Source organism: Nuphar pumila, chromosome 14, assembly GCF_984573655.1.
Source record: "Nuphar pumila chromosome 14, dmNupPumi1.hap1.1, whole genome shotgun sequence".
NCBI lineage: Eukaryota > Viridiplantae > Streptophyta > Magnoliopsida > Nymphaeales > Nymphaeaceae > Nuphar > Nuphar pumila.
The window spans coordinates 10,950,027-11,094,205 of NC_143262.1; the positions used below are offsets into that span (position 1 = coordinate 10,950,027).

The following is a 144,179-nucleotide window of genomic DNA, read 5'->3' on the forward strand; positions in this document are numbered from 1 at the left end:
AAAAATCGACTTCTTTGGCCGACTAGGACTCTGCTCATCTTGCAGAGGTGAATAGTGAAGGTCACCAAGTTGAAGAGACATCACGAATTTGAAACCCATGGATGAGCATCCTTTGCCCTAAGGCTAAGGCTGGGTGTACTCTTTGGTGGACAAGGGGAGACAAAGGTGTTTACATCAATGAATAACTCCAATCTAACCTGGGTGTACTCTTTGGTGGCGGATCCACAATTTTCAGCTGTACCCGAACACCAATTATAAGAGGTGGGCTACTGAGGTGCTGAAAAGCACATATCAATGAAGTCTACCATTTTATAATTAAAAAAGAAGCAAAATAAACCAGTGGATACTAACAAAATTAACAAAGATTCTTCCAAGCTAGGGGCCCAAAATATGCGCATGAATAGTTACCAAACCAGGAAAGAGTGGAAAGGTGTAGCACATGAAAGATGCATACAAGAGGCCCAACGTATGAATGATTCGGTCACCATTAAGTCCAGTTGCTCAAACTCACCCAAGACATGTTGGAGTATCTTTAAAACATAACCGGAATGTGAAAATGATATATACTTATAGACTTCATGAACAAAGCGACGTGCAGGTGCTCAGCATTCTCCTCAGCCTATCGATGCTCATGATGAGCCCAAGCGTTTAAAGTCGATGCTGAGCATGACCCTAAATCCAATAAAAAAAACGAGGACACCTTGGTTACACTCATCAAGCAGCCATGCCTCAATTTATAGTGGGAGGAGAGTGGGGGCTTACATATATGGCATTCACGTAACCCATTCCCCACTAATTCAGGTAATCCATTCCCCACTAATTCCCGCTAATACCTTCATTAATGTCAAACCAGGTCACACATAGGGTTGGACTCAATTCGAAATGTCCAACATTCTTCCACTTGATCCATTGACATGAAAAAGCACAAAATCGATGTTCATACCATTATCTCAACTTAATTCTTCATGTGAGTTCATATGCTATCCGGTATCACAAGAATGAATCATATGAGTCATGTAGATGAACACCTTTTTATAAAATATCATATTTTCATACACTACAATATAATTCATTTTCAGTGATTTAGCATGTTAAGATTACCTTTATGAATAGGTTTGTCTCTAACTCATTCTATTGGTCTTTTAATATTGTTATTTTGTTATTCTCACTAACCAAATTAGAGATACTTTATACAAAATCAACAATACATAAAGTCATATTCAATCAACTTAATTTCATGAATATGATAACATATAACCATAATGCATTCTCATACATCATAGGGAATCATACAGGCTCACCCCCTTTATATGTTGAGAATATAATATCGGTACTAGTCTTATAGTAAGGGGATCCATAATCATTTCCTTTGTACTGATTGTTTCAATACATGCCAGATGAGTCTCAATCATTTCTTTAACAACAAAGTACTTTAACTTCACATGTCGATATGAGGTTGAGCACTTGTTGTTATTCGAGAAAGACACAATTGCTTCATTATCACAAAAGTTTTTCAGTGGTCTCTCAATACATTCCACAATCCCAAGACCAATAATGAAGTTTCTTATCCAAATGGTCTGAGATGAAGTCTTGTATAAAGAAATGAACTCTACCTCCATGGTATGAGCAACAATTGTATACTGTTTTTCGCTTCTTCATGAGAGGGTACCACCTACTAGTAGGAAGATGTATCCAATAGTGAACTTTCTATTGTTGGAACATCCTCTCAAGTCCGTATCAGAGTATCTAATGACCTCTAGGTAGTCAACTTTTTTATAGGTCAATATATAGTCATTCATTTCTTGCAAATAGCGCATGACCTTTTTTGTTGTCTTCCAATATGCAATGCCTGAATTTGACTGATATCTTTCAAGCATTCTCACAACAAATGTGATATCAGGTCGTGTGCAGGTTTGTGCATACTGCAAACTTCCAACCGCTGAAGCATATGTGATAGTTATCATCTGAGAATTTTCATTATCATCCTTAAGATAGTCTTTTAGGCTCAATTTATTTCCTTTCACTATAGGTTCCGAACCAGGAAAATAATTCTTTATCCCATATCTTTTAAGAACTTTAAGGATACAAGATTTCTAAGAGAGGCCAAAAACACCCTTAGTTATATCATGACAGATCTCAATTTCAAGGACATATGTAGCCTCACCCATATTTTTAGTATCAAAATAAGAGGAAAGAAAACCTTTTGTCTCAAGTAGTATGCTCAAATCATTAGTTGCAATAAGAATGACATTAATATTTAAAACCAAAATTATGAACTTACTCCCACTAACCTTAAGGTATATACACTGATTAACAATGTTTTTAGTGAATCTAAAGTTTATAATTATATTTTATACCACTAATGGGAGGCTTATTTAAGTTCATAAATTGACTTCTTCAATTTGTAAACTAAATGATTTGAGTCATCTATACTGATACCATAAGGTTGTTGCATATATACCTTCTCTTCCAGATTCTTGTTAAAGAAAATAGTTTTCATATCCATTTGATATAGATCTAAATCAAAATGAGCTATGAAGTCCATGATTATCCTCAACATTTCCTTAGTTGAGACAGGAGAAAAAATCTCATTATAATCAATGCCCTCTATATCTATGAAACTCTTTCCAACGAGCCTAGCCTTGTACCTCTTCACTTGACCATTGGAGTATGTCTTGGTCTTAATGACCCATTTACAACTAGCGGGTCTGACTCCATTAGATTGAAGTATAAGATCTCACACTTGGTTCTTTACCATATAGTCAAGTTTTACTTTTATGGTATTGATCCAATATGTTGATCTTTTACTTTTAATGGCTTCTGCAAAGGTGAAGTGATTATCATCAATGTCTATAAAATCATTAGGTTCTTGCAGATACACTACATAATCTAGATAGATAGCAGTTTTTTTGGTCCTCGTAGACCTCTATACAAGTGCTACAGGTGGATCAGAATGAACTTCTGTATCATGTTATTGTATATCCTCATTAACTACTTATTCTATTTGAGATTTATGTTTATCGACTAGATTTTTCCTGACATTCTCCAAAAGGACAATGATAGAAAAAACTAGGTCTTTATTTTTCATAGGTATATAATCTAAATCCTATATTTTTTTAAATTCAATACTTTGAGATACATCTATCTCAATAGAATCATTTTCAAGAAATCTTGTTTTATCTGTTTCTACTATCTGTGGTGTATAAGATGAACAATAAAACTTAAATCCCTTTGATCTTTCTAGATAACTAATAAAAAATCTACTAGTCGTCCTAGGACCAAACACTTTTATATGTGGGTTATACAATTTAGCTTCAGCTGGACATCCCCATATGCGCATATATAACAGAAGGTTTTCTATTAGTCTATAACTCATAAGGAGTATTTTGAACAACCTTCGTAAGAACCTTATTCAAAATATGTACTGCTGACCTAAGAGCTTCACCCCACAAGGTCAAGGGAAGGTTTGAGTGATTTAACATCGCTCGAATCATTTTTTTAAGCGTACAGTTTCTTCTTTTAGCAACATCAATCTGATCAGTATTACCAGACATGGAATACTGAGGTACAATACTTTTCTCTTTTAGAAACCACGATAATGGCCCTTCTTTTTGTTCAATCTCAGTGAAATAACCATAATATTCACCGCCTCTATCAGACCTAACCACTTTAATAACTTCATCGGTTTGTTTCTATAGTTCTTTTTTAAAGTTTTTAAAAACTTGAAAGACTTCTAATTTTTTAAATAATAAGTAGAGATACATATATCGTAAGTAATCATCTATAAAAGTGACAATACTTTTCACCCGTATAACATGGTAAAAAAAGCCCGCAAACATCCGTATGCATTATCTCTAACTTTTCATTGTTGTGTTTGACATCTTTCTTATACGTGTTAAACTGCATAGCCTTTATGAAGTCAACACATGGTTCTATATATGTAAAATCAAGAGATCCAATAATTTCTTCTTTCATAAGTCTTTGGACTCTCACTTTCGAGATGTATTTTAATCAATGCCAAAGCAAATATGATTAATCTTCCCTTAGGTCACGTTTATTGTCAATCAATATGTTCTCAATGGAGTAAGATTTCTGAATTTAAAGTTTGGTTTTCAGACAATACAAACCATCACATATATATGCAGAACCTACATGAATAATTTTTTTAATAATAATAAGCTTGAAGTTTTCAAATTTAAAACAAAACCAAACTAATCAAGTTTTGAAATTAAAATAAGGTTCCGACTATAGGATGAAATATAAAATGTATCAACAAAATCCAAAATAAATCCTGACTACAACACAACTATGTAGGTCCCAACGTTCTTGACATGCGAATGCATCTTATTTCCTAAAAAGATGTTTCTTTCATGCTCTGTCGGTTCCCTTTTGTTGAGAAATACATGTAAAGAGTTGACAATGTACACCATTATACAAAAATCAATCCACCAACTATGCAATAAAACATAAATCAAATTTCACTCATGAGAACCTAATGACTTATTACCTTTATTTTTGAGTCATTTCTTATACTTCAGGTAGTCCATCTTATGTACCTTCTTCTTGCTGAAGAAACACTTTATAGAAGAACCTCATGTCTATGATTTGGCTTTCGCCCAAGAACCTCATGCCTATGATTTGGCTTTCGCCCAAAAGTTTGAACTATCCCTAGAGGTTTTCTTCTTTTTCTTTTTCTTGAAGATTTTTTTTTGCCTTCGATCTATGTTTTTTCTTATGAGAGGCCATATGTGCACTTGACACCCTCTCACCCTTCAGTCTTTTATTCTCTTCAACACACTTGGTCAAGAAGTCATTAAAGATCAATTATTGTTATGCATGTTGTAGGAGATTTTGAAGGATCTATATTAAGTAAGCAACAAGGCCAAAATCAAATGGACTAAGAAAGAGTCAGAAATGGCGAACTTCATGCCATTCAGCTGAGATGCAATATTTCTCATCTCCAAGATGTGTTGTCGAATGTGACTCTCACCGAAATATTTCATAGACACCAGTTTGGACATCATTGTACTAGTCATTGCCTTATTCAAACTAATGAATTGAGCATCAATGGCTCCTAAAAATTTCTTCACTGTTCTACAGTAAGTGATGGCATCTTGAATGTTCTTAGTCACTTAAAATTGCAAAAGCAACATGCTAAGTCTATTTGAATGCTCTCAGTTCTCAGAGGTAACCTTCTGTTTGGTTGTACTCTGCTCTGTAAGAGCGGGAGGTTCATCAATCTTAAGGGCTAAATCTATATCCATGTAACCAAGAGTGAATAACACTATTTTTTTCCAATCTAAGAAATTTGATCCGTATAACAAGGGAATGTTACTAGAACCGTTAATGATGAAAGAACCTGATACAACAAGGAACAAAATAAAAAACTTGATTATTGCTCAAACGAGACTCATGTTGAAAAGGTAAAAACTGAGACCCTTTATTATTTACCTTTTCTGAGACAAGCACAATTGAGCCATTATTGTTCTACTTTGGTGAAAACAATAATACTCATAGTTGTTTTGTCTCCTCAATTTATAAGGAATTGACTTCAATTAGTGAAACTAACAGATTATGTAACCATAGATAAGTTAACATTGTACCTTTGAGTACAAACATGCTTCATAGGCTGGTATACACATTTACTATTACACCCAATGTGAATTTGAAACACAATGACCTACTTTTGGGTAGAATTATTGTTTCATAAAGTCACATATAATCATACTATCGAATCTTAACACAGTTTAAAGAATCTTCAATCAACACAACTCAGATCACTTTGGTGATTGCATGAGTCAATCAATCAAGATCTTTTATCGAAAATATATTCGTATTATAGAGCATGCCCATGCACACATGATAATGCATGTATATTTATGAAAAATTATATTGTATGATCAAAAAATACAGGTTCATGCTTAACTTATACGCATAAATAAATTTTGATGAAAACACATCACAAATGTCATGGATTTAGTCATAATTCATGCTTAAAAATATTACGCATAACTTAAATAACATAAAACACATGTATTAGATATATATAAGTCATACTTCGTTAACAATAAATACTTATAAAGCATGAAAAATAACAAAAACATACTCTTATAGGTAAAACTCAGAGTCCTCAAATTGGAACCAGTTTAAAAGTACTTTGAACTGGTCTAAAACGGCCCTGAATAAGTCATCTAAGGGTCTGAATTGGTCTCAAAACTTATGAATTGATCCAAAACATGAACAAAAGCTCATACAATCCTAAAATTGAATAAGAAAATCCTTTTTTGTTGATTGATTCATGAAAACATGGTCTCTACATCCTGAAACTGGTGAAAAAATGATAGGAACCGGTATTGAAAAGCACCGTATCGGTCACAGAACCAGTTTAGGTGTAAATAGTGAACATACCCCTTTTCAGATCTGATCTGACACAATCCAAATCCATATCTAGTTTCAAAGGATCATGAAACAACAACTTTTTCTACACACATAATTCATTGAAGATCTGTCAACTCAAGGGACCAAAACAATGAGTCTTCTTCTCAACATGTGCATTCCGCTAACCCACAATCTTGATAGAGTATCTAGAAGTTTAATCGAGTCTCCCATACCCAAAGGTGCAAATTCATCCAGCCGAATCCAACGTGTATTCTCTGCATGCACAAGAAAAATGCCATGCTCTACCTGTGAGCCTAACACACAACTAGTAGGAATCTTTGGTGTATCTACGTTTCCTTAGCTGACTGAACAACAACCTTACATTTCTGCTTATCATCAACAAGATGTCCCATACCATTGTGCCAACATCTTGCTTCTGTGCTCAGTCAATCACACTTCGGTTATGCAAAATTACGTAACCGAGATAAACCATCGTTGTTCTCTATAGTATCACACACAATGAAGAATAAGGTCTCCGTGAATCTTTCGGCTCTGATGTTAATTTATCACGAGTTTATTTTTTTCAATAAGTCAGTGCGGCATGACGGTCCTTCTTTACCGCCACAAACCTATCTATCGCTCTGTCACGCGCATAAAATGCTTTGCAAACCCGCGATGCGCCAAGCTGCCCAAGCTGACCAGCCTAACAGCCAAAGGCCGCGTACCAACATGGTTTCATATGTTGAATCATTTTTATTGGCCCTACGCACCACTCCATGAGCAACTGCCTAGCAGAAGCTGATGACGCACATTTTCAAATGTGCATTCCATGTAGTTAATGTCGCTTAGTACATAGTCGTCCCATACCAGCTATCATTTTTGAAAGATGCACAAATTTTGCCTTAGCCTTACGTGCCATGGAGCATATTGCGACTTCATAAACACAACATAGCAAAATTTCTTCATTGAAGAAACAAGACATTGCGGCCCCTAGTCCGAAGACCAGTTAATGATTGAACAACATAGTGAAGAGTACCATCCAGACTCATTCATCGGCGCCTAAGTATTCACTCGCCTAGCTCCGAGTTACCATACTCGGTTGGAACCACCTAAGGTGATTTCTGAGAGAATTATCCCTAACTCACACGCACCCCTCCGTACGTCCAACCGCTATGCGTGAAAAACATCTTACAAGCCAAGAGGTCCTTAACCAAATCTTCAAAGGCAACATCCTTTGATTCACTGACACTGTTTTGCTTAACCGAACAACGCTTCACGTCTGTGCCACCAAACAATGATGCACTAACGATGATACTGATGCCTATCACATGTCATGCTACTATCGCACATCACCGATCAAGCGAACACATACTACGCATTCCTACACTTCATGTAATTTCCACTCAGTAGAGCTCTGCACTGCACATGCCCCATTCCAAAAGATGAGACCGAGACAAAGCAGATACACCACATAATAGATGGTGCAATAATGACGAACTACAAGCTGAAGAGAGACTCATCTAATTAATTAAAAATTACAGCAGCCCTTGAGAAAGAATCAAGGCCCTAATTTAAGTCCTTTCATACAAACGATGAGAGAGAGAATGCATACAAACGATGAAGGAGATTAAAAAGATAATTACCCAAATACAATTTGCAGTTATGCCGATCCGATTTTGTGAGAGAGACGCAGAGAGGGAGTCGAGCAGACACCAAAGAGGGAGAGAGTAAGCAAGCAGGGGGTTGTCTGAGCTTGGGACTGCGTCGACGTGGGATGCTGTCATCGCTGGAGGAAGGGAGAGAGAGGGAGACATGAAAGGGGAAAGGGGGCAGAGGCTGGGGCTAGGGCAAGTTTCAAAGCATATAAATGAGATAAATGTGGACGATGATCGGACAGTCCACATTTATCTAGCAGGTTTTGTGGCATTTTTTTTATTTTTTATTCGGAGAAATCGTTCCAAGCGCAACCTAATCGTGCTGGCTCAGTCTGCCGTAGTTGCAGTTTATGTCCATTGTCAGCTAAAAACGTTGAGGGCTTATCAGCATTTTTAGTTGACAGGTTTTCATTTATTTCTCTAGCTCTTTGTCTCGAAATGAAAACCTACTAAATACAAAACACAATTTATTGGATTTTCATGCTATACTTTTGTTTTTATAGGAATCATTTTTTGGAACATTTGATTGTAAGGTTAGGGATAGGTTTTTTTAAGGTTTCAAAAATTAATAGCTATCGTTTTCATAATTTTTTGAGGCTTCAAATACTATTTTTTCATCCAAAATGCATGATCCAAGTATCCATTTCTAGTAAATCAATCGTGTTGAACACATCTATGGGGTTGAAATTTCGAAAAAAAACACTGAAAAACCAATGTTAGGTTTTGTATTTTGTAGATTTTGATTTTCCTCTCTTTACGTACCATGATTGATACCATTTCATGATACACATCCATGTTTCTGTAGATTTAGTTACCAAATGTTAGATCTTGTGTGTTAACATTGTTGTTTTATAATGTCTAATTATACTAGAAGATTCAATATTTAAAGATGAAAAAACAATGGCTCACAATCTTGAAGATAAAAAATGATTTAAAAGTGACATAGAGTCAACTTTAACACACAAAAAATGGTAAAAGAACGTGCCAAACATGATCCAAAAGGGTTACTTTTCAGAGATTAGATCTACATAAATACAGCACCCGATCGCCCAATACCAGACTAGAAGCTAGCATAGGGAGAAAATATACGACGGTTCTGAATTATATTAATGGTCCGGAATTCGGGGTCATGAAAGGGCCCCACCCCCCATCACGTTTCCCAAGGTACTCTTCCAAAGGCCAACGCAGAGCACATTAGGTGGTGGGTACGACTCTGCAGTCTCCTGCGGCATATTCGTGCTCCCGCTTCCCCGGGCATCGTCCCCACCCCCACGCTCACGGCTCACGTCCTTGAAAGCAACCAAATCTCCCCTTCCTTAAATACCCACGACCCAACTCCACCATTTTCTTCCATTTCCGTTGGAAAGGCAAAACCTCAGATTTCTCTCATCGGTTGCTTCGTCTCCGTTTCAAAACCTAAACTTTTCCGATCGGGGAATCTCTCAGTCCCCGCAAAGGTTAATCTCTCTCTCTCTCTCTGAATCGTAGATTTTTGGTACCACAAACGCGATCTCTTTTTGTGTTGCTTCTCGTTCATCTGTTTTTTGAGTAGTATGTAATGTATTGCTTCGTCGTTAGGTTTGATATCAGTATCACATGCCTTTGCGAGATGGGTAGACATTAAAGTCTCTCCTAAAGCTTAATTGCACGTGATTGCATTAGAAAGAAGAAAGTACTCCTTTCGCTTTCCTTTTTTGGTGTTTTTTTCTTTTTGTTATAGCGGTGGCATATGAGATTATGAGTTATCTTTTTTTTATTTAGGTTAAATCTTTTTAATCCATGTGTGTGTGTGTGTGGAGAGAGATTGGTTGTGGTTTTTTTTTGTTGGGTTTGCGTAATTTCTTCCTCCCTAGCTTCCGTTTGATCTTCCATTCTTGTGGGGGTTTGTGGTCTTGATTAACTGAGACGCGGATTGAGCTCCCTCTTGCTTTGTGTGGTTGTGGTAGAGTTATGTGCATTCCTTTCCTTATTGGCTATCATGATGGATCATTAATCGTTGGGAATCTCATTAAGCAAAATTCTGGGTTTCCATTTTTGCGTCTGCGTGCTACGCAATCATTCGCATTATGATGCATTGTGTTTATGGCGACCACCCACTTTGCAACAGGCGTCACTGTTGGGACAATTGAGATGCTAGTGGGCGATGGAATCGATAAGTATGAAATTGTGAGAGTTGGTTTGGCGATTGATTTTGCAAAAGATTGTTTTTTTGGGTTTTTTTACATCTTATCCCTGTTTCTGTGTTGTTCTGGTTGTAGCATGATGCACTTGTTTTTCTGTTGCCCAAAATTCTAGTCAGATCCTAGATCCAGACCATGGGAACAGTATTTTGGAATGAAATGCTGCAGTGTATGGTGGTTTTGTTCTTAGTCTTGGCTGTTTTGGATCTAAGTAGTATGGAAATGACAGAGTGCTGCATGATGAATACAAGTACTTTGATACTGCCCCAAATTTCTCCTCGCAGATAACTATTTGTATGGTTTCATTTAGTTCTTCTAGTTTACTGGTTCCCAAGCAGTGCTCATTCAAATTCATTGCAAATTATCTTACTTAGGACATTAATGCATGAGTTTTGGCTAGATTATAACATGGATTGCAATTTATGCATTATTTTTTCTTTAAATCCATCAACATGGTTCTTTGTTATGAATATTTTGATTCATGAGATTGAAAACGCATTTGGGCATATTGCTTTTGCACTCGTATGGCATCTTGGTTTACATTCTCTTGATCAGTGTGGTTTTGTGAATGCCAAGATGGTTTTTAGTAAATTATTGTTGTAGAGAAGATACTTCTGTGATGTGGGGTTTGTCTTATGGTAAATAAATGCATTTCAAGGCTAGGAGCGTTCCTTATGGATTTTGCATGTGATAGGTTCCGTTGTTTGGAACAGATATTAATTACTAGTCATTACTTTTGAACATTTGACACGAAACTGGAGATATTTCACATATTTAGGCATGTAGAGAGATGATGTTGATTCATATGTCTTGGTATTCTCTTTTCCAGTCATTGTCATGGTCAGTATCTGGATTAGGATAAATACCTTTAACTGTGTCTACTGTGTGCTATAGAGTCCCACTGCTTGCATCTAGCCCAATCATGTTGACATGGGATAAGGACAAATAGGCATGGCTGTTTGTTGTAGTATAATAGATTGATGGGTTTAAGAAGGGTGATGGAACAGAGTGCAGATGCTGGCTGGTTCTACCAATGGCTGAATGCTTTCTTACTTATCTGTCAGACCATTGTAGTATAGCTTTATCTAAATAATTCCTGTGTCTTGTATCTATTGCCGACACAAACGGGATTAGCATCCCATTTTCTACCTATAGTACATTAGGTGGTGCTGTGGTGGTCATGTTTATAGATTTTTTGTTTAGTCATTTGAGGATCAAGTACAATGGGTGAAAACTAAGAGTGTCCTGTTAGTTTTGTAGCTTTTGGATGTGTAGACATAAACAACTGTCTTAGATTATCCATCTAATCTACAATATGTAACATGGGTACTTCAAGAAGGGTGCTGTACCTGTTTTGACAGGGATACAGGTATTGGTAGTGGTACTTTGTTGGTTACTATGTAACAGGGATTCGGCTAGCAGGGTGCCTCACCCACGTCGACGCGACTCGACGGGGGTGCGGTCAACCCGACCCTGGTGCGTTGACCGCACCCAGGGTCATTTCAGTCCATTTTTTTGGATTTTTTTTAAAAAAAATTGCCCTATGAAAAGGGAGGGGGTGTTGCGCAGCCGCTGGAGTGTTGGGGTAACCACTCCCCACGATCCCCCAGGACCCCCATCTCCCTTCTGTTTTGCCCCTCTCTTCCACACTCTTCTAAACCCCCCATCCTCTTCCTCTCTCACTCGTTACCTGTCTCTCTCACTCATTATCTTCCTTCCCCTACTTCTCTCCCTCTCGTTTTCCTTTCTTTCTTGCACCATTTGGTGAAAAGGCACACGGCTCACACGAGCACGATGGCGAGGGGACTCCTTTGGATTCACGGTAGCCGAAAGAGGGAATCAGAAAGAAATCGGGAATCCGCGATTCACAGGTAGGGTTTACTACGATTGTTGTGGGTGTATTTTGATTCAAGTTTGCAATGGGTTGTAACACACCCCAAATATAAAGGATTTTGAAAGAAACAAAGAGGGGTTTTAATGGTTGTCGAAAACCCCAAATCGGCAGATTTAGGGGTTTCGGTTGCTTTGAACCCCAAATCAAAAGCGGAGTTTTATGGGCTGCTGAAAACCCCAAATCGGCAGATTTAGGGGTTTCAGTTGCTTTGAACCCCAAATCAAAAGAGGAGTTTTACTGGCTGCCGTAAACCCCAAATCGGCAGATTTGGGGATTTCGGCTGCTATGGACCAAAAAAAAAAAAACTCAAAGATTGAAATCACGGACTGAGTACTGGCAACAAAACATTTTTTTTCTTCTTGTATGAAATCCATGAATAGAAATCTGCGATTTAGTTATCCTAAATTAAAATTGAAAAAATGTTTGCGATTCTGCATCATAAGCCTTGTAAAATAACATTTGATTTTACTCATCGTTTTTTTTTAGTCATGTTTGTGTCATCTCACAAGGCATGCCATTAACTTCATTTTTGCATTTGAAGATTCCCTCAGCAAGTTAAGACCTCCTTGGAATAAAACCTCATTTGGTCTTCTATTTATATACAGCATCCTATTTGAAATAATTTTTTTCATCTATTACACATTTTCTCTATTGGGCATTGGTATTGTCCAACTCTCTTTCTTTTTACTGTTTTCTGCGTATTTATCTAAAATTTTGATTAGATGGCTACATCAAAACGATGTCCAGGCGGACTTATCGTGCAGGGAATAGTGCCCTTAACTTAGGCACAACAATTTAAATCTTCTTCTTTTACATTCAGTTTTCTGTGCTTCACCGATTTCCTGTAACTTATTTTATGCATCATAATCGAATGATTCAAGAGCCGGTTCTTATAAAACCAAGCATGTAGATCACATATGTATGGTTAGATTCAAGAAAAGAGAATAAAAAATCTATGAAAATCGTAGTTCACATGGTAGTTCTCATATTTTAGTGACTCTTTCTCTCTACACACACACACACACACACACACACACACACACATATATATATATATATATATATGAACTGGGATATATCTGAAATATGTATGAAGTGGGATTTTCATAGTTTTTTTCTTACTTTTTTTATAAAATTTCATCATACAACTTTAAAATCAGTCTTAACTAATCGGTGTTCTCTTTTGTATCTCAAAGTATAGTTGTGTATGACTGCAGGTTTGCATTTTTATCCATGGTCGAAAATCTGTCTGCAACACCTGCATTACAGCAAAGGATATGTTTTATTAGTTGTTCTCACTTGCTTAGTTCTTATCCCATCATAACTGTGTAATGAATGGTGTTGTACATTTGGATGCAAGTAGGAGTTATATTGGTCGAGATAGTATGAGATTTTATGCTACCTAAAATGTGGTGAACATGAAATGTCGAGGAGTTATCTTTTTAAGTATTAAAACATATGTTGTGATTTGCAATATAGATTGTAACTGATCACACCCCTAATTATTAGAAGGGAAATCTATGCGTGTTTATGGATATTCTATAACATAGGGAATTTGTAGGTATTTTTGGCACACATGGGTCCAGGGGTGTTGCATATTTAATCCCTGTACAACTTATTTTCTTAGATACACTATGGTACTGTGCTATGCTTTACTGGATATTGGTTTTTCCAGATGATTATACCGTGATGGTAACATTCATACCAGAAATCGTGAAATATGTTGTTTGTTCATGTACATTTTTTTTTATAGAAAACTATAGTTCTAATTGAATTTGAACATATTGAGTAGTGGAATATATATATATATATATATATATATATATATATATATATATATATATATATATATATATATATATTTACATTTTTGCCCCTGCCGCACCCCCGCACCCAGGTTTTTTGGAAGTGCCGAATCCCCGCACCCGCACCCATGTGACATAGGTTGGCTATGGGTCAGACCAGTTTGGGGTCTGACCCAACTCAGACCTGATCCATTTTAAAAGGGTTGTTTTTATTCATTCTAGAAATGAGATTGGGAACACATAATGGTGCCAGGATTTATGATGTCACACATGGATGACAACGGTTTTGAGATGCAGGTATACCTATTAATATACTTCCGGGTGGGGGTTTGTTTTTGGGCTTAAGTGATTGTCATAGTGGGCTTGAGGATTTCAGGGTGTTTCAGGTTGTCTGTGTGTTTTCTCATCTTTCATCAGGTTCTTTATTTGTTCTTGGGGCTTATTTCATCAAGAAAATTCTTGGTCAAAAACCATAGTATTAGTTTTCCATCTGCTGATATACCAGTGTGCTTTAAAATTTGGGGTTGGAGCAGTTCTCCTAGACCTAGAGTTTTCATTTGATTTTTGACATTGAAAAAGCACATCACTTTTGATAAATGTCAATAGGGATTAGGGAGGGGTATTTCTGCAGGCAGAGTTGGCTTGTTGCAGTAGTCTTGCACTGTTACTTTTTCCTTGTCACTGGTTTGAGTTTTGTTATAATAATGTATCTTATAACAATGTCTGCCATTGCAAGCCTTCATGTTAGTTTATATCTTGAGTCTGGACAACAGATCTACTGTGTGGAGGTAACTGCTTCACTTTTTCCACCCTCATGTTGGTTCTTCTGTAAATGAAAGAAATAAAGAATTGCAGAGCATAAGCACTAAGCTTCCTTTTCATAGATTACACAGTTAGATCAATTAGTAGGAATCCTGTTTGAATGAGGTACAGTTATTCTTCCATATGAGATAAACTGCTATGGGATTGGGGCCTGATTTTTCATTTTTCATGTTTGGGTATGCAATCTCATATTTTCTGCAGTTTAGTTTATGACTTCTTGTGAATTTTGCACTTTGATCTAATCGTTCTCTAATGAGATTTTGCATTTTCTCTGTGAGAAAGCTGTGCAAGTTTGAAAAGAATTGAATAAAAAGAGGAACTCTTTAATTTGTTGAAATCCTTGATAGCTTCCATGGGTATCTCCTTTGGGGATGTTATGGTTTCATTGATGCAATAAAGAGTATTGTTTGTTTGCCTATGTATGATAACCGGCTCAATGAGTTTCTTTGTGAGTCATGTATTTCAACTTAGAAGAAGCTGGCTCTGAATGTCTTAAACTACTCGTCTGCTTTAGAAAACTGTCGTAAAGATATTTATTAGGTATTTACCTGTATTTTTTATCACTTATGCAGCTGTTACTTTCCATCAACTTGACACTGTTTTTGGTTTGCATTTATGCAGATCATTTAAAAGGCAATCCTGAGTTTTCTGCATTAAATTTCTTTTACCAGGTAAATATTTCCCAAGCCAGTTGCATAGAAATTATGGTTTCTTTATTTTCAGATTAAACTAGGCCACAGAAATGTGTGTGACTGTATGTGTGTGGTTTGTCTTTGGTACTATCAATAGTTCCACACTGTCTATGAGAGTCAAAAGTTGCAGGAGTTCTTTGCTTATATAGATAGTATGGTACTGTTAGATACTATGTACCTAATATCTTTTTGTGTTGGTATAAGTTGCAGGTGTACTCACAGACCTTGTGGATGCGTTTTCCATGGTTTGTTTACTAAAAAACATGCTTTGGAACTAATTGTTTTGATTTAATGCTTGTTGTTTTGGTCTGTCATGAGCTATTGCATGTCTTCCCTGGGGCCTATTCTTTTGTACTTAATTCAGAAAGTATGCCTATCACTTACTGATGCTTACAAAATGATTACTGTTTATATTCATAAATTTACCTGGAGGATTCACCCTCTCTCTCTCATATTATAAAAATTAATTAGTTTTTACTTTTTCTTCAAGTTATGTGGACAGCTGGATGAAGTTATTAAAGAAAAGAAAATCTCAAGAAAGTTCTTTGATACTTTCCTCCGGATTTTGAAGTAGAGAGTATCTTGATGCTTTGGAATTTTTCTGAAATTTGTCTTGGTGCTTATCTGCATTATGGGATATGTTTGGCTTTGTCATATGGCTGAGACTTCTTTCATTCCCTGTATGCAACTTCAGGAGGCACACTTATTTACAAAGCTTAGCATCTCTTGTTTTTTTTCCTCTTTATTTTTCGGTAAAGTGGGTTGTTTTATGGAATGGGTATGAATGTGATAGCTGAATCCTTTGAGTTGCAGTATCTTAGGTTCCCGTCTGAGGGTTCTGGAGTTTGGATTATTGATTTGGTGTTTCTTCCCAACATGCCCTCATAAAAAAAGTACTTCATGGAATATGTTCTTGATTTCCTTTTTTCTCTAAAAAAAAAGAAAAGAATTTTGAGAAATTTGCTTTTTATTTTTTCTATCTTATGCATTTTAGTATTGGGAATAGAATCCAGATATGGTTACTTTAGACGTGCTTATGTTATGGTTTGAAGAGAAGCCGTTCATTTTTGTATTCCTTGCCATTCCATGTATATTGTAACAGTTGATTTTGTCAATGTATGAAGTGGTTACATTTTTTCTTTGATTTTCTTTGATGGCAACGCTTTTTCTTTTTTGACAATAAAAGATGGTGTCGACTCTGTGAATGCTATTGTCTTTTTTGTAGCTTCTTTTTCCTCATAGTATGGCAAAAGGCAGGAGTCGTCGTAGATTTGCTTCCCGTCAAACCAGGGCTTCCCCATACCGTCTGAGGAATTGCCACTGGAACAGAGATCTGGTTTACAAGAAGCCATGCAAAACAATGGATGTTACAGGGAAAAAGGAGTGGGAGGATATAACATGTTCAGTATGCATGGAGTTTCCACATAATGCAGTTCTTCTCCTCTGCTCGTCCCATGACAAAGGCTGCCGTCCATACATGTGTGGCACAAGTTATCGGCATTCCAATTGCCTTGACCAGTTCAATAAGGCATATGCAAAAGCTTCAAAGGGATCATCTGTTTCTGACGTTCATGGTTTTGGTCACTCCAGGTTAGCTGTTTCCGACAGTGAAGATATATCACTCGAATATGGATCCATGGGAAATATGAACCCAGGATGGTCTCGGCCGAGAGAAAAGTGGGAGTTATCAGAGTTGGTTTGCCCACTATGCCGTGGAATGGTTAAGGGATTTACAGTGGTAGAATCTGTTCGTGCTTATCTCAATACGAAGAAGCGGAGCTGCATGCAGGATGGGTGCTCCTATATAGGTAACTATGAAGAACTAAGGAAGCATGCAAGAACAGAGCATCCTAGTGCACGTCCTCGTGAGGTGGACCCTGTGCTCCAACAGAGCTGGAGGCGTTTGGAGAGTCAGCGAGATCATGATGATGTGATCAGCACAATCAGGTCAACAATGCCAGGGGCAATGGTATTAGGGGACTATGTGATAGAGGGGAATGGATTTGGGAGTGATAGTGATGAAGAAGTGGGAATCATCGAAAGCAACTGGATGAATGTTCTCCTCTTTCAGGCATTTGGAGCTAATGGCAATATTGCTGGTGATCATAATATCTCTTCACGAATGAGGCGTTTTGCTAGAGGTTATCGGAGATTGGGAACGGGATCATCAAGGTTGGGTCGTAATCGTTGGCGTGATTTGGAAGTGAGCATCATCAGTTCAGACGAGGATGAGTCACCGAATGTTAGTACCCCCAGCACCACCATGGCTCCCGCTGCTGCAAGGGGGCGGGCTAGCAGAGGAGATTCTGCTAGAAGACGCAGAAGCTGAAGGCATTCATTAACCGATCTGACATAACCTAGTACAGCTGAATGTGTTTCACACGTAGGTTAGTTGCATCAAAGAAAAAAAAGAGGAAGAAGTCGTGGGTTAGTGTAGAACTTGTCATTTGCATTTGAGGTGGGAGTATTTGATCCTTTTTTTTATTATGATGCATTTTTCTGTTCATATTAAGGGTGGTCAATTATTACCCTGAAGTACATAAACAAGCTTTTTTGAGTCTTTTGGATGTTCTTGCAACTTCAGTTATGACCTGTGGTAATGGTGGTTCTAGCCAATATTACTGTAAAAAAGCGAAAGTGCAAACTTTTTTTAAAGATATCAAGCGTGTAGCCTGTTTTTGCAAAGTGTGTTTTCTTAGATACTCGTAGTATGTTTGTAAAGACCTGATGCATTAAGGTAGATTTGGGAAAAGGCTACTACGTTCTTTGTGCAGGGTATGTGATTGTCTAAATTGCTTAACTTGGCTAACATAGTTCATGTGTTTTGGATGGTCCATAATGTAAACAAGTAACCTCCGAATTTACGTATTAGCTATCATTCTTTAGCAGGTGATGAATTCCGTGGTTGCGATTTGTTAATTTTCAAGCTTTTTTGTTCAATCCAAGTTTTGGACAGTCACAATTGTCGCCCTCAGGAAAATATTAGTGAGGAAATTTTTTTGCAAGATGTTGAAAAATCTAGTTTTTCTTGGAAAAATCCCATGAAAGTATTGTTATATGTAATGATATAAAATATATTGAAAAATATATATTAAAAATAAATAAGAATATAAATAATATGAAAGAATGCAAAAAAACGTTTTTATTGGGTAATCATGATGAAAATATGTTTTTTCAAAATATAATATCATTTTTTTTTGTGTGTATGCTACCAGCTTTTGAAAATATTACTATAAAACATGACTCTCTCTCTCTCTCTCTCATCATGTGAAATGCATTACCAGAGGGTTCATGCAGTCCCTTCTATGCCAATTGTCCCATGTTTGTGTAGGATTTGTTCTCAATTCTCATGCAAACAACGTACTGAAATGTTGACGCTGCGTTCAGTTGGTGCCTGACACTTTTTGTTGCCTATTGAGCGCTTTGGAGAGATTGTTTCTATTTTTTCTAAAATCTGACCATACAGATGTGATTTACTTGTGGGGGTCTACTTTTGGATCATCCGATTCCAACACTAAGATTAAAAAATCAACTGTCTACAATTTTAAAAAATATTCAATGCTTAAAAAAATATTTTTTTCCTCAAAAAAACATGATCCAGGTGTGATTTTCTAGCAAATCGATCATTAACAACATGAAAACTCCTATCCATGCTCAATAGGTAGAACAAGCGTCAGGCACCTACCCATTTCTCTCTCTCTCTCTCTATATATATATATATGATATGAATTAAACAAGAAACATATGACATTATAGACATCCCATCAAACAAGAAAACAAAGAAAAAAAATATACGTAATAGAGATTAAGATTTGTGAAGCTCCCCATATTTTCTTTGGATCCCATCGGTTTGTATCTCGTTGATCTTCTAGGAAGGCAACCCCTGAATTTTCATTCCCCATCCCCATTTCCTCTGTTATCAAAACCATAAACACTTTTCATTTGTTACCTTAAAGACTCTTGTGTTCTATTGTTGGTTTCTTTGGTACCATTTAGGACCTGCCCTACCTAGCTGGCTCCTTCTTGTGGGTGTTCCGTTTCTTCCTTGGATTTGATTCAGTGAGCGACTTGGATCCTTTTTCTGCCATTTGCTCACAACTCCTCAGCCTTTGTGCATAGGCGAGGAGCTCGGGCTTGGGGATTGTATTCGACGGTTGATGTTGGCTGCCTCCATTTCAAAATGCGATGCCGGCCGGCCGTCCGTCCGTCATTCTTGTTTTGTTGGCTCTTGTTGATGTGACTTAGGTGGTGACGATGACGCCCCTCTCATGTTTCTGCTGCTCCATTGCTCTCTCTCTCTCTCTCTCTCTCAACGTCGTGAAGACTCTCTCTCTCTCTCTCGATTGACACTCTCGATCCCTCCATCTCCGGTGTATTGTGATCTTTTGCGATAGAAGCCGTTGCCGACTAGTCCTGGCGGTGGAATCATCTCCCGGTGCACGGCCGCCTTGAGCAGCAGCCACCAGCCGACAACCCCAACTCCGCTCCATTTTCTGTTTGCTGCAGACACCAACTTGGCGACGCCCGACATCCACCATGCCTGAGCTGCCTCACTCGGCTCACGATGTCTTCTTCTTCCCCTGATTTTTTCCACTGTCGATGCACCACCACTGCCACCATTTCGGCGACCTCACTGTTTTCCTTTTCTTCTCTAACCCAAGTCGATTCTCACGGTGGGAGCTTGTGTTTGCTTGAGCCGTGTAGCCACACATCCAGCCGCATCAGATTTGGGATTGGCGAGCAGCGCGGTGCCTATTGCTGCAAAACCCGTGGGAGCCACAAATTTGTTTTCTCTCTTTTCTCAGGTGCCGAAGGGAAGGCCGATGCTGCCATTCTGAGCCCAGGAACCGCCGGCGTTTGCCTCCGGTGGTTTTCCAGTTTCGTGGGACGTGGGTTTTCTCCCTCCTTTGCTATCCGTCTTCTTCTTCAAAGTTGTTGGCAATCTGACTGCAAGTCTGCAACTGCCAAGCTTCAGTCTGACGAAAGCGTCAAAGTTTGCATTTCAAGCTGCAGGCTCGAACGGAGGTTGCCCTATCTTGTGCTGCGTTGGTTGGTCGTGCCGATCACCGCCGGAGCCCCCGACCCTCGCAGGTGTGCCTCTATCGTGTTTATTTCCTTTTTCAGAGTTTTGTAGGCTCCTTCATCGGTGCCTTTCGTCTTTCGGTTATGCGCCCCTAGTCTAGCCGTTTTTTGGGACTTGCTCCCGATCTCCCATTGAGGGTCAACCTGCGAGCCCTACATTTCATCAAAGAAGCAGTGAACGACTGGGGTGCAACCTTTGTGCTTCGCCGATGGGGATTGGATGTCGTCTTGCCTTTCAGACTCAATCGTTGGTTCTTCTCTAAGCTTTCGGAGTCCCTCCGATCATGCCTAGATGTGGGCTCTCTTCGTATTTCGGATATTAGGTTTTTCCTGCGAGCTATTAGACGGGAGCCTCTCGAAGCGTGCTCTGTTAAGGCTTTGCTTGTTTCTCCTTTCTTCATTCGTGAGCTTCCAGAATGGGTTGCCGATTGAGGATGGAAGCATGTCCCGTCTACTTGGCAAAGCTCCTTCCATGCTATTCGTTTTAGATCCCAGTTGAGTCATGTCAGGCCGAGGGATTGGTGGTGTGCTAATTGTTTTTCTTTGAACTTCCACAAACACTGTGATTGTCATAAGTGTGGCTTATCTTTTCTCTCTCGTCGGCACCCAGTCTGGAAGCGAAGACGATCTAACCCCTCACATTCTCATTCATCGGGGATGAATCTAGTCTCTAAAGTTTTTTCTGGGGTGGTGCGTAATCCGGCAAGTCGGAATCCTAAACGACCTTCCCAAAAATTATCCTTCTCGCCATGGGCGCAGATTGACAATCTCCACAACCCGGCGATTTCATTCAATGTTGTCAAGATTGGGTCTGTCTGGGTCCCGGTTCAACCGCAGCACTTTGGGCTATCTTTTCCGTCTATTGCTCCAGCTATGTTAGACTCTTCGCCAGCTTTTGATGGCATCTCCCAACCTTTGCAAGTTCTGCTAGGGGTGGGCCCCAAAAAATTTGGGTCTGCCATCAATGCTTTCTCTCTTGGAGATTTGCCGCTCACTATTTATAATGCACAGAGCTCGACGTCTGATTCTTTTTGCGCTAATTCTAGTGGCAGACTGATGGCGCGGTTGGATAGGCATGCTCGTGGGAAGCAGAGAAATTTTTTGCCATCCTCGCCATCACGAGCTCTGTCTAGGGTGGGCCCACAAATATTTGACCATGATAGCAATGCTTTCTCTAATGGAGTTCAGTCGTCAACTTTTTCTCAAGCTCGGGGCCTGGTATCTGCTTCTCTTTGTACCAATTGCCATTTCAGCTTGGAGGCGCGGTTGGGCAGGCTTGCGCGTGATGGACAAAGGACAAATCTGCTATCGTTTCTTATTATTTTTCCCTCCAGACGCTATGACTATCTGGTTATCAATCTTATTGCGTTTAATGTTAGAACCAACATGGCAATCAGATATATGGTGCTTGGCTCCTCGGTTCCTCGTCCTTTCTCTGTATCGCATTATGTCTCTGTGGTTTTTTCTTCTACCAAATCTTTTGGTATTCCGCCAAACGCGGTCTCCTACATTAGTCCAGCACAGGGTCAGCAACATCCTAGTCCACAACCCTTGGGTGTCACGGTTGTCGATGCAACTAAGTTGTTGGATATCTCTCTCTCATCTTCACAGCTGCAAGCGATAACTGTTGATATGAATTCTACGATTTCAGCTATTTCTGCGATTATTGGGGACTCTCTCTGCAACTCTGGTGGAGCAGATTGCGAGCAGTTGGGCATTTTCGATGGTCACTTGAGGTCGTCTGTCAGTGCTGGTGGTCAGCGAAGAAGGAGGCCTTCGTTAATTATTTCGACTACCGATGCTAGGTCCCCAAGAAGGTCATCTCGGTGCCACCAACCACGGATTTTTCCAGATTTTGTTCCATGAAGACTGTTTGTTAGAATGTTAGGGGTTTAAATTGTCCCACTAAACGCCTGTTTCTGGCTAATTGGGTTAGGGAGCAAAAGCCTGACCTTCTTGCTCTATGTGAAACTAAAATGGAGGTCATCTCGCTCGTGGTCATTTCTAGCATCTGGCATGGAGCTGACTATTTCTATAAGTCAGCAGTAAATCATGCAGGAGGTATCCTTATCTTGGGAAAACAGTCTTTAAATTTATCACAGCTGAATGCGAGTCTTTTCTCTTTGTCTATTGCTTTCAATTTGCAGGCAGTTGATAGAAGAGTAGTGGTTTCTGTTGTTTATGGACCTAATCTTGCTGCCATGAGGCCCGCTTTTTGGGATGATTTGGATAGGGTTGTCGTTTCCAGCGCGGATTGTCACCTTCTTATGGGGGATTTCAATTGTTTGTTATCTATCCATGACTCTAATAACCTCGTAATTCCTAATCTTTCTATGAGAGGTTTCCAAGACTTTGTTCACCGTCATTTTCTCTACCCTATTTTTTTAACCGGGGAGCGCTTCTCTTGGTCAAATATGCAGTCTCGTCCGTGCTGTAGGGTCCTTGATAGGGTCTTTGTTACACCTAATTTATTGGACCTCATTTTCCACGTTAAGTGTGTGTTGTTTGCTCCCTCTATCTCGGATCATGGGCAGATTATCACTCATTGGGGGATGGCTTTCAACCCACTAGGAGCTTTGCGTTTGAAGAATGGTGGCTTCAGGAGCCAGATTTTCTCACGGTTATTACTAATTCTTGGAACAAAACTGTTGATGAGCATTGGGCCGCGCTACGTATTTAAAATAAGCTTTCTCGTCTAGCTAAGGATATCAAAGCTTGGCTTCATAGTCGTAAGGTGGAGAAATTTCAGCAAATAGTTGCATGTGATCAAGAGATTTCTGAGTTGTATCAGTCTATGTCTTCTCCTGACTCTCTTTCTGATTTGCAACTTCTCAATCTTCAGGTCAGGTCCTTAGAATTAACTATGCTCTTGAAAAACTGGAGGATCAAAGAGGAAATTCGTTGAAAGCAAAGGTCTAGGGTGAAATGGCTTGCAGGTGGTAATGGCAACACTAAATTTTTTCACTCATATGCTTCCCATCGTCATAGGAGGAATGTTGTTCCTTCTATCTCTATTGAGGGTGTTTCTTATCTCAATCAACACGTTAATCCGACAGTCTCGCTATACTTTAAGGACTTATATTCTGCTTCGTTAACTACGGAGGGTGTTTTTGGTAATATCCTAGTTGGCTCAATTCAGCCAGAGCAAGCCAGATCTATGCAAAGAAGGTTCTCTGAAGATGAGATTTTCTCGGCCATTAAGGATCTGTCGGGTTGGAAAGTGCCTGACATTGACGGGTTTCATGTCGACTTTTTTAGAATCTTTTGAGACTGTTAAATCAGACGTGGTGAGTATGTTTGATGAGTTTCATCGTAACTCCAGACTGCCTTATCATTTGCATGTTGCTATTATTTCGCTCATTCCGAAAGATGATGAGGCCAATGATATTTCTCGATTCCGACCAATCTCAGTTATGAGTGCTCTCTATCGGATGTTTGCCAAAGTTTTGGCGAATAGGCTGAAATCGGTGGCTAATCAGATTTTTTCAAACTCTCAGCTCGCCTTTATCCGTAATAGAAGGGTCCAACACTCGTTCATCATGGCGTCCGAGGTGGTCCATTCCTTGCAGCATAGCGGTCAACCTTACTTTGTCCTTAAATTAGACTTTCATAAAGCTTTTGACTTTGTGCATTGGCCATTCTTATTTCAAATGTTAGCAAATTTCGGTATTGGTCATCGTTTTTCTGGTTGGGTGAGAGAGCTGGTCTCAAATGCCCAGGCCATGTTAAATATCAATGGTATTAGAGTAGACCGGTTCAAGCTAGGGCGGGGTTTGCGGTAAGAGTGCCCCCTATCACCTTTGTTGTTCAATGCAGTTGCTGAGGGTCTTGTGGTCTTGCTTAAGCGGGCTGTTGTATTGGGTTTCATTGGTCCTTTGCAGGTTTCCGACGTCCCGAGTCATATTCTTACTTATGCTGATGATATGATCATTTTTTGTTGTGCAAATGTTCAATAGATGCTTAGGTTCAAGCTTATCATTCAATTCTTTCTCTCCATGTCTGGGCTTTCTCTAAATGAGACCAAATGCTCTATTACCATGTTCAATGTTAATGCCAATATGCTTGCAGCTGGAAAGAGAATTTTTAATTGCACTACTTCTGACTTGCCTATTATGTACCTTGGCTTGCCGTTACAAGTGAAACCCCTCTCTTCAGCGGCTTGGGCTCCGACACTTCAAAAAGTGAAGCACAAATTGCTTTCGTGGCAGTCGTCTTATCTCTCTAGCGTTGGACATCTAACTTTAGTCAGACATGTTCTTTCAACTATTACAGATTTTTTCATGTCTCTGTTTGTGATGCCTGTGGGAGTAGAGAAGCAGCTGACACGCTTGCTGACAGGCTTTCTATGGTCTGGGTGTAAACTCAAAGGTAAGCATCACTTGATTGGTTGGCGTTCGGTGGTACTACCTCGGCGTATGGGTGGTTTAGGCATTCCGGCGCCCAGACTGTGAAACATTGTTCTTGTCGCCAAGCAATGTTGGTTGGCCCACCAACCGGATAACCCTTGTGCTAGTTTTCTTCTTGCTAAATATGGGGATCCAACTCTTATTCTGGTTCATCTGGGAACCCGAGGTTTGGCACTCTCGCACTTGCGTAAATCGTGGTTGAGGGCTTTAGCCTGCTTTAGAGACCATTTTGAGGTCTCTGAAAATTTTGGTCAGTGGTTGCAGTGGGCATTGGCACCGAGCGGAGAGTTTCTCACCAAAAAAGTCTATAGATCGTTGCTACCGCCAGGGGCTGATTGGTTGCCCGAGGATGTGCTTTGGGCGAAGGGTCCTTCCCCCCGTTCTCGAGTCCTGGCTTGGTTAATTTTGCACGATAGGATCCAGACCCACAGTAATTTAAAGAAGTGGTGCATTCAACTCCCGAGTTGGTGCGTGCTTTGTCAAGCTGCAGAAGAATCTATGTTTCACTTGTTCTGGTCTTGCCCAATATTTATCGAAATCTTTAGTCGGACCTGTAGGCATCCAGAAGTATTTGTTAAGGAGGAGTCCTTTGTGCTAGATCTGATCTTGGGGCCAGTTTGTATTAGGCGCAACAAGAGGTAGAGGTTCATCTGGTGGACGTGGTTGCTTACTTCTTGGTGGTTTGTTTGGATGGCGCGAAACGATGCTCGTTTTCGTCATATTCGAGTTAACATTCAAAACCTGGTGCATAAAATCTTGGTAGATGTTTATGCGATCTTGCGTATGCATCTTAGTGATCTTCCACTCCCTCCTGCTGATGCTACCTATCCTTTGTCGCAATCTGGGCAAGCGGCTCCAGCGTGATCCCATTTTATCTGTCTAATGTTCTTTTCTCTTGTGCTTTCTTTATTTGTTTTGGCTTTTGTTCTTGTTCAGTTCATGGGTTCAACATTTTGTTGATCTTCATGAGTGGTAATGTTGAATTACTTTCAGCTCTCTCTCTCTTCTTTTTTCTTTTTTTGTTCGTTTCTCCTCTTTTATTTGAATTACAACATTAGATCTCTCCAGGGTTGCCCAAGTGGCAGCAAATCCGGAGAGAAAGTGCTCTCCTTTGTTTCAGGTTTAACTGGTGGGCTTCGTGGGTGTCAGTGACCTTACTTGAGGTTTACCTCGGAGGAGGGCAGGCCCGTTAAGTGACCCAGTTCCACATCATCAAATAGAGGTGAAAACGGTTTGGGTTTGGTCAGATCTCTGATCCGAATTGACACTTTATTTCTGAAAATGGATACACTAAAGTAAGATCCAAAAGGGCATCTGAATCGGATTAAGATGAGTGTTTTGTATCAGTTTTACATTTGGCTTGGGATATCCAATCCATTTGCACATTTTACATGTAAGAAACCTTGACCTCGGTCTTCTTTACGCAGATCCAGTATCACTGTATATATATTTTTGGATCTGGATTCAGTTTTACCTCATCAGATATTCAAATTTATATTTTCTTTAGTAAAATAACTAAAATGCCTTTAGGGATGACAGTGGATTGGGGAGAAATGGGGCCCGTGCGGGTTTTGATGAAACTCAGATGGAGGTTAAATTCAAAACCCGTGCGAAATGAAGATGGGGATGGAGGACAAAATTTTGAGATGGGACAGGGGTGGAGACCTTGTTCTCCGCAGCTCCGCCTCAGCCCCGATCCACTGCCATCTCTAATTCAGTGGTGGAGCCAGAAATCCAAATTAGGGTGAGCACAGGTGTGTGTGTGTGTGCATGTGGCAACAGACTGGCTGAGAGAGAGAGAGGGGTAGGTTTGAGGGCACTGCTCACCCTAATCCAATTCTCCTTAATGGGGATTTCCCGGTTCCCTTATTGGGGATTTTCAGGCTCACCCTAGCCCATATTTAGATCTGCCCTTGTTTGGATTTGAATATAGTTGGATTTTGATTAGGATGCAATGGATGTTGGATAATTTGGTTGGCAAAACTCTTGAGGTAGCTTTATTGGCTGGAAAAGTATAGCAACTTCTACTTTGTGGGAAGGAACTGATTTTTTTTAGGTTTCAAACCATGGTCTCATGTCAGGTGACAAATCTTGTTCGAAGTTTTAGAAAATTGTTGCTACTGGCAGGAACAATTAGTGCACATCACCTTGTGATGGGACGTTGCAAGTTCGAATCCCAATGGTATGGTTGTATAACTGGTAAGGGTCAGACTAATCCCCAGCTTTCTCTGTCGAAAAAAAAGAAAGCACTTCTTGGGATTCAGTTTGGTTACCAAGAGCTGAGGGAGGCTTTGGTATTCGTTGTCTTGCTCAGGTGAATACGGCTTTGTTAGCTAAGATTCCCTGGAGTATTGTTGTTGGTCATGGCGATCCGTGTACTGTTCAAGCTAAATATATATCTCGAGTTTCATTTTGGCTTTCACTTAAATTGATTTGTGGTTCTTTGCTCTAAAATTTTCAATTTGATTTTTTTTAAGAAAATTAAAACTTTTATTAAAAATTGATCTTTTTGAAATCAAATTGATAGCACCAAAAATCATTTAATTAATCTAAATTAGTAAACCTTGAGTGGGTTCCAGGTAAAATACACCACAAGAAGGATTGAATCCCAACCTTAATAGATCTGGGTCCGAACCCATACACATTAATTCAAACGGAGAATCCAGAATCCACATGATTCGTTTCAATCAAAACTTTAACCCATATATTGTAATATTCAAGAATTTTTGTAAATAATTTTAATATATTATTGAGAAATTTACGGTTCAAAAACATTGTACAATGGTGAATTAGAAGTTTATTGTTTATTTAAACGTTAAATTAGGATTTTCTAAAGTTTTGAATAAAGTATCTGGATCTGGATATCAATAAAAATCCAAATTGATCAATCCATGTGATCAGGATTAGATCCTATTGGTGGACCCAATCCGAGGTTGGACCTTGGAGGGGGTCTGAACTCAAACGGATTTGTATTAGTTTACGATACTTTGATATGCACCATTTAGATCTCCAAATGAGTCAGGCTAACCCAAATGGGTTTGGGTAAGGTTTAGACTAATAATAAGGTTTAAACAGAATATAAGAGAGATTTGGATCTATTTGCAAGACCCAAATAGATTCTACTAAGAAAAAGGTATTTCAGATTCATTTGAAAACTCAAATGGATCTCACTAAATAAAAAAAGTATTTTAGTCTCATTTAAAAACCCAAATGGATCTCACTAAGAAAACAAAATATTAGATCCACTTGGGGACCCAATTGAATCTCCCTAAGTCAATAAAGTTTCTGAACCCATTTAAGACCCACAAAAGTAAATGTTGTTTTTCTTGTAGTGTATGGTTATTGACATCAACATTGAATGTTGTGTAGCTAGGGAGACCACCAATTAGTCTTATTTTTTCTTTTATACTAAAGCCGGGGTTAGGCAAACCCTTACCAGTTAAACCCAACCATTAGACTTCATGAAGAGCAACTCAAATGAACTAAAATAAAAACAAGCTGTGAAAAAGTTCCCAAGCACTTTGAAGAACAGGGAAAGAACTAAACAGAAGTAGTAGCCCTGTGAAAAATATGCTTTCTATTAGCTTCATAATTGATTCCCTCGCATTTCTTATGGTTTTACCTTCGCTTGTTCCTTGTTTTTATTTTTTTGTTAATGTTTATTTTTTAAATGAAAAATATGTTAATGTATATTAAATTTTATTGTAATAAGTTTATACTTTTTTTTTGTCAATTCAATCTCACTTAATGGTCATTTCCACTAGGGGTGTCAACGGGTCGGGTTTGGTTCGGACCAAGGTGGAACCAAAACTGGCCCTAGTTTTCGGGTATGGTACCGAGTCCGGATTTGAGTCTAATCGTACCCACCATAAGAGAAACCATAACCCGACCTGATAAGAACTACATGAACCAGACCCGGATCATACCCGGTAAAAGAATATATTTTATGGTTTATACATTGAAAATTTGTGGGTCTTAATCGGAACTCGGGTAGGGCCCGGGTCTGGTATAAAATTTCACAAACTATACCCGGGTCCATATATTAATCGGACCTTCTTGTCTGGACCCGGGTCTTAATCGGATCTTTTTATTTATCACCATACCCGGACCTTATAGGGTTTGGTTCGGGTCAGGTCGGGTTCGGGTAACCCCAACCCATTTTCATAATGGCTTCATAAACGCATCCAGCTTTCCATTTCATACTATTTTTTAAATTCTCCAGATTCTACTTCTCGCATCACTTTACGTATCCATTTTGTACCCTGGTAACTATGGTGTGAACCTATTGCACTGTTTTCAGTGGATCTATATGGCCTATACCCGTTTTTAAACCCCACAAACTCAGCTGACCTGCTCACTACACCGGTACATGACTGACTGATCACTAGTTTTAAAACCAAAAAAATCTTGGTCATCTTTAACATTGTTGCTATATTGGTATTTAGGTCCCATGGAAAAACAGGACCAAATTTGTCGAGTACAACTTTTATATTAGTACATCACGTGAAATTATGACAGTTAGTAGGAAGGTGGTATCTAGTCCATGGACCACTGTAGTTGAAAGATTTTGGTTCATGAACCCGATGTGTTTTAGGTAAGATTAGGGGTGGCAATCGGGTCGGGTTGGCGTGTCAGCATACCTCAACCCGAACCAGACCCGTTTATTAAATGGGTCGGCTGTGGCAAACACGAACCCGACCCGTTTAATAAACGGGTAACCCGACACGACCCGCCAACCCATTTAATAAATGGGTTGGGTCTGGTAAACGGGTTTTCAGGTTCGCGGGTCAGGTTGGCGGGTCGCGGGTCAGGTTGGCGGGTTGACGGATCAGGTTGGCGGGTCGGGTTGACGGATCAGGTTGGCGGGTTGGCAGACGAGTTGGCGGGTCAGCGGGTCAGGTTGGCGGGTTGGCAGACGAGTTGGCGGGTCGGGTTGGCGGGTCGACCCACCCGCCTAACCTGTTTATTAAACGGGTTAGGCGGGTTGGCGGGTTGGCGTACCCCTAACACGAACCCGACCCGTTTAATAAATGGGTTAGGTGGGTCGACCCGTTTATTAAACGGGTTCATTTTTTCCAAACCCGAACCCGCCTAAGAGGCGGGTTAGCGGGTCAGGTTGGCGGGTCGTGTCAGGTTTTGCCACCCCTAGGTAAGATTCGAGCCTGTTGTTATATTATTTTGTTCTTGTACTTATGTTTATTTAAATTGTGTGTGTGTGTGTGTGTGGGGGGGGGGTGTATGTTCTCCCCCGATGATTCACTGAATCCCACGTTTATGTTCAGGGGTCTGAATGAGCACCACGTATACAGGCACATGAGGCTCGTATTCCCGTGTATATTGACATCACTTAGCATTGGAGTCTGGTGTGGTTGCAAAGACTTAAGTACCCATTCTTGCTATTCTTCTCATAAAGAGATGGTTTGAGAAAATGACAAAAATACCCTTCATTCAAAAAAGGAAAAACAAACAGTTCAAAAAAAAGACAAACATGTCCTCCATCCAAAAAGTCGAGGATGATGTTGACTCTTCAAAGTCTACACAGCGAAACGAACCTTAATCGTTTCGCCGATGGTGATCCGACGAAACGATGGTGAGCCGACGATCCGATGGTGAGTTGGCGATCCGATGGTCATCCGACGAAACAAACCTGAGTCATCAAAAATGTATGTTTGAAGTTTTCATCGTCTTCTTCTTCTTCTTCTTCTTTTTTCTCTGTAAAACCCTCTCTCTCTAGAGAAGAAATCAAGGGAGGCAAAGAGTTCCTCCTAGAGAAGGTCATGAACATCAACTCTTTCACTCTCTCTCTCTCTTCTCTTTCTATTTCTGTGCACATCCAACAGACGATCCTACATTGCTCCATCAAACACCGACTGACCTGCACACTGACTGTAGCATCGTTCAACTTGATGAGTTGTGGAGCCTGATTCATAGTTTTTGCCCTTACAGGAGGGGGTTTGGGGGCTCCTCCCAGCGTGGGTAGCACCATTCAACTTGATGAGTTGTGGAGCTTGATTTAGAGTTTTTGCCCTTACAGAAGGGGGGTCCGAGGGCTCCCCCCCGGACCAAATTTTTTTGGGGTCTTCCAACAACGATTTATAGTATTTCGAGCTTTCCTATAACGATTTGTAGTATTTTTGGGTCTCCAACGAGCCCCACAATGATTTATAGTGTTATCCGGCTTTTCAACAACGATTTGTAGTGTCTTCCGCAAATCACTATAGCGATTTATAGTGTTTTAGGGTCTTCAACGAGCCCCACAATGATTTATAGTGTTATTGAATCTCACTATAGCGATTTATAGTGTCTTCTGCAAATCACTATAGCGATTTATAGTGTTATTCAATAAGCAAATCGTTGTAAATCGCTACCCAAATTAGGACCAACTTGTCAGGGTCATATCTCCCTAACCAAATATCATATTCCAAATCCGTAAAAAGTGGTGTCTTTGTTATTGAGTCTAGTTTAGTCTTGTAAATTTTCAGTGATTTCTATTGTCATTTAATTCTCTATTTTAACTAAAAACCAGACCCCTATTGTTTTGTGTTATTTGAGTTGCACAACACCATTCTCGCTTGACATCGACATCTTGATTCTAGCATGCTCCTTGTTGGATTTTTCATTGATTTCTTTCAACCTTGCTTAGAACAAACATATGTCTTTCTCACCACGACACTCTGTGCATTTTTTGACCACGACACCCGGGAACCGTGCTGGGGGGAGCCCCCGGACCCCCCTCCTATAAGGGTAAAAACTCTAAATCAAGCTCTACAACGAATCAAGTTGAACGATGCTACCCACGCTGGGAGGAGCCCTCAAACCCTTTCCTGTAAGGGCAAAAACTCTGAATCAGGCTCCACAACGAATCAAGTTGAACAATGTTATCCATGCTTTGAGGAGCCCCCAAACCCTCCTCCTATAAGGGCAAAAACTCTAAATCAAGTTCCACAACTCATCAAGTTGAATGATGCTACCCACGCTGAGAGGAGCCCTCATACCCCCCTTCTGTAAGGGTAAAAACTCTGAATCAGACTCCACAACTCTTCAAGTTGAATGATGCTACCCACGCTGGGAGGAGCCCCCAGACCCCTCTCCTGTAAGGGTAAAAACTCTGTATCAAGATCTACAACTCATTTAGTTGAATGATGCTACCCACGCTGGGAGGAGCCCCCAAACCCTCCTACTGTAAGGGTAAAAACTCTGAATCAGGCTCCACAACAGTCAATGTGCAGGTCAGTCGGTGCTTGATGGAGCAATGTAGGATCTTCTGTTGGATGTGCACAGAAGCACAAAGAGAAAGGAGAGAGAGAGTGAGAGGGTTGATGTTCATGGCCTCTTCCAGGAGAGATTTCTTTCTCAGATAATCCTGCAGTGCAGAGACTGATTCTTAAATAATCATCTTTAGGGCACTTAAGTCTTTACAATCACTCCTTTTCTAAAATCGATATTTTTTTTAGCACCAATGGAGGAGGGCACTTAAGTTTTTGCAATCGCATCAAACTCCAATGCTAATTAATGCTGACAAACATGGGGATACGAGATGCACAGGCTTAAATACGTGGTGCTCTTTGGGAACCCCCAAACATGAGATGGAGCTACCGACTCTGTTCGGGGGGGGGGGGGACATATAACCTGCTTCGACGTTGTGTGGTAGTTACCTACATTCGGGACTCCTAAAAAAGGTGTCCCTTCCTATAAACATTAAAGATTAGAGGGAACAATTATTGTTCCTCTAGTAAACCTATAAAACCGAGTGTCAATGAGAAACCCAAATCAAGAGAAAAATATTAAGCAAGAAATTACCTTTCCCACACATTTTTGGGACAGAGCAGTCCAGGTGAACTGCTGAATGGCCTCCTAAGAGACATGGATCAATGACCGTATTGGAAGGAGGGAGAATTTTTAAGTGTGCTGCTGGATCTGAGCGGTGCACGTCTTTGGGATACACAGCCTGTTAGGCCCAACGGCAGATGTGATACTCAGCTGCAGCGTCACACTTAATGTGTGCAATGTGATTGCACCTAATGGAGGGCGTCAAGGAGGGAAAGTGGTGGGATGCAAATGGGTCAGAGCTAGAGCTAGTATTTGGGTTTTGTGATTTTCCCTGTTCAGATTCGACTCTTTCATGTATTTAGCTGTTCTGGAACAGATCCCTTTGCACCCCTAAAGGTTGTCAGAGTTGGGCCAGAGGACAGTACCTGATATTCCTAGGATCTCATACTGCTTCGGAACAGCTTTACAAACGGTGGATTTTAAAGGGGGGAAGGGGTCCATTTTAACTAAAAACAAAACCACGCGTGGTCCATTCCCCGCTACAACGTGTAGAAAACATGACTACATGCTATCATTATCATCACATAGTTATATTACGATCAATCATCGTCATGTCATATCTTTTCCAATGGGGATCACAGGCCAGCAGAACAATCAAACAGTTGGAATGAATCTTCTTAGACCATGTATAGCTGGCCTATGCCCTAATTATTTCATCCAATGCAGCACACACCACACACGTATATATATATATATATATATATTAAAACCTACAAAATACAAAACCTACTAAACCAAACACGATAATGGATTTTCATGTATTTTTGGTGTTTTTTTTAAATTCTGACGGTAGATTGATCTATATGTTTTTTTTATAGGAATCACTTCTTAGAACATTTGATTCAGATGCATGGATAGGTTTTTATAATTAAGGTTTCAAAAAAAATCAACAGCCTATAATTTTCAAGGCTCAAAACACCATTTTTTTCATCCAAAATGCATGTTCCAAGTATCGATTTCTAGTAAATCGTGTTGAACACATTTATGAGAGCAGAATTTTGAAAAACATACCGAAAACCCACTATCATGTTTTATTTAATAGAATTTTTATTTTGTAGGTTTTCATTTCCTTTTATATATATATATATATATATATATATATATATATATATATATATATATATATATATATGTATGTGTGTGTGACAATGGAAGCTGGAACATGACAGCATCCCAAGTCTGTACTTCCAATTTCCCACCATACAATTATTATTATTATTATTATTATCATCATTATTATTATTATTATTAGTTTTTCACTCATAGATCAGCGACAATGAAATCAGGAACATGACAGCATCCCAAGTCTGTACCTCCAATTTCCCACCTCACAATTATTATTATTTTTTAAAGTTTTTCACAAGTGGATCAGTGGCCGAACTCTGCATGGAATGGCCACATTTTGGGGCCGGTTTGGTGATGAAGGTCAGGTTGGCTCTTGGGTGAGGCGTTGAGCCACAACCTCCCTTTGCTTGTGGCTGATCAGTTATTTTTTATTCTGTCCCTTCCATTCGCCGTTTCACATCTATGTGCCCCCACGACCCAATTTAACCCTTCCCCTCAGCATGACCCTGCGCGCTTTCTATCCTTAGCTCAACTTGGTTACACCAATAACAACTACACCAGTAACAACTAAAACCAATTAACTGTTATTTACTCTGCTAATATAACAAGCATTAGTCGCGTTTGGATGGATTTACTTGGGCGCATCCTGGACGAAAAACTGGATATTTGCAAGTTTATTTGAGGCTGTGTCACAAGGGCACGGATGCGAACCAGAGCCGGATACGAGTTCGAGACGTGAATTTTTAAAGAAAAAAGTGATTTCTACTTATTAGTAGCTAATATTTACTCTCTCTCTCTCTCTCTCTCTATATATATATATATATATATATATATGTTTGCAAAAAAAATCAGTCATTAGTATTGTAATGAGTAGGGGCATTAGTCTTTTATTCAAAAAGTGTTGAGTTCATTATTTTTTTGTTAATCTAGAGAATTTTTAATAGTATATATATTTTTGTCAGAAAGACCATAATACATTTTCTGCTTAGTGGTGGGTCACCGGTGAAATGTTGAGAGGGGTTGGAGATCGATTCCCACCTCAAAATGTTTTACAAGATCAACATTTTTGAAATGGCATTGAAGCTCGGCTCGAGCTTGAAACTGAGCCAAGTTTGAACATTCAAGCTCGGATCCGAGCTCGAGCCAAGCTTGAACAGAGGCATTTTGAACCCAGCCTAGTTAGAACAGCCCAGGTTCGCCTCCTGTGCATCCCTACCCTCTTGTGATTCACACTAAAGTGTACAGTACATCAAAAAGTTTGTCTTAAAGGAAGACGTAAAAGGGAGAAAAAAAAATGTCTGCAGACATTTCCGCATTTGTAGCATGGAAACAAAAAAAATAACAGACCCTCAGCGTCACCAAAGTTTACGTTTCATTACGCAAGGCCATTCATTTCTCACCCCCCACCACCTCTTTGCTACGCCGACAAGCTCGACACCTCTATATAAAACCGACCCTGCCCCTTCCCTTCTCTCAGAGGCAACCCCACAAACCTCTCTCTCTCTCTCTCTCTGAAATGGGGACGTCCACAGAGAACCCACGGTTCCGCCCCATGGAGAACGGTCTGACTACCGGCAGAGCGTTCAAACCCAACCAACCACAAACCAACAACCGGCCGGAGTCGACCGTCCGTGGCCAGAACTTTCCGTCCATGTCCACCTTTTCCGCCACCCACCGGTTGCCCAAAAAGGCGGAGCCCGACCAGGACTCGGAAACCGACGAACACGACGAAGAGGGCGACCGATACCACTGGCCTGCGTCCACCGACGTCGAGCCGTCGATCCTGGATCCGCGGGACGAGGGTACGTCGGACAACTGGATCTCGCGCAACCCCACCCTGGTGCGGCTCACCGGCAAGCATCCGTTCAACTGCGAGCCGCCGCTAGCTCGGCTCATGCACCACGGCTTCGTCACGCCCGCGCCCCTCCACTACGTCCGCAACCACGGCGCGGTCCCCAGGGCGAGCTGGGAGGACTGGACCGTCGAGGTGTGCGGGCTCGTCCGCCGGCCCGCGATGCTCACTATGGACCAGCTGGTTAACGAGTTCCCGGCGCGCGACATCCCCGTGACGCTCGTCTGCGCCGGGAACCGGCGGAAAGAGCAGAACATGGTGAAGCAGACCATCGGGTTCAATTGGGGCGCCGGCGGCGTCTCGACGAGCGTCTGGCGCGGCGCGGGTCTCTGCGACGTCCTTAGAAGGTGCGGGATCGTGAGCGCGAACAAGGGGGCGCTGAACGTGTGCTTCGAGGGCGATGAAGACCTTCCCGGCGGGGGTGGGTCCAAGTACGGGACCAGTATCAGGAGGGAGGTCGCCATGGACCCATCCAGGGACATCATGCTCGCCTACCTGCAGAACGGTGAGAAGCTTTCTCCGGACCACGGGTTTCCGGTGAGGATGATCATCCCGGGGTTCATTGGCGGCAGGATGGTGAAGTGGCTCCGGCGCATCGTCGTCACCACCGCCGAGTCGGAGAACTACTACCACTACAAAGACAACCGCGTTCTCCCTTCTCACGTTGGTCCCGAGCTCGCAAATGGAGAAGGTCGACCTCTGTCCTCACCTCATCTCGCACTCAGAGATTTTCTGTGCTTCGTGTTCGGTGTGCGTCGAGTACTTTGTTCGGTATTCGGCCCGAGTATGCTGGATCTGCTCTCTCTTGATTTCCTTTTCTTGTTTAGGGTGGTGGTATAAGCCGGAGTACATCATAAACGAGCTGAACATCAACTCGGTCATCACGACGCCGTGCCATGAGGAGATACTGCCCATCAATTCGTCGACCACTCAGAGGCCCTATACCTTGAGAGGATACGCATACTCCGGTGAGGGGAGCCTTAATTTCTCTTCTCCGTTTGGTCCCCCCCATAAGTACGGCGGCCTCTACTTTCTTTTCGTCGCTATTTTTTTTAAGAATATTAATAACGTGACGGCACGGGCTGGCACGTGGCCCCTCTTCTTTTCTGCCTATGCGGGCGTCCGTGGACCTATGGCGTTGGAATTGCCAAAAAAAAAATAAAAAAAAACGAAAAATTAATTGCACGTTTCATTTAGCACAGGGATCGCTTAGGAGGTTTCCTTTAATCCTGCTAAATGGGTTTTCCTGCTAAATCAATCAGAACTATTGTATTTTGATCTGATAGTTCTAGTTCAACTCTTAAATAAAACCCATTTCCCCTTCTTTTCAACCCCAAACATGACTCTCTCTCTCTCTCTCTCTCGTTACGCATCTTTCTTCTTGATCTTCCGTGCCAATTGCCGCTAAGGCTTCACCCGGATCCGGACTGATCGCCTTGTTTCTGATTTGGCTTATGTGTTCTTTGTCGTTATGGGTCTTGTGTGTTTTGTTTGTCGGTTTCAACATCTGTTGAACCTGTCGTAATATTGCTATTTTTGATTGGTCTCTCTCTCTCTCTATATATATATATATATACCCTTCTCCGACCATGGCATCCTAAAACGGACAGCACCCATCGGTGACAACAACCACTGACCACTCCTGCAAGCTGACCCCTAAACATAATTCTCTCTCTCTCTCATGCTTTCATTTTCCGTTCTCCGTTCTTTGAAAACGGCAACCCAGACCGGCCAAGCCCCCTTTCTATAGCTCCACTTTTCTAGAACAGTGACCTTGATCAAACGGCACCCACTGGCAAGCTGACACCTAATGACGACTCCTTCTCTCTCCCAACTCTCTTTTCCCTTCTCCAGCCGTAACAACCTAGACGGGCCGAAGGTTAAAATCAAATTAAGAATACATGTTTATGAAAACCTATACATATAATTAAAATCATCGAGAAGATCTACAACATAGAAGCAAAAAAAACACAAGTATTTATATGAGTATAAAATCACACGAATATAAAAATGTTAAGACATTTTGTCCAAATGTCAAAAGGTTCATATAAATACCGTGTGAATATTTTTAATTTGATTTTATTTTTTTAAAATTTTTGCAAGATATTTATGCGAATGTCAGTAAGCTCTGCACAAATATCATATAAAATTTTTTGATTGATTCTAATCTTTTGTAGGTTCACACGATATTTGTGCGAAGGTCAGCAAATGTGTAAATATTATGTGTATTTTTTTTAATTTGATTTTAACCATAGTTAGGCGGATCTAAGTCACCATAGACAGAGAAAGAGAAAAAGAAAATCATGTTTAAGGGTCAACTAGTCAGTGGTCACCATCACCTATGGGTTAGGTCACCGTTCCGTTATAAGAGAGGCGGTCTGCTCATCATCATAGGCAGAACAGAGGAGACAAAGGGGATAATGTTTAAGGCTAAAAAAATGGTTAAATGAGCTTTATTTAAGGATTTAACTATAGCAGTCTGATCAAAACACTATTAGACAACTCTGGTTGATTTAGCAAGTTTAGAACTAAAACACACACACATATATATATATATATATATATATATATATTAAAAGAGAGAGAGAGAGGTGTTTGAGGACCCTCTTATGGGGGATTTTAGGGTCATCTCTCATTTCTCCTTCCTCTCATTCATCTTCTTTGTCTAACAGCCATGCGAGCCTCCATTTCTCTCTTCTCCTTCCTCTAATGGTGGAAGGACCAAGAAACCGGATACCCACCTGGCCTCGTCTTATTTGGACCGTCTTATTTGGACCGAGAATGGAGGACATCAAACGGGAATGGATCGAAAATGGAGGTTAAAATCTAAACCCGTGTAGATAAAAATGGAGATGAAGGGCAAAATTTTGAAATGGGATGGAGTGGAGACCTTGTCCCCGGCACCCGACCCAGTCCACTGTCATCCTTACCCATCCCACCACAGTAAAGACAAAAAAAAAATCACCCATTGTACCTTGGCCCCTTTAAAAAATCAGTTCTCTTAATCTCCTATGTCACCTCTATCTTCATACTCATCCTTGGGATTTCTATGGTTCCAGCCGCTTTAGTCAAATCCCACTTCAGGGATGTAATTTACATCATTCATTCCTTGAAGATCAATATTTAAATTGCCAAAATCCGACTTGTGTGCTTGGATTTTTTGGGCAGTTAAAAATATCAACGGTGGATAAAATACAATTTTTTGTGATTTAAAAAATCTTATTTTTTCATAAAAAAAAAATGATTCGAGAGTTGATCCTTATGAAATCAACGCATATATAAGGTCAGATTAAAACAACTTAAAGTGAGACTTAAGAGGGTGATGAAGATGGGGATGACATAGGGAATGAGTGGAACCGAACTCACCTTAAAGTGATCATTACTTGGATACCCAGTTATCCATGGACCCCACTTTAATGATTTAATCTTGACCGTGACGTTTGTATTGGCCCACCCTGTAATGAGAATTTGTGGCCTCCAAAGTTGTACTTCGCCAGTTGTCCAATTGCTTCTCCTCTACCAATCAATCTTGCACAGAATCAATCGCAGATATTTCCCTATAGATAATTCTTCTCTATATGACGTAAATAATTGAGACATGAGGGCTCAGGAATCAGGAGGATGCCTATAAATATTTCCCTTATTTCACAGTTTGTCAAAACTCAAAACATAGTCTTTTTAGGTCAGAGACCTAGTCACGCTGGCTTAGCCTGTCACCAGTGTGACAAATATAGCGAGATTTATGAAAAATCTTGCGATAATATCATGAGAAATTGCCTGAAAGTTTAAATCGGCAATTTCTCACGAGATTTACAAAATATAGCGATAATTATAAAAAAAAAACATAAATACCGTGATTTAAATGCGATATTTATGTTTAAAACGGTCATGTATTTTTATTTTAAAATAATTTTTATTAATATTTTCTTATAAAAATATTTTTTATATTTTTTAAGTGTTTATCGTAGGGTATTCTTCATTTCATGACTGGTCCAAACAGTGGTTATTGATGTGGATGAAATTTTGAGCAGGGGGAGGTAAAAAGTTGACCAGAGTGGAGGTGACCTTGGATGGTGGTGATACTTGGCTCTTGTGCACACTTGACCACCCAGAGAAGCCTACCAAGTATGGCAGGTACTGGTGCTGGTGCTTCTGGTCTCTAGAGGTCGAAGTCCTCAACCTGCTGGGGAGCAAGGAGATAGCCGTGAGGGCGTGGGACCAAACCCTCAACACCCAGCCAGAGAAGCTCATATGGAATGTCATGGTGAGAAACCAAACTTGTCCTATGCATTGTTCACAAAGTAGGCCCGCAAATCAATGGTCGGTTCTAGGCCTGCTTAGTGCTTGCAAAAGTGAACATTTTGGTTTGATAGTAGAGAAGAACATTTTAAACATGTTGGTTTTGCTTTGTGTGTTGACAGGGTATGATGAACAATTGCTGGTTCAGAGTGAAAATCAACGTGTGCAAGCCTCACAGGGGGGAGGTAGGCCTGATGTTCGAGCACCCGACCCTGCCGGGCAACCAATCCGGCGGATGGATGGCTCGCCGGAAGCACCTTGAGATGTCTGAAGCAGCGCAGAACATGAAGAAGCGCGTCTCCTCCCCCTTCATGAACACTGCTGCCAAGAACATCTCCATGACTGATGTCAAGAAGCATTGCACTGCAGACTCGGCCTGGATCGTTGTCCACGGCAATGTCTACGACTGCACCGCATTCCTCAAAGACCACCCTGGCGGCTCTGATAGCATCCTTATAAACGCTGGCACCGATTGCACTGACGAGTTCGATGCGATCCACTCCGACAAGGCGAATAAGATGCTTGATGACTACCGGATCGGTGAGCTCGTCGCCACTGGCTACAGCTCATCGTCCTCGGCCGATAATTCACTCAATAATTCAGTTCACGGATCGTCCAACCTCTTCCAGTTAGCCACCATCAACGAGTCCGCTGTGCTATCTCGGCCGGTGGCGCTCCTGCCACGAGAGAAGACACCGTGCCGGCTTGTCGCTAAAACAGCAATATCTCACGATGTCCGCGTCTTCCGATTCGACCTCCCATCCAAAGACCACGTCCTAGGCCTCCCTGTAGGGAAGCACATATTGCTATGTGCAACCATTAACAATAAGCTGTGCATCCGAGCCTACACGCCCATAAGCCCAGTGGACCAAGTGGGTCACTTCGACCTACTCATAAAGGTCTACTACAAAGGTATCAATCTAAAGTTCCCCAACGGTGGGCTCATGTCTCAGTATCTCGATTCTCTACCGATTGGCTCGACACTAGACATCAAAGGCCCGCTCGGCCACATTGAGTACACCGGCCATGGAAGCTTCAAGGTTGGTGGCAAGAGTCTGTTCGCCAAGACGCTCGCCATGATCGTGGGAGGCACCGGGATCACGCCCATATACCAAGTGATCCAGGCCATCCTCAGGGACCCGTCGGACAAGACTCAGATGCACCTAGTCTACGCAAACCGGACCGAGGACGACATCCTACTGTGCGACGAGCTCGATGGGTGGGCTCGGAAGCACTCCAACTTGAAGGTGTGGTACGTGGTGAGCGAGACCAAGAGGGAAGGGTGGGAGTACAGCGTAGGGTACGTCACCGAGAGCATGCTGAGGGGGAACATACCGGAGGGCTCACCCGAGACCCTGGCCCTTGTGTGTGGCCCGCCCCCTATGATCGAGTTTGCGGTCTTGCCCAACCTAGAGAAGATGGGCTACGATGTGAAGGACGCCTGCCTCAAGTTCTAATCATGCACTAATTATTTTTGGGGCACTAGATTGTAAATATGACTTGTAAATTAAATAAGCCATTAGAGAGAGAGAGAGGCGTTCACTTCATTTGTTTGAAGCTCTTCTTGCTAGAGACAAATGATGTGCAGGGGTGTGGAAGTGTGAGAGAGATGATCCCTAAATAAGTCCCTTTTCTTTTCTTTTTTTTTAAATCTTGTCAACCAAACTCAAGAACTTTGAAGTTCATGAATTGGTGAAGTTGGTCAATCTCATTCTTATATACTGCTACTTCTTATAGACGGAAGAGAGGCATTGGTGTGACAAAATGGTGTGTTTTAGAGACTTGTTAAAAATTGCATATAGGTTTTGTTGGATTGTAATGTCATTTTGACTTTTTAAAAAATACATATAGGTTTTGTTGGATTGAAATAATATTTTTAAATTCTCACGAAATTTTGTAATACTTCTCTGTCACGCACGAGAGAGAGAGAGAGAGAATCTATCACGATTTTGCACGTTTTTGCATATAGGTTTTAGCGGTACTTCAAAAGCACTGCAAAATATGTTTTCTGCGTGTTTTTGCACATTTTTGCACACAAAAAACTGAACGTCCATCACGCGCCACACGATGGATGCTCAGCCTAGGTGCATTTTCATTAAGCACTGATGGATCAAGCAGCTACCACTCACTATATATATATATATATATATATATATATATATATATATATATATAGAGAGAGAGAGAGAGAGAGAGAGAGAGAGAGAGAGACTAGGTCCTAAATAGTTTTTTTTTTATTATGAAGGCATATCCTAAATCCATGAATCAGGTGGTGGGATCTTAAGGGTGATAATATAGAAAAAGTAAGAATTATTACTTGAACATGAAGAGTTGAATTGGATGATGAATGCAAACCACCTTTGGCAACTGATGATAAATAGAATCAAGTCAATTGTCAAGCAAGTACTTGGTGAGACTAAGGGCATATGTTATATGCATAAAAAAACTTGATGGTGGAATGAAAAGGTTCAAAAATCAATCAATGAGAAAAAAGTATCCTTTAAATAATGACAAAAGACAATAAATATGATGGATTGAAAAAATGTAGTTGATAAAGAAAGGAGCAAAGAAAGTTATAAGGTGAAGTATGTTGCCTATGACCATGTATACTAAGTTGGATACAAAAGAAGGTGAAAGATATATATAAAAGCTAGCTAAAAGTCAAGAGAGAAAAATGAGAGATTTAAGCCAAGTGTAGTAAGGATGTGAATGCAAAACTTTTAGTTAAGAATGATCAAATTAAAGAAAGATGTGAAAAATATTCTTGTCATCTATTAAATAAATAATGGAATAACGAGGTAGAGCAAGCTGAAGATTTTGACTAAAAAATGGTGGATAGAATTGATGAGGAGGAAGTGAAAATGGCTATAAAGAAGATGAAGTAGAATAAAGTACTCGGGTCAGATGATATACCTATTGAATTTTGGATGTCAGCTAAATTATTTAATAATATTTTATCTATAAAAAAATGCCAAAAGAGTTGAGATGGAGTATGTTAATTCCTATATATAAGAGTAAAAGTGATATTTGAAATTGTTCAAACTATAGAGGCATTAAACTTATGAGTTAGATCATGAAACTATGAGAGAGGATAATAGAGCGTTGTTTGAGAAGAGAATCAAGTGTACCATGGAATCAATTTGGCATTATGCCATGTAGGTCAACAATAGAAGTTATTTTTTTTATTATGACAACTTATAAAAAGATTTAAAGAGAAGGGTAAAAATTTGCATATGATTTTCATAGATTTTGAAAAAGCTTATAATAGAGTCCTTAAAATTTTAATTTGGTCTGTGTTAAGAAAACAAGAGATTCCTTATAGATATATTAAAATAATTCAAGATATGTATGCATTGACATTTATAACTTATAACGGTTAGAACTACATGTGACGAGACAACGTTGTTTACAATTAGGGTTGGGTTGCATCAAAGGTTTGCTTGAAGCCCATACTTTTTCGCTTTAGTTATGGATGAAATAATGTCTTGTATTCATGTAGAAGTCCCTTAGTGTATGCTCCTTGCATATGATATAGTATTGGTTAGTCAAGACATAAATGATGTAAGAAGCAAGTAGAACTTTGAAGGAGTATGCTAGAGAAAAATGGTTTATGAATTACTAGAACAAAAATTGAATATATGGAGTGCAACTTTAGTACAAAAGTTAGCAATAACAATGTCATTAAAATACAAGAAATGCCTATTTAGCAATGTCATAAGTTTCAATATTTAGGATTTATATTACAACAGAGTGAAGAATTTGAAGAAGATACCACTAATAAGATCATTGTCGGCTGGGTTAAGTGGCTAATGGCATGCTATGTGATAAAATACTACCTCTATGACTGAAAGGATATTTCTACAAGTCTGTTATAAGACCAACACTATTATATAGAGTTGAATGTAGGCGACTAAAAAATGATAAGATAGAGTGCATGTTGCAGTGATGCATATGTTAAGATGGATTTACAAGGCTACAAGAAAAATAAAATTAGAAATGAAAATATTAAAATGTGCTTAGGCATTAAAATAATAAATGATAGAATAAGTGAAAGTTGTTTAAGATGGTTTGGACATGTTGCACGAAGACCTCCCACTATGCCTGAGTAATATTGATGACATGAAAGATTGTAAACTCATTGAAGTTTTAACTCTAAATAGACAAGAATAAAAAAACAAGACCTGTAGTAATTGGAACAAGGCTTGATGATGATGAAGGCTAAGTCCTAAGTCCTAAGCCCTAAGTAATTATATCTCATAAAGTGTCGTAAGAGCCTAAAAAGACATATGTACATGTGTTTGCTTAGTTTAAATTTACAGCTATATTCTATATAATTTACTTAGTAAAAGAGATGCTTTACACTGTACATTTTTCATATTTAAAGGTTTTTTTAAAGTGGCCAAAAATCATTGGCTCATACTGCACTAAAACTTGATGAAAATATCAAATTTTCTAATTAAATTGATTTGATCTAAAGCATGGTGTTCAGTCAATAAAAAATCATAAATACATTTATGGGTTTTTCCTGCAATGCAAAAAATGATAATTGTAAATGCACCATTTTTTTTTTGCTAAAAAAACAATTTTTTCATTAAAAAACATGATTCAATGTTTATTTTCACTAAATCGACCATGTTAGAACGCATTTATGAGGTTAGATTGAGTCAAAACGGTACGTACAATGAGATTCCAACTACATTGTAACCTTAATGCATAACACTAGTGACCACAGCGTATGTATGACCCTTCTCGTTCTATTACTGCGTGCTTATTTGATTCCCACTACATATGCTTACCTGTTTTCTACCATATATTTATTTAAAGCACAATTGCCATACCCATGATACTCATATATATTTCTGCAAATGAGAAATTTAATTTTTGAAAAATTACAAAAATAACCAAGCGCACACTAATACTTATCAGCAACTCTATTATTTTGTGGAATCAAGATTTTTTCTGGCCTATTCAACTGCATTTTTTCCAGAAATGGGACTAGTTTTTAGCTCCACTAACCAAACAAGAAACACTAAGTCATGTAAAAAAAATGCTGTCTTTGCATACCACTGGGAGGCATCCCTGTATATTAAGAATTATTCTATTAGTAAGCATTAGGATTGAAAATGGTCTCAGCTCTACTGGATCGGCTCATAATTGGATCCGGGGTCCTCATACATGCCATAATACCAAAGTTTCGTAGAAACAGGTTTCCAAGCAGGTCCTAGCCTCGGAGTTTTCCGCTGCCAGCACAATGACTGTAGGCATGGCAGACTGAGCCTGCACGACCAGGTCTTCGTGCCGGGTATGGTTGCTTCAGGTTATAAAAAAAAAACAGACATAAAAAAAGATGGAGAGCTCTGCTACCCCATTATTACAAGAGTTGCCGAACTACGGTCAATCTAAGTAAGATGTCCAAGAGTAGTCAAGTAAATCATGGGAAGACATCGTGGAAGCTTCAACTCCTTTTATAGAGTCCTCTTCACAGCCTTTTGATGTGTTATTTATTGAGGATGAAAAGGTGGTGTTTGTTCCACATGATCAACATATCAATACCTTAAATTCTCTTTGGGTAAGAGTTTTATTCTTGATTACAGCGTAGAGGAGTTGATGGAGGCATGGATGGAGGGGCAGATCGAGACAATGAAGAGGATGATGCTCCGAATCTTGGCGAGGAGTAGCTTCATGTGTTGAATTTGTTTCACGTATTTGTTGTTTCAAATGAAACTCTTTGTATATGTTCACCTACTTGTTGTTAAATTTGTTTCACTTATAACTTGTGTTAAATTTGTTTCACCTACTTTGTATATGTATTCTTTATGTGTACTTTGTCTTTTATACACAGGTTATATAAATTGTAAATTGCACTTGTTATACATAGGTTATATAAATTTTTATGTGTAAATTGTAAATTGCCTGTGTTCAAGCTGACTTAATTGATATTTGCATGTGGCATCTGAACACTCCAAATCCGCATGATGTATAGACAGAGGCCCTGCTTCTTCAGTGGCTTTGTTTATGCTTGGGAAAGGTGTGAGAGGATTTTCCTGAAGCACAAATCATTGGTTCACAACTAGGTGCACATTCAATGTTTAAGCATCTTTTGTCAGGGTTTCAGCCTGAGGTCTATCCTTCTCTTGGCCTTTAATTGGATACATGTTGCACGTCATTTGTTCCAGGCTTCCAGCAAAAGCCATATAGTGATTATAGTTCATCTTTTGCAGGTCAGAGCATCAGTTGTTTTTGGACTGGGTGCGTTGCTAGATGTTGGATCTAATTCATTGAGGGATGGTCTAAGATGTGATGATGATGAAAAAGCAAGGTTGAGTTGAATATAGTTCAAAGCCTTTTTTATGTTGTCATTGATGGAAGCCCTCTGGTTAGGGCTGAGGTTGTTGTAGGTATGTGCATTCAACCTAAAACTTTTAAATACACTGTTGATTCTACCAAGGCTTGAAGTAAAAGGTGCAGTTACCCATGCAAACATGTGTAAACACTTATTATGGACATTTTTTCATGCATGTGCATGAAAACATGCTTGATGCATGTTGTTTACTTGGACAATCAGATTCACAGAGCCAACTAAAATTTTACCAGTGTATGTACCTCATGCCCCATTATTGACTGATTATGCCTCGTATATGGAGTATCCAAACCTGATAAAATTTCATTAATTTTCTTATCTGACACTTGGTTCATATTTCTTAAGCAGTTCTGTGTGTGTGTGAGATCGTATTATGCGTGTCTGTTTGTTTGCATGTGGTGTGGTAGTGGGTGGGCTGTTGTATGAGTGCACATATGAGTGGAAAATCCTTTTATCATGAATATATTATACATGTGTGTGCGGGTGCATGCATGCATGTGTGTGTATGTGTGGTGTGTAGGTACACACGTGGGGAAAAGTTTTTCTATCAAGGAATTTAAAGGGTCCAAAGTTCTCTTATTATGTTATTCTTTTGCAGCTCTGAAAAGATTTGCATTTGGGCACAATAAGCATCTGAAGTCCACAACGACTGCATACTGGAAAACACAATCTAACTCTCTGCTAAGTGCTTTGCCATCATTGATAAATATACGTAGTCCACCTAGTGGCTACGCAGGTTCCTCACAGTTTTTGCATACTGCAAGTGTTGTCTCTTCCCAGAATTGGTCCTGTTTTGAGGGTTGGAAGTGACAACACTGCCCTCGTTCATGATGGAAGGACTTCAGCTAGTAGCCCACTTGCTTTTGGAATAATTCATGGTTCTCCATTGTCAGATAATTCGTCTGAGCATTCTGATTCTGCTATTTTATTAAATGATGCTACCAACAATGGGATCATTAACTTTTCAAAGCCAAAGGCAATGGATAATGCTGTATATTCCCAATGTGTAATGGTTGTATACACCCTAGCTAAAGACCCATCTCCTCGTGTTGCTGGTATTGGTCGACGTATACTTTCTATGATTGGTATTGAGCAAGTGCCAACAAATTCTTTGTGGGCAAGTGTTGGAAATATTCATCACGGTGATACAACACCTCTAACAACTCCCCTTGCTGGATTGGCTCGGTCATCATCTTGGTTCGACATAAAGGCTGGTAAAATCTTGTCAGATGTCTCTTTAAGTTATTAATACAGCCCTTTTGAGCTTCTAGGTCTGTCATTTGATTTGAAAGCTTGTTAGGATGTGGACTAGTACATGCACCTCTAGAATATTCAGACATTGTAGATATAAGTTCAAGCTTGTTTATTTTTCATCAGGTCATTTTCCAATGACATTCAGGACTCCTTCTGTTAGCCCTCCTCTGCAAAACTACCTAACTGGAATATGAAGAGTGTGTTCTTTAGAGTTCAAGCCAAACCAACTAAATTCTTCAGACTCTGGATTAGCTGATTCACTTTTAGGGTTTGCTGGGACTTCTGGAGTTTCAGAATGTTGCTTGCTTCCACAATCAGCTATTTATAACTGAAGTTCTGGTCACTTCTCAACACCCCTGTTGACCTCAGAGGATCAGAATGAAGAAGCTTGGTGAAAAGAAAAGAGAGAGAGCGAAAGAATTGCATTGGATTGTATAACAAAATGCCAACATTCTCGTGTTTGGTTAAATTTGTTTTGCCTATTTTGTATATATATTTTTTTATGTGTTCTTTGTCTATACACAACTTATATAATTTGTACAACGAGAAAATTTTTCTTGATATTTATATTTCAAACAATTTTTTATTTTATTTTATTTTATTTTTTTAAATTTTGCGACGGATTAGCGACGGATATATATTCGTCGCTAAAATTCAACGAAAATTCAGACAAAAAATAGCGACGCAATTTAGCGACAAATATTATCTGTAGATAAATTTTAGCGATAGATTAGCGACAAATTTATATTTGTCGCAAAAAGAAAATCAATCGGTATTTAGCGATGAATTGTGGCATTCGATAATCCCTCATAATTTAGCGACAGAAGTAGCGACAGATAGTTTTTGTCACTAATTAGCGACCAGGGAATTGCGATGGACACTATCCATCGCTAATCCGTCACCAATCCATCGTTAAAAATTTTAGCGACGGATAGCGTTCGTCGCTAATCCACGAAATGCTTGTAGTGAGTTGCATCATCAGCTAGTTCTTCGAAAACAACTTAGACGAGCTCCAAAAGTTCTTGTGAGGTGCATAGTGTCTTCATTTTAAGACTCCAAAAATCATATCTTTTACCATCAAATACGGGTATTTTAAAGTTAGGAGAGATTGACGATGAAATTGCTTGAGCTTACTACCATAGTTTTGGTGCGAGTGTGATTTCCTTCGAGAAAGCTTTGATACCACTTGTTGAGATTTTGAGAACCCAAATAATGCAACGAAAAGTGATATAACCAACAAGGAACACAAGAGAAGGAGGTGTGAGGCTAGGGAAACAAACACTCAACACAAATCACTCACACTCACCTATTACACACACTCACTCTCACTTAGTTACTCGAGAAATTTCATTTCATTGCTTGATGCTTGAAAGGAAATACATGAGGGGTATATATAATGCCAAAGGGGCTGAGATGAATAAGTATGTCCCAAGCTAATTTTGAAATAGGCACAATAACCTAAGAGACCTCTATAGGAACTCAAAAGCACCTCACTATTTTTGGCATATGGATAAACACACGGGAGACCCATTATTGCTGACTTCTCTAACAAAAGAAAATGGGACTACCGACTTGCATGAAAAATGAAAAAATCACATAGGATTTTGTTTCTTACAAATTACTCATTTTAACATAAGTAACATCATAATGACCAATCACTTAACCAGATGCAGGCCCCACTCAAATCAATACCATGTGATTGGTGTTATTATGACTGGTAAACGAGCTGAACCAACCGAACATGCAGTGTTCAAGTTCAGCCCAGTTTTATGATAAGCTGAGCCATTCTCAAGCCCATGACGACCTCAATTTAAACAAACTGAGTTTGAGCTGGCTCTTTACAACAAATGCATTATTTCAAAGCTGAAAGTAATAGGATTTGAACTCTAAACTCATTTAGCTGAGTACAGAAAATAGCTTTGAGAGGTGGGCCAGGTAAAGGAAGGTGATCGTGGGCCTCACTCGGGGTTTTCTTGGCTTCGGCAAGGGTTCCTTGTCATAAAAAAAATAGTGATAAAATCTTCGTGCATATCCAAAAATTAAGTCAATGGGATATCTTCACGCTACAATGCAAAAATCATCAACATATGAAAGCCAGAAAGAGAAAGGTGGCAGAAAAAATCATCTTATGCAGAACAATCTCTTCAGTGGCTGGCTTTTTATGTGCAATATATAGCCAGGTGACTTTAATTTCAATGAATATATGTACATAATACTGTAGACGATATTATTGATTAGTGCTCACATATATTTATTTGAGTAAAGGATCAGTGCTCTTAACAAAGAGGAAAGGGATATTATTGATTAATCACGCCTTTGGGCACCCCCCCTTTGGTGGGTTTTAACTGGTTGACCTTTATATAATGATATATATTTGCTACGGTCGACTGCATGTACAGTCGAGCTAGGATCTCATAGGTTCTAGTTATTCCAACTTAGTCAGACACCATAGATGTGTTTGTTATGGTAGATTTGCAGGGATCAACCTTCAAATCATGTTTCTTGAGTGAAAATATATATTTTAAATAAAAAATCATGGTGCATTTAAGGCCGCTGATTTTTGAATCGCTAAAACAACTTGCTCACACATATCCGAATCTGGCGATCGATCCAAATGCCAATCTCCACTGAATCGGTCATGTCGACCATATATAACATTTGTCCGCACATGAGAGAGAGAGCAATTTTGAAATAAAAATTTTGGTGTATTTAAGGCCGCTGATTTTTGAATCGCTAAAACAACTTGCTCACACATATCCGAATCTGGCAATCCAAATGCCGATCTTCACTAAATAGGTCATGTAGATCATAGAGAACTGAACATATTAGGCCCCATTTCTCGTTCTGCCCCAGTCTGCTCCATAGGTTTTAAGTGTTTTATAATAGATCTGAACCGTTAGATGTGTTTAGCATGCTCAATTTACTGGGAATCGACTCTTGGATCATGTTTTTTTTATTTATGAAAAACATGTTTTTCGAGTCGGAAAAAACTGGTAGTTTCATTGCCGTTGATTTTGGATCACCAGAAAATCTGTATACAGGTCAGATTCCTACAATTCAAAAGCAGGTTCCCAATAAACAAAACGTATAGATCACATCTATGGTGTTGGACGTGAGAAAAAAATACTTAAAACTATGAATTTTGAGTGAACCTAATGAGACCTAACAACAAAAGGGGGCCTAAGGAATGCGTTACTCATATATACACTAAAAGTAAAAGCATGAGCTCGCATATAGAATCAGAATCATTCTTTTTCTTTTAGCTTTATATCCACAGACCATGGACCACCAATTTTAGATTCCTAAACATGGTATAAAAGCACAAGGCCAGTGAGGTAGGTTCATGCACGCGTTGCTTCAAGCCATGGCATCAAGAACCTCACCTAACCCTGATATCCTAATCTATATCCAGGAGCTAATGGAGGCATTCACAGCCTTCGACTCCGACGACGACGGCCTCATATCAGCAGCAGAGCTGGGAGGCATCCTGTCATCGATCGGTTACACGACCACTGAGCAAGAGGCGAGGGAGATGATCAGGCAGGGAGACACAAATGGTGATGGGCTGCTAAGCTTAGACGAGTTTCTAGAGGTTGGCCTTAAGGACATGGACTTGGGGAGCTTGGCCTCTGTGCTCAAGTCTGCTCTTGTGATGCTGGATGCAGAAGAGGGTGGTGAAATCACAGCTGCTATGCTGTATGAGCTTGTGAATAAGCTGGGTGATGGGGTGACCAAAGAAGAGTGTTAGGCCTTGATAGCTGCACTGGATGTGGATGGGGATGGGATGGTAGGGCTGGATGACTTCAAGATTGTAGCAAATTCCCTTCTTTAGATGATGTAATACGAATAATTATAACTATAAACATCTAAGTAGGCTTTAGTTGTAGTATTGATCTAAGTTTCTCCTTTTCTCTCTCTTTTGATGTACTGTTTCTTGGTTGTTGGCTTGCTTTTGTAATATGTTTGCATAGCAACCTGGATACTTTGGAGTTCATGAACTAAGTGGCAGTTTTAGCTAATACAAAACTCGTAACTCATGTGAAAAATGTTGATGATGATCACTAATTCTCATCATAATGAAAACCTATAGATTAAGCATATGGTCAATTCTTCTCTAATGTCTGTGGAATATGGATAAAAATCATTCCCTCAAATTTCTCTCTCTCTCTCTCTGTGACAATTCTACCAAACGTCCCTACAATGGTATTCAGAGTTTAGGGAGCCACAGGATATGGTGAACCTTTTTTTTTTTTTTCCTAAGCCAAGGGAAAACCCAATCATGAACCCTCCTCGTGAGAACAGTAAAACCCTCAAAGTCCTTCCCGACCTCAGGAGGTACACCCAGCTTTGGCTTGCACAAGAGCTCACATGCTTCAGTTAAAACTCAGAATGCAGGGTTAGCACCGCCTTCTGCCCTCGCCCGCTACCGTGCGAGCAGACCCCACAGGTTCAATTTTTGGTTATCACTTGTTGGAAAAAGTTTCAAAATAAACTATTTTCTATGATTAAAATGTACATATCACTTGCTCATTTATTGTTCCCCACCAAAATATCTTTGAAATGTGTTTAGTCCAATATCTAAGAGAAATTTTTGGTGGTTTAAACAGTTTTTTTTAGTACTTTGAAAACCCTTCTTAAGGTCGATTGCAGACGTTGCTGCACAATGCGCAGGAACAGACATGCCGACTGCATAAGGACCTCGAGGCGCAACGTGGCGCTTTGATGGCGCATTAGGTCCATTCTGACCAAACCAAGCCCACTTTAACTTCGAAACAAACCAACTTTAACCTTCAGTTTCTTGCATTGTCATAGAACTCTGACAAACCTAAGCCCACATAGGCATCCGCTCCCAGCAAGTTATCCAAGTCCAGGTTAAAACATAACCTTCAGTTTTTTTAGTCACAGTGTCCATGCAGCACTGAATTGAAGTACATTGAGGTTCACTCAAGTTCAGATAAGAACATTTTTACCAAAACAGATCTTGGATTGAAAAATAGTTGACCAAGAATGCATATCATCAAGTTTCATAATACAAGTACAATTTGCACCACATACATTGCCTGAGATAAACACCTAGCTCATGATGAGATTCATAGAAGATGGGAACCAGGTGGAGGAAAACCTGAACAAATGTTTTGACACTAAACTGCGACTAGAACTCACCATTACGAGGTTTATGGCTCAGTTTACTTCACATAAGTTGACAGAATTAGCAAGCCACGGTCTAGAGTACTTCACCAGATCTAGCACCTTACCAGGAGAAACAAAGCAAAAGAAGAGCACAGAACTCATGAAACAGAAGCAGCATTTTCGTTCTCCAGTTCCGCTAGCTCTTTCCGCCACCCTTCCAATTTGGCCAGTTTCTCTAATTGCTCTGGCTTAAGATCATCTTTCTCACTGGTAGATTTCTGCAGCGCCTCTGTCAACCGAATCTGTCATACACGTAATATTTGAGTGAATAACCACTAAACCCACCATACAAGAAAACAAGTAATATCCGTGTGAATAACCAGTAAACCCATCATAAGAGAAACCAAGTATGAAAAGAGGGTCACCCTGCCATCTTAGAGCAACATCACTTGGCCATTTCCACAGGGGGAACCCTTCCATCAACAAAGTAAAACCAGCAAAATCCTAACTTAAAATAGTGGGGCCACGTTAAAATACAGAAACCCAGAAGGAAATGACTCCATTAGTGTAACAATCCATGGAATGCAAATCTGAGCCATGATTCAGCTTTTACACATCCGTTTCTACAACCACTAACGTACAAATGGAACACCATGTTTAACTTTCCCGTTTATCATAGACAGCTAAACTACAGGCTTTATAATCTTTCTGTTTCATTGCATCAAGCGGTTGTGAGAACTAAAGACCTAAAGACACCATGATCCACTTCCCAGCACAACAAAAATACCTCAGAAAAAACAAGCCAAATACCTTAAATGCAAATTCTCGATCAATAATCATGGAAAAAAACAAACTCAAAACCTCGGGCTTCCAATGCTATGTTTTACAAAATAAGCATTATCTAGCCAAATCAAGATCCCAATCCCTAATATCATTTTATCTCTGTAAAGAACTTTAAGTCAATTTCTTAAAACCATCTAATAAATCAAATTGGAATTCCGGATCTTTTAGCTCTCTCTCTCTCTCTCTCTCTCTCTCTCTCTCTCTCTCTCTGCATAAACTGCTCTTCCTGTGCATTCTCTCAGAGCCTATCACTTCTTTGTTTCCGAACTTCACATATTCAGACAGAGTGAATCGTTGACAACATGTGCACAGGAATTGTAGCAGAAGCCCTGTTCTCTTGGATCTCAACAACCTGGATTCACCATGGCATCATCTGGGCTAGGTTCTCAATTACGCCCCTGGAAAAAAAAACTACATGTGTGCGTGTGTTGGCAGGGGCTTCAGATCAACCCACTTATCAAGAAAAGATAAGATAAAATAATGTGCGAGTGCTCCATAATGCAATCAATGCATTATATTAGCCTATCTCTCTTTCGGGAATAGTTGGCACACCCAAAGCACCCACTAACAGTAAAAATTTTAAGGAATCCCTTTTGAGTTCATTTTTAACTTCTTTAACAAATAAACAAGTCTTGGTAATCCCTACTTGAAATAGCCAAACACAAGCCGAGCTGCAAATTCATATGGAACATTATACAGTGACTTCCAGTATACTTTATATTCAAGTCCTTGTTAGCACACTGCCAGGTATAAAGTTGAACTAGCACTCTAAGAAAATCTTCAAATTGCTTTTTAAAATTTCAGGTCACCCAACTTGAACAAGGAAACATGCCGTAAGTGGGTTGATTTTGATGGAGCTGGCATAAATTCTAGTACTACTCTATATATGAAGTAGAATTTCCAAAAAAGAAAATGAAAAATTAATTGGCAATGTTAAATTTTCTCACAATAACTTCTAGAAATGCAGCTGTTATTAATAAGCTGGAAGATTTATCTAAGGCCTTCTTATGGCAAGATGAAGTATATGTAGGCCCAAGTCAGAGGATGGGACCGGCCTTAGGTGCACAAGCCTAGCAAAAATAACAATGGACGTCGTGTATGTGAAATATTCATTGTGATCTACTATTCTCAGAGGTAAGTAACTTTAACGAAGAAGCACTCGGTCATTTATTATGTTTTTATAGGATTCCCATTTATGGAGAAGCATTGTTCGGGGCTGGAAAGGTATTCAGGAAGAAGTTTCTTGGAGAAAATGTAATCTATTGATGTCGAAGTTTTGGACAGATTCTTGGTGTGGACCAGCCTTGTCATCCTTGTTGTTACATCATGAAAAGCAAAGCATTATGTTCCAACTTGGATGTTCCATTAAAGGTGTTCTACATGCCCTGGAGAACCATGCTTTCGCCTCTTTCACTGGTGTGGAGCCGCATTGGATCTTTGATGTTTCATGACGAGGAGGATTGCTTGATTTTGGAAAGGCTATCTTCCTGCCAAGGCATGTTCATGGAAAATGCTGTGGAACTCAATTTGTAACAAGTTCCCAACTGCGAGTTGGCCCTAATATCTGGATAAAAAATCATCTTCCAAGAGCTGCTTGGACCGTACATATAGCTGTAGCCAATAGACTTCTGACTCGGGACAGGCTCAAGAAAAAAAGTTTGGTCTTTCCTAATCAATGTCATTTATGTGTCTGTGCTGAGGAAGAACATGAAACCATCTTTTTCAAGTGTAATGTCTCCTAATATATGGCAGGCATGCTGTACAAAAATTCTGAAGCAGCAGAGCCCAAACAGCTCAATAATTCCGGAACTAAAGTGGGGGTTTTCTATTCAGTGTCATTGGGGTTAGATCAAGAAATGTTGGAAATTGAGTTTTCACATTATTATTTGGAACATTTGGGCATAAGAAATAGGATATGCCATGATGGACAATCTCTCTGAGTAGTAAAGAAGTGTCGCCAGCTTGTAAAGTTAGAACACTCTCAGTGGAGATGGATAATAGGAGCACAGCTAAGTGTAATATCTGGATAGATTGCAGGTCTGATCACCCCCCTTGTTGGTCTACCTTGGGTTTTTCATAGCAGGTTCAATTTGCAATCTGGGAGAACAATGGGGTTAAAATTGTTGTATTAGAATGCTTCTAGAGGTGCTCTTTTTGAGCTCTATCTATTCTCAAGCTGATCTCCCACATCCCAAATCATGTATCTTGAGTTCAGAAATTGAGGTGCTCTCCATTATGACTGACAAGGTTTTTGTCTGCTCCAATTGTAGAAGATGGGGTTGCTACAGTTCGTGCTAACCAAGAGGGTGGAGTGTCTCACCTTCCACTCTATCAAAGTTTAATAAAACAGTGAAAAACTGTGAGATAGGTTTAGAGATCCTGAGGCTTGGTTTTGTAAAGCATTGATCTCTCTTCGTAATATTGGTGATGAATTGGTTTGGAAACATAAGCCACCAGACTAAACTCCATCTTGTGGCGCTTAAAATTAAATGGAATGTAACATTATACTGAATGAAATGAAACTGGAGGGGGCTGTATCAAACGGTATTCTTATGAAAAAACAAAAAACTTGCAGAAATGAAAACATGCAACCTCAAAACAATGATGTATACTAAAATCAAACAGGATTCCAGTTACCAAGAACAAACTAGAACTGATGTAGAAGAATTGCAAAGGCACCTTCTTTTTCAGTGCACGAATTCGTTTATCAAGATCTGGACCTGATCCCCTTGGATTTGTATTCTCTATTGAACCTGGTGATGCAGTAGGCACTGCTTGAGTAGAAAAGGCAAGCTTATCCATCTGATTTGCTAATTCATCGCCATTCCATGGCTGGGAAACATCTTCGGCTGAAGCCCTCTCTCTGACTTCTTTTGCATCCACACTCTTTCCTTTATCGGAAGCTGATGAAGCAAGAGCAGCCTAGCAGAAAACCAAAAATACATGTCAAACAAAAACAAATATTCAGAAAAGAAACCAAGATGAGGTACATTGATTGATCACAATCCCCAGCACATTAAACCATAAAGTGAAATGTCAAAGGACAAGGAAGAAAATGCATAAGCTAGGCCTTTCAATAATGTGAAGATATTCTAAGGGTAAGATAAAGGCAGGTCCTAATCCAACTAGATCCCAATTTCTTAGATACAGCAATAACACTATACCAAAGTCCATCGACTTAGAAATGGATCAGATGTGTATAATCCAAATCTGTCCAGACTGGAATGTGTCATGTACGTGACCAGAGATGTGAACCAATCAGGAAGGGGATTCAAACTCAAAACCAGTGGCAACAGACATTCTTAGCCCCGAGTTAACAAACACGCACACACGCATATCCAGCAACTACAGTTATTTGGTCAGGTCAGATTAGGATCAAACCAAATCCAAGCCAATTAAACACAGCATTATCTTTCTCCACATACACCACACAAATCTGATTACCAGCATAAACACATATTGAGAAGAAAAGATAGGGTACTTTCAATCAAATTCATACAGTAAGACACCCTTAATGATCGGGAAAGTCTAAATACCATCCTGGAATAAATTAGGTGGCAAAAATTGCATGTGTAATAGTTTTAGGTGACATGAAAATCAAGACAAAAGCACTAGTAATTAGCCCATGAAAATCAAACATTTGTATAAGTAGGAAACTAGTGGCCAGTGGCACATGGCACCAACACCATACACTCCTTTAACAAGAAAAGGTACCGCAACTCAGCCATGTCATAAACGTAAAAATAGCAGATACAAACTTCCTCCTACTCCCACCATAGCATTTTAGAGCAAGAAAGCAATAGAAGAAGAAAAAAGAAGAGGAAAAGTAAAGAAATGAAGAAGAAACTTCATTGGATTCAAAAGAATGAGAGGCTACAACATAAAAGGGGACGTCCCTTTAGGGCTTCACAAGAAGACAAAAATAGTTGACTATGATGCCTATGACTATGTTACAGAAATACCCCTCAACAATAAACATATGTACAGCTCAGAGAGGATAGCATACACACATTGGTAAGATTCATATTAAATTCCTTAACACTCCCCCTCAAGCAATAACCATCTTAACTATGTAATCTTTGTTGTGACTTAGGCCATAGCGCGATACTCATCTTCCATTGTGGACAAAGCAACTCTCTGTTGTTTTTTTACTCTTCCAATATATAAAAAGTCTCCCAAGAATATACAAAATCCAATAGTAGAGTGTCGATCATACTCCTCCAAAGTCTACATCACAATATGCTCTCAACTCTAATGCAGATGAAGCATAAAAAAATAGTGTATAATGCATAGTGCTCTTGATATATCTAATAATTCTCAGCACAGCTGCCAAGTGAGCTGATATAGGTGCATTCATAAACTAGCTCATTATATGCACAACAAATGAAATATTCGATCTGAAGATGGTTAAGTAAATCAAACTCCCTACCAACTGCCTGTATACTGAAGGATCATATAGAAGTTCACCATCTGAATGCTTTAAGGTTGTGCTTGGGAGCACTGCATCGGAGTGCATCGGCATTGCTTTATGGAATCGACGATGCACTCTGTCATTTTGGAGCCAAGGTTTTTTCAAAACATGGTGTTGGGGAGGGTTTTGTCAGTGCCAAAACCCTCCCCAATGCATGTATCAGACACCCACCCCAGGAGGTGGGTTTTGTCGATTCCAAGAATGGACGCAGGGCCTAACACCCTGACCGATGCCCTGCATCCCTCCTGCTCTCCCTCTGCAATGTCCCATCTCCTTCCCTCCAATGAAACCATGCTTACCTAACCCAACAACCCATCGAACAGTTCTTCACCTAACATAGTAAATGTGTTCTTCCCTCCATTGTCATCCCCTCATTGAAACTTCTCCAAGAGGGTTAGAGAACATCTTCAACCAGCAAAACAAAGGTACAATTATTTTTATGGTTTTCTGTTTTAGCCTTTTTGTGCTTATGCAAAGAGGTTTTCTATTATTTGATATTTTTTTTCTGGTTTTCTATTTTAGCTTTTTTTTATGGTTTTGCAAAGAGGTTTGCTGTTTTTTTTTTTGCAAAGAGGATTCCTATTTTATATTTCCTCTTTTGCTTAAACCCTAGTTTTCCTTTTTTGATCTGTCATTTTCTACACTGTAGATATCTATGTAGTTGGATCTTCTTCAGAGTGTATCAACCAGGTGGAGCTGATTCACTTGCTAGAGATTGCTTAGGATGCTTCAATCTTTCCATTGATGGTACTAGTCTTCTAGTAATTAAATCTATTTCCACCATCTGCCTTCAAAGAGAAATGTGATGGCTTACATGGAAAATTTCCATTAATTTTATGAACATATTGTACATTATAATGTATTTAATCATGTTGGTTGCAGCTTGTTCTACATAGACTTTATAATGTCTAGACCAGAATTGCTAGTTGGGGAAGAGAAAGCAGGAAGCGATTCGAGAAGCGGAAGCGAGAAGTGAGGCACTTCCAAAATTTTAGGAAGCGAGAAGCGTGTGACGACTTAAAAGCGAACCAGGAATTGTCTCAAAAGTGAGAAGAGAAGCGAACCGGAAGCGAGGGAGAAGCGAAAAAAAAAATAAAAATAAAAATGAAAACACAAAAAAATGAAAAAGGAAGGGGAAGCGAAGGCAAGCTTCCCCTAAATGGGAAGTGCGCTTCCCAATTTTTTTGGTGCTTGCCATCACGTTTCGTAAGCGCCATGTTTTGCGCTTCTGAAATGCGCTTCCCCATGTCCTATGGTGCTTCTGGTAACCCTGGTCTAGACATATCCTTCTGCTAATAGGTCACTCTGAATGTATGACATTGCTAAAGAAATTCAACTTTTCCCTATTGGTAATGCTATCTTTTCAATTTGCATATGCGATCATTTATTCATCCTTTTCTCACTCACCAGCTTGTGTGGAATCAAAGGCCTGACTTTGGATCAAAGAAATCCAACCTGAGCTATGGATGTCCTAGTAAACTTGTGTGGAACAACTCAAAGTCAAGCAACCCAGGCTGAGATGCAGCAAGTTGGCAATGGCTTTGACAAGCATATCAAGCACCGTGGCAACTATTTGAAGGAAGTGGCATATTTCAACTTCTTTCCTTTCAGGCTACTAGAGGTGGAGGGTACACAAAGGAAAATATTGCAGGTTGCTGGACAGTGGAAACAGGAGTTTTGTTAGATGTTGAGCTTCCCAATGACAACATACTTATCATTCTAATTCAAAATATATGTTATCAATGCATATTTCACTTTATCCTGTTTCATTGCCAATTCTAAAATGACTGCAGCTATGAGTTGTTTCTCAATACATTTTTCTGCAATATGTAAAATGCAGAGAATATGAAACTTGGGATCTATGAACACATTGGGGATAAACATCAGAATTCTTGGATTTTATTTCTTTTGAAAAAAAATCTGTTATGCTGATATTGAAATATGGATTTGCTAACCTTTCTTGTTCACTTGTGGTTTTGATAAAATCATTATTTTACTTGTTTGAGGAAAAAAATCTTACTGGATCTCAAATGCAAAGTACATTTAAAATAGATGTATTTGTTAGACAAAGTATTTTGAGAAGATGTAGCCACATCATAGTTTTATTGTTGTTCATGAACACCTTCACATTTTGATTATTTGAGACTCTGAGAGAATGTTGATTTTTTCTGGATTGGCTGGATCTTGAGTGAGCAAAACTTGATCTCTTTTCAGAGGATTCTGATGAAGATTATATAAGTAGGATCTTACAAGAGAACAATCCGGTTGTAAAATTTAGATCTAGATGATCGGAAAATTTATTATGGGTTTCAAAAAGCTATATTGAATCTAAGATCAAATTTTAGATCTAAATATGTGTTTTAGATCTTATTGAGAAAAGATCAAATCTTGTGAGGTCATGTAGAAAGCATGACTTGGTTGAAATCTCATGCAAAATATATTATCCAGATAAGTAATTTGGATCATGATCATATGCTGAATCAAATAAAAGGTTATGCCAAATCAGAGAATTTGGTGAAATCCCTAATTAAGTGGTCTAGCAAGTAACCTATTATGGATAACTTCTTGAAGGGATGAGGCTAAAGCTCATTTTTTCATAAATCACTAATAATGGAAACCCTACTTACAGTTATTGGAGATCCCAAAGCCTAGGTTCAAAGGGAAGAACAAGCTATTGAGTGATTGTATATTATTAGCACTTATTTTAAGAAAACAATGGAGAATTTCCTTCCATCATTTATGGAAGAAACTGCTATTTGTGAATGTAACGAGATAGGTAGGATGAGATTTCATATCTCTTAATAAGTCTACAGGCCTACATGGCTAAGGCACTTTAGTTACAGGGTTCCTTTAATAGACTTACCTATGTAGATGCGGAAGTGAGGCTGCTTCCTATGGGACATGGGCAATCTCTAAAGCATCTACTATATAGGGATTAGCACAAGGCCATAATGTGCTGAGTATAACTAGTGTGGGCGTTTTGAATTTTGGACCCACTTCGATCCATGACCCGATTTGAAAATACTTTGGTTTACAGGGGTTTGTGGTGGTAGCGGAGGGATCGTGCCCATGGTTGTCAGTCGAGGAAGCAGGAGCGGAAAGCGATACGGTAAGCAGAAGCGGAAAGTGTGGCACTTTCAAAATTTTAAGAAGCGAGAAGCGTGAGATGACTTAAAAGCGAATCAAGAATCGTCTCGGAAGCAAACCGGAAGCGACCTAAGAAGCGAAAAAAAATAAAAATACAAAAAAAAAAAATGAAAGAAAGGGGGGGAAGCGAGGGGGAAGCGTGTTTCCCATAAATGGGAAGTGCGCTTCCCAAAAAAATCGGCGCTTCCCAGCGCATTTCGGAAGCACGATGTTTCGCGCTTCCCCACTAGGCTAGGCGCTTCCGGTAACTCTGATCGTGCCAACAGGCCTGAGATCAGAGCAAACCACAAACCCCTATGGGGTTTGCAGGGGCTTATGGGTTCTATTGCTCTTGCAATGTCTTTGCCATTTTCTTGAAGGTGAAATTGCATAGCTTTATTATATTTGTTGCATGTGTTCTCTTTCCAAGGCACATTGGTTCAAATCAGATATCCAATCTGAATCTGACACATTATTTCTGGATTTGGAACTTTACAATATAATTTGAATGTGGATTTGGATGGAACTTGGATTTGCTTAATTGGATTTTTTCTGGAATCAGATCAGTATTTTAGGTTGAATCTAATTCAGATCCATATCAAGATCTAATCTGATATCATCTTTTACATGTAAAGAAGTTAGTTTTTTTTGCCTTATGGATCTAGTATTGTCACATATCTTTCGGATGCAGGTTCAACCCTACAATATTTGATTTGATTCAGATCCAGATTTGGATTCAAGTAAACACCAAACATATCATATTCTGATTCAAATCTAACAAGATCTGTCCTGTATCCAATCCATTTGCGGCCCTACTCTGTAATAGTTTGGATCAGATCCAGACTTGGTTGCGGACCTATTGTTCATGCTATATGTTGTTTGTATGTATGTATATATATATAGATATATATATATAGAGAGAGAGAGAGACGGCAATAACAATGGACGACATTTCGTCCACTGTTATGTCGGATGCACGTGCGCGATCAGTGGTGGGAGTGCATTAAGGGGAAAAACACTCTTTAGCGGTGGTCATGACGAGAATGGAGTTTCCTCTTCACAGCACGACCTACTTTCTAATCTCCTCCTATGGCTCTGAAACCATTTTAGAGCAAGAATGCAATAGAAGAAGAAAGAAGAGAGCAAGTAAAGAAATGAAGAAAAAACTTCATTGGATTCAAAAGAATGAGAGGCTACAACATAAAAGGGGACATCCCCTTAGGGTTCAAGTAAAGAAATGAAGAAGAAACTTTATTGGATTCAAAAGAATGAGAGGCTACAACATAAAAGGGGACGTCCCTTTAGGGTTCCACAAGAAGAGTAGAAGACAAAAATAGTTGGCTATAATGCCTATGACTATGTCACAGAAATGCCCCTCAACAATAAACATATGTACAGCTTAGAGAGAGTAGCATATACACATTGGTAACATGCATAGTACATTCCTTAACAACTTTCAGTTCCAACAAACATAGGCTTCAACTCTTGATTCTAAGCAACCTTCAGTACTCGTACTCTTGCAACTCTTAAAGATACTATCCACTGTATACATCCTCCTACACATCAAGCCCCAAAATCTCCCAACAACAACCCACAAGGGATCAAGTCAACCAGCACTGCAATAATTGTAGGAGAACCTAATACAGAAAGTCCAGAAAACAATATAGGTGTTTCAAAATAATAGGTACCCATGTTGAACCTACTAGCAACCCAGCATGTAAATTACAAAACCTCAATCCCCTATAGATGCACCTTTGAACCCGAAGATGCGGAAAATCTCTATGTTACACTACAATGCACTGAAAATGAAGGAAAGCATGAAAATACTAAAAAACTGCATAAAATTCAGAGAAAATAATATGTTTAATCATCCATCTCTCTAAACCCCCACATAACAAGTATTTATAAAAAAATAAAATCCTAATCCTACTTCTGGATCTTGGATAAATCCAATACCCAAATAGAACTCCAAAACCAATAAGAAAACTTCTTGCCCTTCTTTTTTTTGGCAGATCGTCCTGGACCCAGATCTGAGGGTGCATCACCTATCCAACACAAGAAGTGACCATTTAGCACTTTCATGTTCCTATATGACAGACAACATCAGCCATAAAGTACAGAATTTTGTTTCTTAGTCAACTTTGATAGTTCAAACTTAAAAGGTAATGTTCATGTGAATAAACCAAGTGAAATACAGATGATTGACCACCAAGTGTTGTCAAATCACAGACAATTTTCACTTACTAATAGCAGAATATGCCATCCAGATCTAGAACTGAGGCGAAGTATCATTCAATTGAACATGCCAGCACATTGGTTGTTTACATAGCAGTGAATAACATCGACAGCTTTTTAATGTTCTCCATAAACGAGGCTGATCAGTAGGGCTTATTATCAAAATATGGAGTTTTCTATTTGTCAAAAGCAATCCACAGCCTAGTGCACCTCAGCAAGCTAAGGGCCCATATAGTTAAAATTGTCCTGTCCTACAGCAGGAAGATCTCTGGCACTCGTAATACAGATCAAAACCTAAGCAAGTATATGGTTAATGAGAGTTATTTGTAGACCCCCGCAAGCAGTCAATGTGTCACCTATGGCAAATGCCTTGAGAGTAGCTGCATGACCAATCAAAGACAAGGCTGAAAAAGGTACCAGGCTTAGTGAGTAGGGACTTGCACGTGACAAAACCAATGTTTTGTATGTTCCAGCATTTAACAGAGTATGAAGCAAATAACGGCATGTTGTGGTACACATTGAACAGAATTCTAATGTTTGTATCATATGTTATATTGAAGCAAAAGCAGAAGTAATGGTGAAAAGTTTTCCCCATGGAAACTCATCTTAAATGGCATATTCTTCCCATGTATCTAGAGTTAACCTTTAAAATTGTTTATGCAATTAAACCTTTTCTTAGAAAAGCTTGTATTACTTTACTTGCATGGCATTTGAGTAATATACGTTCAACAAGGCAACTTTTTACAGATATTATCCGAAATCCAGCATTTAACTTGCATTACTCTTATGTGTGTACGTGTGATTTTTGAAATTTGAACTAAGCTTGGATTTGGTCAAGCATAGCCTAAGGATTCTTGTCCCCAAAGTCAGGAATCCTTGCTTCATCGTAAACCACCTTCTCCCACCACTTGGTCAATCCAGTTGGTTCCAAATATATCTATTCTATTTTTTGTTTGTTTTAATTTACATTATATATGGAGACTGTAATGATAAAGGAGTTCTTTTATTTGCTCACATGAACCCATTCTCAGGTTAAGACATGCATTAGTTACCGGTTGATTGTGATGCTTGAATAACTAGTTCAGTCGATCATAAATAGAATGAATCTACACCATAAAAAATTGTACTTGTCGGTACTTATATACTATTTAGATAACTAAATGCCGTTCAATTCTTGCATAAACATTAATGATGATGTAATTGACATTTCAGTGTTGTATACAAAATTTATATATTTAGACAATATATTCTTACTATCTATACACAAGAAAAGTAAGTACAAGCCAGTAGGATCCACGGGTTGACCTGAGCGAAGTCCCAAGTCATGTAACTCAACATTGCAAAACCAACAAAAGGGGAGAACAGCACTTCTGCGAGAGAAGGCGAAGTGGACAATCATAACTCCATCGAATGTTTTCCAACACAAACAGTGCTTGTGATCAGAGACCACCCAAAAACTTGCATGATAAAATGTCAGGTACATCTCTATTTGATCCTGTTTTTAAGAATGAAAAAAGAGGAAATCGCACCATGGAAATCTACGGCCTTCTTTGTTACAATTTCCACAAATCGGGCGTCCACCTCAATTCAATATTTTCTTCGCTAAATTTAAAATCAAAATCTCCGAGATTTCCAACAAACAACAGAAATCAAAATTTCACCTAACCAAAACTTCTAATGTTCACCAAACAGCAGAAATCAGAAGCTTGCCAACAGAATTGAGAGTAAAAAACAAATCCAAACATTTAAAAACAGAATGAACTACGAAAAGTGCCCTAAATCTCTCAGGACATGGAAGAAAGGAAAATAAAAATTGAAAAAAGAAAGAAATAAGCGAAACAAAGCAAGAGAGGACCTGTTGATGCTTCTTCTCCTTCTTCCTCTCGTTCCTCTTGGCCGACTTCGTCTTCGGCTTCGAATCCAGCTCCGGATCGTAGCCCGGTGGCACCTCCGGCATCGGCTTCCTCAACTACACCCAATCCATCGAAGATCAAACCCCAAATTTCGTTATACTTCTCAGCGAAAAGAAGAGAAAAAAAAAAACGACGACGAATATCAAATTTCAGAGGGTAAAGAAGAGAAATCGCACCAGGGCGCCCTTGGGTTGATAGATAGCAACCTCGTCCTGGGGAACGTAACCAGCCCTGATCCTGATGGGCTTCCTGAGGGTGCCGTCGGGTCTCATGGTGGGGGCCAGGACCCTCTCCCCTTCCTTTAGGGCTCTCCCGAAGAAGGCCACCTGCTCCTCCCCGCTGTCCATTGTAGGGCACCCCTCCCGCCGACCCCCGACTGTATCCTGTGGGGGCGCAATGGTTTCTCTTCTTTTTTTAGGGGACGCCCGGGCGCATGCTGCCTCTCAAAGTGAACCCTGGAACTCTTTCTTTCTTTCTTTCCCTTTTTAAGTAAGAAATGCGTTTGGTGTCGTCGTCCTTCCTTTTTTTCAGCTCCAATTTTTCTTTCTTTCTTTCTTTCTTCTTCGTCTTCTTCTTCTTCTGGTTCTGCAGAGGAAGAACGCCGAGAGCCATTCCCCGATGTGGGGATTGCTACTTGGCTATTTGACTAAGTGAAATCTCAAGAATGCCCTTATGAGAGTCGGGTGACTCCCCGTCTTTCCACCGTTCCAAATCATACACAGACTCACAGATGGCTAACTCAGTAAAAAGGTTAACATTCGGTCCTGTCGACCTGACCATCCCAAATGAGCTGCGTATCATAGGTGCGGGTTGTGTTGCGTCGACCCAATCCAATTTCGTTTTAAATGGATTCAACGTGATCCAAATGCTAGGAATCGATTCTTGGATCGTATTTTTTGGACTAACAAATATGATTTTGCGAACCAAAAAACATATCGCAACCCGGGTGATTTTTTTCATAAAATTTTGTTTACGTTGATCCAAGAGGAGATTCACACTAACTCAACCATAAGTAAATCATTTTTTGAATCATGACATTTTGATGCATTGTGAGCTGTTGGATTTCGAACACTTGAAAAACCTGCTTAGATGTTATGATCACATCGATTTCCTACTCAATATATCATGTAGACCACCTCTATAGGGCCAGATGTAAAAAACAAAATTTGATAAAATCTGAAAATAAGGTGACTTTTAATCAACAGTTTTGTACCTTCGTTAGTAGCAAATCTTTACCAGTCACAAGTATCCTTAATATTATTGTGCTATTTTAAAAGGGTTAATATTTGGTGCCTTTGAAGGCACCAATTTATATGGAACTATTGAGTTGAAAATTATAAGTTCAAGCTTTATCAACTCGGTCTGACCACATAAATCTCTTGAGGAAGGTTTGTTTGCTAAGGATCGAAACTTGGACTGTGTTATTCGATTTTCAAAAATATGATTTTTTGAGTCATGAAATTTTAGTGCATTTTAGACTGTTCATTTTTTAAGCTCTTAAAAAGGTTGCTTATGTGTCGCAAATATGATTGAAAACTCATTTCTCACTAAACCAACATTGTACATCACATCCATGAGATTTAACTTTAAAAAAAAAAACTAAAACTTATGATTTTCAGCTCAATAGTTTTGATATAATTTGGTGCCTTCAAAAGCACCAATCATTAACCTATTTTAAAAACCAATGAGAAACAAAACAACAAAACAAAGGTTATGCTTTTAAAGTATTGGGTACACTCAATTCAATTCTGGTAGGAGCATGCTTTGTATCATCCAGTATAACCATGACTTTTGGATTGAGTAGCTTCAACATAAAAGCATGATGAATTTTTAGTGCATGGTAGATCGTTGATTTTTTAAGCTTTTAAAAGAACTTGCATAAGGAAGAAGAATTTGCGACGGTAATCGTACTGACCAGTTCGACGAGAGAGATGAATAACGGTTTATGCTTAGACTGCCATAGTGATGCAATGTGAAAGAAAAGGACCGAAGGAGAGAGATGGGTAGGAGAGACTTTCGGCATCACCATCGGTATACCATATCCCCTTCAGGTGGTATTGTTGCACCTCCAATCAGGGCCTACCCATGACAGGGAGGGTTTCACTCGAAGCTCTTGGTTTGTAGATGTGGTCATTAGCGTCGGTTTAAATCAGCCAACATCCACAACCTCCAAAACCTGGCCGGCTACCTCTCTCACTGGGGTATGTTTGTCGACTGGACGGGACCTGCAGATGTTGATCAGGCCTTCTTTCTTCAGCTCTCGAGAGCCTTAAAGGACAGCCTCGAGGCGGGATTATTAGACATCAAATCCATTAAAGGGTTTCTCTGGCAGGCTCCTTGGATTGTTATGCATGAGTTTAAGCTCTGGAAGTCCGATAGCTTCTCGTTCTTATACATGAATCTATATCTATAAGACTTAAATTGGACCATGGTGTTATCTATTGAGAAAAATTGTATGGGTCTGCATACATTAAAACACACATTATAGGTTGTCTCAGGTCCAGGCCCTCATTATCTTATCTAATACGGTTGGGTCATGTGGTATCTCATATGGTATGGTGCACTATGTGAAGAGACCTGTTCTGTCTATAATTTTGTAATTGGCTGAATTGAAGATAGACTCCTAAGTGAATACAAATTATGTTATCTTTGATGCTTCTTATAACCATCAAGAGATTCAATCCCTCTCATAAGGTTTAAAGAAAGGAGTAGGGTCACGTATACAGATTCTAAAAAATCATACCCGTCAACGATCTATCGGAGCGCTTATGGATTCATGTACATTTTTGCACTAAGATTTAGTTTTCAATTTTGATTTCAATAATTTAGCGAGAACGTGCATTACGGTCCTTTTAGTTTTCGGTAGATTTTTAAATCCAATAATTATGATCTTATTTTTTTTCCTATATTTTTTTAGTTTGGGGGGCGACGATCTATCATGATCAGCATCGAGGCGTAGGCAAAGGAGGGTTGATTTGACCCTTCTCGCATCATTTGGTTATGTCTGGACGTAGGGAGGGTCGATCAGCCCTCCCTCTTCTGGATACCGGATCATCGTAGAGCGGCAAGGGTGTTTGCCCCCTTTTGGCTTGCCGGATGGGAGGGCCATCGAGCCCTTCCTTTGCATGTTGATCAGTTGGAAGGGCCGTTTGGCTCTTCCCCATTTTTCTGCTCGTCGGATTTATGATAGGGGCTATCGACCGTCCAACTCCTCTTATCAGGGCCATCCTGGGAAGACATTGCTCTGTCCGATTGCCGGATGGGCACATGCCTTCTCACACAGCCGGACGACTGAGGTAGGCAGTCATTCTGTCCTGGCAGTATGGGTTCAGCGGCATCTCATAGTCCTTCCCCATTTTTTTTTTGCTGGCCAAACGGTGATAGGGGTCGACACTCGCTCAAATCACTGAACCGAAAGGGGCGATGCCCATTGAGATTTTCGGACGGGTGGTCACCTGTTTAGAGTGTCGGACGACAAATGGGAGGGGCGGATGCCCATCCAAGCTGCTCGTTCCTAGGGCCGGTGGCTGCAGTCTCGCTATTCAGTCTAGGGCTTCAAATGATGTTGTGAAACTCGGGACCGGTTCAGCCTTCAGGCAACCCGGAGACCCGTGCGATTCGGTTTTTCGGATATGGTATCACTCTGCAAACCTAACTCAAGCTTCAGACCGATCCAGCAACCCGACCGGTTTGGCTGTCCGTCCCAGGCCGGTTCGGCCATAAGGTGCGGGACATTTTTGAGAGTTTTCAACTAGGACATGGTGCTTAGCTGATTCGGTCACCTATACATGGTGGTTCGAATGTCGATCGCGGATTGGGTTGGACATTAGGCTTAGGCCGATTCGGCCAGTTGGTCCAAGCCCATATGGCCTTAGTGCACAGGACCGGTTCGGTCCTATGTTTCACTGGGTACAGACTTCACTAGCGACTCAGCTGGTTCTATGCTCATTGGGGGGATGACTTTCATCCCACCAAGAGCTTTGCATTTGAAGAATGGTGGCTTCAGGAGCCAGATTTTCTCTCGGTTATTGCTAATTCTTGGAATAAACCTGTTGATGAGCATTGGGCGGCGCTCTGGGTTCAAAAGAAGCTTTTTCGTCTAGCTAAGGATATCAAAGCTTGGCTTCATAGTCGTAATGTGGAGAAATTTCAGCGAATGGCCGCATGGGATCAGGAGATTTCTGTATTGTATCAGTCTATGTCTTCTTTTGACTCTCTTTCTGATTTGCAACTTCTCAGTCTTCAGGTCAGGTCCTTAGAATTAACTATGCTCTTAAAAAACTGGAGGGTCAAAGAGGAAATTCGTTGGAAGCAGAGGTCTAGTGTGAAATGGCTTGCGGCTGGTGATGGCAAAACTAAATTTTTTCACTCATATGCTTTCCATCGTCATAGGATGAAGGTCGTTCCTTCTATCTCCATTGGGGGTGTTTCCTATCTCAATCAACACGTTAATCCGGCAACCTCGCTATATTTTAAGAATTTATATTATGCTTCGTTAACTACGGAGGGTGTCTTGGGTAATGTCCTAGTTGGGTCAATTCAGCATGAGCAAGCCAGATCTATGCAAAGGAGGTTCTCTGACGATGAGATTTTTAGGGCCATTAAGGATCTGTCGGGTTGAAAAGCGTTTGGCATTGACGGGTTTCATGTCAACTTTTTTAGAATCTTTTGTGACTGTGTTAAATCGGACGTGGTGAACATGTTTGATGAGTTCTATCGTAACTCCAAACTGCCTTATCATTTTCATGTAACTATTATTTTGCTCATTCCGAAAGATGATGAGGCCATTGATATTTCTCGGTTCAGCCCAATCTCAGTTATGAGTGCTCTCTATCGGATGTTTACCAAGGTTTTGGCGAATAAGCTGAAATCGATGGCTAACCAGATTTTTTCAGACTCTCAGTTCGCCTTCATCCGTAATAAGAGGGTCTAACACTCATTCATCATGACGTCCGAGGTTGTTCATTCCTTGCAGCATAGCGGTCAGCCTTACTTTGTCCTTAAATTAGACTTTCATAAAGCTTTTGATTCTGTGCATTGGCCATTCTTATTTCAAATGTTAGCAAATTTCGGTATTGGTCGTCGTTTTTCTGGTTGGGTGAGGGAGTTGGTCTCAAATGCCCAGACCATGTTAAATATCAATGGTGTTAGAGGAGACCGGTTCAAGCTGGGGTGGGGTTTGCGGCAAGGGTGCCCCTTCTCGCCTTTGTTGTTCAATGCAATTGCTTAGGGTCTTGTGGTCTTGCTTAAGCGGGTTGTGGTATCACATTTCATTGATCCTTTGCAGGTTCCAGTCTTCCTGGGTCATATTCTTACTTATGCTGATGATATGATCATTTTTTGTCATGCAAATGTTCAGCAGATGCTAAGGTTCAAGCTTATCATTCAGTTCTTCCTCTTCTTATCTGAGCTTTCTCTAAATGAGACAAAATGCTCTATTACCATGTTCAATGTTCATGCCAATATGCTTGCAGTTAGGAAGAGAATTTTTAATTGCACTATTTCTGACATGCCTATTATGTACCTAGGCTTGCCGTTACAAGTGAAGCACCTCTCTTCTGCTGCATGGGCTCCGACTCTTCAAAAAGTGAAGCGCAAATTGCTTTTGTGGCAGTCGTCTTATCTCTCCATCGCTGGCCGTCTAACCTTAGTCAGACATGTTCTTTCAACTATTCCAGAATTTTTCATGTCTATGTTTGTGATGCCTATGGGAGTAGAGAAGCAGTTGACGCACTTGCTGGCAGGTTTTCTATGGTCTGGGTGTCAACTCAAGGGTAAGCGTCACTTGATTGGTTGGCGTTCGGTGGTCTTACCTCGACGTATGGTTGGTTTAGGCATTCCTGCGCCGAGACTGCAGAGCATTGTTCTTGTCGCCAAGCAATGTTGGTTGGCCCACCAACCAGATAACCCTTGTGCTCGTTTGCTTCTTGCTAAATATGGGGTTCCTTCTCTTATCCCGGTTCGTCTGGGAACCTGGGGTTTGGCGCTCTCGCACTTGCGTAAATCGTGGTTGAGGGCTTTATCCTGCTTTAGAGACCATTTTGAGGACTCCAAAAATTTTAGTCAGTAGTTCCAGTGGGCGTTGGCGCTAAGCGGAGAGTTCCTCACCTCAAAAGTCTATAGATCGTTGCTCCCCCCGGGGGCTGATTGGTTGCCCGAGAATGTGCTTTGGGTGAAGGGTCCTTCTCCCCGTTCTCGAGTCCTGGCTTGGTTAATTTTGCACGATAGGATCCAGACCCACAGTAATTTAAAGAAGTGGGGCATTCAACTCTCGAGTTGGTGTGTGCTTTGTCAAGCTGCAGAAGAATGTATGTTTCACTTGTTCTGGACTTGCCCAATATTTGTGGAACTCTTAAGCAGGACCTGAAGGCATCTTAAAGTGTTTGTTAAGGAGGAGTCCTTTACGCTAGATCTGATCTTGGGCCCGGTTTGTATTAGGCGTAGCACGAGGTGAAGGTTCATCTGGCGGACATGGTTGCTTACTTCTTGGTGGTTTGTTTGGATGGCGCGAAACGATGCTCATTTTTGTCAAATTCCGATTAACATTCAAAACCTGGTGCATAAAATCTTGGTAGATGTTTATGCGATCTTGTGTATGCATCTTAGTGATCTTTCGCTCCCTCCTGCTGACGCTATCTCTCTTTTGCCGCAATCTGGGCAAGCGGCTCCTGCGTGAGCCCATTTTATATGTTCTTATTTTTCTCTTCTGCTTTCTTTATTTGTTTTGGCTTTTGATCTTGTTCAGTTCATGGGTTCAACATTTTGTTGATCTTCATGAGTGGTAATGTTGAATTTCTCTCTCTCTCTCTCTCTCTCTCTCTCTCTCTGACACACACACAGTGATGAGCTTGTTGGTGAGGGAGTGCGTGCACCAACCAATGCATGGAAATGAACACATCTTGTCTTTCTAATCAACCAAAATCGGATGGAAGCATTCATTTTTCCTAACAGACATCATAAAAAAGCTATGCAGTTATGAGGTGTTCTGTGGTAACTATCGATCTCTATCTGGGCTGTGAACTGGTTCACCTCGTTCAGGGTCCGACTGGTATAGTGTCTGGTCTCATTGTGTAAAATCCCAGTCTTTTTCACAACTGGCATACAAAACAGTTTAGAACTGAGATCATCATCAGCTTGGACGCTGGTACAGGTTAAAAAACACCCAAACCGAGGTCCGACTGGGACTACAACTCCAACAACCAACTGATTGAACAAGTCCTATCAGACTCATTTTTATACCCAAACTGAGGTCGAGCTCTAACCCATTAACAAGATGAAATCAACAACGATAAAAAAATCAACAGACTTCCATTTGAATATCCTATATGCCGTTCCCGAAGCCACCAAAAACTAATACCATTTTTTATACACAAAGTTGGAGAACACTGAAGAATCCTTGAACGAAATTTTCCTTTGAATGACATCTTTGTCAGCCAATATGAATACATGAAAGAGGATGAAATATGATATTCCTTCAAAGAGAAAAAAAGAGATGCTTCAAAATGACCTAACAATGATATTCTGATGTTCCATTTTGTAACTGGTGATGCCCCCACTGCCACACACAGAATAGAGAGAAATGTTGCTGCATACTGGTACAGATTTTGCAAAACCTAGTCAAATTAACTGTCATTCCCTCTTATCTTCCTCTGCATCATCATCCAGATTGAAAATGTCTCCGTGGGATAAATGTTTATCAGCCTCTTGCTTAACTAAACCAATATCACCTTCAGCCACTACTTTGTTTAGAGAGACTGTTTCCTCATCGTCGGCTTCTTCTCCAACTTCATCCGAGTATGCATACCTGGTTAAACAGACAGATAAAGCAAGATTCTTCATACAGGACTTATCTATACGCTTAGGTCCGAGACATTTACTATGTCAAATGAAAAAGAACAAGGGGCACTATCCCTTTCTGCTCATTTATAAAATGAACTGAAGTTTCTGTAACGATGATCACGAATTAGTAGTTCTTTTCAGATCAAGATGACCGAGCCTCAGATATAGGCCACAGGTTTTTTTTGAAGAGAACATGAAATATTATTAAAAAGGTGACATGCATTCACCAAAGAGGAGAAAATACAGAGAGAGAGAGAGAGAGAGAGAGAGAGAGAGAGAGAGAGAGAGAGAGAGACATCCATCCTGAAAGGCCCCAGACTATGAAGATTGCAAGCAACTAAAGGTGAATGAAATATTCAATAACAAAACAAACGGGGTCAGTTAACTAACTAAAAGCAGAAAGGGATATATTTGCTCTTCAGGATTAAACCTTCACACATTTGAAAATTATTTTTCTAAAAGAACTTTTATATCAAAACCAAACACTTGCAAAGCAATCAGAGGTCAGTGCTTCGGCAATTCAAGAGATTACCGCTTTGAGTTCTGGGATGGAGCCCACAGATAACACATAACACAGAGTACTGCAAATGCAAGAACATCCCAAAACGCAGTAATGATCCAGGCACTCTGCCACCGCTCACTGAATGGATCAGTTGCTTTGAAGTAAACCTGTATAAAAGCTGATAATTACGTTTCCTGGAAGAGAAAAACTATGCATGTCCAAATGATCATCGTTTTTTGGCATGTGGCATAATTGTGAAACCAAAAAAGGTCACCAATAAGGATCAAACCCTGCAGCTGCAGATGCAGTTAAAGCCAAAACATTATACAGAAGGATCATAACTTTTGCATGTGGCATGATTGGGTAAACCACATAGCTATGTAACACAGACTCTTCGAACAGGGCACCACACCCGCACCCAAGCAGGTGCGACACTTGGACACGGCTTCCTTTGTGTTAGATGAAGTCAACCACACTAAGGCCCATTTTTGTCCAAAAGTAGATTCAGTTAACCCAACCAAATCCAGTTTTATCTATGTTATATATATAAATACATAAATGCACACACACACACACACACACATATATATATATATATATATATATATCCACAGCTCCACACCAGTGTGCTGTTATTTTTTATCTATGTCACCGGGGTACGGGTACAGGTGTGGGTGCGGGTATGAGTACGGAGGGTATGACACGATAATTTTAAAAAATGTGGGTACGGGGACTCATATATATATATATATATATATATATAGAGAGAGAGAGAGAGAGAGAGATAAAGAGTTTGGATCTGGATCAGGTTTGGACCTGTCCAAACTCCCCAAACTCAAAAACCTTCATTGTCCAGGTTTGGACTTGTCCAAACCTCGTCAACGAAGACATGTTATAAAAGAGGAAGGGCTACGCCCCGTCCCCTTTTTAGTTTTTCTCTCTCGAACGTTCTCCCCTCTCTCGGCCTTTCCTCTCTCGAAAGTTGCAGGAAGAAGAAGAAGAGCCGAGCCCCAATGATCAGTGAGTCTCTCTCTCTCTCTCTCTCTCTCTCTCTCTCTCTCTCTGGACAGAAAGCAGGGGTTTCGGGAGAAGAGAGAGAGAGGGAAGGGGGTTATTAGGTAAAAAAAATGGTCTGAGGCCCGACCTGTACCGGTATTGCGTCCGGTACCTGTGCCTGTGTCACCCCATGTCGGCACGGGTACGCCGGCCAATCTGCCATGTCGCAGTGACAGTTTTTTATTGATGATGAATAGCAATTGTAGATTGCTAATTTGATTTATTGTATGAATTTATGCATGATGAATTGATGCAGCGAGGGGATCGACTTTCACGGGCACTTGAAAGTTGAAACGAAGAGCACGACTCCCACACCGTGCGTTGCTCAGAAAATAATTGGAATAACCACCGAAATCGATGTTGTTGGGTTTTCTTTATTTCAATATGCACTTCAATCGAACAATAGAATGATCTTAAATTAAATAGAAACAAGCAATAGGAAGGAATAAAGAACAAAGGGAAATATGCTGGAAGAAAATAATTCAGAAACAAAAGGCTGCTGCAATCTCCAATAATCTTTGCTCCACGCAACCCTAGAATAGGGTTTTTTAAAGACGTCAACTGGATCCGGGTCTCGGGTCCGGTCCCAGACCCGAGACGTCTTTTCGTTACTGCTGGGCCTGGGACGCTTGAACCTGTGCTCGTCTGGAATAAGTAGGCAGGGGTACACCATCCCTGCGTCTTGGTACCATGTTCTGGGTCGGATCCACTACGTGGGTCCGATCCTCAATCCCATCGTGCATGTCCGGTCCCCTGCCTAGGTCAGGCTGTATGGATCTGGATCGATCCTGCTCTGCATCATGAATTCATGATATGATAATTGTTTTTCATTAGTGTTAACTTAAAACTGTTAAAAATTATATATATATAGAGATATATAAATATACCGCACCCTCCGCACCCAAGTTTTTTTAAAGTGCTGCATCACCGCATCCGCACCCGTATCTGCACCCGCACCTATGTGACATAGCCACATAGGTTGCAAATAAGGATCAAACCTTGCAGCTGCAGATGCAGCTAAGGCCATAACACTATACAGAAGGATCATAATTTTAGCATGTGGCATAATTGTATAAACCACAAAGGTTGCAAATAAGGATCAAACCTTGCAGCTGCAGATGCAGCTAAAACCAAAACATTGTACAAAAGGTCCACAAAAAAACCTACTAAAGAAAAATGACAACTGAAATAAGCAGAAATTTGTATGTCAAGAGCAACCAATATTTGTAGCATGTATAAAGTGCTGTGTAAACCATGACTGATACAACAGCAACAAATCATAAACAGAAAATCTGAACACTGATTTACAAATAAATGTCCACTGATGTCTGCCTCGGTAAAGGCCAACTAGTCCAATTGAACTCTTTTCGGTTACCCGATCCATGTTCTGCACTTGTATAAATTCTTATTTTTTTTGTTCATCCTTATGGGTTTTTTTTTGTTCATGAATACACATAAATAATCATGCCAAATTTAAATACATGAGGAAGAGCATATTCATGCTAGAAAGGATGGAGCATTAGCATTTCTCTGCTCTCTAATTCTACAATATAGAAACATTGTTTCAAAACATGCTATCTCTGCAAATTGAAGACAGTGATCAAGATATCCATTGTCCAGAAAATCAAACTCTTGATGAAATGTCCAGCATATTAGACATCCTTAAGAATCCATTGAAAAAAAATAGGCTTTTCTCAGTTGAATTCAGCATCAGAAAAGGGTACAGAACAAGTAGTGTCGACTCCTCCTTCAGCAAGCAACATGTTCCACTGCAACTTTGAGATTCTTGAGACATTCATTGACTTAGGTTCAAAAAGGCGCAAAATTGTTGAATATATCATACTACAAGAGCTGAACCCAATGCCCATATAACCAATATAATTCTGAAGACCATTCCACCAATGTATGAGCTCTTGATGGATTGCATAGATATGGCCTCAAATCCTTCGTAAAGTACCAGCATCTATGACCTTGAAAAGGCATTGGTGGAACTCAAGCAGTGCCTAGCAACAGATCCTCATCCCCCAAAACTTGGGAAGAAACTAATTGATTTTGTAGTGGTATTACAAAGGTATAACATCTACAATACCGACTATAAAGTCTCAACTGAATGACAAGCATGGTCATCTTGTGGATTGTGTAGCAAAAGAAGCTATTATAGAGAATGTTGTGCATGAAACACCTCTTGCATGAGGAAGATTCAGATGTTGAGCCTCCAAAAGAGCCTTCTACAGCCCATTAAATCGTAAATGTAGTTGAAAATGTTTGGAAATGCTTGGGTGAGAAAGGTTTAGAATGGTGGACAAATCTTTTAACAAGATTTGGCGGACAAATAAGATGCCTAATGAGTGGAGGAAGAGTACTTTGGTGTCTCTATATAAAAATAAGGGTGATATACAAGATTGCACAAACTATCGTGGTATAAAACTCATGAGTCATACTATGAAACTTTGGGAGAGGGTGATTGAGTATAGGTTGAGGAAGGTTGTCATGATATCGGAGAATCAATTTGGTTTTATGCCTGGAAGATCAACTATAGAAGCTATACATCTTCTTAGACAACTTATTGAGAGATATAGAGAGAGGAACAAAGATTTGCATATGGTTTTTATTGATTTGGAGAAGGCATATGATAGAGTACCTAGGGATGTTCTCTGGTGGACAATGATGAAGAAAGGTGTTTCTCTCGAGTACATTAGTATAATTAAAGATATGTACAAAGGAGTAGTAACCAATGTCCGCACTTGTGGAGGAGTGACAACCAATTTTCCTATAACGGTTGGATTACATCAAGGATCTGCATTAAGCCCTTTCCTATTTGCTATAGTGATGGATGAGCTTACGAGATCAATTCAAGAAAATGTGTTGTGGTGTATGTTGTTTGCTGATGATATTGTTTTGATTGATGAGTCTAGAGCTGGGGTTAATGCTAAGTTAAAATTATGGAGACAGACATTGGAAGCAAGAGGTTTTAAGTTGAGTAAGAGTAAGACAGAATATATGGAATGTCGGCCCCAACGACTCTATAGTGGGGCCCCTTAAGTGGCTAAAAGAAATTATAAAAAATAAAAATAAAAATAAAAAATAAAAAGTTACAGAAAATAAAAAATAAAAAAAACAAGTACCCCTATCGGGTACTGTGTGAAATGACCATAATACTGGTGTATTACATATATATATATATATAGATATATATGTAATGATACATATATTTTAACAAATAGATGGCATCAACCAGGGGAGTACATAACAATATATTAAAAGGAACTTCACAATGATATATGCCAATTGGTGACCACATTCAATGGGAGATCCACATATAAATGACATCAAAAGGCAAAGGTTTGGATCAGTTTTGGATTCTTTCTTGTAGGACATAAACAGGTTTTTCCTCAAAGTCAATAAGATGCTTTTTGGATAATGATCATTGGCTCTTCATTTTCCTTCTTTTTCTTTTTCCCTTTTTTACCTATTTTTGTACCATGTTGGGATATTTTAATTAATTAAAATTTTCTTTTGACCTTCCATGACAAAAATATGAAATTTTTGTTTAGATTCTTCCCTGAAGAGTTGAATTTTAGGGAAAAAATTATATGAACATAGTTTTCTGTGAAATCAGAGATCTCAAGCAACAGTAATTAATCTCCTCTAGCAGGGTGGCTTCTTACCTAATTAGTTGCCTTGCTCCCTAGATCTCCATTAACAGTACATACATCTGAATTGTTTTTCACTTACAAATACATTTCATGTCACCAGCAAAGATCACTATCTCTATGATTTAATGGATACTGAATAAAAACAAGTCATTGAAAAGGACCTCAATCCGATGGAGAAAATAGGCAAGCAATAGGTCTCATAATTGAAACTCTGGAGCACAAACTCTAAGTTCATTAATTGCAGACAGAACTAAACAAAACCACCAAGTCGTTTGAGTATGGATAAAAGAAAAACAATGCCATACTAGTTCAAAACTTGTCTTAGAAAAGTAGTACTGATATGTTTAAGAACACTTATTTATTGGAAAAATATTTAATAAATAAAAGAAGGATAAAGAAACTGTTAATATATATATATTCATATATATAAAGGCATTCATTAATGTAATAAGCAATGTCCATCAGGGGCATTTTGGTCATTTTATCCTTGTAATAGATTCTGTCCACTAGGGACAGATTTGTCTTTTTTATTTTTCATTTTTCTTACTTTATTTTTGTCTTTTTATATTTGTGTAAGGGCACTATGGTCAAAAGACCAGAGTCGTTGGGAGCAATCCCAAGGGCTATATTTATAGCCATTGGGAGCTCCCAAAGACTCTACTTGTATATATAGGGGTGTTTGCACCCTTATTTGTGATTGCTTTTTTCTAAAGCAATATTAGTGAATAAATCTATATTTTTACATTATTGTGCTCCCTTGATTGACCTTTTGTGGCCTTTGCATGCACTTTTGTGCTTTTGTATTGGCTTTGCCTTTTTGTATTATCCCTTAGTGGTCTTGTATTTGTGCTTTAGCACATTATTTTTGTGTTTCCATTTGTTTCATTACATAAAAAAGGCGTCTATGAGACAAGAAACATAACATATCTGCACAAGGGGGACAAGATCAACATCAGGGAAAGATAAATGGTCCTTTTCGAGCTCCTGTAGTGACAACCAAATGAAGTCAAATAAACTTCATCTCCTATTTAGATTCACGTGTTTAAATGAATAAAAATTCACTCAAATATATGTGCATTTATAGGCAACATCTGACAAACAAGTGCTCCATGTCATGATGAAAAATGATAACTAGGATAACAATATTGTTTGTTACTTTGTCAGATTCAAGGATGGGAATAAGACTACATACCTCATAACCAATCCAGGCCACGGAAGCCACCACAGCCACTGCTAAAGCATTGGCAAATTTCCTGTAAGTGTCCAACTTGATTGAACTCCTCCTCGCCTATAAACAATAAAATTAGCATCAAAGGCATGCAAACAAATACAAGCAACTGCCTATCAAGCAAATAATCCAGAAAACCATACAATGAATGTATTGGACAACTTTGATACCTGCAGTTTTTCAAGTGTTTTTGATAGAGAAGTAAAGATCCACAATATCAGGAATGCGTCCAGGAATGCATCTGGGATTACAAGGAAGAGCCTTGCTTTCCCTGAAATATCATTGATGCTGCCAACATTCTCTGAAATATCCAGTAACTCATTTGCTAAGAAATATGTAAAACCAAGGAGAAGCACTTTGGACGTGAGACCACCAAGTGTAGGCCTAACAACACCATAACCCATAGAAACACAAAGTATAAGAATGCGAGAAACTGTTTTCCTGACAGCTCCAATAGTCACAACCCAAACTGTAATACCAACAGGCCTAACTCCAGTTCTATTGAGATTTGTGTACTCAAAGTACCATAAAGTCATTTCAAATAAACCAAGAAGAATGACAAGGGTGATACAGTTCTGAAGCTGCAGAATCTCCCTCCAGAATCGTAAATACTGGAAAAACCAAATGAGACCAAGCAGCAAATATGCAAGTGACATGAAGACATAGAATGTCATTAGTGAAGCCATCCTTCCAGGCAAATATCCTGTTGGATTTCTCCACAAGGTTTTGCCACTCATCACTAGCCCCTTCAATCTTGGATCACAGAAAATAAAGAACAAATTATACATTCCAGTCTTTGTTATGGGAACCTCCTCTGCTGGAAACTTCACGGATAAGTCATCTCCATTGAATTGTGCATTTAGCACATAAGGCCAGTAAATATCCCCAGAAGAAGGACGCCGCAGAACTTCACCCTGTTTACAACCTTCTAGCTTTGCAAGATCTGGAGTGCAACATAAGGACCTCTGTCCGCCATAAGCAGAACCACCAATATTGTCTTGATCAGAAGCCTCAAAAATTATAGCTTGGACCAACCCTGTGCTCTGTTGCATGCTTATATGGTGGGAAGCAGCTTCCTTAGTCCTCCAGAAAGTAATGTTCTCAAACCTATTTATGCAAAATTAAGAAATTCTCATGCTGTTTTAATTGGCAAGGAGAACTAAAAACAAAGTAAAGTTGCAGAAGCTGAAAAACAATAAAAACTACTCGTAAGCATAAGTTTGAAACTTTGAAAGAAGAGACCCATGCTGTTTATTGGAATGAAAATTTGGTGAAAAAAACAGATCAAAAGTTACAAATCATTACTCCTAACTATACTATGAGGATAAAAACAAGGATCATTTATTATATCAAAATTATGATTCTTAGAAATTAGAAACACGAAAGTGCAGGTTCAAGTCCTGAGAGAGGGGTAAGCCCATGGAGTTTTACGCTGCCAGGACAGGACCGTAAGTATGGCAGGCAGAGCCAGCACAGCATGGCTAGGTCTCAGTTCCTAGGGGTTGTTTCTCTGTGTAAATATAAAAAAAAAGTCCTAAGAGAGAGGTCACTTCATGCAAAAGGCAAAAGGTTAGGACACACTGGAAATATGGGACTGCATTGCGTAATAGCTATTTATATAGAATGTTCGCCACCATCAAGATACTATAGAATATTCCATCATGATCATCAAGAAGCCTTGATCCATAATCCTTTTAGGGTCCTCTTGTCATTTCAATTTTCAATATATGATTAAATAGGGTTGCCCATATTCCTTCCAAAAAGGATCCAGTCCTTTGACATAGCCATCCAGCTGAAGCATCTGGACAGCTAGGATTAGTCCACATCCTGAGGAAAATGTGAACCAATCCTAGCCGTTGATTGGATGGCTAGGATTGAATGTAGGATGAAACTCATCCTATGTCAAAGGACTGGATCAGTACTCCATTCCTCTGTTTGATGGCACATCTTGGGCGTCACACATGATGAAATGGCCAAAAAGACCACAGTTTGCGGCAAACATTGAACGTGGCGAACGCGCGGAACGCCATCTGCCACATCCATAGAAAGCTGTTAAAATCGCTACACCCCCCTTGTTACGAAAATAACAGGGACAGGAGGAACAGATTTTAAAAAAAAATCTTGTTTCTCGACGGGTGCGCCCACCCCCCCCCCCTTCTCTCTCGCCTGTGCAGTGAGAGCGAGGTGCTCTCCCACATCGCCTGGAGTCGGATGGTGAAGAGGACAACGAGGAAAGCCGGAGCTCACTCTCCGGCCCCGAATCCCCACTGTCACTCTCATCTCTCTCACCCCGACCCAACTCTCCTCTCTCTGGACCCTGCGGCAATGCAATAATCTCCTGCCAAGGTGCATGTATTTTCTATTTAGGGATTTTCTCAAATTTTTAGGGGTTTTTGTTTGGTAGGGTTTTGCTTCTAAGAAGAAGAGATCGGGTGCGAATAGATCGGTTTATGATTTTATTTTAGGAGTTTTTGTTTGGACTAAGGGTTTTGCTTCTAAAAAGATCAGATCTGATGCACAAAGAATGGATTGCTTTTGTTTGCTTGTTTGAAGTGCAAATGGATTGGCGTTGAGGGTTTCCTAAATTAGAAGTGTATAGATGGAAAGCAAATGTTATGTTTTTCCAAAGGCTCTATTACTTTATAAAAATGTTGTTTGTTAGCTATTGTCTTGTTTCATAAACTTACTTCCATGCTTGAGAATCCAAGTATCATGATTGTTGTCATGTCCTTGATTATGTGTGTGGTGTTACAATGCAGATTTATCTTGCTTTTGTGGGTTGTAGCTGAGACTTTGGTAAGGTGTTTTTTTCTTGAGCCCGAATGACTTCACTGTCATCCCATAATCAACTGTAAAGTGCAGATTATCATCTTGACCAGTATTTGTAGTCTAGTTATTCTTGCTACATCAAGGGCATAATCGGATGACCTTGAGTAGATGAATGTTGGAGTTTTACCCAATATTGTGAAATAGTGGAAGTTGAGTTCGTTACATCCTGCATTAGCTCCAAAGACCATCTTAAGTGCTGAATGCATATATGGATATAATAATGTGAGCAATATCAAATCAGGTAAGGTTTTTGTATCCAGGCTGCTGATATTTAAAATCAGGCAGAATGAAGTGAAAATTTTATGGTTTTCATGCTGCTGAGATATAAAATCAGCTAGAATGAGGGGAAATTTTATGGTTTTCATTTGTTATAAAGGTTCATTTTCTTCAGTACTAATATTTATCTTGCTAATTCAGGTGTTCATTCCTTTCCAGTTTCTTTTGATGGTGATCCCTATGAATTTCTGCTTCATGCATGGTTGAGCTGATGAAAATTTTTGATTTCCACTAATCTTCATGTATGGATGGAGCTTGGCTTGAAATTGTTATCTTGACAAGCAAATATTATATGTTTTGTTTGTTTTTGAATAAAGCTTGGCTTGAAATTGTTAGATTGTTGCTCCATATGTTACTGATGATATGATGGTCTCATCTTGGAAGTTTAGGCACACTTTGCTCTTTATGATTTTTCAATGCTTTTTATGCCACCAGTTCCAATATTCTTTTTGTTACTCTCTTCTGGATCTTCTTTATCCTTCCCATGTTTCATTGACTTCCACTCATCAATGAACTCTATGTTTATTTTAGCCCATAATTCTGGATGTCTATTATGAGCAGACACTGGATCTTCACCTGCTCAGCAACAGATTCACGTAATCAACTTTGAATGACATCTTCTTTCAATTGTTATTATATGCAAACTCATGGAATCTAGATTGTATGATTATTAGGAGCTCACATCTTATGTCAGAAGGAAAAGAATATGTTCCATTTGAGATCAACCAACAATGTTAATTGTATGGACATGCCATAACAGAGTGGTTCTTGGCTTAGGTATCCGGCATAAGCTATGAAGTAACTGTAAAAGATTGTGCAAACTTTCTGTATAATAAAACAATAGGAAGTGGAAGCTGAGAAGCCAAAGAAGACCTAGGTAAGGTATCTGGTTGACATAGAAAAAGCTAATTCTACTTGTTCACACTACTAACAATTGAAGCTTACTGACAGGCACATTGCAGAATCCGACAAACTTTTCTCATAGATCTAAACCAGATACTTCATCCTCTGGATAAGCTATGAAAGAAAAGGGAATTTCTGAGAACTGTTAAGGTGGCGACACCAAAACTGCTTTCATGTAAATCTCTTTACATCAAAACAGAAAAAAACTTCCATTGCTTCTTTGTATGAAAGCTAAGAATTGATTTATGCAATGGAATCATTTTCACAGCTTACTGGGTAAGAAGTTTGGAATAGGTTATAGCTCCTGAATAAATAAATAGAAATTGAGTTAAGTTCATGCAGCTTTGGTGTACGTGATTGTCATTTTCTTTTCCAAATTTGGTGTAAAACTCTAATTCCCATATCCAAATGTATCAACATTTTCTTTTAGAATATTTTCTGGCACTGCTAAATTATTTCCAGAATGAAAATTTATTTCCAGATTTCAGAAATAAATTATACTATTTCTAGCATGAAAACAAAAACTATCTTCAGATTTCAGTAAGAAATTACTTAAATTTGTACTCTATCAGGCTTTGTTAGATAAAAAACTGAATGGTGATAATAAATGTGGGTATTAAGTTGGCTGCAAGAATTATGAGTTGAGATCCATATTTGGGACCTTAATAAGTTCTGTTTTGTTACTCATCTAAAAATAAGTTCTGTTTGTTATGATTTTCCAATGCTTTTTACACCACCAGTTCCAATATTCTTTCTGTTACATCATGTTTGAGAGATGCCTATGTAGCTCTTCTATTGTTATGCCTATGCCTATGTAGCTCTTCTATGGTAATCTGGTGCCACTTTCATGGCTTATACGGTATTATGGATTTCTACCTACCACTTAGGTGGTGTTTGTAAGTGTCTAAATTGACTAGCCTGGCTATCTCTGTTCTGCTGGATGTTTACCGTACTGGCTGCTAGTCGTGAGGATAGGATGTTGTGCATTTTGTCTTTGCAAATGTTGAGTGGATTTCTGCCAAACCTTATATTTTACTCTGAACTTTGAAAAGTTGTAAATATAAGTAGATGGGGATCAAATCTTTATCTTTCATAGCTCTTATTTTCTCTGCTTTATCATACTTCTTGCATCTGCATAAGGTCCTCACAAGCAAACTATAAGTCAATAATCCTGGAGCAGGGCCTCGATGTTCCATTTCATAGTACAGCTTGAGAACTTCTTGGACATTGTTCATCTCAGAATATGCATGAACAAGGTGTCCATAGGTCTCTTCATATGGCTTTAAACCCTCATCTACCATTTCTTGCATCAACTTATCAAATTCTTGAAACCTTCCATGCTTACAGTGGACATCAATGAATGAGGTACAGATCAATGAATTCACAGGATATCCTTTCTTGAGCATTTCATCATACACCAGAAGAGCGTGTTCCATATCCCACAACTTACATAAACCATAAATGATTAGAGAATAAGCAACATGATGGATTATCATATTTTTCCGAAACATTTTCTTTAGCAATGAAATTCCTTCTACCACACGATCATCTTCAAACATCCAGACAACCAATGCACTATTTACAATTACTCCAGTAAGGCATCTTTTACTCTAAATTCTATCCAGAAAATTGACAATTTTCTGCAGCGATCACTGTTTGCACATGTTAAGTGGATTTCTACCTACCACTTAGAATGCATATGTTGAGTGGATTAGAAGAAACAATGACAAAATAAATCCCTGTTTGCATATGTTAAGTGGATTTCTACCTACCAAATTGAGATCCATATTTGGGGCAAAAATCCATATCGAGATCCATATTCGGAGCAAAAATCCATATTCGGGCCAAAAAAGCAATTCGAGATCCAAAATTGTAGCAAAAAACCAATTTGAGATCAATATTTGGGGCAAAAAACCAATTTGAGATCCATATTCAGGGCAAAAATCCAATTCGAGATCCATATTCGGGGCAAAAAACCATGGTTTCAGACATACTTTAGTAATTGGATCTATATCCGGGCCAAAATTCCATAATAAACTTGTTAAAACATGTAAAATTGTTGACGGATCGGGTCATACGATCCAAAATAAAGTAATCCGACCCATTATTCATGACTGTCCAAGTTGTCCGCACATCGTCATCAAACAACGGACAATTGGAACACAGCATTCGAGTAGGGTTCAAACAAACGTTGGACTTGGTACAGTTGTTACGGAATGTTTCGTTCTTCTGTTCTGTAATTTCATGGATAAGCCATCAAACATGCCCTAAACCTGCGGCATATCCATCCTCATATTCCACCAAAATATTTATGTTAATTAACATATTTCCCAGATAACTAACATGATAAGCGACAAAATCCTTAAAACAGCCTTTTCCAAAAAAGACAGCCATCTATCACAATGCGAATGTTCAATACTTCAGTTATAGCGAGCTCGTTTCTCTTGATCATTTCAAGTATATCTTAATTCTTATCATCAACACAAAGCCTCTGGACTGCTCGAGGTTAGATCTAACCCAAAATTCTTATTAAAGCACTTTATTAAACTCCAAATGTTGTTACTAAATTTGTCTAATACTGTTTGAAATCGTTCATTCCATATACTTCCATTACTTTTCAACTGAACGTTCATTCCTTACACTTTTATTACCTTGCAATCCAATTCTGCCAATTTTGGAGGTTAGTTTGGCGGTCTCCCATGATCGCATTCTCGTTAACATGCTAATTCCTGCAGCCTGAAGGAATTACCTGTTCCTTTCGACTTATGTGTGGCCAAACCAAACCGGTTTAACCCTGCATTTTCACATCAAAAAGATTTCATCTAAAATTTTCTATCCAAAACTCAATTGTTCGTAATTTCTAAATTAAAATTGAAAAGTGACGACTACTAAATTAGTGCAATTCAAGAAGACACCGTGATCATTAACCAGAAACTCTTCCGCATCATCTACCATTAACCAGAACATAAAATTTCGCACTTCACCCACATCTTTACCGAGTTCCCTAGCCCTAAAACAAAAGAGATGAAGAGAAGAACCACCTGATGTAAGATCTGCCATTTCCGATCCCGCCCTCGCCGGCGGAGACGATCCCTTCGCTCCCGCCGGTAAGAAGGTAAGCGTTCCCGTTCTCCCTGAAGGTTTCCCGATCGTAGGTGTGGATCGAGCCCCTAACCCGTGCTGCGAGAGCGAGGACGACGACGAGGAGGAGAAGGAACGGCACCGATCTGGATCGATGATCGCCCATCGCCGCCCCGGCTAACGAGAGGAACGAAGAAAAACCCTAGACCTATCTCGGAGATCGGAGCATTCCGATCGGGATGAGGAAAACGGAGGGCGCAGAAAAACCCAAATTCGGGAAGAGAGCTCAGTGTAGCTTTCTTCACGACGCTGTGAGGAGATTCGCGCTTCACCGTTATGAAAGAGAGCTCTCGCGGTGATTGGATGGTGGAGAATGTTGAATGACTAAGATGCCCTTAAAAATTAGTAAATGACCGTAAAATAATTTTGCCTTCTAGGTCATTTCTGTATTTTCGTGTCTCTGAACAGTGAAAAAAATAGTTGGGGGTTTTGCCAGCGCTTCGGTTAGTCGGTCCATGTCGACTGTTGGGTTGTGAGCGCTCTTTCAGTGACAGTGAAGGAATAATTGACGAGCTGGACTGTAGAGAGTGATCAGGGTCGTGAATTCTAAAATCAAGGCGCCAGTAAAACAGATAGTAGCTGCATTGGGATTGGGTATGCAAACGGCTTGGACTCGGGTCGGAATCTGACTTAATGGGCGTTTGACCTAATCGATTCGGATTCAAATAAAAAAAGATAAAACCAAACCTGGAACCCGCTAGTTTAAAACCCGGTATTTACACTTAATTGGTTTGGGTTTTTATTTGGATTCGGGTTTGGGTTTGAATGCAAAACTTAATATCAAATCCAGATCTGATTATTAATCGGATCCAGATTTGACTATTATACCCGACTAATCAGATTCAGATTGGAGTCAAATGTCAAGTAATAATCAGATCCAGATTTGGATATTATACCTGACTAATCCGATTCGGATTGGAGTCCGATGTCAGGTTACATCAGACCCATTGACATGGCTACTTGAAACGTTTAGTCAGGTGTGGGGCCGTGTGAACACATTGTAACCTAGAAACAAGCCCTCGTTTGGTGCTGTCAATTGTACCAAAAAAAAAATTCATTTATGTGACAAAAATTTGCACCTAATTCCAAACATGAGTCTTATGTTTGTGAAATTCCAAATATGAGTCAAACTTTTTCTAAAAACTGTCAAACAAAAACTTGCATTTAATATTGTCCTTTAACTCAAGTTATATAACAAGCCATATTACAACAGTGACCTTCATCCTTAAGAGCTTAAACGGTTTACCTTTTCTCCTTTTAGTAGGATGAATGTGTACATTTCAAAGGACAATACAAGAAATAAAAAATGAATCATGTTTTTCAAGATCATGGATGTTGACCTAGGGTTCCTATTTAACTGTTTTAGAAAAAAATTAGCTTATATTTGAAATTTCAAAAAAGTTTGAGCAATATTTAGAATTAGGGGAAAAAGTTTGGCTACTAAATGTAATTTTACCTTAAAAAACATGCTGGATATGTATGCTTACGTACGTTGGAGATAGATTTTGGGGCTTTTTTGTGAAGTTCAACCATTTTTTGTCATGATTTTTCTTTTTCCTGTGTAAAACAATCCTGTTTGGGCACAGAGGTATCTTGGACAAGTGGACTTTTGTCTCGATCTTTTTGGCTTTTATTTCAGGTGTTACTCTTTTTATTTTTATTTTTTTTGGGTTTTTGTCCCGGGACAGTACTTCTCTAAGTCTCTGGGTGGACAACTCGACCTCTCCTAATTTTCCTTCTAACAAACACAACGGTAGGAGATGGAGACGATAGATTTGGTGAGATGCAAAGACAGGGTAGGGGCAAAGATAGAGACAGGAATGGTAATTTCGAGATGGGGCAGGGTGGAGGTCCAAAGTCCCCCGTCATGAGAATGGACCGAGGATGGAGGTTACTATTTTGAAATGGGACGAGGATGGAGACCTTGTTCCCCGCACCCACCCTGATCCACTGTCATCCCTACATGCCCATGAATGCTGCTGTTTGCACAATCAAATGCTCCTCGAGGAAGACCCAAGGGTTTTGGCGTAGTGGGATGGGGCCTAGGCTGTTTGATCGGCAACCTAGCTTCAAATCACATGGGTGTCACCCCCCGTAAGCTGAAGCTTGGTGACTCCCTAGGGTGTAGGGGTAAGCCCTCGAAGTTTTACCCTGATAGGACAACAATCGTAAGTACGGCATGCTGAGCCAGTGTGGCTAGCTCTCTGTGCCTAGGGGGGCACACAGAGTAAAAAAATTGCTCCTCAAGTTTGGATTTTTTTTAAAAAAATGGGGCACAATGACACAGTTTTTTAAAAAATTTAATCAATAAAATTAGGTTTGATATTTACTAACTATTTTTATTAAAATTAATAATAAGATTAAAATATTAAAATAATGTCAAAGTATCTGCTAGTATCACGAGGGACATGGACATATCTTCTAGATATTACAATCACACGTTTTTTCTTTTTTCTTTTTTTTGCCAATCCATTAAAACCTAGTCTAAGAGCAAACTGAGCCCAATCTAGCTAGTTAGAATAAAGAATAAATTAAAACTAAAAAAAAAATTATGAAGGCAAGAATTGCATCTGTTATCAAAGAGTCCAAAGGAACCGATTCATCTGAAAATTGCCATATAATTCATATCTTAGATAGATTGGTCTGACCAACCTAACCCATCCCAGCCTTTTTTGCATTTTTATGTAAATAGTTAAAGAAACCCCTTGTCACCACGTTTTTTAGTTTTTGAGAGAAAAACGTCACATTTAGTTTTCATGATGCAGGCCTTGACATGTCTATACCCAAACTTGGTTGAACTGGGACCCGAACTGATAATTCTATCCCCCATCCTAACACGCTCTATAGCAACCACCTTTTATGCTCATAGGTACGCGTGTACACGCACTATGTTTCAGGTGATAGTTGCCCTACTTAGGACCAAGTCTTCGGTGCAATGGATACTTATGCAACTATGCTCTCATGATACAATTGAGCTTTCGCCTACTTGTAAAAAATTGGTTCATGCCTACATTGGGTAAGATTGATAACCTCGACATGAATCAGCTTGAACAACCTCTTGACTAGGGATGGCAGTGAACCGGGGCGGGGGCGGGGGACAAGGTCTCCACCCCCGCCTTGTCTCAAAAAGTTAACCTCCATCTTCGGTCCATCCCCGTGGCGGGGGGGACTTTGGACCTCCACCCCCACCCTGTCTCAAAAAGTTAACCTCCATCCCCGGTCCATCCCCATGGCGGGGGGGACTTTGGACCTCCACCCCGCCCCGTCTCAAACTAATTATCCCCGGACCCGGCGCTGCCGAGTGATTTTTTTGTACAATTTTAGTGCATCCTAGACCATTAAGTTTTTGTACAATTTTAGTGCATCTTTAGAAAAAAAACATTTATTTACAACATAAAGAAATTGAAATTTAATTAAATGGAAAATAAAATCAAAGACTGCATTTGCTGGACCTTGAAGATGGGACCAAAAAACAAAAGAATAGGAACTCAGTTTCTAAGGTTTCTTTAATAAATAGGCTCCAAGACAAGATTAAAGTCATTGTAAATTCATCATCAGGCTTCTTTAACAAATCATGTAGAACTCCAACATAGACGTTACCATCCAATAGAATCATATTTTGTAAACTTGCACAGTTGCTCATAGTCTTCATACAGTGACCCAATACATTGTCTACATTTTTGAATGGCACAATAACAAAAGGAAAACTTACTTTCTGCATATCATCTTTTTCTTATTGTATTTCCTAGCCAAAGCCATCAAAGAAGGCTTTATGATCCCACTGCAAAGCCTGAGAACAAGATGCAGTGTTGATTCTGCAAGTACACAAGTCAATAAAGGCAACCAGAAAAACAAGGACAATAACAAATATTCTAGATACAAAACCAATTGTGCTTACATTTTTTAATATTGTAGTCAGCTAGGGTGCGACCATCTTAAAGCTGCTTCGCAACAAAAATAAGTTGCTGCTGGTTTGGATGAATGCTTGCCAAAAAAAAAACAGGACAATTTTCTATGAACCATGGATCAAAAATTCAATTGAAACTAGTGGCTACCATGGAAAACATAATACACGCACATTCTGCAATCTTCCAAAACAGATGGCTAGCAAATTATTCATAGTGACAAAATCAGAGGCTTCAGGCAATAATCGGTAAGAAATGCACATGAATTTTAAACAAACTATGCATCTCTAAAGGACAAAACTCATGATTCAAGTAATTTTCAAAAGAGGGGTATAAATTTAAAAAAAAAACTACATGTCTTTAAAAGATAAAATAAAAAATGGCTGCGAATTTCAAAGGAACGACACATTCCTAAAGGACAAAAGTGAGGATTCAACAAATGAAATAAGACCTGACCAAGTAACCATAAAAAACGAAGAATAAAAGAAAATAAAATGAGGATGTGACATCCCTAAGTATTAGAACCGTTATGCAAAAGGATGATCCTGATCGACTGACGGCTACGGTGGATATAGAGAGGGATGGTCCAAACCTATTCTCTGAGATGAGTACGATGGAGGTGTTTGGCACCGATGGTGGACGGAGAGAGGGTCGGCGATGATGGTCACCAACGGTGATGGAGAACCTTCATCGCCGTTGGTGGATGAATCTGGCGCCGACAATGATGGTCGTCGATGGTGGACAAAGAGAGAGGGCTGAGGGCCGAAGAACGTAGTGTTGCACGATTTAGGGTTAGTAAGTTAGTATATATTATTGTGGGTTTTTTATAATTTTATTAGTTAGGTTTAGGTATTTTAGTAATATTATTAACAGGGATGGGGCGGGGCAGGGTGGGAGAAAGCGTAAGTATGAATTTAGACGGCAAGCGGGTATACATTCGAACTGCAATTGAATCTGAAACTTACGTATGGATATGAATTGCAACTAAATTTAAATCTTACGAATAGATCTGAACTGCAACTAAATCTGAATCTTACAACAAGAGAGAGCATAGGAGAGCCAAGCTTGTGGGAGAGATAGAAAGGGAGAAGAGAGCTAGAGAGGGATAAAAGAAATGAGAGAGAGTTAAGGTTTATATAGGCCCTATGCCACCCATAAAGGGGCCTTAAATGTGTTTAATGGCCAGCCATGTGCCCAAATGGTTGGCCAAAGAGGGGTGCTAAAAAAAATGGAAAAGGGCAAAGCAGGGTTTAAAATGACCCTAGCAGATACGAGATTGTTCAATAAAAGTCAAACAGTCATGATCAAAGCAAAGGGCGAGTCTTGGACCATTAATGTCCATGCAAGAACATTGGGTAAGGTCCAAACAGATCTAGATAAAAACCAAAAAGATCCAAAGAGGATTCAATACAAAGTCAATGACAATTTTAGACTTGGGGATTAAATCCATCCAAGTACTAAAAGATATGTTCGAGACCAAACTGAAGTTGAAACCTAAATTCAAAGTCCAAGATTCAAAGTCTAAGGTCAAGGGTGAAGATTCAAATTCTAATATCCAAGGTCCAAACAACCAATCATAATAGGCCTAGGCTGGCCACAAATGAGCTGCAAAAACAGATGGAAAGGGGCAAAATGGGATCCAAAATGACCTTGACAGAGACAAGACCATCCAAGAAGGCTCAAACAATCAACGATAAAGGGTGGCTCTTGGACCGTTAATGCCCAACTGACAGTTTTAGACTTGAGGATTAAATATGTCTCAAGCACTAACTGAAATCAAAACTGAAACCTAAGCTCCAAGAATAAAGATATGCACAAGCCCAAGATTTAATGCCCTTGAGGGCTTTGACCTCTAAAGCACCAGTATAGATAAGAAAAGTTATTACAACTTTCAATATAGGACTAAAGTTGTAGGAAAGACTAAAAACCCACAAACTTAGAAAAATAAAAAAAATGCATAAATAACTTAAAAATAGTTTTGAGCCAAACCCCCCCAATAACCCTATGCTAAACACTAGCAAAATGGTGATCATTGACCCCACAGGGTCCTATGAAATTCATGAATAAGGGATGGCATGGGCCCCCTTTTTTTTATTTTTACTCGAAGAAACCGCCCCAAGAGCAGAGACCTAGTTGTGCTGGCTCAATCTACCGTGATTGCGGCCCTGTCAACATAAAACTCAGAAGGCTTACCCCTCGACCCCAGGGAGTCACCAAGCTTCGGCTTATGCAGGGGGTAATGCCCATGGGATTTGAACCTAGACTGCCCGTCAAATGGCCTAGGCCCCATCCAACTATGCCAAACCCCTTGGGTCTGGATGGCATGGGTCCCTTTGCTTTGACGTTTTGGGAACTAACAAGTAACAAATGCGAGGGGTCGAATGCGATAGTTGGGTAGTTAGATCTCACAATCATAACCGAAGGGTCTCAAGTTCAACTCTCATAGTGGTTATCCCCAGCTTGCCTATCAAAAACAAGTGTGCCTTTGCAAACCATGTCTGCAATGATACCATATATTGGGTTCTCCTCGTTTATGTCCAGCAGCAATGTGGCTCTTTGGTGACATTGGATTCCAATTCTACCAAAATTCTTCTGTCCCTGTTTTTGACAAAGGAAAAAAAGGTAGATTTTGGTACCAATTCCACTTAAGAGTAGTTGTCTAGGTACACAACGATGAAATTTAATTAGTTAGAGCCTTTCATTGAAGGTCAGACCACGTAATAAACTATCACTAAAGGATCATTTCCACTAAAATTTTGCTGAAACTGCATAACCAATGGGGTGCCTAATAAGAGCATGGTCACTTGACTGGCAAAGATTAGCACAGCATTTGGTTGTTTCACAGTAAATGTTGCGTACATTTTCAGTTGGTATCCTAAAAAGTGGAACCTGTGTTAGCAGAATACGAGGCATTAAGAAGTACGCAACCTAGTGGATCTTATTGTCGCTTGGCTGGAAAGGTTCTGCAAAAGCAGTGAAAGACTTGAAGAATTTGGACATTTTGATCGAGCTTTCAGGAGTGAATTGAGCTTTTGTGTCTGAATATATTATCTGGAAGTTTATCACGTGTTGAAACAAACTAATTTAGCAACTCAACAATGTTGTTACAATCCAGAATTATGTGAGGTAATCTGCTTCCTGTTTACCAAATATGAAGAATGTGATGAATGATCAGCCCGTGTTCATTTGATATGCTGTAATGTTATATCTAACCTCTCCAACGACTACAAGGGAGCCCCCCTTGTGGTTCCTTTTAGTGCTTCCCTCTTCTATAAATAGAGGAGGTCTTCCCCTCTTGTAAGCATGGGTTTTTACACCCTTCTCTTCTTTTCTTCAATAAATCCAACTTATGACTTTTAGTCATTTTCTATATTTGAGAGTTTTGTGTGTGCACATTTGGTGTTTGTGTTCTTGACTTTATTAGTCACTCTTAAGAAGTGACCCTTTTGCTCTATTGGTGCTTCCGCCTCTTTTCATTACATGGTATCAAAGCTCGGTTGGTGATTGGGCTATTCTTTTGTCATCTTGAAAAGCGTGCCTCTCAAAGTTTTGAAGAAAAGAAGAATATTTGGTACCGATGGAACGTGACTCTAAAGTGGAGCTTTCTTTCAAGCTAAATGGGTCCAATTATCTCATGTGGGCCTCCGATATGGAAAATCATCTAAGAGGTAAGAAACTTTGGGGCTTTGTTATGGGAACTACTCCCGAACCCTCTATTGTTCTTACCAAAATTGAAAATGAAGTTGAAAAGGCTTTAGATGGCGATGAGCGCATCAAAGCCATTAATGAACATCAATCCAAAATCGAGGATTGGGAAAGTAACCATGCCAAAATTTTGGCATGGTTTATGAACAATGTAGATCTCAAAAATTGTGCTAATATTGCCAAGTTTAGAAGGGCCAATGAGGCTTGGTTTTTTCTTAAGGGTATGTATACCCAAAAGGATCTTGCTCGGCAATTCTTTTGTCAAGAAAAAAATCGTTTTACTAAACAAATGGATATGAGTGTTCGAGACTATTTTAGCTCTCTAACCCCTCTTTGGGATGAGCTTGCCCTTCTTGAGCCCAAATGGGTTGCTCCACAAGATATTGAACTAAGAAGGGAACAAATTGAAAAAGAGTACTTTTTTCAATTCCTTCATGGTCTTCGCTCGGAATTTGAACAAGTTAGGGCATCTCTTCTCCATAGAAGCAAAGCCCTACCTATTGAAGATGCTCTTGCCGAAGTATGTCAAGAAGAAACTCGACTTGGCTTGAGCATTAGGAATGATGAGGTTTTGGCCGTTAATAGGCCCGGATCTAATGTTAAAGCATATAGACCTCCCCACTTTAACAAAAATATCAATGGGCCTAGAAGGGGAATAATATGTCATTATTGTAATGAACCGGGTCACATTAGACCGGCTTGTCCAAAACTCAAAGGAAAAGTTGCCGTGGTTGGGGAAACTTCTCCAAAGAAGGAAGAAAGTACCAAAGAAGGAGATATCAAAGAAACTCTAAATCACATCTCCGAAGTTCTCCAACATCTTCTCAAGACTTCTCCTTCAACATCCGGGGCCGCCATTGCCTACTCTTCATCTCCTCTAGGTATGTGGATACTAGACTCCGGTGCTTCTTTTCATATGACATCTCATAAAAATTCTCTTTCAAATATTTTTTCCGAACCTATATCTTCTTGTGTTTCAACGGCCGATGGTACATCACTAAAAATTGAAAGTATTGGATCTCTTGATTTCAAAAACTTCTTTGTTCCTAAAGTAAGAATCGTTCCTAAAATAAATTTAAATCTTTTTTCCGTATCTCAAATCACCGATCATAGATGCCAAGTCTCTTTCTCACCTAAGGATTGCACCGTGCAGGATCTCCAGTCAGGGAAGCTGATTGGGCAAGGCCATAGAAGGGGTGACCTCTACTTTATGGATTTTTTGACTCTCCCATCTAAGGCATCATGCAATCTTGTAAAAGACAAAAGTATTGGAATATGGCATGAGAGACTTGGCCATCCAAATTTTGTAAAAATGTCTGTTTTTCTGTTTTTGAACAATACTTGTAAAGACAATCACATGACTTGTAAAGATTGCATTTTTGGGAAATCTAAAGCTATTCCATTTCCACAAAGAAGTTACTTTACCACTCGGCCATTTGAACTTATTCATTCCGATGTGTGGGGACCTTCCACTACAACAAAACAGTAGATTAGCGACGACCACATTCCGTCGCTATCATGGTTAGCGATGGATTAGCGACAACGAGGCGACAGTATGCTTACGTCGCGAATATTTCGACGCTAACTGGCGACGGAATTATTCCGTCGCCAGGTCCGTCGCTAATTGCGACGGAATAACGAGCGCTATATTCCGTCGCCAATCCGTCGGTACTAAACGGCGACCACGGCTTGACGACGGATTTAATTCCGTCGCTACGCCGTCGCTAGATTAATATGAATAGCGACGGATGGTTCCGTCGCTAATCCGTCACAAACACGAAAAAAAATTAAAAAAAAATTATTTGAAAATTAATTACCGAGAACTGTACAATTTCTATTTCCTGTACAATTTATATTTCCTGTAAATAAAAAACAAACCACACAAAAAAAATCATATAACAAGTATCTACAAACAATTAATCGTTCCACCTTAAAATTAAGAAGTTTAATTATTTACAATTCAACAATTACAATTAGGAAAAATAAAAAAAATAGAACTTCTTCAACACAGTCCTCTAATCATCACCAAGATTTTGTGCGTCTTCTTGTTCATTGTCTTTATCTGTCCCTTCAGCTCCACTACCCTGATTATCGCTAGCAGCCTACCCAAGAAAAGAACAGTCAGCATTGATAAACATAATATAATGAAATAAATTACACACTATATGTGATTCTATCATGTGCTCATGTGTGATCTAAGGCAATAAAAAAACTCTATATGTGATTCTATAATGCTCATATGTGTGCTAAAGCAGTCAAAAAATTGAATATGTGATTATAGCATGTTCATATGTGTTCTAAGGCATCTAAAAAAACTCTATATGTGATTCTACCATGCTCAGATGTGCTTTAAGGCAGGCAAAAAACTATATATGTGATTCGATCATGCTCGTATGTGTGCTAAGGCAGTAAAAAAATTGAATATGTGAATATAGCATGCTCATATGTGCTCTAAGGCAGGCAAAGCCAAAAATTTTATATGTGATTCTATCATAAATGATATATAACATGTTCATATGTGTTCTAAGGCAGTAAAAAAACTCTATATGTTATTATAGCATGCTCATATGTGTGCTAAGGCAGTCAAAAAACTGAATATGTGATTATAATATGCTCATATGTGTTCTTAGGCAGTCAAAAAACTGAATATGTGATTATAGCATGCTCATATGTGTTCTAATGCAGTCAAAAAAACTTTATATGTGATTCTATCATGCTCATATGTGCTCTAAGGCATACAAAAAGTTATATATATATATATATATATATATATATATATATATATATATATATATATATATATATATATATATATAGTGTGATTCTATCATGCTCATATGTGTGCTAAAGCAGTCAAAAAATTGAATATGTGATTATAGCATGTTCATATGTGTTCTAAGGCATCTAAAAAAAACTCTATATGTGATTCTACCATGCTCAGATGTGCTTTAAGGCAGGCAAAAAACTATATATGTGATTCGATCATGCTCGTATGTGTGCTAAAGCAGTAAAAAAATTGAATATGTGAATATAGCATGCTCATATGTGCTCTAAGGCAGGCAAAGCCAAAAATTTTATGTGATTCTATCATAAATGATATATAGCATGTTCATATGTGTTCTAAGGCAGTAAAAAAACTCTATATGTTATTATAGCATGCTCATATGTGTGCTAAGGCAGTCAAAAAACTGAATATGTGATTATAGCATGTGTAACGTGTTGAAATATGAGGTTCGAAGTACATAGATGAGAAATTTGAAATCTCTTCTAAAGTGTACGCCTCACAAATAGAGCCTTCTACTCTTGCTTTATTACGAACCTTTTTTTTTAGGTCGAACATGCATCTGACAAGAATATACATTTCAAATTTTAAATATCTGTCATTAAAGAGACAAATATAAAAAAACATATACCTTTCAAATGGGTACATCCATCGATATTGCACAGGGCCACCAACCCTTAGTTCATATGGCAGATGTATGATCAAATGTTCCATAACATCGAAAAATGCTGGCGGAAATATCTTTTCTAACAGACAAACAGTGGTGATGACAGAGTCCTCAAGATTCTTTACATCTGATACAACGACCTCCGATGCGCACAATGTTCTGAAAAATCTGCTCAACACAAACAATACCCCCCATATAGGTTTGTCTAACATATCATGGAATGCTAGGGGTATCAATCGTTGCATAAAGATATGACAATCATGGCTCTTCAACCCATATAACTGTCCATCGTCAATCTTCACAGCCCGAGCAATGTTAGAGACATATCCATCTGGAAATCTCAGTTGTCTCAACCATTGACATACATGTTTTATTTGATCAGGTCCGAGCACGTACTTTGCATTTGGTTTCAGTACTTTGCCATTATACTCTTTGAGTTCCAATTCTGGTCTTTTACATATTAATTTTAAATCCATACGGGGCTTCGGATTATCCTTCATTTTTCCTTTAATATTCATTATTGTATTGAACACATTATCAAACACATTTTTCTCTACATGCATCACATCCAAATTATGTCGTATCAATAGGGTCGGCCAATACGGTAGTTCCCAAAAAATAGATTTTTTCGTCCAATTGTGATCATTCCCAAAACCACGGAAGGGTGTAGGACTGCGGGCATCTGTTAATACATCTGGAAAGTATCGCAATCTTCTTAGAATCTCTATGCCAGACAATCTTGAGGATGGACCTTCCGTTTCGGTTGTGCCTGCTGTAAATGCATTCTTTTGACGTCGGAACGGATGATCGCTGGGTAGAAATCGACGATGGCAATCAAACCAGCAAGGCTTCCTTCCATGCCTCAATCTAAAAGCTTTGGAATCCTCCATGCAGTACGGACAAGCCAACCTCCCATGTGTGCTTCAACCAGATAACATACCATATGCAGGGAAGTCACTGATTGTCCATAGAACAACGACCTTCATGTTGAAATTTTGTTTTTTGTGGGCATCATACGTGGTAACACCGTCATCCCACAGTACTTTTAATTCATCAATCAATGGCCTTAGATATACATCAAGATTTTGGCCAGGTGAGGTCGGACCAGGGATCAACAGAGACAAGAAAAGATTTGGACGTTTCATACACAAGCTTGGTGGAAGGTTGTATGGAGTTACAAATACTGGACAGCATGAGTATGGAGTTGATCTACCCCCAAATGGATTAAATCCATCTGTACATAGACCGAGTCTAACATTTCGCACTTCCATTGCGAAGTTCTGATGAGTACGATCAAAGTGCTTCCAAGCTTCAGCGTCAACAGGATGCGTGATCTTGTTTTCATCGTGTCGAACTTTATTTGCATGCCATCTCATGTGTTTAGCTGTCCTTGAAGACATATACAATCGCTGCAATCTAGGAGTGATAGGAAAGTAGCGGAGCGACTTGTATGAAACTTCCTTTGATCTCGTGCTACCATTGCCTCTTGTCTTTGGCTTGAACCGAGGATGCCCACATGACGGGCATGATATGTCGTTTTCCTGCTCCTTGAAATACAACATGCAGTGATTTGGACAAGCATCAATCTTTTTGTAACCCATACCTAGAGCGTTGACCATAACTTTCGCACGATAGAAATTTTGTGGCAATTTCTCATCTTTAGGCAACATACTCTTCACAATCATGCACAAACGGTCAAAACATGATTGACTCAAATTATACTTGGACTTCAAATTCATTAGTTGAAGAACTGCAGACAAGATAGTGTGACTCTCACAACCGTTCCAAAGTGGCTCATGAGCATCTCTAAGTAAATCATAAAATCTACTAGCTGCATCGTTTGGTGATTCTTCATCTACGGCAGTTCTTACATCACTAGAACTCATAGCAGAATCCAGTTCTGTTCCTGCAGCATCAAATATCAAATTCGTATATGGATTATCGTGCACCACATTCACCTGTGCATCAAAATCGTTTCTAAATTCTTCTCCATGAAACGTCCAGTTCTGATAATCACTTACAAAACCCTTCCTGTATAGGTGATGTCTAACGCCATGAGGTTCTACAAATCGATTATTCTTACAAATCTTGCAGGGACACCTAATCCGACCTGTGGGATCTACCGTACTGACACTTGCCGTTGCAAATTTAATAAAACTGTCGACACCATCCATATATTCATGCGATAACTCATTGTCCACTATCCTACGGTACATTCATTCACGGTTTGTAGTCATTCTGTCGTATGATGTTACGAATAGTATCCTAACCAGTTAAAAGAGAACCATCAGAATGCTATGATGAAGAAAATATCAAATTTATCATGCAATATATGATGTCATACAATCACAAGAATTATGATGCATGCATTGATAACTTAATATTTTCATGTGCAAACTATTCATGACACGATACATTCATTTGAAGCATGTTTTCAGTATACAATTTCACATGGAAGACATAATCAAATTGAAAGTAACTACATGCAAGCATGGATACAATCACATCAAACATTGCAATACATCGAAATAATTCATATCAAACAAATGTCAAACATGTACCTGCAGCAAACATACTTCAATATCCCACTAACTACTACCATGCCTAGCATGGACTCCGTACTCCAAAAATAAGAACACTTCCATATTCATACATTAAAATCATGCAAAGCATGATCTCCGAACTCCAACAAAGCAGTCCTAGATATCAACAACTAAGTGAGTGTGTGAACAATAAAGTGTTACATTCAATAAATTAAATAACATGTGATGCACTTGCATCACTTACTCACCACGGGTATTTACCCGATTTGCATTATTTTTGTCACTTACTTACCACGGGTGGCGGGGCACAAGCGAGTTCCGTTGAGAAATCTGCAAAAAACACTGTGTTAAAATGAAGTCACCACTTGCCGAAAAAAAAAAACAAGAGGCAGATGCAGTTTCACAGAACGCAGGGGGCGGCCCCTTTGCCGAAAACGCAGGGGGGCGACCCCTTTGCCGAAAACGCAGGGGGGCGACCCCCTGCCGGAAATGTAGGGGGCCGACCCCCTGCGATGTGCTGCCGGAAACGCAGGAGGGCGACCCCCTGTCGGAAACGCATGGGGGGCGATGCAACCCCCTGCTGCCGAAAACGCAGGGGGTCGACCCCCTGCTGCCGGAAATGCAGGGGGGTCGACCCCCTGCCGGAAATGCAGGGGGTCGACCCCCAGCCGAAAACACAGGGGGGGGGGGGGGGACCCCCTGTTGCCGGAAACGCAGGGGGGTCGACCCCCTTCTGCCGGAAATGCAGGGGGGTCGACCCCCTGCCGGAAATGCAGGGGGTCGACCCCCAACCGAAAACACAGGGGGGCGACCCCCTGCTGCCGGAAACGCAGGGGGGTCGACCCCCTTCTGTCGGAAATGCAGGGGGTCGACCCCCAGCCGAAAACACAGGGGGGGCGACCCCCTGCTGCCGGAAACGCAGGGGGGTCGACCCCCTTCTGCCGGAAATGCAGTGGGGTCGACCCCCTGCATTCCGGCAGGGGGTCGACCCCCTGCATTCCGGCAGGGGGTCGACCCCCTGCTGCCAAAAACGCAGGGGGGTCGACCCCCTGCTGTCGGAAATGCAGGGGGTCAACCCCCAGCCGAAAACACATGGGGCAACCCCCTGCTGCCGGAAATGCAGGGGGGTTGACCCCCTGCCGGAAATGCAGGGGTCGACGCCCAGCCGAAAACACAGGGGGGGGGGGGGCGACCCCCTGCTGCCGAAAACGCAGGGGGGTCGACCCCCTTCTGCCGGAAATGCAGGGGGGTCGACCCCCTGCCGGAAATGCAGGGGGTCGACCCCCAGCCGAAAACACAGGGGGGGCGACCGGGCAGTGGCGGAAATGATTACCTGCGCGTCGCCGGGCGGTGGCGGGAGGCTGACGGCGATCGGCGGCTGGCGAGCGGTGGACGGTGGGGGCCGGATAGAGGCCGACGGGCGGCGGGAGGGAGAGGGCGGCGGGCGGGAGCAAGACAGCGAAACAGGAAAAAGAGAAAGAGGGATGGGATTAGGGATTTACGCGACATTTCGCGACGGCTTAGCGACAGAATTATTCCGTCGCTAAGCCGTCGTAAATCAAAAATACCAAACGAGCGACGGAATATATTCTGTCGCTAAGCCGTCGCTAATTAGCGACGACATAATTCTCTCTCTAAATCCTTCGCTAAAATGGTTTTCTTGTATTAAGAATTAGCGACAAAAAAATTATGTCGCTAATCCGTCGTTAATTAGCGACGGATTAGCGATAAAAGTTGTTTTTTCGCTAATCCATCGCTAATTAGCGACAGATTCATGAAGAAAGGTTTCTCTAGCTAATCTGTCGCTAATGAGCGACGGATTTTTCCGTCGCTAATTTTCGTCGCTAATTAACAATTTTCTTGTAGTGTTCCCCTATTTTGTCTAAAGGAGGTTTTTCGTATTATGTGGTATTTATTGATGATTTTACTCGATTCACGTGGATTTACTTCCTAAGTCGCAAATCCGAAGTTTTCTCCTTCTTTAAAGAATTTCATGCAATGGTCAAAAACCAATTTTTGGGAAATTTATCTATTCTTAGATCCGATTCGGGAGGCGAATATATGTCCAATGATTTTCAAAACTATTTGAAAGAAAATTGAATTTTTCACCAACGTTCTTGTCCCAACACTCCGCAACAAAATGGACTTGCAGAAAGAAAGCATAGGCACATAATAGAGACTACAAGAACGTTATTAATCTCAAGAAACATTCCAAAATCCTTTTGGGCCGAAGCGGTTCTAACCTCTACATATCTTATCAATAGAACCCCTTCGTCCTCTTTGAAAAATCTTTCTCCATTTGAAAAACTTTACAATATGTCTCCCGATTACAAAAGACTAAGAATTTTTGGATGTAAATGTTTTGTTTTAACTCACAAGAATGATAAACTTTCCCCTAGGGCTATTGAATGTATTTTTTTGGGATATGGCGAAAAACAAAAAGGGTATCGATGTTTTGACATACTTAAAAAAAAGCTTTATATCTCTAAAGATGTCACATTCCTTGAAAAGGAAAGTGGTTTTTTGCAACAACCGAATGAAAATATTGATTATTCATTTTTATTTGACTTATTACCTAAAGAAAACATCATAGATAATCATATTGATCCTAATGAATCTCTTAGTGAAGATCTTGTTGAACATCCAAACGATGATCAAAACTTTGAAGAAAATGTTTCAAGACAAATTCAAGTCTACTCTAGAAGGAATGAAAGGAATCCTCCTTGTGCCCTTGAAAATTTTTCCCAAAATGAGTTCACCGAAGAGACTTCTCAAAGAAGATCAAATCGGATTTCCAAAATACCAAATAGATTTGTTTCTTATGATTCTTTTTCGCCTAACTTTCGAGCATGCCTACTTGCTCTTCACTCTTTTCATGAACCATCTCATTACAATGATGCTAAGCAATATGCTCATTGGAATGAAGCTATGCAACTTGAACTTAATGATCTTAAAAAGGCACAAACTTGGGAAATCATTGATCCTCCCAATGGTAAGAAACCCATCGGATGTAGATGGGTTTTTAAAGTAAAAACTAAGAGTGATGGTTCATTGGAAAGGTATAAGGCTAGGTTGGTAGCCAAAGGATATGCCCAAGAGTATGGAGTAGATTATGATGAAACCTTTGCCCCCGTTGCTCGAATGACTAATGTTCAAGCTCTTATTGCTATAGCCGCAGTTAAAAAATGGCCAATCTTTCAACTTGATGTCAAAAATGCCTTTTTGAATGGTAATTTAAATGAAAAAGTGTATATGGAACCACCTCCAGGTATGGATTTAAATGGAAAAATTTTGAAATTAAAAAAGGCTCTATATGGTCTTAAGCAAGACCCTAAAGCTTGGTATGATAGGTTTAGTAACGTATTAATAAATTTAGGATTTTCTTCTTGTTATACTGACACTGCTCTTTTTGTGAAAAGAACAAGTGACTCCATTATTATGCTTCTGCTGTATGTTGATGATATGATCATCACTGGGAATGACAAAAAGGGAGTAAATGATGTTAAGTCTATGCTAAAAGATACCTTTGATATGTCTGACCTTGGTTATTTGCGATATTTTTTAGGTATTGAAGTGGCTTATTCCGAACGTGGATACATCTTATCTCAGATGAAGTTAGCTGCTGAAATTTGTACCAAATCAGGAATATCTGATGAAAAGAAAGTTGAGACTCCAGAAGTTATCAATGCAAAACTTAGACTTGAAGATGGTGTTCTTCTTGAAAATCCAACTCCCTACCGTCAATTAATTGGATCCCTCACTTATCTATCCATCACCCGTCCTGACATAGCTTATGCGATTCATGCAGCAAGCCAGTTCCAGCACGCACCTACCACGGTTCATATGGCGGCCGTAATAAGAATTGTGCGATATATCAAAAATACCATCTCAAAGGGACTCTTCTTATCCTCTTCCTCATCTCTTGAATTGACTGCTTTTACTGATGCTGACTGGGGAGGCAATCCCAATGATCGTATCTCAATTACGGGTCTTTGTATCTTTTTAGGTGAATCTCTCATCTTGTGGAGATGCAAGAAGCAGCAGAAGGTCTCCTTATCATCTACTGAAGCTGAGTATCGGGCTATGGCGATGACAACTATGGAAATCGTATGGCTCAGAAGTCTCCTTGCTGACATGGGCGTCCTCATTTCCACTCCTACCAAGCTCTGCTGTGATAACAAAAGTGCGATATACATTGTCAGCAATCACACCTTTCATCAACGGACAAAGCATATCGAGATGGATTGTCATTATGTTCGAGACGAATATCTCAGAGGGACTATCTCATTACCATATGTTACTTCAGAATATCAGCTAGCTGACTTCTTCACCAAAGCGCTTCCAACTCCACGATTTATGTTTCTCCTTAGCAAACTTTCGGTCTTCTCCCCGTAAAGTTTGAGGGGGCGTATTAAAATATATATATATATATATATATATATATATATATATATATATATATATATATATATATATATATACTTTTTCTCATTTAGATAAATACCCGATAGGGGTATTCTTGTAAAACCACATATGTATCTTTTTCTTTTTTATTTTTATTTTTTCCCCTTTTTTTCCTTTTTCTTTTTTCTTTATTTTTCCTTTTTGTATTGACCACAAGGGGGCCCCACACTTGTAGTCGTTGGGGCTCCAACGGTCAGATTTCTGACCGTTGGGGCTCCCAACGACTACAAGGGAGCCCCCCTTGTGGTTCCTTTTAGTGCTTCCCTCCTCTATAAATAGAGGTCTTCCCCTCTTGTAAGCATGGGTTTTTACACCCTTCGCTTCCGCCTCTTTTCATTACAGATCAATGCCAGCTCCATGTAAATAAAAATCATGGATTATATCCATATGCCTGTTTCATCCAGAAGAAAATGGAAGCACAACGGTGTGACTAATATTCTAGACGATATGTAGGGATATTCAATTTGCAAGAAAAACTATACCTGCAGAATCATGAGGGAAAACAAAAAAGAGCAATGCTTGCAGAAAGTTTGCAGAGCATACACAGACATACACTGCCAAAATAGAAACAGAATGACTTGATTCAAGAAAATGATTAGACTCACCAGAAGAAAATAACAAGTTCCTTTAAAATAAGCATAGCAGATACATGTGTTGGTTAAACAAGCTCACCTACATCAGCTTACAAAACTTTATTCACAAGAGCGATTCCTTTAGCATAATTTTCTTGGGACTGCTCCCTCTTCATTGTGATCTCTTTCAGCCTATCTTTTGACACCATGGTCGAACTAACTTCAAAATTTTGAGATTGTATAGGAAGAAAGGGCAGCCCTGTATATGCCTCATTTTTCATAAAATGTTTGTTTTCAGATGGAAATGAACTTCTTTCTGATTCTTCTTCTCCTCCTGAATGTGGGTGCTTAATCAGAATACTGCCAAGGCCTATCTCAACAGAAACCATCGGAGCTGCAGTTTCAAAAAGCAGAACCTCCTCTGATAATTCAGACAGGTAGGACGAGTCTTGCTCATGCATGATATCATATAGGTCTTTCTGGAGCTTTTCGACAGAAGATGGACTTTGGTGTTTAAGGCATGTCCTCTTTCTAGATGGAATTTGCAAGTCCCAGGCATGTGATCGTACTGAACCTGCAAAACCATGTTGAACCTAGTCAGAATCAGGATGATCTTCAAAATCCAGTGGCTGCAAGAGACAACATAATTGTCAAAGAAATACCACAGCAAACCAATGAAAAAAAAATGGCGCTTTTTGTGAGACATCAAAGTGAAACCTTAACCTACAATGAGAACCAATATGAGAGCTTTCCAGTTCAAGGCAGGCAGTATTTAAACATGACCACGTAGTTTCCCGCTTTTTTTCTTTTCAATACTTTCATCATTACAGCAGCCCTTATTTTAGATACTGCATGTGTAAAAGTTGCACAACATTACATGGTTCAGAAACAGCACTATCTCAACTTCCTGCCCCACAGAATGCTTGTAAAAATATAAGAAATTTAATGAGTTCTTGACAAATTCCAAGGCTGGTGTCATTATGAAACTTTCAGCCAGATAGGCTGTCTGTGCTCTGGCATATGGAGATTGACGATGGCAAACATAACTACTACATCAAATGCTGGTCCAAAAATGAAAATTAACTCCATAACAGGATGTTATTTCTCTGCACTATTTTGTGTTTCTTCTTTCTTTTTCATAGAATGCCATTTGTGGGAATTTAGGCCAAGAATTTTAGAATGCTGCAATTATACAATCTAGCCAACACATTCAACCTTGTATCTTATTCCATACTTTCTGTCTAGGTTTCTATCAGCTTGGAAATGAACATTGGCACTCCTGCGTTCTGTTTATAGGCTAGATGCATGGAGGGAAAAATAGTATTATGTAATTTCAAAGTGAAAAGTCAAAGAATGAAGCAAGGACTTTTTGTATGCAATTTTATTTCTGAATCCTTTATATGTGAAGAATATGTCTGCACATAAATAGCATCAATAGAAGTCAATGCCAATAATGACATATACCACTATTAACTACTAGATGAGGATTAAGAGATCAGCAAAACCACATGTACTTGTTTCAGACCAGTAAAAGAGAACAATTTATTAGATGCTTTTAAGATGGCGAGGAAAACATCCTTCCCTTATCAGCTCAAACACGTAGCTGGATTTGTGGAGTCACACTATCTTAACCAAGATGTCGCAAAGTTCGAACACACTGGCCAAGTGAAAACTTGTTTATCAAAAGAAAAGTCTAACCAAAATCCCAGAAGGATAAGCTCCGAATCTGCATTATAACTAAAAGGGCACATGATTCACTCCTTACAGCATACTTCTTACAAGGTTGGTACCAATTTAGTTCATTATAAAAAAAAAGAAAAAATCTGCAATATAATATGTAAAAAGCATCAAATTATGTCATAAAATATACAACACCAATAGGTGGCCTTGTCATGTTTTTAATCGCATCCACAATATATGACTTTTTAGCATAGACTAGGAATACTCATGTTCATATTATTTCCCCATCCCCCTTTGGGGAAGGCTACCCTTCCATTTCTTTTCTAACCATTTCATCATAGAAAATCTTAGAATGCCTCATCTTCTAACCTTTGATAATTCTTATTTTTGAACATTCTGAAGCATCAGATGTTATAAAACAAAAGGTAAAACTCTTCCACTTGGCACAAGCTAATGCAGTTTCTTAATCTATTTGATAGAGAGAGAGTTCTTTGATCGTGATGAGCTGCATACAAATGCTTAGAACAGTGGGTTTGGCTTGCTTTTACTCCTAGACATATACAAACAAGTAAAGACAATGAAGAATGCACTGCAGTATCACATTGCTAGCTAAAAAGGAACCCTCATACCTCAACTCTCCACAATAACTTTTAGGAGAGTGCATCTGATTGCTAGATGCCAAATTCACATATCTTCCTAGTGCATCATCCTATCAATTCTATATGCCACTGATATTTTCTTTTCGCAAAAAGTAACTTGATCACTGTTATACACATGGAAAAGATTTTAGGCATGGCTTTTCTAGCATGGTTCAGCCCTTTTCTGCAAACGCACATGGCAAAAAATACTCTTGCATCTATAGGTCCATATGCACCAGACTTCCCTAATGGACATATTATCATGTTCTCTGCTTTGCATTCCATGGTCCCAGTCAGCTGGGACCCTGTGTTGATCATTACCAACAGGTATCTACATTTTTTTTCTGGAAGTATGCTTGATAATGTCATGGTATGGTGCAAAATGATCCACAAATACAGCCCAACGTTCTATCATGACTCCACTCATGGTTGAAGTTGTGCAGATGCTGCAGAAGGGTCATTTCTTTTACAATAGGCTGACAACCTCAACTCTTACCACTGTTGATATAATGAGTGTAATTCACCCCACTGCCAGTCCAGCACTCGTGTTCATAAAGCATACTGTAGCAGATGCATTCAACCATAAAGAAACTTGAGGCTAGTGTAGTCGATGTTTCCATCTTTTCTCTTACTACTCAGTTACCCAGTCCTTGACATATACTACTATCACTCTACTTTGCAAAGTCGTAGTCCAAAATGCTATGCTCTTTATCACATGGATACAGCTATTAAATCATTGAAGAGTGTTATTTTAGTGCAATTTTCTACTGATAATGTTATGTAGAGCTATGACATGAGGGTAAAAATGGAGTATCTGTGGAAGAGTACTTTTGAATTAACAGTAACTAACATATACCATGCAGTCTTTCCCTCGATGGAATTTTTAACATTAGTAACAAAAATTCATAATAAAATGTAAACGACAAACCTGCAACAACTATTCAAAAAATAAATCTGCCAAAAATGGAATAAACTAGCTCTTTTTTCAGACATTGAGCTTCTCCTCAATTCATCTAAAAACCATGGTTCACATGTAATTGCTCTAACAACCAAAATGGAAAATTTATTGACACCCTACGGCACAATAGAATTTGCGAAACAGTAACACCACTCCGGGAATCAAAATTTATCTGTATTATCATAGTTTGACATACTGATAGCCATGGGCCTCCATGTGCTCAATCAGATATGCTAGCGTTATGATGTGCATATGTGTGAATATGCATGTGTAAGATTTCCTTCCTACTGAAACTTCAGGTCATAAATAAATAAAGAATATTGATATACACAAGTGTTTAAGTCTTGTTTGTCAATCATGTTATTTGGTAGAGACCCACATTTGGGATTTTCATGGTTCACATGCCATGACCTTAAACAGAGAACTCAATAATAAAAGATAGTGCATTTCTCACAAGAACATTGAAATAGGTTAAGTACCCATTCTAAATTTCTTTCTGCATATAAGCTGCCGCGTGTGATCTGATCTGATGACCACTTCCTCAATGGACTAGTACAAAATAGATGGTAGATGTGAGAAAAGTGCAAACTTAGTCCCATGTGGAAATCAATGAACTGCTTCCAAGATATGCAAATCTAAATTCATTATCAGTGTCTTTTAAAGAGAAAATTTAATGCACAAAACTAACAAAAAGTATTTTGCATCAATTTTAATGCACAAAACTAATAGAAAAGATTTTGCATCAATTTTAATGCAAAGACAGCTATTTTGGTATCACCTGTGATTTCATTTCCATCTGTGCTGTCAAATTGGATACAACTCTCGGAATATGATATCCCTGATCCTGAGCCAGATCTATGGACAGTGTTATCTTCAGAACTTTTTGAGCATATATCATTTTTGGATATTTCTGGCACAGCTTCTAGTTTATCTTCAATCTGGTCAGTTATATGCAAAGCTTCTTGCTTGGTTTTGTATAATGGCCTATCCTCTCCAGAGCTGTTGCTGTTTTCGGCATCAACTGATGCAAATCCACGAGCATGCAGTGGTGCATAGTTCACCAGGGAGCCTTTTGTCCTCCACCTTGATCCACATGCATTACACAGTATTGGCTTGTCAGGTGGCCCATTCCTCCACAGTGGAGTGCCTGTTCCATTACATCATTTATCATCACTGGGCAGCCAACGGGAACAATTCCAGGTCATCAAGTCACATTTACATGATAGATAACTAATTCAATTGACTGATATCAAGTATAATTTGTTTCAACTAAAAACTATTTTAAATTTATGGTGTCGGATAGTAGGATAAGCCCAAGAATACTGAGATCAAAAAAGAAAAACAATGCACTCAACTTCAATAGACCTAAATGTTAAAGTTAAAACAAAATCCAGAGAAATACACAAGCAACAACTGAACTGTTGATTAGGGTGCTACCAGCTGAGGTGGGCGGGCAGCTTTGGGGTGTAAAAGGGGAGCAATTGGGATGATTGACACATATCAAAGGAGAGATACTACAGAGGATGAGAAAATTAAATGCTCACATAAAGAAAACAGAAATGGTCTAATGAAGACTTGCATAAATTGCCATTTTAAGTTATATGAAATTTGATCATTCTGTTCCTTGGTAAATCAGTATTTTTTGACAATTGACCACCCACAGAATGTACATATAGAGAAGGGATTGAGAAGAATGTTTTGCAGCTTCATAATTGTCTCTGCAAGATTTAGCATCCAATTTTCCTTTAGGTGTTGCATCAGCTTGGAAATAGTTTATCATCAGAACTGACTAATATATATATATATATATATATATATATATATATATATATATATATATATAATGAAAGTGAAGTTATAATAGTGCAGTAAAAAGTACATGGGAGAAATGAGGCATCGCTCCCCAAAGATCAAGAAGGAACGATACAAGACCACACTGTTATGACATACATGGGTGGCCTAACCAGTGTGGATCACTGTCAGGCCACTTAAATTTGAGTAGCTCCTTGAATTCTTAGTAAATCCGCAAGAAGAGAATCCCAACACATGTAGATTGACCCTTGACTCGCTTGTTGTTCCTTTCTAGCCATTATTGAAAGTCTATGTAATATAGTATAGGACAGAGTAGTGTAAAATAACCTTATTTGACTATTATGTACATACCTTATTAAGAAGGGGGTATACTAGTCTTTTTAGCCTTTTCTTTTTTATGTACTCAAGGGGGTCGACCCTTTTTAGTGTGTGAGGTTCCTCTTTCATGACATTGAACAGGTTTACTTGTTCTCTCTCTCTTTTGTTGAGTTTCCTCTAACCCTAACTCCTCTTGCTCTTATTTCCTTTGATCTCTAATATGAGCTAAAATGCATAGGAGAGAGGAGGCTTTGAATCGGGAAGGAATAGAGGTCAGACAATGTAGAAAGCACATCAAAAAGATTCAAAGAGGGATGCGTTTATACAAGGCGTAATCAAAGTCAGCCGGTTCTACAAGAACAACAACAATCGTCAAATCAAGAGAGACAACTTCAATCAATAAAAAGATCAAGTAGCGTGAGACATCTGATTAAAAGATGGGTGAGTTATGAAAATTTCAGCATAGATTTTCAATGCTTCCTTACTCAAATCGGACAACAGAAATAACCCAACATATTTCAGCAAGTGCAGTCAAATAGGTGGACAGAAGATATGAATAAAGAAATGACATGAGAGATAGTGAAAAGACCGTTCGATAAAAATGTAGTTGATACGAAATGCGTGTACAAAATAAAATATAAATCATATGGAACTCTCAAAAGATATAAAGCTCGCCTAGTAGCAAAAAGATTCACTCAGGAGTATGGGCATGATTATGATGAGACCTTCAGTCCTATTGTCAAAATAAGCACTATCCAGATCATCCTTTCTCTAGCAATTGATCATGGGTGGCAACTAAGTCAGTTGCATGGCCATCTTAAGGAGGAAGTTAATATGGAGCAGCTACTAGGGTATAGTGAAAAGGATCCAAAAAACTCATGTTTGCAGGTTATAAAAAGCTATTTATGAACCGAAGCAAGCTTCAAGGTCTTGGTTTTAGACTTTTTCGGTTGCAATTCAAGACTATAGTTTTACTTGGTCTCCATTAGATCATTCACTTTTCATTTACAAAGGTAACAATTTTATCATTGTGTTACTAATTTATGTTGATGATATAATTGTTACTGGCAGTTATAGTGAACATATTGAAAAATTGAAGAGCTTCTTAAACAAAAATTTTAAGATGAAAGATCTTAGTCTGTTACGGTATTTTCTTGGGATAGAGGTAGATCGGCAAGTTGATTCTCTTATTTTAACTCAACACAAATACACGATGGATCTCCTAAATAAAGCGAGCATAAAATATTGTAAACCTGTTGCAACCCTAGTTCTCATTCATCAGAGATTGGGTGCAAATGATGGAGAATTGTTTCATGACCCAACACAGTTCAGAAGCATAGTTGGAATGCTGCAATATCTCACTTTCACTCAACCAAATATTGTTTTTGTTGTTAATCAGGTGTCATAATTCATGCATCAGCATAGAATATCACATATGAAGGGTGTGAAAAGAACTTCGAGATATTTAAAGGGCACTGTTGGAGATGGATTGTTCTACAAAAATATGGCACCACATGAAGATATGTTAATGGTTACGACTTATTCAGATGTCGACTGGGCAGGAGATCCTGATGAAAGAAGGTCCATTTTTGGATACTATGTTTTTCTAAGAAGATGTTTGGTCTTATAGAATAGTAAGAAACAAAAGGTTGTTGCGAGGTCCAGTACAGAGGCTGAATATCATTCCATGGCTGCAGATACAGCTGAGATGACATGGATTAGACACATGTATGATTTGGAAGAAGTCATCCCCAAGTCACTTTTGTTGTGTGATAATCAAGGAGCTATCAAGATTTCAGTAAATCCCATTCAACATGGAAAGACAAACCATATCAAAATTAATCAACATTTTATTCATCAGAAAGTGGAGGATGAGATTGAGATCAGCTATGTCCAGACTAAAGAACATATGGTTGACTTGTTCGCTAAAGGCCTAACAAAGAACAAGTTTTGGTATTTAAGAAGCAAGTTGTCTATGGTTGTTAACTATGTACAACTTAAGGGAGGCTATTAGAGCATGAGGTTTGAGGTGGTCAAATCTGAATCTTGATCTAGATCTATATCACTCATGTCACTATCACTCATGTCATTGTTCATGATGTTACTGTTCACGTCATTGTTCACAACGTTACTGTTTACATCTCCTAGTTTTGTTAAAATGTAAAATATATATAATAATAATATTCATATTATTATTATATATATTAATGTAATTTTATTTTTATTTTTTTGTATTTTTTGCTATTTTCTTTTTATTTTTTTTGAGAGTCTAGTTCTAATAGAACTAAACTTACATTATTAGTTAAGTTCCACTTGGAACTTAACTAATAATGTAACCATCCAACACTTACATTTATAACCGTTGGACTAGTCCAACGGCTACAAAGGAGAGCTCCTTAAGAGCTCTCCTCTCCCACTTGTATATAAAGGGGTGCATCCCCTCTTGTATCTTTATTCCTATGCTTCTTAAGCATTTGATGTTTTCATATCAATAAAGAATATTTTATTTCTTCTTTTGTTTCCCATTATACCCTTTTTAAGGGTTATGCTTTAGTGTCCTTTTAGACACCTCGTGCGGATCTAAGTTCGTGTTTTGAAGATCCTCATTTCATTTCAAGTTCTCTATTGGATTTTATTATATATTGTGTTCCTAAAATACCCTTTATTAGTCTTGCATTTTGTGTTAATAAGGGTGTTTTAGTAAAGATGTATTTTAGTCTAAAGTGAATATAAATAGTCACAATGAGGCACAATTTTCTCATATTGAGAATCGTGAGAGTTTAGCCCAAACCTTTCTCTTGTCTTCTTTCTTTCTACATGAATCTCAGAAAACATAAATCTAACAATTTTTGTCCTTTGGATCCATGGGATCTCCTTCCTCTTTCGCCAGTCCTGGATCTGATCAACTAACTGGACCTAATTTTCTCTTAGAAGGGCCGATTGCCCCCCCCCCCCCAACACACACACACACACATGATTCAGTGAGCTCTATAGTTGAAGCAAGAGCATATCGTACTCCCATTGGTTCAGTAGGTGGAACTTGCCACAACCGTGTTGGCAAGACCATTGGATTAGTTGCTTTCATACGTTGTCCATTTTCAAAGTCAATAGCCACACCGCCCATTTAGCGAACTATGTTGACGACCACTAGACCCTAATGCTCCCAATCAACGCCTCGTCCTGAACCCACCAAAGTACTTGAATGTTTTCAGTTCTCAGGAGCGCCGTCTAATATGGGACATGTCGTATGCCAAATTATTAACAAAACAGGCCACACTGTAAAAGCATGTAAGATGATACAAGGAGAAGATCAGTCTACCCCTCCTCATGTCTATTTTGCAGCAACTATCGTGGCTGGTAATGACGTGTGGTATCCAGACTCAAGTGCATATTCGAGGTTGGGCATACACATGGTCCAATAAAAGAATGATCCCAACTATAAAGAAACTAGATAGATTTCTCATTTCCAAAGGCCTACTCCTTAGGTTGCATGACATGCACACCAACATGGATCCAATTTCAACATGCTAATCAGCCTAACTTGGGGGGATGGATGGCCCCCAACAAGCAGGTCTTTCAAGTTTGAACTGTGGTGGCTAAGGGAGGAAGGCTTGCTGGAGCTCTTACGAGACCGGTGGTGCATACCACAAGGGAAATGGGCAGCATGTGGTACGCAATCATAAAGTGCACATGCACAAGTCCACTATGGGACAATCCAAAAAGCATTAAGGCTTACACAAACACAAGAGTGCATACAATATCAAAAGAGAGACAACACTTTAAAATAATGAATTTATTCATCGAGGAGCTTCAAAGAAGCTTCGAATATAAGGGGCTTTTAGCCCTTATTTATAGACAAGAAGAGGTCAAGAGGGAGGCTCCCGACGGTCATATTTATGACCATTGGGAGTACTCCCAACGACTATGTGGAGGCATGTACAACAATGCCTTTACATAAAGAAATAGAAAATACAAAAATTAAAAAGAAAAATAAATAAAAACATATTTTCTAACTTGTACAAAATGACCAAAATGACCTTGGTGGGCAACCCAAATTACATTATTTCATTATATATATATATATATATATAAAACTTAACAGTTGGGACAATGTCAACCCATAAGTCAGAAATGAGATGTTCAGTGTGGTTGGGTGGGCTGTCAGCGTTGGCCTGGGTAGCAGGTGCATGGGGTCTGCTGAGGGCATTGGGCGGCAAAACAGGATTGCATGGGGCCTCTTCACGAGGGAGAGTATGCCAATCGAGCAGAGGTGGGTGGGGTGCATTCCCAGGTAAGGAGAGAGAGAGAGAGAGACAGCATGGACTCATTGTGGGGAGCGAGGGCAGAGGCATCATTGATGTGGGCCCTTTAACAACAGGAGTAGGAAGACAGACATTTCACTTCTAGGAGATCTAATGAATGTGAATATTTACAATTTTTACCATATAAAACCAGCACTTGTGAAATCAGAATGGAACTTTGTGAATTATTCTATTGATTCATGCTTGCTTCAGTATCAGTCTGCATAGAACCCTTAGGCTTTCATGCTAGAACATTTTCATTTCCTTGCAGCAACCCTGCTTCAGCGGTCATGCTTTCGGATCTAAATCCCATGTAGCTATATCTACCTCCAAAAGGCACATCATCTAACTGCAACAGGTCTCAGATACCTAAAGCCACTATGACAATAACCACAAAAATGTTCCATTCACAGCTATTTTTACATTATGGAATACTTTTCTTTAAAATACATAATGAAATTGCACTGCCAAGAAAACTCTAATCAGGGCTATCACAAAGATTCAGGTGTCATCCATCTACTAAAGATGAAAGTCTCTCCATGGACATATACATCTTACACAAACAATAGGATCATACAGTAAAATAATTAACAGAACACATGAAGTCTCATCCTAGTTCCTCAGAACTATAGAAGAAACAGCCAGAACAAATCAATAGCATTTGCAAAGAAAGCTGTGAATATATCAGTGTGGGGACTCATTATTTCCAAAACATTTATCAAGAAGATTCAGTAGACTAGACCATGATTACATGATAAAGTAGAAAGTACGTTGTATCAAGTAGTTAAATACAAGAAAGATAAAATTTTAAATGAACATAGAAATTTGATTTAAGGTGAAGATTTCATATTCATCTTTTCTTTTACCAAAAGATGAGATGAATTTGCATTAAGCTCACATGATGCACTAGTCAACATTTCAAAATACAAGATACGATCCACTTGATTTGTGCATTCATAATGCACATAGGCATGATCATTATCATAGGAAAAAGAGAGCTGCAAAGTCTATCCAAAAGCACACCTAGCATAACATTAAGAAAAGAAGGGACTAGGAAAAGAGGAAAAGCAAAGAAGACTTGGAGGAAGACTGTAAGAGGAGACATGAGAAATTGTGGGATGACTGAAGCTGTAGCTCTATAGAGGAAGGAATTGGGATATAGGATTTGTGAAGCCAACTCCATGTACTTGAGATAGTGCTTCTTGATGGTGATGACGGATGATCCAGCATAACATTACACTTTTCAACAGAGCAACCGTCTTACTCATGTGAGCAATCCCACCAAACAATCCCTTGCAAAATGCAACCCAATAGCAAGACTGAAGGCCCATTATACCACCTGTTTTTTTTTTAAAGCTTACAGTACCTCAATGAAAGCTTGGTGCAATTTACAGGGGCATGGACAAGGGATGATACTGAAATATAAAATCGTAAAAATTCTTCAGACATAGCACAGAGAAATATCAGAAGCAGGGCAGGAAAAAACAATCATGACTACTTCCCATCATCTGGTATGCAATAATAAGAGTATAATATAATACAATTACCTAATCCCAACTATAAATTATTAAAGCACTACTTAATAAGTTTAATTCCATTTGAAATCAGTGGAGATTAGAATAGATTGCTAGGATATAGGAATTGTACAAATGCAACGACACATTCTAGAAGGAGAAAAAAACCCCAGATGCCTCGTAAGCAACAAAATTCAGCATCAAATCACTGGAAGAGATTTGGGCAAACCTGCAATTTGCAATTATGACAGTTGCATCTTAGAGAGGCCAGATTTCCTGTAATTGATACAATATTGTAACTTACCGCAAGCAAATGATTTCCGCTATTAACTTCAACATAATTCTGATTGCACCATCACTAAACTACATGATGGTGATTCACAAGTATGAACTTCATCTGGCCTGAAAATCAATCATGTCATGGTCACCAATTGACCAATACTTATTTCATATTACAATCAAACATGCTTGATTGAAAATATAATAGGACAATTAGTTCTTGATATGCCAATCGGAATCGCCAAATATAACTTTTCTAATACTTGCAGTCTGCATAAAGTTAACAGAGTCGCTCTGTACAGAGAGTTCGGCGTGAACTCTAAAGCCCATCAAATGTCAAATTTTGATACAACCAGAAATGATGATTTTTCATCAGTGAACAGGAAACCCATTGCAATAGCAAGGAGAGTGTTTTTTGCTAGCCCAGGAAAACCATTTTCATTAAATACACAAGGAAACACACACACACACAGAGATATATATATATATATATATATATATATATATATATATATATATATATATATATATATATATATACATGCTTGAACAAGGAAAAAGGCCAAAAGCAAATGGAATGCGATAAGAACAGAGCAAGAAAGCATCCCGTTGATTTGGATTATCAGCTTTAGTTCATTCTCTTACAAAATCAACATTTCTTCCGTTCGCCCTTTCATTACAGGTAAACCATTGTGCATATTCTCATGCAAATGCATAAAAAGCATCCCAGAAGTAGAATTTGGAAAGAAAAAAAACGACCAATAACAATATATTGATAAAATCTTGGCCCTGTAATAGAGAATGAAAAGAGAAAATTCGAGACTCACTTGTAACCCCACAATGGCAGCAAGGACCCTGTTTGCCCATGAGGTTTCTTTGGGATTACCCTCAACTACGCACAAAGCCTACTCACTAGTTATTGCACCAAACATAATGCTTCTGGTCAGAAATACCAAATTAAACACGCTAGAATCAATACGCAACCCCAAGTGAGCAAGAAAAACCAACACCCATCAAAGAATCCATGATGAAACCACAAGCTCTTCACTTCTGCCAAAGGCTTACAACAGAAAAGAAAGAACAAAATGGAAATTCCGAACACCACCAACGATTTACGGAAGGAAAATTCTAGTTTAAGTGGATATATGACATTTTCAATGGGATAGAAAGAGAAAGAAACCAAAAATGAAAAGAGGGTCACACGGATAAAAGGATTTTCTAGCCAACTTTTTTTCTCTTTCCCCTCCTTGTTCACCCAAAAGCAAAGTGACTGCCATTATTGAGTCATAGTCATGTTCAAAGCCATACTTAATTCTCTCTCTCTCTCTCTCTCTCTAAGGAGGTCCAGAGACTTAGCAGAAAAGGAGGGAAGCTAACTAGGGGCCATGGGCTCCTTTGCTGACCATATCAACAAGAAGGTCGGCTATTCTTTTATGGGATGGTAGTATCAACTTTTCGTGTAAAACAACACCCACATAGTTTGTTTATTCATATGTCTTTTTCTACTCACGTCAATTGGTAGAAAGATTACATTTGAAACAGTACTATATAAGAAAAGCCAAGCCAAATAAGATGGTCTTTCACTCATTTGTGCTTCTTTCTTTAAAATGGTCCATAAGAGCAGTGACTGACGGTGAAAAGACTGATGTCAATAAAGGGAAGCGAAGACCAATTGGTTTAAAGAGAGATTTTATGTGTTTGAGGCAAGAAGGATTTTGGTTTAGATATTTCCATTTTGGAAAAAACTTCATTCGTAAATCTGTTTGAAGATATATATATATATAAGAACGTGTATTATCACACACCTAAAATGTCCTACCAAAATCAGACTTTTTCTGCACCGGGGCGGGCGCAAAAAAACAGTGTTTTTCGGTTTTTAGGCTTTCTTCAGTTTGGTGGCAAACATGGAAGGAGAGAAATGGCAGGCTGTTTAAGAAGTCATTTCGTCATGAGAGGTGAGTTATCCTTGCTGTTGAATCAGATTTGTTCCACTCTGCCAGGGCATCTTGTTCAAACCAGGACTTATCGTGGATTGGAACTCGTCTCCTGGGTCCTTCAATTTATTTGATGAGTTATCTTATCTTGTATTTTTCTGAATTTGTTTCATTTGTTAGCACATCTTTTCTGTTCTATGTTTGACGACTTCATAAAATTCTTTCTTCATTATTCTAAAAAAAAAGAACATTGTGTCTATATCCATGTGACATAGATCCAAGTTTGACATGTATTTTTTCAACCGACCTACATATTTTGCGCAGGTTATGATGGGATGGGAAATCACTGCCGAGAAAGTTAAAGCTGTGATTGTTGGTCACAAGGTTAGTCTTCTGACCAAGTCACATGATTCAAGAGATGTGCATTCTCAAGTGAGAATTATAATTATAGCTTGCACTTTCTCATGTTTTACTTGTGACTGTGATTTGTAATCTCAAGATCTTGAGAAAATCCAACATGGATAAAATAACTTTGCAGAGAAGCTAGTATGAATGAAAATATCTTACATTGTTGCATTAAAAAACAATTATCCACAACTAAAGGATATTGATGATAATATCCCTAATGAAACCATATATATATACCCGAAAACAGGTTTCGTCGAAAGCTTCTGATGTCGGACTAGCTCGGACGTGCATCAAAAAAATAGGTTTTAGCGGCGGTTCTGGAGGGCCAAGGACCAGGTCTCTAAGGATTGAGCTTTGGCGAACCATGATTGTTAGCTAGCTCCACCCATGCTGCTATAAAAAGCGATTGGAAGGAGGGACAATATCAAAACGAGTGCACAACAGTCTCGGCGTCATGCTCACACATGCAACAACGATTTGAAAATTGCCCCTCTCATTTTTTTAATACGATCAAAAGTATTGACATGACCAGCCAACAAAGTCTAAGACAGAAATTGCGCTTGAAGCGAGGGACCCACTCTCCAAATCGATCCCTTAGAAAGCCAATGCTCAATCCATTCAAGTGGGCTTTCACCCAATTTATATTTATGCTTAGAGAAATAAGAATAATAATTTTTGGGTTGCAAGTCCACCACCATCGACACAAGAGAGCAATATTGAAAATTGACAATTTCTCAATGCCTAAACCACCTCGCTGAATTGGGGAAGAAGCACTATTCCAATTAACAAGCACTTTAGAGGAGCCTAATCGACCCTAAAGGAAATTAGAGAGGATCTTGTTCAACCTTTATTCACATTTTTTTTTTTAATGTGAAAAATGGCAAGATGGTGAAGCAAAAGGCCATTAAGCATATGACGAATAAGGATGACCATGGATGGTTTGGAGAGGTAAATTCCATCCCAAGATTCAATTCTGGACAGAATTTTCTCTTCAAGAGAAAATCAAATAGCTTGCACTTGTTTTCACTAATTTTCAAACCCTAAACGGCTTCAAAGGACCTTCACACCATCCAAATACAAGACATTTGTAATCTTGGTTAAGAATATATAGTATATAATTAATTGGATACTTCAAGGGAGTGATTTGAAGAGTCTTAGTGACCTGACTTAGAGAGTCAACTTGTGGATTTTACCAAGTTGATTGTAAACAAAGTTGGCTCAAGCACTTGACTCATGAAATGTAAATGTTTTTGCTATGTCAATAGCATGCTATGCCTAGATCCAAAGGGTTTGGCATAGTGGGATGGGGCCTAAGCTGTTTGATAGGCAGCCTAGGTTCAAATCCCATGGGTGTCACTCCCTTGCGTGAGCCAAAGCTTGGCCAGTCCTTGGGGTCGAGGGGTAAGCTCTCAGAGTTTTATGCTGACAGGACAGCGACCGTAAGTACGATAGGTTGAGCCAGCGCGGCTAAGTCTCTACGCCTGGGGTGGTTTCTCCGAGAAAAAATAACATGCTATGCCTGGTGACCACAGGTGGAAACATTAGTCATCCAAACCAAACCTTGGAACCGTTTGGTTCCAAGGGATTGACTCACAACTTAGATGGAGTCAAGGATGAGCACCAATTGAGATATTATTTCTATACGCTAAAAATTTTGTCCATTGAAGTCATCAATGTCACCATATGTCCAAGTTATGGAGTCCAATAAGTATCAAACAGTATGCCTGTACTTTTCTTCTTTGAAAGTGTAATTATGATATTTTGTAGTATTTGTGAAGTATTTAGGGTTATCCTTAGTATTTTCCTTTCCATTTTTCAAACGCACGATGATTTGCATCCCACTCTTTCATCCCTCCCTTCACCCTTGTTGTTTGAAGAAATTAATTAGACAAACATGGAACCAAGTAGTAGATGGAATATCCTACCCCTGTTATCTTTTATATTTTATATTTAGCTTATTATCCTTGGGAATTGATGTTGATATGTACAAAGATTGAAGCCTCTATCTGGATCCCGGGACAAGATCCATTTTTTTAAATGATACTGCAATTATCAAGTCAATTTTAAGCCAGGCATAAGATGGTCTGGCCAGTCCAACATTCTTCGGACCCTTAATACATATTATTTCATGCCCATCCGGGTCAGGAGCAGTTGGTCCATTCAGGTATGACCCACCTATATATGGCCCCTCTATCTTTCTCAATCCTTTCTCTTGTTGGACAGATGCTAGTAAACGTATTCTGCCTACTCCTAGATGGCTTCAACTCTCTGTTGCTGCAATTTATGGTCACCTACTCCAAATGGGTTTCTCTCTCCATAATCATGGAGGCATGGTTCTTTGTCTTGGTTGGTTCACTCATTCACATACAAATTCTACTGCTGAATGGGAACTTTGGCATCGGATTTTACTTCAAGTCCCAGTTCAAGCTAAATTAATTATTCAACTATCTGATATAGATCAGGTTCATCTCATTAAGGATGCCATCCTCAATCCTGATCTTCATCTTCTTGAAGTGAGGCCGGTAATTCAGTGTTTTTCTTTCGTTCAAAAAAAAAATCAGTGTTTTTCTCTGTTCTGCCAAATTAGCTGTTCATGGATTCCAAAGACTTCCAACCATATTGCGTACAATCTACCTCAGGCCTTTTCAGATATGGAAGGATAAACCACCCAATTGGTTTCCTTTTTCAATGGACTTGTAATATTCTTTCTTTTGTACTCATGGGGTTATCTTAATCCCAGCTTGCTTATCCAAAAAAAAAATTATAAATCTAAGAAACTACCATTATTTTTGACATATATGTTTCTCTTAGACCCATTTACCAAAAATGTGTGATATTCTGAGAGTTGTGCTCTACAATGCAATATACAGAATTACCACAAATCTTTTTTTAAAGTCTAGCTGGGGTTAGGCAGACCCCTACCAGTTATACAATTATACCATTGGGTTTTGAACCTGCAACGTCCCAACACAAGGTAATGTGCACTAGTTGATCCTACCAGAAAAGCGGAGACCCAGTTGGTACCACAAATTTTTTTATGAATGCATTTACGGCCCCCTTTCTGAATCCTCTGTATAAAAGCCCATCACATTACCCCTTTCTCTTCACGTCGGCAAATCAGGTGCAATCACATTGCACACTTTAGTGTGCTGCTGCACCTGATCCCCCCTACATCTTAGGGATGGATGGCAGTCAGGTGGAGCAGCACACTCAAAGTGTACAATGTAATTGCACCTAATCTGCTCTTTCGTCTTCACTTCAGCAATAAGGCCACAGGTGTCCACCCCAAGAATCGAATTAGAGATGTCTAGGAAACCTCTAACAATTGCATCCACCCCTAATCACAGGTGAGCGGGCCTGTAGCTGACTCCGGAAATCATGACACCTTTTTTTTTTTTGAAAGGCAAGCTGGGCCGTGGGGTTAGTCAGACCCCTACTAGTTATACAACTATACCAATGGCTTTTGAACAGGCATCGTCCCAACACAAGGTGACGTGCACTAGCTGCTCCTACCAGACAAGGGAAGCCCCCTTTGGTCGTGACACCTTTTTTTTATGATGAGGAAACCTTGTCAACAATTGAGTCACTTAGGCCACGTTTGAAAGAGAGAAAAACTCTCATAGAAAAAGAAAGTTTTGCCTAGGAGAGTTTTTGATATGAAAAGTTTTTCAAAAGAAAGTTTTTCGTTTGTTTTGTGTAGCATGAGAAAAACATACTTAAAAAATGTGAAAAAAAAATGAGAGAGAGGAGGAGGAGGGTGGTGGTGGGGTGTTGAGATGGATGGTGGTGATGGTGAGATAGTGGGTGATGGCAGTGGTGGGGAGTGTAAAAATAAATTTTCTCTTGGTAGAAAACATTTCTCCACCCCCATGGAGTGTACTTTTTAGAAAAATTCTCTCAGCGAAAGTCTCTTTTGTTTGGAAGGGCCAGAAAATCCGTATCCGTACAATTTTTCCCATTTTGTATCACTTTTCCTACCTCTTTCTCCCTTCCAAACGCACCCTTAATGGGCTCGCCTTCCTGCAAGGTAAACCCCAGGTGAGCCTGCCACATTTTTCCATACTATGTATAATAATTCACTATACAGAATTACCACACTCCTAGCTAAGTTGTTGCATCTAGACAATCCCTTTGACTTGTACTCTTGAAATTTAGCGATCAAGGGGGCAACGTCAACGTTAGCCCTCTCCTTTTCCAAATTGTTGGTCTACTAACAACTCACACCAATCCAACGGCAATGAATACGCCATTCAACTGCCACCTGCATTTTCAAATTGTGAAGATGCAATAACTAATGTTGCAGGATTTTAAGACCAAATGTGAAATTTTCTTATCCTCATCTCCAATATTTTCACATTGTTCATTGACCCGTGTAACAGAGTTAGGGTCCAATTTGATTATCATCATCAGCCCTTATTGCATGATCATTAGTCCATCATGATCGTCTACAAATTTTTTATAGACAGTTGTCATGCTTATCAATTAATTGGTGACAATAATTAGGATCAAATAAATAGTTGGAGAGCCTATAAGTGCTCCACATACCTGATTAGGTGAATGCTTTTACCCGAAGAAACACAGAAGACCTGGTCATGCTGGCTCAGCCTGTCACACCTATGATCCCGTCCCACAAGCATAAAACTTCAACGGCAGAAGTAAAGAACCAAGTTTTACATTGTGGACACTGCATCTCTCCACCCGCAGGAAGATGTCCTAACCATAAGGAAGGTTTCTCCTTGTTCAAAAAGAAAAAGAAATAATCCTTTAAAAAAAGAAAAGAAATAGTTAGAAGAATCCCCAGGTTATGTGGAAGGACAAGGTTAGATTGCTTTGAGTAGGTGGAAAAGACTGCCTATATGAGCAATGGTTAACTTTAATATGTAATTAACAACAACAACAACTACGCCTTCATCCCAAAACAATTGGTGTCGACGATATGAACCAAAAAAGAAAATCATTCTGGGTTTTCCACATGAATCCTTTTCCTCCAATCATTTCTATCCAATGCCATGTCCTCGGTGAGGTTCAAAGCATTCATATCCTTTCCTATCACCTCCATCCATTAGAATAAATGAATTAAGTTTTTTTCTTTTAAATTATTAGTGCACCTAGTTCTTTTATAACAAATGTCAACAGTCAAGTAACTAAAACGCCAACCTCTTTTGATTATGATGTAAACCAAGTAACCAACTTGTAAGATATTGCACACTGAGATTTCTTGGAGCCATAGATTAAGGCAGGTCTAAATCAGCCTTTAAGTGTATTGAAATGTTGGTATCCAACATATTGCCAATTAATGCTATACCATCTTTAGCAAATTCTAGCTGCTATTTTTACCTTTTGAGGCAGGGAAAAAATTATATATATAAAAAAAAACATTAAATGCATTATGTGAAAGGGGAGCCAACAAGGAGACAAGCTAGTGTAAGCCATTAGCAAAACTCCCTTTTGAACCACATATTTTCAATAAAACTTTGAAAACAAAAGAAAAAATAATAATCATCTTTTCCAGTATGCCTGCAAAAGAATCTACTCCTTTTGGGAGAAAAGTTAGGAACATGAAATTTTTTAATTAAAAAAATACTTCTCATAAAGACTATAATATGGGTCTGATTTTAACTTATCTTGGAACCAATCAAGTTTGGTCTTAGATCTGAAACCCATAGTTCTTATACCCTGGCACGAATATGTTAATTTTTTTTACCTTGTTTTACAAAATAAAAACTGAATTAAACCCGTGTAATTTTTTGTCATTTTTTGTAACTCTTTCCTTGTGCCTTTTTCCGGCATGGTTTTGAATGTGAAACATTTTGATCATTATTTAACAATATTTTGTCATTTCAAGTATTGTTAACTGTGGTCTAATTAAGCTAACAATGATTTGGCACTAAAGCCACTAATATAACAATTGCATCAATAATTCTCCTGCATGTTCACACATGGTACAATTTCTATCACATTTGATTGGAACCAATGATCTCTAGGTTATGGTATCAGAGTGCTCACCTCTGTCGAGTTAAAACAAGTTTGGATTTGTAACTACATTTTCTGTGGGTTTTATGAGTCTGGTACTGGTCCTAATTAGGACTGGTAAATGAGCTGAATGAGACGATTTTGAAGTGTTCAAGCTTGGTTCATTTTTGTGGCAAGTCAAGCCTGAGTTAAACGAGCCAAGTTTGAGCTGGTTTGTTTATAGAAAAAAATACATTATTTTATAACTGAAAGAAACAAGATTATAAAAAAATACATGTAAACCTTGAATTGTACTGTGTGCTTGGGTCTTAGTCAAAGATCAATTTTGTCTCCTGTTACGTGTTAATCGCATTTTAATTAATATAAAGATTTTAGAGGTAAAGTTGGTATTTATATAACTATGTGTGGATAGCATGGGCATGCAAATTTATTTAATGTGTAATGAATGTCATGGGGAAACTGAAAAAGCTACTATATAAAGGGTTCATAGCCCAGTGGGATAGGGCCTAACCTGCTAGGTAAGCGGTCTAGGTTCAAATCCCATGGGCATCACCCTTTGCTGAGGCAAAAGCATGGTGATAAGCCAGAACTGCAACTGTATAAAAAAAGGAAAATGTTTGTGTAAAGATTCTCTTTGCATTAACGAGCCATTAGTTCTTAATTAAAATGAATTTTCCTAGTTGCTATTGGAGCTTATGAAAAGAAGGCCAAAAGCCATTGACATCATCTTAGAAGTGTGTAAAAAGGATCTCAATTAATGCCTATATATAGTACTTTTGTGTAGACAAGTGAAAATACTAGTGAAATTCTTTTTTTTTTCAATCTTGGTTTCTTTTTGCATTAGTGAGCCATTAGTTCTTAATTAAAATGAATTTTCTTAGTTACTATTGGAGCTTATGAAAAGAAGGCCAAAAGTCATTGAAATCATCTTAGAAGTGTGTAAAAAGGATCTCAATGCCTATATATATATATATAGTACTTTTGTGTAGACAAGTGAAAATACTAGTTAAATTCTTTTTTTCTTCAATCTTGGTTTCTCTTTTGAACTGGGTATTTTCTTCTTGATTAAGGGGTTTTTTTTATAATAAAATATATCAAAAATACATTTCTTATTTTATGAGTTTGAACGAGATCTTTACAAGCCAAACATGAGTTGAGCCACAAGGGGCTTGGCTTGTTTCCCAGCCCTCGTCCAAGTGAAAGAAGAAGCATTACTAAAAATAGGTTTATTGTGAATCTCATCAAGTTAATGGGTCTCTTGTCGCAAAGTCAAAGCTGGGTGTACTTCTTGATTGGCAAGGGGAACCTCAAGGATTTTACCATCTGGAGGTCTGCGAGCTAAAAAAAAAAGGTTTATTGTAAATATTTGTAGTATTGATATCCAAAATTCTCTATCTGGGCAGTTTCAACAACACATAGGCTGCACTTTTTCTTTATGAACTAGACTGTGGAGGCATGATCTGAGTTAGTTGAGCTTCTTACCTAAGCTGCATTGGGGAAACAATTTAGCAAAACAAAATAAGTTGCAGGGTTTGAACAGCAATCCGGAGCCAGACCCAACTATTGGCCAACCAAACCCAGTTACATCAATTTGACATCTTAAGACTGGGTCAACTAGTCGAGATCATTGCACGTGATTGCTCAATGTCTGATGGGATTGGTGTCGGACTTCTGGCACAGGTCTGAACCAGATCCAACCATGTTATCAGATCCCGGTAGTGTATCCAGTACAGATCGGATCCAGTTCATGTATGGTTGGGTCTAATAGAAGCTAGAACTGGATCAAGAAAGCAAATTTGGCATGATTTGGGCCAGAATTGTATCCAATACATTCTTTTTATATATATTTACATGGAGAAACCGCCCTCAGGATCAGAGACCTAGCCGCGTTGGCTCTGCCTGCCATGCTTACGATCAGGGGCGTAGCTAGGATTCATGCGAGGGGGGGGGGGGCAAATAGGGGTGTAGAAAAAAAAATTGTGTGATAGGTGGGGGTTTGGGGGAAGCGCCCCCGAATTAGTATTTTTTTTGAGATAAAATAAAAAATGGCTACAATTATTAATAAAAATCTATTTCATATGAACAAATCAAACTATTTGCTGCAGTCAGGGCTGGGCTAAAAAATGGATAAAAATCTATTTCATATGGAATCAGGGCTGGGCTAGGACTGGGCTTTTAAAAAAAAAAAATTAACTGCTTCAGGAGGCAGGACTGGGCTACAGCCCAGTCCTGCCCCCCCCCCCCCCCCCCCCCCTGTTGGTGTAGACTAGCCCCAAACTGACATGTGATCAACGTTCATGGGTAGGTTTGGGTGTGCTGAAAGTGGGTTAGAAGTCCAACCCAATGTTGTCAGTATCGGAATCGGACCTGTAACGTTTGGCCAACGATTCAGGTTAATTGCCGATACTGATTCTCAAGTGAATTGTTCTGAATCGAAAAATAAAAAATAAAAAATATTACTTGTCAATGACACGTGTTAAAGCCATTAATTTTAAAAATTACTTTTAAACTATTTTTATATTTATTAAAAAATAGCCGATTCAGGTCAGTATACGCACCGATACTGACAACACTGGTCCAACCTGAACCCATCCCATACCACCAAGGGGACCTGCAACACAGTTGATTTTCTGGTCGATTCGCACCCAGACTGACAACACTGGTCCAACCTGAACCCATCCCATACCGTCAAGGGGACCTGCAACGCAGTTGCCCAGCTGCACAATCTGGTCCGACATGGTCTGTTATTGGACCCAGTTTCGGTTTTCAAACCTGGCCTTTATCAGGTTTTTATGTCTAAAGTAGAGCCATTTTAGCTGCCAATTTTGCAAAATCTACGGATACTCTTCAAAAAAATTCAAATACTAATGACTGAGAAATTTTTCTATACGTGTCAGCAGATGACTGATGGGACATAACTAAAATACTGCTCTGACCGATCAAACTAGAGGTGCAAACGGATCGGATATGATCTTGTTCACAAATTATCAGTTATCAAATCTAGTTCCAAACATGACACAATGAGGTAGAGTTGAATCCTGATCCAGATTTTATTGGTGATATCTGATTAGGTCAAACAGTTTATTTTCTTTCTTTTTTTTCGCCAAGCCAAGGGAAAAAAACCCATCACTGACCGTACTTTGTCAGGCCTCCTGTTGGTAAACCCAGGAGGTCCCATCTGCCCGTTTAAGAGCACACCCAGCTTCAACCATGCGGCAAGAGACTCTCAAGATTTTTTGAACTTATGACATCTAGTCAATTTGGTGACATTCACAAGTCGCCCTTACCAGATGAGTAGAGCCAATGGGAACAAGCAGTTTACTTGTAGAAATTATTGTAAATTGGAATCTGAGAGACTGGGTGCAGTGATCGATTGAGCTAACCATGTGGATGTAGGGTGTCACCTCCTGGATGATTGTTTTGATGGATTTGGTTTAGCTTCCTAAGATTGAGATGGAGCAATTTTTCCTCCTATGAGATCTTGGACTGTTCATGATTTGGAGAGGTAGAGCAAGTCATTGGTCTCATGAATTAATGACTTTGATAAGCTTCCAGAATAAACCTAAATCAGGGTCACAACATGCACCAGAATTTGGGCCTAGAGAGGGTGTCCTCATTCAGATTGAACTACGAGTTTCAATTTAAGCTTAGATTTGCATGTGGATCCATCTTGAGAATCCAAAAGCAGATGGGTATTTTGGCCAACCTTGGACCAAAGTTACATTCACAAGCCGGCCTGTACTCCGGGCTAAAACTTTCAGTTGGCTCCAAATTCGAGCCCGAGCATCGTTCTTAGTGGAGCAGACTTGTCTCAGCCCATCTGGGTAACTTTCAGCAGACTTGCTCGAGCTCAATAGTCAAGCTCCAAAAATCTGTTTGAGCCCAACTTCATGGCCAAGTCCATGCTATTGAGCTCATTGTGCAGGCTCATAACAAACCAAAGAGCTCACATTAGTGTTTGTCAAGAAGGAGAGAGAGAGAGATCAAAGCACACAAGACAAGAGGCACATCAAAACAACTCTTTTTCATGCATCGGTAACGACTGCATTGATACCATAACAATTGCAAGAGCAGATAACAAAGTTGAACCAGCTGTGACCATTTGACACAAAAGTTGATGTGATTCCTTTCCCGATGGTATCATCCACCTTAATGCATCCTCACCTGATTTGGAATCCAAACCGATAAGAAAGCATGAGGCGCCGGAAGCAACTTCGCTCTTGTGCCGGCATTGTATTATCACATCTGGTGCGCCAATCTCAACAGTTGAAAAAACACTTTCACCAAGGGGCTGCAACCAATATTCCAGTTAGAAGCACAATCAGTAGATCACATGGTTAGTCGAACCCCAATGCACATTAAACCAATAAAGGCATGACAATAGCAACAATCCTAATTAAACTTACAGGATATCGGGCATGCAGTGGTAGTTCCAAAGTTATTTCATGGTCCCTGCCATTGCCATCTGATGAAATATAATGCCCAATATTAGCATGAACCTCCACAACAGACTGGTGCGAAAAAGCAGATGGTAGTTCAAGATTTGTGTCTCCAAAAACAGCAGCATCAACGAATACTGTCAATCAGTGAAGCTTTTGGTTAGACAAAATTTCAGGTTAGGGAGGTTCATGCTTATGAAAGTAGTGGAGGGTTGCCTTACTACCACGCTGGGCAAGTCTTTGTAGCTCAAAAGGGTCTGCAAAGACTCCTGGCCGTAATCTTTCTACAAACACCAACCCACATAACTGTCCAGAGAGATCGGCAGTAGCGTTTGACCGGATTTGAAATTTCATTGATAAAAGTAAATGGCGATGAGAACCCTCGCCCATCAGACATTGAAATACAGCCATCTTGATCGTGGGTTTCATCTCAATTTGTCACTCATCTTTTGAAGCATGGCAAAGCTCCCTGATTAACTGCCCTCCATACTCATAACTGGGCAGTTCACCATATTTTTCTATGTAAGAATTTATAATAAAGTCATCCGAGTATTTCATGCTGCAGATGACATCATGATCATTAATTTCGTCATGTCCTAGAGAAAAAAGTAATCTAAGTACCTGGAACCAGAAAAAATAATAGGAAGCAATTAGGGGGCAGGTGGGTGGTCGGAAACACTTAAAAGACAAATTCAAACATTTAGGTCAAAATGATAGCATCAGGATATAAACAGCACCGCATGCTTAATACCAAAGAGAGCAATACAAACTTTCTTAATCATTCCAGTAGAGCAGTTCCTACATCTCGAAAACAAAAAATAAAACAGAAACCAGCAGGCTAACAAACCCATCAAAATAGAAACTGCAATTGAAATGACAAAGTTCCAAGACCATAGCATAAGTGCATGACATAACAGCTGAAGTCACTAAGCAAAAGAGAAGAAAAAACAGCTAGTACATTGAATGAAATAATTGCAATCAGTTGATAGATTGAACCATAGTTACCAGGAAACGAAATGGATACGAGAAGTGATGCGTGAGGCAGAGGAGGAGGCGGGGGCGGAAGCGGAGGCGAAAAGAGAGTGCTAAAAAGTAGTATGAAGTGAGAAGTAGAATACAGTTATGAAGTGATTCTGCAAGTGCATGAAAAACGAAAAGGAAACGCATAGAAAGCAAAATGAAGCACAAGCGAAAGCAAATAAGAAATGACATGAACACAATTATAATACCTTATAAAACCAACATGTAAGCTTGTTATAAAAAAATTACAATTTTTTAATTTAAAAAATTTAAAGGAAACATTAATGGAAAGTAAAAAGAAGTGAGAGGGAAACTTTAAGCAAGATGAAGGGAATCAATTTGGGAAACAAAGAAGAAGCAGGCTTCCCACTAAAGGAAATCAAGTTTCTCATATTTTGAAAGTGGGTTTCCCAAAGCTTCCCCTCATTTCAGAAAAGCAAGGAGTTACTGCTTCCCAAGCGAGCTTCCAGGGAAGCGAGTTTCTCCATGTAGCAAGAAGCTTCAGGTAACTATGGACTGAACTGAGCATTTTCCAAGACAAAAAATGCTAAAAAAGACCAGTTTCAATACAAGTTTAAGTTAAACAAGTCCTCAATTATTAAAAGTTCACAGATTTGTAAGGTTTCAGGGACTACATGCTCAGAGTCATATCTACAGTAAAAATAAAGCAGCCTCAAGGTCAAGGTAACATCACATGAACAAATCCGGTAAGGTCGGCAACGACTGGACGACCAAGCAACACAAAATCCTAAAATAGATGTCCTGAGGTAAATTGATCTCTAAACCATGTCCTCTTATATGCCTATAGAGAAACAAGAGATACATACAGATGAACTTGCAAGATCCTGCAATAAATCAACCAACCACAACATCATAGTTAACTTAGGATCAGAACTAGTCATGACCAAGTAAATTACAAAAATCTGCCAAACATTTTGTTATTACATTAACAGCCTGCCTTTTGTTAATGCATTTCAAATACCCAACTAAGGTAAAAAATTACGTTCTATTGTTTTGTTGATAAAAGAACTCACCTTAGGTTCTTTTGTTAAAGTAATAAATAATGAAGGCAGTCATTTTTTTTCTTAAACGATGGTCAATTAAGTGATTAGGAGCAAGCATGTCTTTGAAACAAAGATGGAAAAAGGAGGGGGATAAAAGTAATAAAAAATAAGTTGGCATGGATTTTTGCAGATAGCTCATAAGCTGGGCGGCATTTTGCGATTTACTCATTGTTTAGAACTAAAGGCGACAGACTGAAAGGGGTTCATTCTTAGAAACATTGAAGATATCTCCAACGTATATGAATTCAAGGAGCACTCTAACCTTGTTGGAAGAGGAAGGTGTGCCAGTTGACAGACCCATATTATTAGTGAATGGAGCAAGAAGAATGCCCAACAGTAGAAATGTTTTGATTCCAATATGGCACTGAGATTCCATAGAGTTTCTGCAAGTAGGAAAAAATAAAACTAGAAAAGCAAAGACCAACATAATTCTTTCAAGATATCTACAACAGCAACAAATAATATGGTCAATTGTTATCTTGAGAGAAGTAGATCACATTGCAAGCAGCCTACTAAGACAATGCCTGAGTGACAAATTTAGTGTGAATTAATTTATACGTTGTGTAGGCTTAGAATCAATGAAATGATAAAATTCTGTGAGATGCTAATTATTCTACTATTTTCATCTTGAAAGTCTCAACTGCATCACATACCTTTGCCCAATCTTTCAAGTGCTCGATGAGAGTCCTGCCAGGCTGACAGGGCCAATATCAGCCAAACCCATGTATCTTGCTTCCCTGTACTTGTATTACCAAGCTAATCCCAAGGATATGCTTTGCTACCTCAAACTGATGACATATAAGTAAAATCTTCATCCTGGCAAAAAGTATACATATCTTTTTTCATTGTCTAGCTGAAAAAAGCTTATTTGTACAATATAAATAGCATATACTGGATTATGTGATAGCCACGCTGTAATGTATGTCAACCATAGAGAAGATACAAAGGATACGGTTCTATTACATATGGTATGATAGCTGATAAGAAGCATTTGGAGGGTATTGACTTAAACATGTCATCATGTTTCGATTTGTTCGTCTAACAGAGACAAATGTTTTTGTTCGCTTTTATGCAAGGAAGACTGGAAAGCACACCTCGTTAAAGCTGGTGCACTCCACACCTATTTCAACTCTTGGAAAATGATTAACAAGCATACAAAATTACAAATTCATATATATGTAAATCATATAATTGACGTGTAGTTATATGAAGTAGCTCAGTTGCTTTTGTATGCAACAGCAATGCTGACCATCCATGTGCTCGAGAATTTACATGTCCAAGCGATATTGATGATCATTGTATATGATACAATGGCCAATCACACAGTGCACTACACAAACAATTAGATCAGCTTTCAACATCCAAAAGTCTTCTAGGTTAATTGGATGTCCTTCTCTTGACACATTCTCAGATATTGGCATCTAAGAGCAGTTTTACCTATAAAAGTGGGAAGTCTGATTCAAAAAAACTCAAGGCGCCTGATGCTACCGCATCCAACTCAAATGTTCCAAGAAGTTGGAAGCAACTATTCTCCAAAGCAACCAACGACTTCCACAGTCATCAAGTTAGTGCATCAAAGGATGTACACTGGTTATCTAAGCTTAAGCCTTGAAGAGTCTATGCAAGTTAGCATAATATTCTGGTCAACCAGCCAGCAAGGCGTGAGTGCAATCTGCACAAACTTGTTGGTGATTGACTAGGTCACAGCAATCAACTTGTTCTCGTGTTCAACAAACAAAAGAAGTAGAGACCATTAGAACTAATTTATTGCAGAAATTATAGAACCACTTAAAGGACACCAAAAGTTAACCTACGGTGTTGGGAAAAAAATAAAGAAAAAAGAAACCAGCGGCCTTCACCTTTAGGTTGAAGGTATTAGCATCTAAGGAGAAACTAATATTTTGATGCAAGATATCATTTTCACATTAAAATGTGAGACGCAAGTATTCTACTTCAAGTACAAGGCTAATTTTGCAACCACAATTAACTAGTCAGAAATAACAACTCAACTGAATTCTTCATCTTTCCTGAATAAATTACCATCACTTACAATAAATGGATGGATTATATCTAACTAGGGGCACACGTACCCTGAATTGCCAGGACTTTTATATATCGAGAAGATGATCATGCTCTAGCACCATGGCAAAGAAAACATGAAAGGATCCACTCCATTCTACAACCAAACTTCCTCAAGATTTCAGCTTTATAGGCTCTGAAAGAACCGGAATCCAAATAATCAACTAGAAAATTGATAGCGTAAAGTAATAGATTCAAATCCTTTTAAGCCCCCAATCCACATCACTCTCCCAAGCTGTTGCAGCTTATTCATGCGCCTGGATTCACATCAGTTTTATATCTGATGCTCAGATCTTTCGTATTTGCTCGACAAATGGTTTTTCTATGATTTGTCTTAACTTCATTGAGATAAAACTTTCTTTGTCGACAAACTTCATACATGATGTAGCTGCAACAAGCACATAATTTTCACCATTGCCAGCTTCTATTTCATACAACTCCAAGAAAAATTCTTTGAAGATAGACACCATGTTGTCATAAAAACACTTGGATGGTGGGATAACGTTTATCACCAGAATTCCACGATTATGAAGGGCTAGCCTGCAAGCTAAAACGACTCTCTTCCTGACAAATTCCAATGGAGGAGCACTCAGGCCAGTTTTAGCATCACCGGAATCCACGTCTACAAGAATTACGTGAACCAAAGATCCATCAACTCCACCACTGAAAGGGCAGCTTCCTAATTCAACCGACCTTTTCCCCCTGCAAGCAAGAACTCCATCTTTGACGGTATTGGAATTCTCTTCACTGAATCCCAACTCTGAAGCACTCAATTGCCTCCAAAGACTTGCTATTTCATCGGAAACTAGACCGAATTCGATAGCCCGCCAAGCTAAATCTACGAGCCATTCTATCCCATCGCCAACATAAACCCTAAGAAACTCATCCTCATTGAGCCCAAAGTGACGCCCTGCATTCCTCAAAACCACATCATCCATCTCCACTCCAACAACATCAAACTCAAAATGCACGCGAAGAAACGCGAGCAACGCACCGCCTCCGACTCCGAGGCAAAGAACACGAGGGCGCGAACCTAACCTACTGCACTCTTCCAACAGCGGCGCTGCCAAAGCAAGGCTAGCAACCATGGGTGGAAGATACGGATGCACCAAGCGCCTCAAATCTGGCAAGAAACGTGCCGCGGAACCGGCATTCTCGGACTCCAGAACTCTAACCAGAGAAACCTCCGTCTGGATCAGATTCGGCATTCTTTTAAACCTCAGTCTCCTCCTGAATTCCCTAACCCCAACCCCTTCCCCCGATACATTTGCAGAGATCAATTCAGCGTCTTCGATCAACATCTCGCCGACGATCGGACCCACGGATTCCGAGACAACGGAGAGGCGGACGATGTCGTCCTCGTAACGAAGGAAGGGAATCGACGGAATCCGGCCGTGTCGGAATAGAATTCGTGGCGACAACGCCAAAACGAGCGGAACCAGGATAGTTTCGAGCTCCTCGTCGCCGAAACCCTCCTCCGGCCGGGCGAAAACCCGAGAAACGCGTCCGTTTCCGCGAGGAGGGTTCCCGACAAGGATCAATCGCGAGACTCGCGAAGAACGGAGGAGCTGGTGGTGCCCGCCCTCCGTCGAGAAGATCCAGTCGTCCTCTCGGCCGATCGGGACCAGCATCGCAGCAATCTTGGGGTTAAGGTTAGGGTTAGGGTTTCGGGAGGGCGAGTCGAGGACGGCGAACCGAAGGGATCGAGAGTAGCGGGTGCCGTCGATAGGGTTGGGGAAGACGAAGGAGAGGAGCCGGGAGGGGTGGAGCTCTTCGAACGTACCTTCCACGAGGGCCATGGAAGGAGCTGTACGACTCTGTAAATCCCCTCCTCCTTCTTCTGCGTCGGCTCTACGAGACATCACCAGTTGTCACGAAATTAGCGTGCTGCCAAACGGGAACGGCGTCAAGGGGTCGGTGTAACCCGATATCTGACCCGAATCCGATTACGTATAAATATTGGGTTTTTGGCTAGTCGGATCCAGATTCGGTTTTATCTTTTTTTCATCTGAATCCGAATCTGATAAGGTCAGATCGGACTAAGTCAGATTTGGTAATTCCTAGATCCAACACGAATCCGACCCCTTGACATCCATACTGGATCTTCAAGGGAGAACCTTGGGGTTTGTTGGATCATGGATGTGAATCCTACAATTCATTTACGAATACTGATTTTTGTAGACAAATCTGAATGTAGGGAGTCTGATTCAGTTCAGTTGCATTTGGTAAGCCAAAACCATATCTAATTATAATAGGATGTAGACGCCACTTTGAACTTTTTGCCAACCCAGTTCAATAAATATTTGAATTCATTTTACCTGTAAAAAATGGATTTAGTATGAGGTTTTCATTGTCCAAATCCAATCCAATTTTAGAGTTGTTTAGCCACATTGGATTAGTAGAATATGACATTAACTACATCCAGGGGTGGAGCAAGAAATTTAAGCTAGGGTGGGCACAAATGCATAGTAACTTAGGAATCAACTTATCCGCTCATGATTCATGACTTGAATGGGTCGACTCCATGACTCGTCCCACTCCATCTAGTCATTTATTAACAAAAAATTAAAGAACTTAATAGTTAAATTGGTGTCTTCAATTACATATTAATTAATAACATAGTTAGTGTAAATAGTCTAACAATATTTATATAACACATTTTAATTTGCTCATCAATTCATTCAAAATTATAAATTCATTCCTTGCTCAAATATAAATTTCTGCAAACATTCAGAGTTTAAATACAAACTTATATTATTCAAATACAAACATAAAATTCGTCTACTAACATTTAAACACAAACGTAAATTCATTCAAATACGTTCTAACACGACCATCAAACATTCTAACATGTAACTTCACAACCTGCCCATCAATTCATTCAAAAATATAAATTTATTCATTGCTCATAAATTCTTTCAAAAATTCAAACACAAATGTAAATTATTTCTAATACAAAAACAAATTCATTCAAACACATTTTAACATGTCCATCAAACATTCAAACATGTAATTTCATAATCTGCTCATCAATTCATTCAAAATTATAAATTTTATAGTCTGCACATAAATTTCTTCAAACATTCAAAGTTTGAACACAAACTTATATCATTCAAATAAAGTATCTTCCATGAATAATGCAGTGTGACTAAACTCAAGCTTCGATCTTGAAATGTGTTCAATAAGACGTAACAAAGAAACACAAATATCCAACAAATAAATAGCAATTTAATTAGTTAATATTCTAAAAAATCTATAAAATACATTATAAATATTTTATAAATAATTTAAAAAATACAAGTTACTCAAAACAAAGAGTAACATAAAACATATTTAGCAAATTTTATGTCTTTCACTGATTTATCTTTATGATAAAGCTAATAAATGAAAGCACCCAACCCAATGAACAAAAGGTAACAAATAACAAGTATTTAAAATTTTATTATTCTAATTTCTAACTAAAGTCAAGTATTAAAAAAAAACACATGAGACTCATAATCCCAATTCATGTCATTTAAACAAATAAAAAAGTAAAACCTTAATTAATAAGTGAATAAGAACTGAATTAATTGAAAAAAAATACATGTTAATTAAAAAATAAAAATGAAAACCTAAAATCTAAATTGAATATTCATCTTATTTAAAAACAAAATAAAACTCTAAATGCTATTAAAACATATAAAAAACTTCAAATCTTAATAAAATATTCTTGCTATTTAAAAAAAAAACTAAATGAAAACCTTAATCCTAGCAAACATCATTCATAGTTTTCATACATAAACTAATTGAAACAAAAATTAACAAAACCCTTAATATTTTAACTAAAATTAAGCATGTGGATCATGTACAATGTTAATTAATAAAAATATAAAAATAATTAGTTAATATCCATCTCATTAAAAACCTAAATGCTAATTAGGAGAAAAAAACATAAAAAGCCCTAAACCTAAATGCTAATCAAAATCTTAATTCTTACATTATCAATTATGCACTTATGTTATTCAAGTATGTAAAATCATGTTTAATATTAATTAAAAATATAAAAATACTTAAATTAAATATTCAACTTATTTAAAAACAAAATATGACTCTAAATGCTATTAAAAAAATAAATAAACTCTAAAACCTATTTAAATATTCATGTTATTTAAAAAAAACTAAATGAAAACCTCAATCATAGCAAACATCATTCATAGTTTTCATACATAAACTAATTTAAACAAAAAATAACAAAACTTCCAAATTTCTGACTAAAATCAAGCATGTGGATTATGTATAATGTTGATTTAAAAATATAAAAATAAATAATTAATATTTATCGCATTGAAAACCTAAATGATAATTAGGTAAAAAAAATACAAAAACCATAAACCTAAATGCTAATTGAAACCTTAATTCTTATATAATCAATTACACATTTATGCCCTAAATACAAAAGAGAAAGAGAGTAGACCTCGTGCGTGCTACGATAGCGGCATGCACAATGCATTGAACGACTGTTCCATTGTGGGGTCAAGGCATCCTGGCATCAGGAGGAGGGGGCTATGCAGAAACTCAAAAAGTTGAGAGAGAGAGAGAGGTGGGGTCTGCTTACCGTTGTGGGCTTGTGGCTTGTGGGGACACAAACATGGACAGAGCCGCAGAGGGCAAGAAAGAAGGGTCCATAGGTGGGATTACGGGGAGGGCAAAAGCGTAAAGGGAGTGAGAGAGAAAGAGAGGGAGAGTGGGGCCCCGACTATGGGGTAGCAGGCAAGGGCAAAGCTGTGGAAATGGGACCACCGCCACAGGTGGGGTCACGAGGAGGGTAGAGTTCGGGGGCTAATCAAGAGAGAGAGTTAGAGGTACTTAGTTGCATCTTGACTATGGGGTCGCGCCCTCGCGAGAAGGGGTAAAGCTATTGAGAGGGGGCCACAGGCCCACACCTAGGTCGCGAGGAGGGTGGAGCCATAGAATTGAGAGAGAGAGAGAGGGGGGGGGGTTGCCTGGATGTGGGGTCGATAGGTAAGGGACCATAGTGAGGTTGCGAGGATGGTAGAGGCAAGGAGGGCCTAAGAGAGAGAGAGAGTTTAGGGAAAGTCAAAAGGGGAGGGGCATCCCAACCTTATAGCTGTTTGGCGAGGCACCCGTGGCACTAGCCTTACAGTTCTACCATAACCCCTTGCAGGGTTTTAGCACGTCAGAGTAGGCACATGCCCAACCTTTGCTTAATTTGGCTCTGCCTCTGACCGCATCCAACCCAAATTTGAACTATTTATTCCTATCTAAATGTGTACGGGATAGGAATTGGATTCAATTGATCAGATTACTTTTCTTATTCAGACCAGACTTAGAATGTGCAGTCTGGACTTTAGATCTACATTGGGATTTAATAAGGTTGAAGTGGGTCACGTTTTACCATATATAATTCTCGAATTCCAGATCCTTCTTCTTCATTTTGTAATTTAGGCCAGGACTATAGTTATCAAAACTCTATTTAAAATATAAGTTCCTTTCAATAAAACTTTGAAAAAAAAAAAATGGAACTTCACCATTTTCACAAAAAAGGGGAAAAAAGACATTCTTTTGAGAGAAGCTTTTAGAACAAACAAAAATTTATATTTAGACAAAATACTTTTCAAAAAACAAACTCATTCACGGATCCAATTGGATCGAATCTTGGGTTTGAATCGTAATGATTCTTTGAATCTCATTGTTCCTATATCTTAACTTGCTTCTCATAAGAAAAGTATCATATATACATCCATATATTTGTTTGCAGCATATGCTGATTTTTTTGTGACTCATCCTTTTATGCATTTTTCTCAGCTGCCTTTTTTTTAATATGAGACCTTTCAAATAATGTATTCAGTATTTAACAATTTTTACCATTTTTAAGTATTGCTAAATATTGTCAGAACTCAGATTTAATTTATTTTGTATTTTTTTTCAATAAGACATGACCAGTTGGTTAACATCCAATCCGTTTGCATGCCTAGATGCAATTGTCCCCTTTTGTGCAAGTGCTTAACATTGATAAGAAAAGTTTTCATTGAAATTACCACGACGGGTTTGCCTGTGTGGCCAGCGGGGTGGTTGTGAAGGTGTTTGAGTTGAACACTCCTGATCAAATTGTGGCGGTGTACGGGTGTGTCCATAACTTTCAAAGGTGAACCACATAAGGCAGGGTGATCCTGATGCCCCACCCGAAGTTTTCCTACCCTTCGTCAAGGGTTCCTTGTCATAAGCAAAATGTATTCATTGAAATTGAAATATTCACACATGAGGAAAATGTGACTTCAGGCATGTTTGGCGGCATTTTAAAAAAGTGAAACAAAATCACATGAGAATTGAAATCTCATGAGATTCAAAAATCATGAGAATTAAAATCTCATGAAATTCAAAATCATGTGATTTGAAATCTCATGTGTGACTCCAATTCTCATGTTTGTTTAACCTGAGGAATGGTATCTCAAAAAAACAGAAAAATAATAAAAACAGAAAAATTTAAATTAGGGGCTCTCTTGTTCGAGCACCTCTTCGGTAGTCGTGTCTCCCCCATGAGCTCCTCCACCTCAGCCCCATCAGCATCTAGCTAATGAACCCCCACCCTCCTTCATCAGACAACAAAAGGAAAAATAAAACACTTTACCTGTTTTTATGGCAACCTTCCCCTTCCTTCGGTGATGTTGGGGTTCTCCAGCGACGCTTGAGTTTTTCAGTGAAGAATGCTCTCACCTTTCATACTGTTCTTCTTCTTCTTATAGGACACGAAAAGATGAGGGAGGGAGAATAAGATAGAAAAGAACATTCACCGTTCAACATTACCAAAATACATCCAACAGAATATTGGATGAGAGAGAAACATAGGAGTAAGACAGCCACAATCTAGAGGGTGACTGTGCACAGTTCAAAGTATAAGTCGATCAAACCCCCCTCTCTACTATGTAATTGAAGAGCCAGATACACATCAGACATGACCCGTTGGTGAAGCCTTTCGAGAATAAGAGAGAAGAGAAGACGAGTGCGGGTACACTGCGAAAAAGCAAAGTAAACCTTGGGTTCACTTCGCTTTTTTGCAAAACCCATGTTTCACTTGTGTGATTTCGAAATCACGCGAGTCCAAATCTCATGTTTGGTTGAGCATGAGAATTAGGGCTACATGAGAATTACTCTCATTTTATTGGGAAGAGTGATGCTCATGTGATCCACCCAAACATGCCCTTCAAATCCATCAAAATCCTTTTGACTGAGATTTAATGTTTCATTCACTCAAGGAAATAGATATTATGTTTGGTTTGGGACTTGTGTTGCATGAGAAAAGTGATTCATTTTCATGCAATACTTTTGAAAAAACGCCATTTACGAGCAAACCTGTTGTCTATAATTTCAAACATGGGCCACATATTTTTAAAATTTTAAATATAGAGCCAAACTTTTCTTAAAAAATGTCAAACGAGAAGCCGCATTTACTATTGCCAGGTTGAATAATAAGTCAAATTACAAAAATGCCCTTCGACATTAAAAGTTCACGCTGTTTATTTTTTTTTATGAGGATAAGTGAGTACTTTTCAGTTTTCAAGGGACAATACAAGAAACCAAAAAAAAACCACGTTTTCCACTAGAAGGGGCGTTATTTGACACTTTTCAAGAAAAGTTGTCCTATATTTGCCATTAGGTGTAAAAGGTTGACCACTAAATAAAATTTCTCAATACTTTTTTAGCCATCTAAATGTTCTCTATAGTAAATGTTAGTCTTCCTTAAAATTTTTACAATAAAAGAGAAACATCGGTGTTTTTATTTTCTATAAATAAAAAAGAGAAATACTAAAAACTTAGCTTGCCAAGAGCTTGAGTTAACCAGTATTTCTCTCCTCTAAAAAGAGAAGAGGGCATTTTTTATGCAGCGGTGCAGCCACCTCCAACGACCATCCATCTCAACATTTTTCGAGATGGAGACCACACCCATCTCGATAAATGCCAGGATGGGTGGCTGTAGTGGCTATGTATGATGCAGCGTCGCAACATTAATGTGAACACAAAAAAGAAAAATTGGTTAGGTCAAATCCTTGGCCAGTTTTAGTTTTAAGCTCTCAGGGTATTTTTCATGCAATTTTTGTTAGAAATTGCTGAGTTGGAATCTTTTTTCTTTTATTGTTCCATTTTAGTTAAATAAGCATCAAACATCACGATAGAAAAATGCCATGCTGACACAATTAAGGATGAGAGTGGACAGAGGCGGGGCGGGGACAAGGTCTCCACCCCTGTCCTGTCTCAAAATCCTACCCTCCATCCTCGCACGGGTTTTGATTTTAACATCCATCTTGGCCTCCATCCCCGTTTCATATCCTCTATTTCCGATGCAAACAGGGCAAGGCGAAGTGGGGCCCCATTTCCCTTCGGTTCACTGCCATCCTTATAGAAGGAGAAAAAGTTTTATTAACGGGGATTGAGGATGGGATGGGGCGGGGCAAGGTGGGATAGGAGAATGCGTAAGTCCATTCCCAGCCTTCATCTCCTTTTCATGTCCTCCACCCCTGATCCAAATGGGATGGGGGAAAGCGTAAGTCAATCCTCATTTCATGTCCTCCATCCTCGGTCCAAACGGGGCAAGGCGAGGCGGGGCTCGGTTTCCCCCCACCCCCAGTCCACTACCATCACTAGGCACAATCAGACCCCAGTTTTTTCCTATTATATTTTTTCAAGTTTTCCAATTCCATTTCAGAAAAATCAGTTTTCCTAAAAAATTTTAAGTCTTTCTCAAGATCTAATTTTCTCAGAATTCTTAACTTTCAAATGAGATTTCAAAGTATTTTTTAAGTTCAAAATCATGATTTCCCAAGGTTTTCACATTCTCAATTTCATTTCCAAATCCCAAAATCGATTTTCTCAAAAACTTTGAATCACTTTTGAAATTGATTTTCTCAAAGTCCCCAAATCCTATTCAGAAATCGATTTTCTTAAAAAAAGCAATTCCAATCTCAAAATCATTTTTTCCAAAGTTCCAAGGTTGGACTGGCAGGTTTTATATAATTTCATACCGTTTATCATAAAAAAAACTTCCTTATATGGATAAGCAAATGGGCCCTTAGGTAGTGTTTAATAGGTGGGAAGCAAGCATCCCATTCTGTGTAGACCTCATGGTCAACAACAAGCGCAGTACATCATTGTCCTGCCTACGGTGGGATGCAAAGACCTTTGTTTCACACTTTGTTGGGACACCTTTTTTTTTTTACAGGCAAGCTGGGATTAGGCAGACTTGTACCAGTTATACAACCATACCATGGAGATTCGATCTTGCAAAGTCCCAATACAATGTGACGTTCCCTCACTGCTCTTACCCGACAAGCGGAGACTCCCTTGGTTGTTGTTGGGACACTTTTGTCACAACTAAACAGGTGCAAGAAAAGTGTTTAGGGGTGCTCTCATCCAAGACAAGTTGTCCTAGACCAGTATATCCAGTTACGAGCAATCTCTCCCGTGCATGTCGTCGATTTGGTGCTGGTTCCTAGAGTAGGAGATTAAATGCAAGTGGTTGACGATATCATTGTGATATTCATTCCCAAGTCAAACAAAAACTTGAGGTAAACTATGGCATCTATAAACCACAGGTTGATAAAGGTCAGTGTGAGGTGATATAGCACAATTGGAAGTAAGAAAAACTGTCAAAGAAAAAAAAAGTGCCTATGAGAAGTTCTGATATGATATTTTTTAAAATAAAAATTTTTCACTTATTTGTTTGGGTAGCATAAGAAAAATAAAATGAAAAATCTTGAAAAAATGAGTGAGAGGAGGGGTAGTGGTGGAGCTTCTCAGGTATGGTTTTTTGAGAGGTGGGTGATGGTGGTGCATGGCGGTGAGATGGATGATGGTAGAAAATCATGGTGATGTGGTAGTGGTGGAGCTTCTCGAACACACCGCAGGGGTATGGGTGATGGTGGGTAGTGATGGATGGTTGGATGACAGTTTTTCAGGGAGTGGGTGGCGTTGTGATTGATGGTGGTGATGGATATTCTTCGATATCATTTTTTGGGAGGTAGGTGATGATGGGTGTTAGTGGTGGTGGTGGATCTTCTTTGATATCATTTTTCAAGAGGTAGGTGATGGTGGGTAGTAGTGGTAGTGGTGAGATGAATGGTGGCAATGGATAGTGGAAAATCATCGTAAGGAGGGTGGTTTTTTGAGAGGTGGGTGGTGATGAGATAGATGATAATGATTGGTGGTGGTGAAATGGATGGTAGTGCGGGGTAATGGTGAGACGGTGGGTGGTGGTGGTGAGATTTGTGGTGGGCAGTGTCATCACCATTTTCTTTTGGTAGGAAACATTCCTCAACCTCTCCCATGAATAAATGTTTTCTATAAAAAAATATACCTTTTTAGAAAAAAAATTTTAAGAGAATTTCTATTGTTTGAAAGGTAAAAAAA

At 39.2% G+C, this 144,179-nt stretch overlaps 7 protein-coding genes and 1 pseudogene across 14 annotated transcripts; 3 read left to right on the top strand and 5 right to left on the bottom strand.

Moving 5' to 3' along the window:
- The first annotated feature begins 9,266 nt into the window (after positions 1-9,266).
- Positions 9,267-18,005, top strand: LOC149816363 (uncharacterized). 2 transcript variants are annotated; one of them, XM_089987606.1, is made up of 4 exons: positions 9,267-9,490; positions 15,356-15,405; positions 15,637-15,671; positions 16,652-18,005. In XM_089987606.1, the coding sequence occupies exons 3-4, from the start codon at positions 15,669-15,671 to the stop codon at positions 17,753-17,755; spliced, it is 1,107 nt and encodes a 368-aa protein (XP_089843732.1). In that variant the 5' UTR covers positions 9,267-9,490; positions 15,356-15,405; positions 15,637-15,668; the 3' UTR covers positions 17,756-18,005. The 2 variants fall into 2 exon arrangements, with proteins under 2 accessions (XP_089843732.1, XP_089843733.1); XM_089987607.1 differs by lacking the exon at positions 15,637-15,671.
- Positions 18,006-35,290: 17,285 nt separating this feature from the next.
- Positions 35,291-41,828, top strand: LOC149816364 (nitrate reductase [NADH] 2-like). Of its 2 annotated transcripts, XM_089987949.1 has the most exons (4): positions 35,291-36,352; positions 36,489-36,629; positions 39,693-39,925; positions 40,083-41,828. In XM_089987949.1, the coding sequence occupies exons 1-4, from the start codon at positions 35,326-35,328 to the stop codon at positions 41,415-41,417; spliced, it is 2,736 nt and encodes a 911-aa protein (XP_089844075.1). In that variant the 5' UTR covers positions 35,291-35,325; the 3' UTR covers positions 41,418-41,828. The 2 variants fall into 2 exon arrangements, with proteins under 2 accessions (XP_089844075.1, XP_089844076.1); XM_089987950.1 differs by lacking the exon at positions 36,489-36,629 and having other exon boundaries at positions 35,292-36,352.
- Positions 41,829-45,868: 4,040 nt separating this feature from the next.
- On the top strand, positions 45,869-51,323 carry LOC149816365 (regulatory-associated protein of TOR 1-like; annotated as a pseudogene).
- Positions 51,324-52,556: 1,233 nt separating this feature from the next.
- LOC149816366 (partner of Y14 and mago-like) lies at positions 52,557-65,772 on the bottom strand. Its single transcript, XM_089987243.1, has 4 exons — positions 65,470-65,772; positions 65,236-65,349; positions 56,228-56,470; positions 52,557-53,007 (listed from the first exon to the last, which is right to left on the bottom strand). The coding sequence occupies exons 1-4, from the start codon at positions 65,638-65,640 to the stop codon at positions 52,864-52,866; spliced, it is 672 nt and encodes a 223-aa protein (XP_089843369.1). The 5' UTR covers positions 65,641-65,772; the 3' UTR covers positions 52,557-52,863.
- A 6,917-nt stretch (positions 65,773-72,689) lies between these two features.
- On the bottom strand, positions 72,690-86,975 carry LOC149816367 (uncharacterized). Of its 3 annotated transcripts, XM_089987951.1 has the most exons (5): positions 86,624-86,975; positions 79,745-80,681; positions 79,539-79,634; positions 73,665-73,801; positions 72,690-73,097 (listed from the first exon to the last, which is right to left on the bottom strand). In XM_089987951.1, the coding sequence occupies exons 1-5, from the start codon at positions 86,827-86,829 to the stop codon at positions 72,923-72,925; spliced, it is 1,551 nt and encodes a 516-aa protein (XP_089844077.1). In that variant the 5' UTR covers positions 86,830-86,975; the 3' UTR covers positions 72,690-72,922. The 3 variants fall into 3 exon arrangements, with proteins under 3 accessions (XP_089844077.1, XP_089844079.1, XP_089844078.1); XM_089987953.1 differs by lacking the exon at positions 73,665-73,801 and having other exon boundaries at positions 86,624-86,974; XM_089987952.1 differs by lacking the exons at positions 72,690-73,097; positions 73,665-73,801 and adding an exon at positions 75,087-75,483 and having other exon boundaries at positions 86,624-86,974.
- A 9,417-nt stretch (positions 86,976-96,392) lies between these two features.
- Positions 96,393-118,267, bottom strand: LOC149816368 (GATA transcription factor 26-like). 2 transcript variants are annotated; one of them, XM_089987104.1, is made up of 4 exons: positions 117,689-118,267; positions 109,416-109,784; positions 105,462-105,935; positions 96,393-96,435 (listed from the first exon to the last, which is right to left on the bottom strand). In XM_089987104.1, exons 1-3 carry the CDS (start codon positions 117,726-117,728, stop codon positions 105,472-105,474), a joined length of 873 nt encoding a protein of 290 aa, XP_089843230.1. In that variant the 5' UTR covers positions 117,729-118,267; the 3' UTR covers positions 96,393-96,435; positions 105,462-105,471. The 2 variants fall into 2 exon arrangements, with proteins under 2 accessions (XP_089843230.1, XP_089843229.1); XM_089987103.1 differs by lacking the exon at positions 96,393-96,435 and having other exon boundaries at positions 105,368-105,935.
- A 10,912-nt stretch (positions 118,268-129,179) lies between these two features.
- Positions 129,180-135,602, bottom strand: LOC149816369 (uncharacterized). Of its 3 annotated transcripts, XM_089986743.1 has the most exons (6): positions 135,562-135,602; positions 132,353-132,515; positions 130,621-130,700; positions 129,840-130,236; positions 129,583-129,752; positions 129,180-129,467 (listed from the first exon to the last, which is right to left on the bottom strand). In XM_089986743.1, the coding sequence occupies exons 4-6, from the start codon at positions 130,042-130,044 to the stop codon at positions 129,186-129,188; spliced, it is 657 nt and encodes a 218-aa protein (XP_089842869.1). In that variant the 5' UTR covers positions 130,045-130,236; positions 130,621-130,700; positions 132,353-132,515; positions 135,562-135,602; the 3' UTR covers positions 129,180-129,185. The 3 variants fall into 3 exon arrangements, with proteins under 3 accessions (XP_089842869.1, XP_089842867.1, XP_089842868.1); XM_089986741.1 differs by lacking the exon at positions 130,621-130,700; XM_089986742.1 differs by lacking the exons at positions 130,621-130,700; positions 135,562-135,602 and having other exon boundaries at positions 132,353-132,738.
- LOC149816370 (S-adenosyl-L-methionine-dependent methyltransferases superfamily protein) lies at positions 133,698-135,625 on the bottom strand. The gene has a single exon (XM_089986740.1). The coding sequence runs from the start codon at positions 135,575-135,577 to the stop codon at positions 134,066-134,068; it is 1,512 nt and encodes a 503-aa protein (XP_089842866.1). The 5' UTR covers positions 135,578-135,625; the 3' UTR covers positions 133,698-134,065.
- Positions 135,626-144,179: the final 8,554 nt, after the last annotated feature.

Excerpts from the sequence above, each read along its gene's own strand:
- LOC149816366 (XM_089987243.1), bottom strand. The coding sequence starts at position 65,640 with ATGGACAGCGGGGAGGAGCAGGTGGCCTTCTTCGGGAGAGCCCTAAAG. Across the intron at positions 65,350-65,469 it reads ATCAACCCAAGGGCGCCCTG|TTGAGGAAGCCGATGCCGGA; the intron begins GTGCGATTTCTC and ends GATTGGGTGTAG. Across the intron at positions 56,471-65,235 it reads AGGAGAAGAAGCATCAACAG|GCTGCTCTTGCTTCATCAGC; the intron begins GTCCTCTCTTGC and ends GTTTTCTGCTAG.
- LOC149816364 (XM_089987949.1), top strand. The coding sequence starts at position 35,326 with ATGGGGACGTCCACAGAGAACCCACGGTTCCGCCCCATGGAGAACGGT. Across the intron at positions 36,353-36,488 it reads CGAGCTCGCAAATGGAGAAG|GGTGGTGGTATAAGCCGGAG; the intron begins GTCGACCTCTGT and ends TTTCTTGTTTAG. Across the intron at positions 36,630-39,692 it reads GAGAGGATACGCATACTCCG|GGGGAGGTAAAAAGTTGACC; the intron begins GTGAGGGGAGCC and ends AATTTTGAGCAG.
- LOC149816367 (XM_089987951.1), bottom strand. The coding sequence starts at position 86,829 with ATGGGCGATCATCGATCCAGATCGGTGCCGTTCCTTCTCCTCCTCGTC. Across the intron at positions 80,682-86,623 it reads AATGGCAGATCTTACATCAG|GTTTGAGAACATTACTTTCT; the intron begins GTGGTTCTTCTC and ends TTGCATAAATAG. Across the intron at positions 79,635-79,744 it reads AAACACTTGAAAAACTGCAG|GCGAGGAGGAGTTCAATCAA; the intron begins GTATCAAAGTTG and ends TATTGTTTATAG.
- LOC149816370 (XM_089986740.1), bottom strand. The coding sequence starts at position 135,577 with ATGGCCCTCGTGGAAGGTACGTTCGAAGAGCTCCACCCCTCCCGGCTC.
- LOC149816369 (XM_089986741.1), bottom strand. The coding sequence starts at position 130,044 with ATGAAACCCACGATCAAGATGGCTGTATTTCAATGTCTGATGGGCGAG. Across the intron at positions 129,753-129,839 it reads ACAAAGACTTGCCCAGCGTG|TATTCGTTGATGCTGCTGTT; the intron begins GTAGTAAGGCAA and ends ACTGATTGACAG. Across the intron at positions 129,468-129,582 it reads CACTGCATGCCCGATATCCT|CCCCTTGGTGAAAGTGTTTT; the intron begins GTAAGTTTAATT and ends TATTGGTTGCAG.
- LOC149816368 (XM_089987104.1), bottom strand. The coding sequence starts at position 117,728 with ATGGGCAAACAGGGTCCTTGCTGCCATTGTGGGGTTACAA. Across the intron at positions 109,785-117,688 it reads CTGCCATTGTGGGGTTACAA|GCACTCCACTGTGGAGGAAT; the intron begins GTGAGTCTCGAA and ends GTAATGGAACAG. Across the intron at positions 105,936-109,415 it reads AGATGGAAATGAAATCACAG|GTTCAGTACGATCACATGCC; the intron begins GTGATACCAAAA and ends ATGGTTTTGCAG.